The 144,179-nt window shown below is 34.9% G+C and overlaps 2 protein-coding genes and 1 pseudogene across 3 annotated transcripts; 1 reads left to right on the forward strand and 2 right to left on the reverse strand.

The window, feature by feature from the left end:
* Nucleotides 1–29,287: 29,287 nt before the first annotated feature.
* Nucleotides 29,288–89,237, reverse strand: LOC149415045 (uncharacterized). Its single transcript, XM_089643435.1, has 34 exons — nucleotides 89,095–89,237; nucleotides 86,869–87,112; nucleotides 73,152–73,376; nucleotides 71,886–72,045; nucleotides 71,363–71,525; nucleotides 66,360–66,930; nucleotides 63,735–63,862; nucleotides 62,591–62,746; nucleotides 60,494–60,679; nucleotides 59,177–59,257; nucleotides 58,148–58,258; nucleotides 57,828–57,963; nucleotides 57,538–57,662; nucleotides 55,709–55,906; nucleotides 54,293–54,409; nucleotides 53,337–53,427; nucleotides 52,766–52,863; nucleotides 51,424–51,585; nucleotides 51,287–51,331; nucleotides 46,614–46,820; nucleotides 45,499–45,750; nucleotides 44,282–44,462; nucleotides 43,045–43,187; nucleotides 42,245–42,461; nucleotides 41,715–41,875; nucleotides 39,575–39,844; nucleotides 39,325–39,486; nucleotides 38,945–39,160; nucleotides 38,422–38,660; nucleotides 37,256–37,551; nucleotides 35,589–35,770; nucleotides 34,091–34,194; nucleotides 33,335–33,452; nucleotides 29,288–30,471 (listed from the first exon to the last, which is right to left on the reverse strand). Exons 2-34 carry the CDS (start codon nucleotides 87,047–87,049, stop codon nucleotides 30,328–30,330), a joined length of 5,826 nt encoding a protein of 1,941 aa, XP_089499561.1. The 5' UTR covers nucleotides 87,050–87,112; nucleotides 89,095–89,237; the 3' UTR covers nucleotides 29,288–30,327.
* A 13,853-nt stretch (nucleotides 89,238–103,090) lies between these two features.
* Nucleotides 103,091–116,496, reverse strand: LOC149415046 (putative maleylacetoacetate isomerase 2). Its single transcript, XM_089642932.1, has 5 exons — nucleotides 116,179–116,496; nucleotides 110,165–110,339; nucleotides 106,417–106,538; nucleotides 104,441–104,661; nucleotides 103,091–103,332 (listed from the first exon to the last, which is right to left on the reverse strand). The coding sequence occupies exons 1-5, from the start codon at nucleotides 116,185–116,187 to the stop codon at nucleotides 103,203–103,205; spliced, it is 657 nt and encodes a 218-aa protein (XP_089499058.1). The 5' UTR covers nucleotides 116,188–116,496; the 3' UTR covers nucleotides 103,091–103,202.
* LOC149415047 (protein stunted pseudogene) lies at nucleotides 115,961–120,426 on the forward strand (annotated as a pseudogene). Its single transcript, XR_016303852.1, has 2 exons — nucleotides 115,961–116,120; nucleotides 120,060–120,426. The product of XR_016303852.1 is annotated as a protein stunted pseudogene (transcript).
* Nucleotides 120,427–144,179: the final 23,753 nt, after the last annotated feature.

Consider the following 144,179-nt stretch of genomic DNA (forward strand, 5'->3'; position numbering starts at 1 on the left):
ATGCTCACATATTTTTGATTTGCTCTTTTTATTTTGTGTAAATTTTGTCAGCTATTTTGTGTAGTTACTATATTCGTGCGCAATGATGCATAGAATTGTCTGTAATGTAAAAAGTTGATATAATGAAATTATTCACGGTGGCATTTTACGCTGTACAAAAAATTACAGGTTTTAGTAGTACTATTAATATACTTCTTGAAATTATGACTTTATTATCAGATATTGTCTATTCATAAAATAATTTATTTCAATAATAAGCAATATTTTAGTATGTATAACGCGAAGCACTTACATTTTAATACAGTTATGTAAAATCATGAGTTTTTGGTTTGATATTTTGTTACCGCTTAGAAATATGTTAAAAGCTTGAATTAAATATTGCGTGTAGAACACATCCTTGGCCTTTAAAACTGTTAAAAAAATGTTTCAATAAGTCTTTTTATAAGCCTAGAAAAAAATAAAGTATCAGGCCTATAAAAACTGCTTTTAAACACCAAAATCTCCTACTTACGAACCCCTTTTCGGTTATGATTTTATTGTATATTATGGCAAATTAATTTCTTTACAAAATCGTCTTAAAATATTTAAATATTTTAAGTACATAATTATTCAAAATTAATAAATTGTGAAATAATACTAATTAATCAAATTAAAATTTGCTTGGGCAAGCTGGGATATGAAACCGCGACTTCCGGATTAGTAGCCAAGAAGAGGCCGTCAAATAATACTAATTTAAAAGAGTTCATCGAAGCGATTACCTACCTAGTAATTTATGTAATATTTTTACTTGAAAATAATTGTAACTGTCATTTTCAAAATTGGAACTGATTTTTCAATAATTCATACTATCCCGTGATTTATCACGGGACTGTTCTAGTACATTTATTTGTAATACTAATTTCTGTTATCAATTTTCTGACTCAACGAAATTAAATTTGTTTTGAGTTTAAGTGTCATTTTCAAAATTGGAACTGATGTGTCAAAAATTCAGTCTATATGGAAATGAGGTGCTTACCTACCTAGCGATATAAAAATAGTTATTCCACCATTTTACAATATGTAATTAACCTACAAATTTCAGAGATAAAAATGCACACGTTTCATTACTCCAGGGCTCAGATTTTACAAGGGCATATAGATTATCTGCTTTATGAATTTATTATAATGAAGTTATGGGTTTTAGAATAAAAATAAAATAAACTAACTTCGCTTTCTCTATCGCTCTGTGGTAACAAAGAAGTGAACAAAGGAAGTTTCCCTTACTAGGCCTCTGTTGGGAATTCCAGGGGTAATCAACATCATATTCCGGAGGGCCCTAACTGGAAGTTAGTAAGAAACTAATCGGAATCCCCGCAGAATGCTTTTTTGTATTTGTTTTACATTGACTACACACAGGATGCTCTCGGAGAAATTATTTCTCTCAAGGGCTTTTGTCATCTTTTAGGATGCTGTTTGGAGGGTCTTTTCAAGGGAAGGAAGTTCTGGGAAGGATAAATGTATCAGGGGGTTGATAGAAATCTGGGGGTTTGTGTGTTTAGGAGTCCGGCAACCGCCACCATTTCAATTTTGGAGGATTATGATTATCGCCAATTTTTTTAACAAAACTCACGTTACAATAATTTTATGAACAAAACAGATCGCGTACGTTAGAGGAGATTTAGGGCTAAACCGGCGGCTAGACAACTGGAGATAAAATGAATTGTTTGCCGCGCGAGGTATCGCGCGCAGGTTCACAGTGTTACCAGCCTCACAAGAATGTGGGTAAAAGTAATGTTGTCATTATTTTCGGGAGATGTAAACTCCCTATAATTTACCCTACACAATTCTGAATGATGGTCTTAAACCAGGGCAATACTGTGAGTATTTTCCACTCTGAAACGTGCTGCAAATATACCTTATATTATTTTAAATGATTTAATCTTAGTTACAAAAATAAATGAAATAAAATATTCTTGTACACGCCGGGATTTGAACCCGCTACCTCCTCATTGTCTTTCTGAACTCTTGACACGTCAGTTCCAATTTTTTAAATTACAATTTGTTATAGGTAGGTACTTTGTTGCCTGAATTCTTGGCTCATCAATTTGAAAAACAAATTTTTAAAAAATTAACACTTAAATTACAAATGACAAATCCGAATTCATTAATAATATTAGCGATTTTTAAACTACAATATGAAATGGAAAAAAATATATTCAGTCACCTCTAGGACTTGAACCTCGACCTACGCCATGCCGCACAGTGGGCTGAAAATCGCCTTTCATAGACATAGAGACTTGAATTTTCAAGGGTATTTTTTTTTGGCTAGAAATGGATTCTGCTGATCATTACTATGCTATAAAATTTCATATGAAGCAATTACGTGTACAAATGAAGGAATTATCAAAGCATTTAAGCATTGAAATGAATCATCAACATTAAAAAGTGGTTTTTTCAACTTTGAGGATTTAAAAAAAAAATTCAAGTTGCGCCACAATACGAAGTATGTCAAAAAAATACAAATAAATAGTAGTATATCTGTGTGTAAGGATATAATGGCCAACCTTATGATTCCAGAGATAACCTAATTTTTAATGTCAGTGCCATACAAATTTTTCTTAAAAAAATGATAACTCCTTCATTTGTACACGCAATTTCTTCATACGAAATTTTATAGCATAGTAATGATCAACAGAATCCATTTCTAGTCAAAAAAATACCCTTGAAAATTCAAGTCTCTATGTCTATGAAAGGCGATTTTCAGCCCACTGTGTGCCGGGGCTAATGGGACCCTATTTTCGATCGTACCGACATTATCTTCGTTTTCTCACTTCACATTTTATTGGCTGCTATCTTTATGTATTGTGACAAGATTCAACTCAATATATGACCTTCCTAGATAGGAGCGTGAGTTTTCTGTTTTAAATTTTCGTTCACCAATATTATCTTCAATAATTAAATGCTACAATTTTATGTTTATTACAATAGTTAAATTATTTTAATATTGGAAACATCTGAAGCGACGTATTCGCGAGATATTTCCCACGCTGTGACTCATCACGACTTGGTGTGATCTGCATTAAACCGGTATGAGAACGGAGTCTGGGAGGCACTTATCCGAAACGTCAAAATCAATACAACAAATCTCTTAAACAAAACCATATAATTTTGAATACTTTTCATTGAGTGCAGTCCAGATTTTTTTAACGCCGCATAGTTTTGTATCGAAATAGATTTCTAAATACATAATTTTTTTTAAATAAGTTGGTTATGATTATACTGCTGGGATATCCATCGTAACCTCTCTTTTAGAGGTAACAATTTAGCTATCAACGGTTATGAACGACATCATAATCTTTAATTAATTAATATCTAAATAGTATAAAATAAACTCGCTATTTACGTCTGTCTTGTTTGTACGCTTAGTTCTTCTAAACTACGCAACAGATTTTGATAGGATTTTTACTATCATTTAGAGAATTTCTTCCGGAAGGTTTGTATATATAATACATGCATATTATATTTGTAGAAAGTAGAGAACAGTCGAGCAACGATGGGTTCACGTCAGCAAGTATTTTAACAAAATAGATCAAAGAAAATCGCTATTCGCGTCTGTCTGTTTGTGCGCTTAGTTCTTCTAAACTACGCAACGGATTTTAATATTGTTTTCACCATAATTTAGAGAATTTCTTCCCGAAGGTTTGTATATATAATATATGCATATTATATTTATAGAAAGTAGAGAAAAAACGAGTAACGCCGGGTACATGTCAGCTAGTGTTTAAATAAATATTCAGAAATTTTAATAAGGTTCACAATAGAGTGCTGGTACACGGAGAAAAATGAGTATTACCATAGACATATGTATAGTAGAAGACCTGCCCTAAGTGATTAAAAGCGTATTATCCCCACTCCCCATACCGGTTCCATTGGAGCCGGCTGTGCTCGCGTATGGCCTCAAGTGAAATTTGAAAACGTGACGTCACCATTCTTGTGCGAACTATGGTCGAGGCATCATCGGTTCATTTTACGAAATAACACGGCAAAATGTTGACTTGTACTATGAAAACTTGTAAAAATTGATGTGAAAAATAGAATAAACCCAATTGTCGTATTACATTCCATATATAAGCATTATTTTACTTTATTTTAAGCATATTCACATCGTATAATATAGATCAGTTTTAGAAACATATACTATCACATCGAGAAACGTCTGGACGCGAAACACAAAGCTGGTTGGTTGCTGGTAAGTAAATTATGAACATTTATAAAAGTGTCTTAACTAAATACTTAAACGAAATATTCGACTCTGAAAATAGAACCAAATTTTTTTGCCGAATTTGGACTTCGCAAATTTGTTCATAACGTGGCGAGTAATTTGCGCTCCCATGTAAAAATGTCTATTCATTCAAAAGCAGATTTTACTTTTAAGAAGTAAATGGTGATATTATAATGCGAGATGTCTATTTACTGTCAGATTGATTTATTGACGAATCACAGTCAGCCTTACGCCCTTCGTTCTTCAACAGTTGATTTTACCCCTCGCCATTATCTTCTCGTCTATTAATTCCTATGTCTGTGAGTATTACTAATTTATTAAGAATCTTTTCAAAGTATTCATGATCCGGATAAAAACGGGATTGCAGGCCATTAACGAATGAATTGATATGTTTTTTTTTGATAAATGTTTTAATATTGTTGTGAGTTTTGAATGAGAGTAGGATTTTGTTTTAGAGTTTAGTGACATAACACCGTGATTCATAATCGAATTGTTGCTTGAAGTGGCTTTAGCCGTATTTGGTGATCAGATCTGAATAGCCACGTACTACCCAACTCTCGCATATTCTTTGACAGCTTGGAACTTTGTTTGCCCTTTGCCATGAATAATATTAAACTTTTTATAATATTTTATCTCCCTTTTGACGGGGCACAGCTCACGACTTTCCCAAGGGACGTGTATTTTATAGTTAAGCCACTGTCTGCATGTGAATTTTCTTTTTTTATTTTGCACGTGACACGTTTCGGTATAGACCAGTGATTCTCAACATGGGCAAATCGCACACCACTGGGCGATTTACGTTGCTTATGAGGCGATCATGGATTGAAAGTGCTTTGAGGGGCGATCATGGATTGTAAGTGCTTTGGGGGCGATCAAATATTGAAAGTGCTTTGGGGGGCGATCATGGATTTAAAGTGCTTTGGGGGGCGATCATGAATTTATAGTTCTTTTGGGGGCGATCATGGATTTATAGTGCTTTGGGGGGCGATCATGGATTGAAAGTGCTTTGGGGGGGCGATCATGGATTGAAAGTGCTTTGGAGGGCTATATTAAAACACCGTATTCGGAAATTCTATAGATATATTATAACACTAGCTGTACCCCTTCACGCGTTACTGTGGATCAGTCTGTCTGTGTAGACAGATAAACAATAGTGCGTGTTGCTTTTAAGTCCTACAGATGGCGCTGTTTATTCAGATAGCATATTTTTGCCTGTCACAGGTGACATCTTTATAATATATATATATGTATATAAAAAACACACGCGTATTCAAAGCAATCGCTGAAAAACTTTCGGAAATTTAAGATTTTAACGCTTCGCGTTTGGGCTCCACCCAGGCGTGGTGTGTTTAATTCCTTGGCTGGCTAGGTCCTCCATCGCAACAAAAGCATTATTTTCCGCTTACTGTGGTGTCCTTTTCTTCTAAATCCTTTTGACCTAGCGCGCTCGTTTAATCATTCCATATATATTCACATATCCCCCTTTCAAACCATCTTCTTCTTCTTTTTGAACGCTTATAACAGAGTTTTGCCCCCGCTTCCCAATTACTACCGAGTTATAACAAGTTATTTTTAAGTTCTAAAAAAATATGTTTTATTTTTTAAGATAATATCTTTAAATTTTTTATGCCGAAATGTTAATTATATGAAATTCCATCGAAAGAAAAAAATCGCAAATTAAACTCTGAAAATTATTTCAAACCCGTTTAATTCTATTATTTAATATGTTATAGGAATGAAAAAATTCAGTGTCTTTTTTGGTCTAGTATTTTTTTTTTCTCTTTAACGCTTTCTTTGTGCACGCTTTTATTGAAATTTCGAACGGATTTGAAATTTTTTGTGGGGGGGCGGGCGTTGAAGAAAAATTTGGCAAACGTCCATAAAAGGTTGAGAACATCTGGCCTAGACTATTTTATTATTTTCCATCAGACTTATGAGAAAAACTTGGAGGAATAAAAAAATAACTTGCAAACGTGCTGATGTAAAATTATAAGTCTGAATGATTTTTGCCAGTCGCTAAACAAGTGATGGAATATTATAAGTGTCCTGTGGTCCTGACCCACGGCGTATTCTTGACTTGATTCGACTTGTCACTTTATTTTCTTATATTATATCTGTCTTATGTCTTTGCTTTCATGTACCTTTGTCTACTCCTGTATTTTTCATTTTACTTTATTCATGTTATTATTTTGTAATTTGGACAATGTTCGTTAATAAATAAAAAAATAAATATTAAATTCTCTCGATAGAAAAAAATCAAGCTCCGAAAATATTAGAAACACGTTTTGTTCTGTTATTTAATATGTTATAGGCGTGAAAAAATTCACAGTATATCTTTAAATGCAACTAAAGCATTTGTCGAGAGATTTTTGATCTATTTAAAACGAGTCATGTTTTATTAAATACTTTCACCACTTTCGCTTAGTTATTATCGTTTTTCTCTCCCTTTCAAACCATCTTTTAACGCTTACTACGGGGTCTTAACTTCCCACGGGTCAACTTTACTGTCAGCCATGGAGCCGTGGTTACAAAACGCGCGGGAAAGCGACCCGCACGACTTGGTTCGTTATTCCTTTTTTGAATTCAAATACATAATAAGTTCGTGTCGTTTGCCGCCTCATTAGAGACGTAATGGTCGATTATTCTCACTCGAGTTTTATCGAAGTTTCCTGTGGGATTGTCTCTGTTATTAATTTATTGTTGTATTAAACAATATAAGTGATGTTTTCGTGCAGTTTTGTTTATTGTCATTTGTTTCACGGTACCTGAACAATTGTGGTCGAGGTATTAGGCTCTCGACTAGTAATCCGAAGGTAGCGGCTTCAAATTCCGGCGTGGGTAAGAAAATTTTATTTGATTGATTTAGTAATTTCAGAATTTATTAATTTAAAATGATAAATAGTATACTTGCGACATGTTCCAGAGTGGAAGATGCTCTCAGTATCGCCCTTGTGGTGTTACACCGTTCAGAATTGAAACGGCGCTATACATGGCTTTAGCCATGTTTGGTGACCACATCTTAATAACCAAATACTCCCCAACTTTCCTCTCCCCCATCTCTTTCCCCTCCACACAACATGCCCCGATTGGGGATTCCATAGTCTCACGAACTCCAGATGGTTAGGAGCAGTTGGGACTCTTGTGTGGTATTCAAATAAACAAAATAAATTCATATACCTAATTCATCTAAGCGTCCCTTCTCAATCTTTCCACATTATTTTTTATTGTAGGTTGGCAGTGTCTACACTGCCTACAAACTAACGCGAATTATGCGCGAACTTCATATCGGTATTCTGTTAAAATTGTGCGTCGGTTGGCAAATTTTCGCGTTAATTATTATTTACGTAAATAATATTAAATATCAATGTTTTTCAAAATCGTAAATGCAAAAAGTTGGTGTTTTCGTCATAAACTTGAATCAAATACTTGTGTTTTTTTTAAATGCGTATTAAAAACGGTAGTTGTATCTAGGTAAAGTTTTAGTCATTCTTATTATGCCTAAATTGAACATGTTATTATTCATTAACTCCTTCCTGTTCCGTGTTTTAACAATATATGCTCACCCCATAGACATATGAATATTAGTAGACCTGCCCTAAGTGATTAAAAGCGTATTATCCCCACTCCCCATACCGGTTCCATTGGAGCCGGCTGGGCTCGCGTATGGCCTCAAGTGAAATTTGAAAACGTGACGTCATCATTCTTGTGCGAACTATGGTCGAGGCATCATCGGTTCATTTTACGAAATAACACGGCAAAATGTTGACTTGTACTATGAAAACTTGTAAAAATAGATGTGAAAAGAGAATAAACCCAATTTTCGTATTACATTCCATATATAAGCATTATTTTACTTTATTTTAAGCATATTCACATCGTATAATATCGATCAGTTTTAGAAACATATACTATCACATCGAGAAACGTCTGGACGCGAAACACAAAGCTGGTTGGTTGCTGGGAAGTAAATTATGAAAATTTATAAAAGTGTCTTAACTAAATACTTAAACGAAATATTCGACTCTGAAAATAGAACCGAATTTTTTCGCCGAATTTGGACTTCGCAAATTTGTTCATAACGTGGCGAGTAATTTGCGCTCCCATGTAAAAATGTCTATTCATTCAAAAGCAGATTTTACTTTTAAGAAGTAAATGGTGATATTATAATGCGAGATGCCTATTTACTGTCAGATTGATTTATTGACGAATCACAGTCAGCCTTGCGCCCTTCGTTCTTCAACAGTTGATTTTACCCCTCGCCATTATCTTCTCGTCTATTAATTCCTATGTCTGTGGCTCACCCTCTCGCCCTGCGAATGATCTAATATCTACCTATTAAATGTAACTGTTGTTAGTATCACTTAAACTCGTCGAAGGCTAACTAAGTTCCGCCCGCAAAGCCTAGCAGCTAAAAACCTTTTAACTGCTAGTTAGAAATTATTATTTAATCCCACCCAGGATCATGTCATTTAAAAAATATAACTCAATAAACGTTCTACGAGTTACCCTTTCAAAAATTTCTTAAAACAGATAAATTAGTATATCCGGGGGGTCGAAAAAACGGTCACAATAATAGGGTCTGTTATTTTTTTTAATCTTTATTAATAGACCAAACATTTTGGTATCTCAATCGGGTTGAAAAGGGTAGGTACTAGGTACTAGGTATCCACACGGTGTTTTTGGAACTTATTTATGGGTTCTATAGAATCCCCAAACCACCGAAGCGATCATTTCTAGAAATGTAATGTAAATTTTGTTTTTAATTGATACACATTATTGCATAGTTACTTAAGCAATTAGTTGTATACTAGAATGGTATATATATTTCTATGAGTTAACAATACGTACGTAAAGTTCTCGTGTTTATTTTATGTGTAGAATAATTTTCTCGGTTTACCCTGCTAACTTTTTAATTCCTTACATTTCGGACAGATCTCACTGTCCATCTTCTTGAGTTTTGTGTTAAAATGATCGTTTTCGCGTGTCTGTTCGATCCAGAAATCAAAACCTGAGTGAGTGCTTCAATTCTTATTATGTCAATTTTTATTATTATGTTAAGTTTACTTAAATGTATTTTTTTAAATGATGTAATTTTAAAGCTGCACATCTTGACACAGGAATTCCCTAGTGAGATGTGCAGATTTTGTTTATGTTAAAATCTTTTTTTTTTAATTACCAAATAAAATAAATCTATATATAAGTATACATTTAAAATATCATTTAATTAATAACATTCCTAAAAATTTTAATATGAAAATATGTGAAGTGCTTACTGTGGTTTGAAGCCAATGGTGAAGCCGGAACACTCGTCAAAATGACAATTCGGTAACCGGATAAATCATCACAATGATAATTCAACACATTTTTAAAAAGTTATATAAAGTCATGGAAAGTGATGAAACAAAAACTTTATTAACTGGGTTATGTAGGTTAGGTTAGGTTAAAAGTTTTTTTTTCATTGTTTCTAATGACTTTATATCACTTTTTAAAAGTGTGTTGAATTGTCACTGTGTTGAGTTATCATGGAATCGACAATTCAACTCACCTATAAAAAGTGATAAAGTTATGAAAAGCGATGAAACAAAAACTAGGTTAAATAGCTTACATATGTATGTATATTGCAGATGACGTCAAACTATACAAGAAAATAACTGATATAAATCATTGCCATATACTACAGTCAAATATTAGTAAGTTTAGAGATTGGTGCGTTCAAAATAATTTATTTTTAAATGTAGTAAAGTGCAAAACCTTGACTTTCTTCAGAAACAAAAATCCTGTTTTATTCGAATATTCCATCAATAACATAGCTTTAGAAAGAGTCACGGAAATGAAAATACTCTAAAAATACATACATTAGAAGATAGACGCAAAATAAACGATTTAACGTTCTTATTCAAAATACTTAACTCTAAATTCGACTGTTGTGAACTCCTGCAACTTATAAACATACATACACCCACAGTAACAACACGACAAAATACAATATTCTACAGCAGCACACATAAGCGTAACTACATTGCCCACTCTCCGATACAACGACTTCACACCATGGGATATCATTACTTGGGTGATGTTGACATATTCAATACCAACTTGGCAAGTTTTATGGATCATTTAAAACATTTATTTCAACAATACTCCTAAACACATCATGTAAACCAACAAATAGCTGTAATTTTCTGTTTTTGTTTCTTGTGTTTGTATGACTTGTTACATAGCTTTTATCAAATGTAATTTTATTCTTATTTTTTATGTTTGAAAGTATTCGTCAAATTAAAATTATACCACCAACCATGTAAAAGCCCTCTGGGCGTTAAATAAATAAAAAAATAAAAAAAATAAAAAATATTTTTTTTTATTTATTTATTGCATCTCACTATCCATAAAACACTTTTTTTTTCGCATAAAAATCAACCTCACTAGGACTGAGCCTGTATCGAGGTTAACAATTTACATTATAGTGAAGCAAACATAAGAGTAATCACAAACATAAATTAATTCTACATAGAAACACAAAATATTTCAAAATTAAAGAAAAAAATAAGTATTAGATGTGTTACCAGATGGGTAATTTGACAGTATATTGTAACAATATTTGAACTATAACTAATCATTATTCAAAAGAAGAAGCAAAGTAGATAATAAAGACAGATAGGGTGACATTCAGTTTTTAGTAAATGGGACTTATATAAAATCTTATTATTTAAGAAAGGACAAGGATGAAAAAATATTAAGACAATTGTCTGTCAATACAAAAATCTTAATTAATTTTTTAAATTTAACTAAGGAATTGGTAGACTTAATATGATTTGGAAGAATATTAAACATAATTGGTGCCTGATGTAAATAATTTCTTTGACCAAAAGAAGTTTTAGTATGCACAGCCACAAAGTTCAATGTAGAGCTAATTCTAGTTGTCCGCATTTGTTGTGTTCTTTCAGCAAATTTAATATTGATAAAAAATCGACAAAGTATTTGAGTGATATATAGCTGTTTTATACACATAACATTACATTCCTTATAAAGTAGGTTGGATGGATAACAGAATTTTTTTTTGTACATTACTTTAAGGATCAATTTTTGAGTAATATTTAGTGGTTCAACATTGGACTTTAGACATGATCCCCAGCATACTATGTTATAAGAAAGTCGTGATTGGACTAAGGCAAAATAGACAGTTTTTAATTTCTCTTTGTCCAATATGTGTCGCAGTTCTTTAAAAATAAATGTAAGTCTCCTGATATTTTTTGTTAACATATCGATATGGTCATTCCATCTTAAAAATTTATCAATCTTTACACCTAGATACATGATACAATCTACACTTTCCAAGGGTTGGCAATTACAATTTAGCAGACAATTATGTATAATTAGATTATGAGTGCCAGAAGGCTGACTTTTTGATGATATACTAAATGTCACATATTTAGTTTTTATTGTATTCAAAGTTAAGATGTTATTATTCAGCCAACTCTTTACTGCTCTTAATCCTAAGTCACATTTGTTAAAAGCATCTCTCCAGGTTTTACCCTCAAATATTAAAGCAGTATCGTCTGCAAAACTAACAATGTTACCTGGAATATCTAAATTACACAAATCATTAATGTAGATTAAAAACAATATTGGTCCAAGCACACTACCTTGCGGAACCCCAAAAGAGATTGGTTTGCTATTGCTTAAATGATTATTTATCTCTACTTGTTGCGTTCTATCACTTAGATAGGATGTGAACCAGCCTAGTGCTGTACTATGAATGCCAAGAGAAGATAATTTTTTGAGAAGTAATCCATGGGACACCGTATCAAATGCCTTTGATAGATCTAAGAACACAGCCAAAGCTTTGTTTCCATAGTCTAACGCACTAATGACTTTGGACAATACCCTCAACACTGCATCACTTGTTCCTATATTCTCTCTGAAACCAAACTGATTGCTAGAGAGTATATTATATGTTTCTAAGAATGATACCAATCTCGACTTAGCCAATCTCTCTATTACTTTTGAAAGAGTATTGAGTAAGGATATAGGTCTGTAATTATTGACATCTAGACGATCTCCACCTTTAAAAAGGGGAATTACTTTAGCTTTCTTACAATGAGAAGGGAACAACCCACTCTCGAAGCTAATATTTACAAGGTGAGATATGGGACCAGCTAATTCGGATACATGCATTTTATACACCATAACACTTAAAGAATCAATACCGCACGAGAAAGACATTTTTAAATCATTTATCACATTTGTGACTTCAGAAATGCTAGTTGGTTTAAAATAAAAATTGTCCCCTGTAACGTGATGTTCAGATTTAAAATCATTCACAAAACACATCTCACTAGTTTTATTAGCACTGCACAGATTATTAGCGAAGCTTGGACCAATGTCACTGAAGAAGTTATTTATATGATTAGTAATTGTATTTGGACTCTCTTCCATTGAAGTAATAATATTATTAATTTTCAATTTTTTTATGGTAGTTTGTTCCTTTTGTAGGTTGATAGCCTCCTTTATAATCTTCCACTGTTGTTTAATGTTACCATTGACTTCATCCAATTTTCTTCTGTAGTATGCTTGTTTTGTTGTTCGTATTATCTTTGTACACCAATTCCGATATCTTTTATAGTATTCCAACAGTTCTTTGTTATAGATTTCTCTTCTACATTTATTGTGCAATTTATCACGTGTTCTGAGGCATTTGATTATTCCAACATTTATCCATGGTTTTAGATATTTTCTGTAATGTTTCTCAATTTGTACTGACGTACAACTTTGCACATGAGTTTTCAAACATTTAATGAAATTACCTGTTGCCAGATTGACGTCTTTCGTTGATAGTACTGTATCCCAGGATTCCTCCTTTAATTTGGTCTTCAAAAGGTTGTTGTCAACAATAAGTTTCGGTTTTCCATTACTATTTGAAATATTTTTAAGAGTTAAGCTCATAAACTTCATCAAAATTGCAAAATGGTCCGTTATGCCAGTAGTAAAAGCTGCTCCCTGTGGTTTTAATTTTGATTTCGCCATAATATGATCAATGCAACTTGATTTGTTAGGAGTTACTCTTGTTGGTGAGTTTATTATGGGCTTAATACCATGAAATGCTAGAAGTGATAGATATTTTTGTGTTTTTATGTTCTTCAAATCTAGAGTATCAATATTTAAGTCCCCACATAATATAATCTCTTTATATTGCAATGATACAGAGTCAAGCAATTCATCCAATGACTCGAGAAAGTTATCTATATTAGTCTGAGATGGAGACCGATATATAGCTATTAAACATATTGTATTGGAAAATTGCATTTTTAAGCAGTTGGCGTTGGGGAGAGAAATTTCCTCAACAGTTACCTGAATGTTTTGCTTTATATAGATAGCTACTCCATCATTTTGCAAATTGTTCATCTTTGTTTTGTAGACTACATACTCAGAAATGATAGGCATATTTATCAAACTGCCCAGCCAAGCTTCTGTGAAGACTAGTACTTCTAGACGATGATTAATGCAATCAAGCATAGTAACAGTTTCATCAAAATTTTTGCTTAAACTTCTAATATTCATGCACAATAAAGAAAATTTTGAATCCCTCAAAAAATTTTTGCAAGAATGTGAATCTTCTAATGTTATGTTAGGTTCATTATTGTCAGCCAAATCAATTATGTTGTAAATATCATCCATTTAATTTATTTTTTTAGATAAAAATGACAGTCTCTGAGTGATGATTAAGACAATTGATTCAAGTCATCCGCGTGTTTAATGATTAGAACTCTTGAGGATTGTTCCGGGTTCTTTTTCACACAAATTTTATTGTTACGAAACCATACAAATTGAAACTTAGCTTCTTTAGCTTTTTGTTTCGTTTTCCAAAGAAGGTTTTTTGAATAAGAGGATAAAACTTCACCAATGAATACTTTACAGTCCTTCAATTGCTTAATTTTTTTGCGTTCGTTAAGAAATTCAGATTGGGACTTGTCATCTTTGAAATGAATGATCATCCTCTGAGCTCCAGGTTTATTGATAGATTTATCAGGATATTGAGTAATTTTATTGATTCTACCTGGTTCAATCGGAATGTCAAGTTGTTTTATAAATCTTACAACGGTTTCCAAAGAATTTTCTCCCATCAAAGTTTCTACACCAGACAATTCAGCACAATTATAGCTTATGTTTTAATATATGTAACTATTTAACCTAGTTTTTGTTTCATCACTTTTAATGACTTTATATTACCTTTTAAAGGCGTATTGAGTTGTCATTTTGAGGAGTTATTATGGAACCAAAGCCAATGAATTCAAATAGATTTCTTCGTTTATCCTATATTTTAAGGTTCTATAAATTTGAAATATTTTGACCGGCGATCACTCAAAACATTTTTCAAATTTGTCAAAATTGGCTCGAGTGGATGAGAAATTTTCGACTTACTTTTTGATCAGACCAACTAAATTGCCTTAATGTAGTATTTTTAACAGTAACATTGCGGTATGATATAAGATGTCGGAGGCGTCCGAGAAAGACATTAGTACTAGCAAATCATTGCTCGATCTATTAGTATGTTTAAATCGGTATAAATTCGGAATGCGGGACACGCCCACAAAACGCTTCTATCCGTCGATCTATTCCCTGTTCTCTGTAAGGTCTATATTTACGACCATAATAATGCGTAAAGTGTGAGATAAAAAACCTACCCTTGTATTACAGTGTTATAAAAATGTAATTTATTGGCTCTTTTGTACAGATATGAAATTGTATTGAAAACAATACAATCACCTGGAATCCGAATAAATTTTATTTTTTTATTACTTCCCTTTGAACTCGATATGAAATATTATGTCACCTATTATATAGCAAGGAAGGTATGTACCACAATAATAGTTGTTGCGAACGCAGTATCGACTCAAATGGTCAAATACGGTGAATAGCTTTGTACTTCCCCACCATCCTCTTCCCCATCTCCTTCCCCTCCGCACTACCATCAGCCTCTGATTATTTGTTAGTGCTAAATTTCTCACTAGATCACTAGATGGCGTCGAGACATATTATATCTTCATTTAGTGGTGAAATATTTTTGACTTCCAAATATTATTATATTTTTTCCTTACAAAGCCTTTCATACAAAAATAAAGTTGATTGTTTACAGGTGAAAAAACATAATAAGCAGTAATTTTTGATTGAGGTACTAGTACATATATTGAATCATTTGGCGGGTTGGAAATAAGCCGACATAGCTCAGTGGATACAGAGCACCTGACCGGACATCAGAAGGCACAGGTTCAATTCCCGTTGGCGGCATTTATTTTTGAAGTGAAACTTCTTTACGCGCGTTATGCAATTTCGAGGACCGGAGTAAAACCAACTCATGACAGTCATGAAAAACCGTGATCGCTATAGGAGCCTAGCCAATATTATATACCTACTTTAGGTCACCCTCCAAACTCAGCTTCGCGGTCTAGAGGCAGAGCGCCCGATTGTCGTCGTAAAGAACCGAGGTTCGATCCCCGCTTTAACAATTTTTTTTTTCTTTTTGTGATTTTTTTAATAATAATTTGATAGTAATAAAGTGATAAAATGCTCTCGTGCTGCGACTTTTAGATATTTGACTATATGATATGTTGGTCGAATACGTAATAACCGCGGTCTAGAGGCAGAGCGTTCGATACTCGTTATGCAGGGCCCGGGTTCGAATCCCATATTTTCATAGCTTTTAATTTTTTTTATCAACGATTTGTAATAATGTAGTAAAAAATTAGATGAATTTGTTAATTTAAATTTAATTTACTTGTCGCGCGAAATATCTCTCCTCGCGGTCTAGAGGCAGAGCGTTCGACACTCGTTATGCAGGACCCGGGTTCGAATCCCATATTTTTATAACTTTTAATTTTTTTTATCATATGCTACTTATAAATATGTCAATAGACAGAAAAAAGAGAGAATGAAATGAAAAGAGAGAGAGAAGAATAATAAAAGTTTCACTTCCGTCGTGCGTAGGCTTGCCACACACTGTATTTTTTTACTCGGGAGATATTTTCAATTTGTATTAGTATTTGGGATGACTAATAATTGCTTATAATTATTTGTTATCCTTTATGCTATGCATAAAAACCTTGTCTTATAAACGTTAGTTAATCATTAAAAAATAATGATAATATTATTTTAAAGAATTTATTATAATAAAGTATTTATTTAACTTGATCGTGTCATGTCTCCCTCGGGCGTCTTCCATACACCTACTTCCTTGCATACATTATCCTTTCTCCACGCCATTCTTCGTTCATCACATACGCCACATACCAAATATAACAATAATTTCTTTTTTTTAATAACTCTATTAGTAAAACCACAAATTGTAATATTTAATTATTAAAGACAAAATTATCGATACTATTTTCTGTTTCAAATTTGCGTTTAGGAATCGCTAATATTATCTTCAATAATTAAATATTACAATTTGAGATTTTACTCATTAAGTTATTCCGAAAAATAAAATATTCATGCTAGACTTGCAGAAAAAAGTCAATAGATGTCGCACATTAAAATTAAAATAAGATATATTTATCTAAGACACTGTCTAGATTGGATTTAGTTCGGGTTGAATCTTACGATCATACATAAAGATAGAAAAATGTGCGGTGAGAAAAATGAAGATAATGTTGGTAGTTCTTATTCGAAGTATGATGCAGTTAAATACAGTGTTGCCAACTAAACTACTTCAAAATATGCTATAGTGATGGGAAAAATATGCCAGAAATATGCTAAATTCTTTTAAAAAATGCCAAAAAAAAAGCCAACATAAATTTAACTTAGTATTTATTGAGAAATAGAATGATGGGAAAAATATGCCAGAAAAATGCTAAATTACTTTAAAAAATACCAAAAAAAGCTAACATAAATTTAACTTAGAAATAAAATCAGTGAAATAAAATATCAATATCTTCATCTTCTTCTTCTTCATTAACAGCAGCTGATGTGGAAGGCTGAGAGACGGAGTCGTAACTTTCTTTGGTCCCAATGCAGCGTTGTACTTCTTCAGGAACAGTGTAAGAATAACAGCACTTTCCTGCTCTCTTTAGGCCAAATCTCACGTACAAAATGGCATTCAGGGTTCTCACCGCCAAACGATTTCGGAGTTTTGTTTTGACCAGACTCATTTGGCTAAATACACGTTCAATGTCCGCATTTGAATGCGGCAATGTTAAAATAGACATTGCAAACTGACATAAATCACCGAAGGGGTTATTATTAGCTGCATCTTTATATTGCATGACTTCATTCCAAAACTCTACAGTGGAAGTCAAGGATTCCCATTTAATGTGAACTATGTTTCTCCATTGAGACACCAGTTTTTCAATCGATATCATTTTTGTTAGTTAAAAAATTGGTTTTTATTATTTTCATGTTTCTGTAAAAATAAGCCAAATAAATATGCTATATGCTAAAAGCATTATAGTTATGCTAAACATGGAGTAATTATGCCAAATTTAGCATATAATATGCTAACTTGGCAACACTGGTTAAATATGACCAAAGGAGATAGGGTCCCATTAGCTCAGTTGGTAGAGCGGTGACCCGGCAAGGCAAGGGTCCTAGGTTCAACACCCAGATGTAACTGTACCTTTTTCTGATTTTTCTGTTTCAAATTTTAGCAGTGTAGAGTCATGAAATCCACATTGTTACATTTATAAAACTACATTATATATTATATTTTATACAACTCCGTGACTAATTTCAGTACAGAGTTAATGCGTTATGGGTAAACGGAACATATACTATAATCTATCGATGATTCAATCCATTGTTGTATTTGTACGCCTTTGTTGAATGTATTGTGTTTTTTAGTGACAAAACTATTTATTTGTATTTATATTGCGTATGTACGGACAAACAAATATTTCGTCTTAATATTGTAAAGAATAACTTGCACAAAACGCATTTTATTAAAGATAATTAAATTAACCCCATCTATAAACACGACAGAGGTAAATATTCTACGGGAGCTTGATTCCATGGTGGGAGGGGGGGGGGGGTTGTTACAGAATTTCGGAAAAACATTATTCCCCACAACAAAATTTCAAAAAGGATACTCCCCACGAAATTTTTGAAATCCATAGGGGGGGGGGGGGGGGTTGTTAGAGAATTTCTGTAAACCATGATTCCCCATAAAAAATTTCAAAAAGTCGGTACTCCCCACCAGATTTCCGTGGGGGGGGGGGTCGTTACGGAACTTCAAAAAATTCCGCACAAGCAAAATATTCATATGTGATTCCCCACAATAATTTTTCAAAAACCATGGGGGGGGGGGTAGCTACGGAATTCCATTTCGAAAAGATTCCCCTCATTTTTCCCCTCGCTAAATATCTGATTCAAATACCAGTCAAATATGCCCGTCAAAAATACCTACTACACAAAAATTCCTATCATAAATACCTACTAAAAATACACATCAAAAATACCCATCGGAAATATCTACCAAAAATACCTACTGAAAATACCCATCAAAAATACCCATCGGAAATACCTACTAAAAATACCCATCAAAAATACCTATGAAAAATACTTGTCAAAAATACCTATCAAAAATACCTGGTAAAAGTACCTATTAAAAATATTTAGTCCCGATATAAAATACTCATGAGTATTTTGGAACCAGGTATTTTAGAGATCTGTCACAAGTACAAAGTATCGCATGGAAATACCCGGTACTTTTTACTGGGTACGATAAATACGCCTCACCTCTAAAACACGTAGATTATAACGAACGTCGCGTTTAATCTTAATACGACACGAAATCCGTAAAACAGTTTTGGTCTATAGCGCACACACATACTGACATTGTTTTTTATGTATATAGATTAATCTCAATTAACTGATCGTTATGTACTCGTATGTCCTCCGCGTGTTATTTCACTTCGCTGCGGTCAGACATCATAACATTATTATTGGTTCCTATACCTGCCCAGGAATCTCTGAACATGGTGGTCCTGTTTTTACCATTAGCTGGGGTTAATGGTACCTACATGTGACCTGACATTAAAGTTGCTTTGTTTTTGTTTATGTAAGCACCACACAAGAATCCCTAATGACCTACAACAGTTTAACTACGGCATCTCTGAACTATGCGTCCCGGAAAACACTGGTCTGAGGCAGTCAACTCTTAGATCAGCAACATCATCAGCTGTAGGCAGACTGATGGAACCTAAGCGCAAGCCAAATACTAAGTTTGGTGATCGCGCTTTCGGAGTATCTGGGTCGAAGGCTTGTAATAAACTCCGTCCGGAACGATCCATAACAATTCCAACAAAATTCAGGTCTAAACTAAAAACTTACCTTTTTAAGCTGTCATACCCTTAAATTAAATATACAATTCCTGAGCGAAAGTCCAGTTATATCCAATTTTCTAATTATGTCCTAAATCCTGTATCTAAATTTCAACAATAAACAATTAGTTAATGAAAGTGTTAATCTCAAGTGACCTACCAGGTAAGTATTGTACTGTATATTGTCTCCATAAATAGTTAGTAATAACATAGATCACTGTAGAATTGTATTAAAAATTTGTACAGCAAACTTGAGGTGATTTTGCACAAAAACGGCACTATACAAGTCATCAAAATATTATTATTATTATCCCCAATAAGGAACTCCGGTCAATTAAAAAATAGTTATTATGGACAGTGTTGACTTTCTAATTTCAATATCATTTTTAAGTTAGTTTTCATAAGTGCACAAGTTTAATAAATTTGTTAGTTTTAATTTTTCAAGGTGGGCCAAAACGCACCAAATCTATTTCGGGTGTGACGTCACAGTGAACATATTTTTCTTTCGACAGATCAATGGTCAGTACCTACTGCACTCAAATTTGTACAGCAGAATCGAGACCTTTTTATTGCACATTGTAAAATATCGGCATCTAGCGACTACTGTTATTGTATTGTACCAAAAAAATACAGCCATTTCCGCACTCGATTCAATTTCTCAATGTAATTGTAGGTCCAGATCCGCGTTTTTGAGGTTAGAATTTCGAATTTCGGATTTAAAATTAGCTTTGTCGTATTGTGGCACGGCACTGGTCGCCTTGAGGTAATATTCGATGAATCTTTTAAATACCAAAACGGTCCTATAGTTTGTTTCCTTCACACAAACATATATATTTACTTCTTTGAAGTTCACTCCTGAACATAAATGAACCACTGCTGAATATGGTTTTCTGCGATTTCCACAGGCAAATGCGGAGTAGTTCCCTATAAGGCGTAGCTGAATTTCCCCCCCGATCCCACCATAACACAAACAGACATTAATGTAGGGTATAGCCATCGTCGGCTGCTGGCGATGCTGAAGCTGAAGAATATGATGCTCCAAAACATGCAATTTTAGTAGGCTTTTTAGGTAACAAATTTTTCCCTATGAAGAAAACACAAGGCATCTAAGTCTATAATAGCCAAGTAATATTTTAAACGCACATATGAGGTAAAAATTGTGAGACGCATATGACGCCGTTCTATTTGTATAAAGAACATTTACTTTAAAGTTAAAGTTAAGTTAGTTTTTCAGTAAATTGAAATGATTCATCACTTCATAGAAAATAAGAATCTACAAAATGAAAAAAAGTGTTTATCTTCTTCATACATGAACAACGTTTGAATTAATTAGTTACTGAAAACATAAGAGTGTTTCTTACTTGCCACAATTTATCTAAATTTTTGTAAAACAATGACAAGTCTAGATGTATTCATGTATTGTAACGTCATTGGTTTTTCGTAGCCTCCAACTTGCGGGTGTCGAGTTGGTCCAGTGAATTCCTTCCTTACCGACCGACACGGTTAACAGCCAGTGACTTGGCATTTTGTATGACTAGCATTGACGCCAAATCTAAGTTAAGGGAAAATTGGCTGGCAGCCATCTTGTATGACTAACTTTTAAAAGTGGTGCATAATTAACTATTATTATTTTTTTGTTGTGTTGTTAATACAATTATAACGGCTTTGGGGGTATTTTAGGAGACAAGGAATGGAAAACGTCATTAAAAAATAGATTTTACTAGGTTAAAGTAAGTTTTGGCATTTTTCATGCATCTTCCCTCTTACCCCGCGGCTTCAAATAATTCTCGAATCGCTCTGTCCCGGGTTTTTTAGGCCATGGGAACAATTGAATAGTTCCTTGCTTGGCCGACAGAGGCGAGAACAGCACCTCTGGCGGCGGATAAGCGAACCAAAAGTCTGTGGCAGGAACATCCAAACATACAGTTAAGGTTAAACGCAACGCTCGTTGTATTCTACGTGTTCACAGATGGCGTTAATTAATTAATTTTGTTTAAATACGCTTTTGCAAGGTATTGCTTTACAGTATTCAGACAAATTATTTGTTTGCGCCCTCATATACGCAATATGAATATGAATAAATAGTTTTGTCCATATAAAAACTCAATTCTATCGAGAAAGGCATACAAATACAATATTGGATTGAATCATCGGTAAAATATTGTATGTGTGTGCCTTTCTCGAAAGAATTAAGTCTTTAAACGAACAAAACTATTGATTCATATTCATATTGCGTATATACGGGCGCAAACAAATGATTTGTCTTAATATTGTAAAGCAATACCTTGCAAAAGCGTATTTAAACAAAATTAATTAATTAACGCCATCTGTGAACACGTAGAATACAACGAGCGTTGCGTTTAACCTTAACATTGTTTTTATTTTATTTTTATAGTGAATACCTCACAAGAGTCCCAACTGCTCCCGTCTGGAGCCAGTGAGACTATGGCATCCCCGATTGGGGGATGTTGTGAGGCTGAAGGTAAGTGGGGAAGTGAATTGTTAACAATACAAATCAAGAATTTGTCCACTTGTCCACTAAGCCAGCAAAGAGCAATAGGTTAATCTCGCTGTATCTGCGACAGGTTCAGATAACGGACGGAATGAAAGATGACATGTCAGAGATAGGGCTTAATGAAGTAAGCATCATTAACTCTGTGTCCACTTGAATGCTTTATTATTATTTGATAAAGCTTCCCAAAAGCTTTCCAGAATAATAACTTTATCACAGTCGGTAGTTGTCGGTAGATTGCATTTCAGTTTTGTTCACTTATTACAAGTAGTTACAGTCAAATTTTAGTAGAAAAAAATATATCAATTGTTGCACTGTACCTTTGTGCACAGTACGTAGTTTAATTTATAACAAATGCCGACCGGTTTCGGTACAATCGTGTCCAATCGGGGAAGGTTAATCGTTGTTAACCAATACCTTTGATATAGGTCACCCCAAGTGGTTATCTACGTTGGTTACTTATCAGGGGTGCCCTGGTTGAGGTTTAACCATGTCTTGGTGGCGGGCCGGATCTTTTATTTCTTTACTTAGAGACCCTCCACACAGCATCCCCAAAGATGATATACTCCCAACCTTCCTGTTCCCCGCTCTATTGAGCATAGTCCTCATTGCTTCTGACAGAAGTCGAACTAAAATTTTTGTATATTTCCGTGATGTTATAAATGTCTGATTAATGCATGATTTGGGCGAAACCGGTCTGCGTATTGTTAAAAAGAAAGTGATATACTCAAGCTAAAAGTGTTCCATTTAAACAATACCATATTTGGTGTACAACTAATTATTAAAATAAATGTTTTTTAAAGTTAATAAAATATTAATAAAAATAATCATTATTACTGTGTTAAATATCAAACATGAATCAGTGATCTGCGAAAATACGAAAAGTACAAGTTTTAGGACCTTTTGTTTCATAGAACTTAAATAATTGATCAAATTTCAAAGTTAATATTCAAGTTTTGTGACAGTTCTATTCAAGATTGTTGTATTTCGATTATGGGTGGGCCACTCGCCCACAAGTTATATAAACATAACTGAATTGAATATAACTTTCACAGAACTTGAATATTATCTTTTAAATTTGTTGAATTGTCCCAGTTCTGTGAAATAACTGGCCCTTAGTATCTTCGACTGGACTTTTCCCAAAAACAGAGGATTTGAAAATGATAACAATGAAGAAAAGTTTTTTTTTCGTCCTTTTGATAAGCACCAAGATGTCTGTGGCAGGTAATCAATCTATTTTGTATTATTGCACTGATCGTTCGTCCGATCAAATCTTTTAACGGTAAGCTCTAGCGTTTAGAAATTTGCACATCGTCTGACAGTTTGGAAATCAATCAATCAAAAAAGTGAAATGACACTAAACTGCGCTATATAAATTCCATGTTAGTATTATTATTGAAGTGAAACTTCTTTAGGCGCGTAAAAGTGAAATGACACTAAACTGCGCTATATAAATTCCATGTTAGTATTATTATTGAAGTGAAACTTCTTTAGGCGCGTAATGAATTTTCTGGGACGGAGTAAAACCGAGTCAGGATCGACACGAAAATGCGGGTACCCCCACCACCGCTCACCGTTCACTGTCCCTCTCTCACCATATGCGCTTGTTGAGGTGGGGGAGCCGCTCACGAACGTTCTCTCCCGACACGGGACAACAATCGATGCAGTTTTTGCACGATTCATTAAGGATTTAAGTGCTCATGTATATATCTCGCACTTTAGTTACCATAACCCAATTATCACGACATTAGGAAATGATATTCATGAAATTGACAATGAAAATGGCACATGATTGGTAAATTGTCATTGTAATTTCTTTGTAATTTTTAATTGTAATATTGTTATTTATGTAATATTGTATACTTGTGAATAAATTGAAAATTTTTGGAACTATACATTAATCGAACGTCATTCATCTATAAGAAAATATTAGAAAAAGCAAATCCATGCTTCGTCGTTGAATTATTTAACCTCTAATTTTCAAACTAACCTAAGAGAGAAAATAGAGATGATGAAATGAAAATAGAGAGAGAGGAATACTAGAAGTTTCACTTCTGTCTTGCGTAGGCTTGACACACCCACTTTTTTTATTATTATTATTATGCCATGATCGCCAAATCAAAGGGTGAAGGGAAATTGCCTGGCATCCATCATGCGTGACAAACATTTGAAATGATTCGTATGCAATCTTATTATATAAAAATTCAGCCAGCGTGTGTTTGAGCTCGCAAAACTCGAAAAGTAGTCTGTCGATATCGCTGAAAATTTCAAAGTTTGTTTTGTGAGGAATACTTAAAGCAATATCTCGTCGAATGAATGTTTATATATATTGGAGTTTTTTTAACATTAACATTGTTAACCTTGTGGTATGCAACAGCAAATGGTGGAAGAAGAATGGTGCATTGCAGGGTACATCAGTTTGATATGAAATTAATTATTTTTATACCGTTAACGCAATAATAACGGTTTATGATTCTATCGGGGTATCTTTTGGGGTACATCTTCCCCCTCATGCCACGTGTGTACATGGCTTACATCTTCCTTGACATTTTTTTAGTAAAGATAAGATTTATTTTTATTTTAACAGTTTTCTTGGGGTACCTATGCACAGCTTTCACCTTTAAAGGCTGTACCCCACCGGGTATGGGGCCGTTCAAGTATTACGTAAGCAGATTTATTACAATTATTTACCCCCTCTTCCCCCTTGTCACCAAAAGTAAGCAAAGCTCTTACCCCCCCCCCCCCCTTCCATGCTTACGTAAAAATTGGTACCTCTATGCATTTTTCTGTTAATGTATTCTCTTTTTTTTAAGCGAGTACCTAAACGCATTAATTATTTGTGGGAATCCCCGAATATGTATTCGGTTTTCAAACATAGACAATGTGTGGGAAGCCAATGTGTAAAAAAAATACAGTGTGTGGCAAGCCTACGCACGACGGAAGTGAAACTTTTAGTATTCTTATCTCTCTCTTTTCATTTCATTCTCTCTTTTTTCTGTCTATTGACATATTTATAAGTAGCATGTGATAAAAAAAATTAAAAGTTAAAGAAATATATGGGATTCGAACCCGGGTCCTGCATAACGAGTGTCGAACGCTCTGCCTCTAGACCGCGAGGAGAGATATTTCGCGCGACGCGGCGTTATCGGCCTTGATTAGTAATTTTAATGACTCAAAATAAAAATAATTAATCAAAATTTGTAAGCTATATTTCGACCAAAATATCATAAAGGTACCGTAAAGTAAATTAAATTTAAATTAACAAATTTATCTAATTTTTTACTACATTATTACAAATCGTTGATAAAAAAAAAATAAAACTTATAAAAATATGGGATTCGAACCCGGGTCCTGCATAACGAGTGTCGAACGCTCTGCCTCTAGACCTAGACCGCGGTTATTACGTATTCGACCAAAATATCATATAGTCAAAATATCTAAAAGTCGCAGCATTTTATCACTTTAAAAAAAATGATTATTAAAAAAATCACAAAAGAAAAAAAAAATAGTTAAAGCGGGGATCGAACCTCGGTTCATCACGACGACAATCGGGCGCTTTGCCTCTAGACCGCGAAGCTGAGTTTGGAGAGCGACCGAAAGTAGGTATATAATATTGGCTAGGCTCCTATAGCGAAATGATCACAGTTTTTCATGACGGTCATGAGTTGGTTTTACTCCGGTCCTCGAAATTGCATAACGCGCGTAAAGAAGTTTCACTTCAAAAATAACTACTGCTGAGCAGTGCTGACGTAATCACTATCTCGACCCCACCACCCCCCCATGTCATCAAAAATAAGCAAAGCAAAGACCCCCCTGCCCCCCTATAGTGCTTACATAATACTTGAACGGCCCCTATTGTGTATTTTTTATGTTACTAGTGGTTTATTTTTGGTGTTTTATGCCATGCTGTGCAACCTCCTCATTTAGCCAACGTTGCGGACAGCGTTACAGTATCCATCACCAGGGCAGATGTTTAATGTTTAGAAGGACATAACGCAACACGGCATAATAACCCAAAAATAAACCAAGATATGTAATACTTTGTGGACGTGAAAATCTCATGTCATAAACATGATGTTGATTGTTTTTTTTGTGTTATTTTTATTCACTTGTAAAATTGTTAACCTAACGAACTTACGTACATTTCAATCTCGCTTTACTCTGTAATTTTATACACGGTGTCCGGAAACTCGTAACACAAGCGGGAAACTGGAGTATCTACAGCAATTTTTTCATCAATCAAAGGGTTTTAAAAAAATCTTTTCAGCCGAATCTACCCTTTGACGCATTTTCAAATACTTTAAACAGCTGAAAGCGACAGATTCTTTTCAAATCTAACATAAAAAAATCTATATACCTATAATTTTTTAATCAATTTACCTGTAAACGAAAGTTCAAATAAAAAAGTCATGCTAGAAAATTGACTCCAAACGTTATGTGGTTTCTCCAGTTTCCCGCTTGTACTACGAGTTTCCAGATACTGTGTATAAAAACAAGTTTGGAGCATGCTGATTTCATAATTCTACTATCCTTTCAGAAAAATACGAAGGACCAACAAAACTAGAAAAGACTGGTGAAGTGATTCATGTACTGCCATCTGTGGACGAAGACATGAAACAGAATAGGCTAGCCGAGCTTCAAACCTCCTACCTGACTTGCCGACTTAGCGGAGACCCGGCGAAGCTTCAGTTACTATTTAAGGCGATAGATGACACTGATTGCGCAGATCTTGTTCTCAATAATTACAAAGGGAACGGAGGCAATTCCAGAGGACCTTCTAGGAGCGAGGGTTGGATGCGTGTTATAATTTTGATTTCAGAAGTTCTCTTTATAATCGGGATATTTTCGCTTTTTACATTTTATTGGACTTAACTCAATTGAAATTATAGTACAGGTAAAGTAGGGTTTGACATAATTCGAGCATTCATGAATCTTTGGTCTTACTTGGCAGTATAAATGGCATCTGGGCAGTATGAACGGCATCTTGGTTGTATAAATGGCTTTTTGGCAGAATAAATGGCTCTTTGGCAGTATAAATGGCTCTTTGGCAGTATAAATGGGATCTTGACAGTATAAATGGTATATTGGCAGTATAAATGGCATCTTGACAGTATAAATGGCATATTTGCAGTATAAATGGCATCTGGGCAGTTTGAACGGCATCTTGGTTGTATAAATGGCTTTTTGGCAGTATAAATGGCATCTGGGCAGTGTGAACGGCATCTTGGTTGTATAAATGGCTTTTTGGCAGTATAAATAGCATCAGTATAAATGGCATCGGGGCAGTATAAATGGCATCTGGGCAGTATGAATGGCAACTTGGCAATATAAATTACATCTGGGCAGTGTGAATGGCATCTTGAAAGTATGAATGGCATCTTGGCAGTATAAATGGCTTATTGGCAGTATAAATGGTATCTTGGCAGTATAAATGGCATCTAGGCAGTATGAATGGCATCTTGGCAATTTCAATGGCATCTTATCAGAATAAATGACATTTTGGCATTATAAATGAAGATATGCAGTCACAACATTAGCCAGTGACCACCGAAAATGGAGGGGACGGAGAAGAGTGGTCTCCGGTGACTTCAACTAAAAAAAATAAAAAATCAATAGGTAATAGAGTTGGGGTCAGGGGTAATATTTTTAGTCCAAATAATGTCAGGAATCATCGGTTATAGCAAGTCAAGTACGTCCCTTAACACCCTGTATATTAAAAAATAACAGCAATTAATCAAATAAAATTTACTTGCGCACTCCGGGATTTGAACCTGCGACCTCCGAGTCGCAAGTCGACAGTCTTAACCTCCTAAAGGAGTGTTCTATCACACCTTTTTTGGGCGGACAGACCTTAATTTCTACTGACACTAATAATGTACAAGCTAATATTCAAGTTTTCACGAATTTTATCATTAATTTTGTGCATTCTGATACTTTTTTAGATGTGCTATTAATATTCTATCAATGTTTAAATTCGTTACGTTTATACCTATGAAATGATTATAACAAAATGTAATTCATGTCTGCAATACTTGACAATATTATAGATTCAGAGATGTGCTTTATTTCAAATAAATCCATTTCAAATGGAAATGCAAAATGCAAAATGGGTATTTTCCATTTTGCATTTTAAATGCTTTTCTCAATGCATTTTCCATTTTAAATGCTTTTTTGCAACATTCTTCCTACTATCTCCACTCATCTTTTTTCCATAAGCCCCAAATATCAGTCGGTCCTCAACCTCGCTATGAGAGATAATTTACATTTGGTAGAAGCCCTGGCAATTGAGTGATACCATTACAAAAAATACTGATTCAAATACTGAACATGGCGCCATGACGCTGTAATATTCAATGTTAGATAGCAGTTTCTATGTTTTTTACGTTGGCAACATTTGTCCCGCGCAAATTTTTTGTGGTTAGTCGTCATTATCTGTAGTCGTGGCATTTTTGGATTTACCATCATGTAATATGTTTGTTCTACATTGAGGTCCATTATTAAATGACAAAACTGTTTAAAAATTCTATAATTATTTTAATTGTTTGACCTGAGAAACCATTTTGCATTTTCAATGCATTTTGAAAATAGGTATTTTGCATTAAGCATTTTAAATGCTTTTCTAAAAACCATTTTGCATTTTGCATTTTCAAATGGAAAAGTTTTGACCCATTTCCATTTTGCATTTCAAATGGTTTTGGGTACCCATTTTGCACATCTCTGTATAGATTGTTTTAAAGCGTCTAAAAAGAGGTCGATCGAATTATGACATACTTTTGTGAGGTTTCGGGAAATGATGAAGAGAAGGAGATGAGGTAGAGGAAGCTATGAAAGTATCTGGCTTTTCAGATCTGGTCACGAGCTCAATTAAACCCAATTCAAATAAATAAACAAATTGAACGTAGAAATGTAGAAATGAGATCCCTCAGGAGTATGTGTGATAAATCAATAACATGTAAATGTGGAGATTCGCAAAGAAGCATATGATACAAATCTTAATGGTAGGAGAAGTCGGGAACGCCTGAGAAAGACAAGTCAAGAGTCTGAGAGAGAATAAGAGAAGAGTATGTACAATACAATGTGTGAATGCGAATGAAGCAAATAGTATATGCCAAGACCAAGCTCTTTGACAGTCCATTCTCTCTGCCTACCACAGCAGAGAAACGGCGTGTTCCTTAGTTAATTACACTGTAAAATTAATAATAAAACAAATGTCAGTATTCCTTACTATTTAATTAAATATTTTGGCCAAAATACAAATTACCTTACTTAATTATAAATTCAAATATAAAAATCTTATTCTAGATAATTATTTACATAACAAGGGTCCCGTCACAACAAAATAAATAAGTCTTTGGTTTGTCATAAATTATACTTAATGTTAACTATAAAACAATCATATTTTACATACAATCCGTTAATCAGTGAATATTTATAACAATTGTGGCAACAATCAAAAAAGCTTTGGACAGAATACCTTTACAGAAGTTTTTAGAACCAAATTTGGTTTATAGCAACTGTTTTATTATTATTGGACAGCTGATGGACAAAATAGCTTTTAATAAAATGGCTATTAACAAAATATCGTTCTCCAATATTTGTTATATATTTTAAGTTTCGCGTGTTTGTAAATCTGTTGTTAATATATAACTTGTAATCTAATGTTAATAAATTCAACAAAAATCTCAGCTCTTTATTTTAAATGTAAAAACATATTTTTTGTACATTAATATTGATCGAACTAGATATTTGTGTAATATATTTTTTTACATCTAATTAAAAATGGCAGTGATTTTAGAGAAATGCTTAATTTTCTATTTAAATGCAGTTTCTACTGTAAAAATTTCAACAGTAATGATTAGAATGTATGTATAATCAAGTATTGAATTTTGCAACTAAAAAAAGAACACTTATACGCAGTGTAATTCATCAAGTAATTGCATGGAAAGTGAAAACACCAATGAAAATATATAATAAATTCACACAAATATTGTTAAACCGGTAAAAGGAAAAGTAGTTTGAAGAAAAATTGCAGAAACTGGATTTCTGAGCCGCTTTGTTTCCACCGAGAGAATACGACCTCCTGTTAGAGGTTCTTTATCAAGAAAAAAATGTTGGTAACATGACAATGGTCATATATACAAGATGTACAGAAATGATAATCTGTAGAACATTGGTCGAAAGAGAGAGTAGTAGAAGAAATTGTTTATTTTTTATAGTTTTGTGTGAATTTCAATAATTCATTTGCCCTATTTGAAGCAAACAGGTCCAATTTGGAAGCCGAACGCCTGACTGTCTTTCCCGTAGTCCATTGGCATGAAGTCTACAACAGGCACCGCATCCAGCTTCTTGGTCTTCAGCTCAAACACAGTCTTGCCTTTGGTCTTTCCGCTCTGAAAGTAATACAATGAATAAAATATAAAAAAATTATTTTATTTTAGCGCTAATGTCTGATGTACAAACTTGCTTCAAGTTCTAGAAATGAATTATTCTGGTATTTGGTGTAGGTAGTACAATGTTCTTAGATCCTATTTTATGCAAATGAGTTCAACATTATCATTTACGAATACCAGAAAGATAAGTGTCCCTAAGAGTGATCCTTGAGGAACACCAAAAAACACAAAGGATTGTTTTATTAATTGTTCACTTCGTTTGTAGTTTCACGCAAACGAAGTATTGAATTCTGTTACTCTAAATAAATTTTTAATATTTTGAAAGATTTCATATGTTACAAAATGCTTTCTGTTTTGTTTATTTAAAAAAATAATGGAGTGTATGTATAATTTAAAAGTAAGATCGATCATCTTCAAAAGCTATTTGTCAGATGGTAAAGTTTTGATCGTGGACTGTATCAATATCAACATTCTGAGTTCTCAAAAAAGTTATATGAAAAATCTACCATGTTGTAAAAGTAAAAACAAATGACTGAAAATCGGAGATCTGTTTATAAAGCAGCAAAAATCCTTAAACAACGAGCTCTGATATTATAAAATAGGTACACCAAATTAATAGTGTATTTTAAAACTTAACAATGTTTTGCTTTGCAGCATGAGCTGTATATTACTGTTTTTCAATACTAATTGTAGAGTGGAGGTTTTAACTGAATAGCCTTAAGGGCCCACTATTCGAATTTCATCCAATTTCCGAGATATTTTTCTTAAAAGTTTGAAGTTTTTAAGCTCTTAAAAAAATATATGTTATTCTTTAAGATAGTATCTATTTGTTCCAAAAGCCGAAACGGTAATTATTTGAAATTCCCTCGATAGAAATAAATCGCAAAGTATGCTCCGAAAAATATTATTAACACTTTTATTTCTGTTATTTTACAAGTTATATGTATGAAAAAAATCACAATGCTTCTTTTAATGCTACTCAATAGACCCCAAAAGTAATTTTTGCTATTTTTGAAATACGCCGTGATTTATTAAACATTTTCACAACTGTCGCTTACGCCTATTGCTTTTAAATCATATTTATTATAGCGCGCTCGCTCCGACTTGAAGATTAACCTATCTTTATTTGAAAAGTTCATTCGCCACATAAATGAACCACTCACTAGATCAATATCTTCGGGTTTTTAGTACTGAGCCCATGGGTCCTAATGTTTGCCATAGATAAAAGTCTGTAACTGAAAAATATACGTCACTACTACACATACTCACCATCGACTAGGATAGAAACTATAAAAAAGGCGTAACCATAGACAATATAATTCTCATTCGGAGCCAACCCATTGGCTAGCCTAAAATCGGCCAATGACAGCGGCCTATAAACATGCATGAAGTTCGTGACAGCGGCCTATAAACATGCATGAAGTTCGTTTTGGAATGTGGAAAATATACGTCACAAGTCACCCATAGAGATTACCGTGTCTTTTTTTTCTGACCCACCTTTTTCTCGGAGTTATACCCCCCTGATTCGCCAACTCGAGGGCTTTGGGGGCAGACGTGTCGTTCATCGTTCTATGATCTACAGACGTGCGATTACGTGCAAATATTTGAATTTATAAAGATAATTTTTACGCGTGTAAAGTTTATGAGTTAATAAATATTGTTTTTTCAAAGATGGGAAATACACGAAAGATATCCCGTATTTCAAAAAAAAATGTTATCTCATAAAATTATATCCTATCTAATAGGTGAGAAGAAAAAAATACAATTTTTGATTTATAAGCTTATAATTATTATAAACGATAATTTACTATAAAAATTAATAATTCATATTTTTATTTATGTATTGTGTAGTAAAAAGTTATTATTTTTTTTTCAGAATAGGTACTTGGGAAATAAAACTAATTCCAATGCATTAGAAATTACGGGGTAAATTTTTATTAATTTAGTTTTCTTGTTGTCTTGTCTCTTTTCTTGTTCCTATACGATCGTGATTTATTTGCGAATTAACTTTCTACGTACACAAATACACACGTCACTTTACATCTGCTCCTTAGAGTAATATTACTCTAAGATCTGCTCTAATGATTCACAATGCAACGATGTCCGAAATATAATATAATATGTAATAATAATAAGGGCCACCTGTTTCAAATAACAATACTCGAACATGGAATCCAGAAAAATAATGAACGGGCCAGCGAAAAAAGCTATTGAAAGTTCTGAAACTGTGGGGAATATAATTTAATAAAATAAAATACTTTTTTGTTTTAAAACCACGATATTTATTAATTTAAGAACCGACCGGTTTCGCTTTACTTAAGCATCATCAGGGTACAAATTAATACTAAACAAGAAGTACATAATGTGTGCATATATATAACAAAATATAGAGGGAGACAACATGATACAAATATAAGCAACACAAAGACGGTCATAAAATACATTAACATAAGTGCACAAGTAATGGAAAAACCGCTAGATAATTATGTAGACTAATGGGTTATACGAATAAATCGGGAAAAACAAAACATCAATAAAACCTCAATAATAACGGTTTTTTATAAGGCGGGTTAGCCTCAGTGAACATCGCTGTTTTATTGCCTTGCCTTAATTATATTTGAACTGATCTGTGTAAAAGGAACCAGCGGCTACGGAAGACCAGACCGAAGGGTAAGTATTTTGGCCTTTCCCAATCTTTCCTCCCCTGTAAACAATATACATATAAGACAACTTCTTTCAACTAAGTTCTTTACCACACCCCCCCACCTTCACACAATTGCGAGCGAAACATCTGCGCATCCAAATTGTTTAGAACTTAATAAGTGGTTTTGAAACTTGAGTAAAAAATGCAATAAAATCATACCTTGCAACCATCCACCTGGACATTGGGTCTCAGCTTCGGTCTCTCATGAGAAAACTCTGCGTCGTTGGACCCCCGAAGTTTTAAAGACATCTCATAACCAAATGTGTCAGCGTTATACCTTAGGGACAATAATTCAAATATTAACCACCATGATGTCGTGAACTGTTGAAGTCAACTACCAAAAACATCCCATGTAATTGAATTGTTTATCATTTTGAACTAGTGCAGACCCATGAAACAATCACTAAAAAAAGTTTTATTAAAATATAAATGGTTAAGTGATTTTTGACAATTACAATCACTGAGCATTAAATGTTTATCATAATAACGAAGTGGAAATACACAATCATATTTCTGTGCTCTCGGTATTTTGTTCTTGTTGGCAGGATCACATTTTGTATGTACATAATGTATAATTGTGGCATAAGCGTCACTACGCAAATTAATACAAATTACACTATGACATTTCTGTGCTATTGGTATGTTGTTCCTGTCGACAATTTCAAGTTTTAATGTTAAAGAATTCATACCTAGCTCAGACCCGTCAAAATTCATGGATAGTATGAATTCTCGACAAATGTCATGAATACACTATAGGTAGGTACTTTATCGCTTGCTGAAATCTCCAAAAAAACACTTCCAATTTTTAAAATGACACTAAAATCCAAAACAAAAGTCCTAGAGTTCATTGAACCGGAGTTACAGACGGAAAGAGTCATAACCAAAATTAGTATTTTTAATGATTTAATACTGTACCAGGCAACAGAGTTGACGCAGGAGTAAGTGAAGTTCTGGTACGATTCTTCTGATAGCAGTCTCAAGAAGTTCATCTGGACCAGGCCGATGGACTCATAGGTGATCTGAAAGGGGTAAGGAGGTCAATGAATGGTATACACTATTGCTACACTTGTGCCGAAATCACGAAACTCAAGAAACCAATGTCCTGATATACTGATCCACAGAATTTACTTGGTTACCGACCTATTTCTCTTTTCATCCTATCTACACGTCCAAATCACAAACACATTTCTGTATCCTATTCATCAATTATTTATTACCCTCTTTTGATTGTGTTAAGCCTTCCCAAGTGTTGTACCGCCGCGCCTGTCGCCCGTTATTTTTTTACACATCACGATCAATATAACCACGTAGGGTAAACCATTAAAAAATCCAATGTCTCTTAAGGAAAGTGTACAGATCCATAATTCGCAGTTTTCTTGAAGTCGGTTCTTTAATTTTGAGTCCAATAAATGAGATTAACAAATTAAAAATCGAATTAGTAAAGAAAGGATGGAACTTCATTGCCCACACTGCTTTCCAAATAGAAAATATAAGAAACGCTTAGAATATTTATTACATTTAAAAACCTCCCTCATGGCCACAATAAAATTAATATCAATCACTGTCTACTAAGAAACCCCGAAACTGTCCATATTCCTTTCCGAAGAACTAACTTAATCTTCTCCAACTGTGTGAATGTGTCGACTATTATATATCACAACTAACATCCACCGCAGAGACAATATTCCGGACATATTTCGCGATAGCCCCCAGAACTCTACAAAATTTCTCGCATCTCTTGTTTTCACTTGATCCAAACTGTATTGTCTCTTGTTTTTAATGTTTTTTTGTTTTACGTACTGCTTTTTTTCTTACATATAATCTTAAAATATAAAAATTTTGATTGCTCATGTTTGTGCTGGCTAAACTCGAAAAGTGGTTGACCGATATCGCTGAAAATTTGTTCTTATTAGTGCCAAGAGTGTTTCAATATCCCTGCACCGGAATGACATACGGAGTGAAATTAAAGTTGATGTCATCATCATCATAATCACTTTTGGCTCTACAACCCCTGGTGTGTCTTGGCCTCCTCAAGAGTCTTCCTCCACTCATCTCGGTCCCGCGCCAGCTCTCTCCAGTTTCGAAGCTCCAAGGCAGACAAATCTTTGAGGACGTTGTCGCTCCATCTTAACCTTGGCTTTCCCAGGCTCTGTTGATGTGATATAGTTCTTTAATAGTAACATTGTTGTACACAGTAGTAAACGCCCGAGAAAGACATTAGCAATAGCGAAGCATTGCGTGATCCACTAGTTATAAAAAAATATATAAATTATCTCTCCTTGATCTCTCTGCGCAAGAACCACCACACCTGGTGTCGAGATCAGCAGCGTTACCAGGAGCGCTGTGCGAGCACTGATCTGCCATCCATCATTCTTCCACACATCACACACCATAAAGCAATAGATCATCTCACCTTGAATCCTCCGCGCAAGGATGAGAACCACTCTTGGTGCGCGCGTCCTCGCTGCCAGGGGATCTCGTGGATGTGTGCCGAGTGCGCATCCGGGTACACGCAGGTCTGCCCAGCTGTCATATTGCAGAAAACGTACACCGCATCATCAGCCATGCCCAGATTAGGGTCCACCCAGTACCAACCTTAACCAAATAAACCAACAATTTAGTTTTTACCTAAATTAAATCCATCCGTCACTATGATGTATAGTATTTTAACATCTGTTATTTTTTATTATTATATCGTTGAGGTCCTCAATAAATTGTTAAGTTTTCGATCAGTGTATTCAGTACCTATACAGCAACAATCTGTGAACCTGATTAACTTCTACTCTAATGCGAGGAGATATATCTTGGTGTTTTTTGGTTTTGTGTATACAACTAATAACTATGCCACTATTCTTGTTAATGTGTCTTTTCGTGGTAATACATGTAAAATTCGGTACTATTGTTGTAAGTTATCTAAATGAGATATGCCTATTTGTCCTATAAACTCGCCTCCTTCAACTCAATGATACATCGAGCCATTAATGTCCCTTTAAATATGGAGAATTTCAATAATGAAATTAACATTATAAAACAAATAGCTCTAAACAACGGATATAAACCTGACATAATTAATCGTTTAGTTAGTAAGAAACAAACCAAAATATTTTCTAAAAAGTACATTTATAGTGGAGATAATAACACTCAATCTAGTAAAAATCTAATACATAAAAAACTTCTTTATACAGGCGACTTATCCTTAAAAATATCCCGCATATTACCAGTTAATATTTCGACAGCTTTTTACACTAATTCTAAAATAAAAAAACTTAATTAATAACAAGGATGTTTCAAATAAATTAGATAAAAATGGGATATACACTTTAGAGTGTAATGATTGTAACTCGCAGTATGTAGGTATGACTACAAGAAATTTCAAAACCAGAATTAGGGAACACGAACTATGTTTAAAAAATAATAATTTCTCCGAGTTCGCTAATCATTTGATAGAGACAGGCCATAGCTTCAACCGGGATAAAACTAAGTTTAAACATTCTAACATTAATAAATATTTTAATTTGTGCGCATTAGAAACATTAGAAATCAACAAAAAAATTAATTCAAGCATTAATATAGTAAATAAAATAATAGCACCTTGCAAATCACCTCTATTGACAAAGTTCCCCGCTATGTTGACTCCTCCCTCCGTTTCCCTCTCAACCCCCTCCCCCTCCCTCAAATCCCTCCCACCAAAGAACCAAACTAAATAAAACCCCATATTTCTGCACTTAAAAATTTAGTTTTAAAATAGCTAGTTAATGACACGGACGTGTCCAAACCGGTCGCTAATTTTATAAAAAAAATTATACGTAACAAATGTACATTGTGAATAATAAAAACTTAACTATTATCTTTGAAATTTGATAAATTCTGTGAAACAACCCGTCCTAAGAGCGCATAATACTCGTATTCATTGAAGTTTTTATAAATGCTTCCAATTTTTAAGAGAAAAAATACTAATGAGTTTGTTAAGTTTTTAAACACAAAGTTAGTTTGATAATTACGAACGGAAGTTAAAACATAAATAATGATACGAAATATGGTTCATTTCAATAGTTCAATTCAGCAAATTCAGAAACTTACCGTCCTTAAACGTGGGATGACTGAATCGCAGATCCTTACAAGTCCTTGCCGGACTCTCCCTGGTTCCTGGTGGTTTCCTCATCTTCTCCAGGTCTTGCCTCATGGAATAGATTGAGGTGTACATGTCCAGGAACTTGGGTTCAATGTCTTCGCCAAGGTCGTCTAGCAAGTCCTCTGTGAAATCTTTGGCATCAGAATTTGGACTGTTGGTCGGGGAAGGTTTGATGGCAGCCTTGTCCAGTAAATGTAGTGGTGTCAAAAGCTTCTCGATGTCGCTGTCGTCGATGTCAAATTCGCTGAAAAATGGTTTTTATAAAATAGTAGTAGTAATAATTATAAAATATCGATCGTTTGCCTTACAAGATACTTGCTAGAGTACATTTTTTTTCAAGTGGGTTCTTTCGCCAACTAAACTTTAGGGTTTAAAATTGTCTAGTCATTCTGTTTATTTTATACTCGTATGTTTGCGGTGAAACAACACACAAATCAGCAGTAACAACGAGTATCAACAACAATCGCCGCCATTTGTAAACTGTTGTTTCTCGATGGCACTGACTTGATCACGCGATGCATCGAAATCATCATGCGCTAAGGCCTGTACTGTAGTCGACCTTGTTCGTCTTCATCGTAGAGTAACACTATCCATGTAGTAAATGTAAATTTTAACTACTCATCCCTAAATCCTAACAATTACCTATTTGGAAGCCACTTGACAGTGGTGAAACGGTAGCTGCTTCACAGCCATTTAAATCCAACGAATAAAGTTACTTGACGGGTAGTTACTCATCAGTTTACATAGAGGTGGTGAACATCCCTTTTCTTAAAAATAAGAATTGACGATTGAAGTCGAAATGACAAATAATCCAAGATTGTCCAACTAAAACTGCAAAGCAAGATTTATGGATTCGAAATCTACGTGACTGGTACGAGTACAGTTCCGTGAGCTTCAAACTGCAGCCTGCGTGGGGAGTTGCCCTGACAGACAACCTCTGATAGAAGATAACACCAAAATACTAATTTCAACAGTGGGCCGCACTTAACTTTTTTTGTAACTTTTATTTTAGACGTGAAAACCGCACGCCAGTGAGACTATGTTGTGAGACTGAAGGGTGTGGGAAGAGAAAAGAGATGAGCAAGAGGAAGGTTAACCAGGCAAGATCACTTACTCAGTATCGCCCCTCGTACTTCTTCTAACCCTGGGGCTTCCATCCATCCTGAAGAGAAGTTCTGGGGGTAGAAGGGGCATCTCAGCCGGAGGTCCGGGGGGCCCAGCGGGGCCCGCAGGCCCAAACTCGCCCCGGGGCCCGTCAGCCCCTGAGGTGCCCTTGGGGCCCGGCTGCCCCTCGGGGCCTGGGGCGCCCACGGGGCCTTCGGAACCCTTGAGACCCATTGGGCCGATTATTCCCTGAAAATTAATGATTGCGTATTTTAAAAAATTAGGATTTAATCCGGATATCGAGATTTTGGCTTGCAAGAAATCCGAATATGAGGATTTTGAGTTTCGAGAATTCTGAATATCCAGGTATTCGAATTTTGAGTGGTAAGAAAGCCGAATATCCGGATTTTGATTGCGAGAAATCCAAATATCTTCTCTCGATATGCTTCCACCGACTAATCTCTTCAATGAAAAAAAATCACTCTGGAACATACTGAAGTTTCCCACTTTCAAAAATTCTTTATTCAACTCACCACGTCTCCTTTGGGTCCCTCTGGCCCTTGGGCCCCTGTGGGCCCCCTCTCTCCCTTGTCGCCGGTGGGCCCCCGCTCCCCGGCGCGGCCCATCTCGCCCCGGTGGCCCTTGATGCCGCGACGGCCTCTGTCCCCCTTGGGGCCGCGGGGACCGGCATCACCCACCCTGCCGGCTAGGCCCGTGGCCCCCGCTTTGCCTGGTGGGCCTACTTCCCCCTACAAATAAAAAAAACATTGTTTTACACAATGACAATGACACAAAAAACTTTAAATGTTCTAACAAAAGGGATAATAAGCACAGATATCCTTGAAATATGTCTATAAAATGTAAAAGCCCAAATGGGGCATGCATAAATAAATAAATAAAGTCTTAATCTTACCGCAGGTCCAGCTTGTCCCCGCATCCCCGGGGCTCCTTGGGAGCCGGGTTCCCCCGCCCCACCCACAGGGCCAGGCTGCCCGCTGGGGCCCAGTTGCCCCGTGTCTCCTTTCTCTCCGGGTAGTCCTGTACTGCCCTGGACACCTGCTGCCCCCTCTGGTCCCTGAAAGAAATAAAAAATATGTTATAATACAGTATTTATTTTTGTAATTATGAATATCTACTACATTTGAGTAAATAAAAAAAATTACCGGTTTCCCTGGGAGACCAGTCTCCCCCTGTTTGCCCTCTTCCCCGGGTTCCCCTGTTTCTCCTGCTTTCCCCGCATCTCCGTTAGACCCCGGGGGACCTGTAGGACCTCTGGGTCCCGCCTGGCCAGCCTCTCCCGGAGGCCCCAAGGGCCCGGGTGCGCCCTCCAGGCCGCGAGGACCCTCGGAGCCCACTGGACCCCTCAATCCAGCCTCGCCCTGCACGCCAGGCTTACCCTCCTCTCCTCTTGGGCCGGGCGGACCGGTTTCACCCTAAAAAGATTAAAAAAGTTAAAAAAAAAGGTGAACCATTAATATTTATTTAAATTTTGAGATGATTTACAGAGTAGTAACATGATAAAGTTATAAAATTAACGTTGGTTAGAGTATAAATGTTAATTATTGTAACGAATGTATGTCTGAATGTATCAAAGACACATTTTCGTATGAAAGTGACAGCATGATTAGACCGAATACTATAAATGAGTAGGTATTTCATGTCTTTTTACTAGTAGCTTCCTTCTAAGTAACGTGTACTGGTAACACGACAATAATCGTGTAAATAGTGTACCTACACTCCAGTATTATCATTTTAAAGCTACCAATCATTATTATATGAGATCATCCACTAATCTCTTCATAAGAAGACACAAATAGAAACCAGTCCGTTACAAAGTGACTCGGTCAAAAGTCACCACAATAATCCATTTTGAAATGTTCACAGAATTTGTTTACGATTTGTTTTTCACTGTGTAGAGATGCTAATAATAATCAGAAATAACAAGATATAAACAAAAAACATATAAAGAGATATAAAAAATTAAATGTAAAAAAAAATTTACGATACAAAATAAATAACAGCAATTCAAATTCACATAAAAATATAACAATTCTCCATAACATTTCATTTCAATACTTAGGACGGGTTATTTCGGAGAATTTGAACAATTCATCAAATTTCAACGTTCATTTTCGGGTTCTGTGAAAGATTTTTTCAAGTTCTGTTATTATTACAGTTTTTTCAAGCAACTAGCCTATAATTATATTATAACAGAACTTGAATAAGACTTTCACAGATCCCTAAAACGATCGTTGAAATTTGATGAATTCTTCAAATTCTCCGAAATAACCCGTCCTTAGAGCAAGATGAGTTTGTGAATTAAGGAATTGTGGAAGTTTTATAATATGAAGACATTATATGTTCGAGATTTTTTTTTTAAATTTTTACCCACACAACTTGAAATATTCAAAAACTATCGAATCTGTACAAAAGATTGTTATCATTTAAACTTGGACTAATTGCCTTACTCCAGTCTTACGAAGAACGACTCCAATACTTTAACTTTTAAGACCCTGGATAAAAGAAGACAATTTTGCTGACTTAATATGTCTACACAAAATTATTCATGAGAAGCTTGAAACAACTCATTGTGGAGCAATATTCTTGAGTCAGAATATATTCCATATAGAATTATTTAAGAACAATATTGCATACTTCAATCCATTGTCTCGAATGTGTCGTCTGTACAATTCTATTGAATGTAACTACATGGATGTATATATGCAAATAGGTTTTGAATGTTTGTTTGTTTTTTATTTACTCTATTTGTTTTCTATTTTTTTGCTTTTGTTTTTTGGATCATATATTAATCTGTATGTTTTGTTTGTGTTATCTCTTTTTCTTTGCATTTGTTCACGTTTTGCTGTTTATTTTTTTTTTGTTAATACATAGTGTGTAATTATACTTAAACTGTACATGATTTGAACATTTTTAAGTGGACATCTACGCTTTTTGCAGCGCTTATCTAATGACTTTTTCATGTTAATAGTCTGTAAATGTTCCTAAACATTACATAAATAAATAAGACAATATTAACGGCTCTCAAACGAAAATTTTCAAATAGAAAAATATTTTATCGCATCTAGGATTTGAACGCAGGACCTCTTCCTTGCCGGGGAAGTGCTCTGACATAGACGCGACTAAATCTTTTTTCTGTTTTATATCTTTCGCTTGAGAATCGTAAATATTGTCTTCAATAATTATATATAACCATTTAGTTTCGTTAAATTATTCCACTATATAAATTAAAGTTTTGTAATTCACAAATAATTTGTGCAACAAATATAAACATTCCAAGCTTACAATCTTCCCCAGTTCCCCAGCGGGTCCGGGGGGCCCGGCAGGCCCGTCCTGCCCCCGAGCTCCAGGGGGTCCTGTGGGTCCTACTAGCCCCGGGGCACCTTCGGCCCCCGCGGGTCCCCGTCTGCCCTGCTCGCCGGGAATGCCCGCAGTACCGATTGGACCTGAAACCGAAAAAATATTTGATTATCATCAATATCTTGTACTAAGTATATAAATTTTATTACATAAACCAAAATTTAGGTAAAAAGGAGAACATCTTAATCCAAAAAAATTTTAGTTGCATTGACATAGAACCTGTAGACAAAGAAACGTGTGATTTTCAGGCAATAGTATTTCAGTTTTATAGTATAGGCAATATTACATAAAAATCAAAGATCAGAAGTCAGTGACAAAGCAGAACATGATAAAATAATAACTTAGGTTAGGTTTATTATTTTTTTCAATATTTTTTTGTTGTCGTTATTTAGTCACTTTTCTGTTTGTAACTGTTCTATTTTGTCATATAACAAAATTTTAACAATCTGAACTACCTTTGGCCCCATCGTCTCCCGCCTCTCCCTTGGGCCCCGTCTGCCCCGGAGCTCCCTGTGTGCCCGCGGGCCCATGCGTGCCCCTTGCGCCCCTGGGTCCCGTCTCGCCCTTGGCACCCCCTCGCCCGGGCTCTCCCCGTGGGCCTCGCTCTCCCGCCGCGCCGATGGGGCCTGCGGGACCACGAGGACCTGATTGACCCACGTTGCCGCCTGGACCCTGGAAATTTAGAAAAAATAGATTTTTTATGTTATATTTAAAAAAAATTTCATTGACTTTTATAATATTATTCTGACTATCCACATGGGATGTCCCCAAGTTCTTCTACCAACCACTTTCACATCATATATTCTTCGTTCCAAACCTTTCATTGCTTATCTTCTCTACCTGCCCAAAATCAGGCGTCAGTTGGGAATGATGTCCTTGTTCTCCCATATCAATGGAAGGTGCTCCGAGGAACTAGCGTCGTTGATCCCTTCGGCAACGGTGCATAGACGGGAAACACGCCAAACGCGCGCCCAACATTTGTACACGGTTGACATTAATTTGTCACATGAGAACGGGTCGTTTCTGTGACTTATTTTTGAGTTCCACTACTCAGCGTCTGCGTTTCGTCCTTCCTGCAACATGTGCCTCAAGACCCTTGTTGACTCCTTTCTCTCGTCTAAAAGATCCTCTACATAACATGATATAGGCGATGAGGGGTATTATTTTCCTCAGGACCTCATTAATGGAGTTATTGAGCTTACTGAAAAGGAGCTGACGAATGTCGGCCACAAGAGGGAAAGTTTGTTTTTCTTACCGTTTCTCCAGTGCTCCCCTTAAAGCCCTTCTCTCCGGGGGGGCCTAGGTCCCCCTTGTCTCCGTCCTCCCCGGGAGATCCCACAGGCCCTGGAGGTCCCGGAAGGCCCCTTAGACCCATGATGCCATCTCGACCGGAAGGTCCTGAAACCAATATGCCAGTCAAAACCCAAAAAAAAAATGTACACCATGAGACTGCTAGCGTATCATTTCATGTAGCAATAATGGCGTATTCCCGTTTAGAGAGAAGGTGGTCCATAGTGATTGTTTCCGTGAACCGGCTTTGTCTCGTGCACTCTGGGACTGGAATGATATATTAAGGCGATGCACTACGTCGTGTAATATTTTAAATCGAGCCGTTATCAATAACACCCCTTACGTAGATGGCGATAAGGTTTGAATTCGCGCTTAACACCATCCACCTGTATTTATGCCAGAAAAAAACATGGCCAAAAAGTGCCTTTTATTTTATTTTGTGGATGTTCAGGCATAAATATTTAATTTTTTTCCGATCATTTTATAAATAACTTAATTTTACAAACTATACAATAAAATGATAACCGAAAATGGGTTCGTAAGTAGGAGATTTTGAACTTTAAAACAGTTTTCATAGGCCTTATACATTATTTTTTTGCTGGGCTTATAAAAAGACTTATCTAAAAAATACTCGATTATTTCAAAGGTCAAGATGTATTCTACTCGCAGTATTTAATTAAAGCATCTGAAACATTTCTAGGCGACCAAATTTTCAAACCAAAAATACATGATTTTGCATTACTACGTAGGGCATCGCCTTAATCAGCTTATCTTGTCAGGGTTTCTACTAAAGAGCAACATGACGACCGTAACTAGCTTAAAAATCAACTTAAATACGGTAAAATACAGATCAGTTCTAATGAAGGATAACTCAGAACAGATCTTATGTTCTATGTATGTCTTATTTCAACCCCAAAACCTTCCATTATCCTTTACAATTTGAGCCCTTGGAACAACAAGGTTATATCTGACTCGGTAATGTTATGCGATGTTGAAATCTAAAGAAGTCCTAAAGACCAATATCGACCACGACATTGCACAGATATAACCTTATAGTTCCAAGGGTTCGAATAATTACTGTCTTCATTATCAATTTGTTGTTCCCAAACAAATTCATATTATATTACAAACCATTTAAACACAATATTGAGTCATTGTTTTACTACATGCTTTAAAATATTTCCAATATAATATAATCTCACCCGGTGGTCCATGTTCACCCCTGTCCCCCTTGACCCCAGCGGGTCCCGGTGGTCCCAGGGCTCCATCTCGCCCCACTGCCCCAGGTGAGCCCTCTGCACCCGCCTCTCCTTGGCCCCCCTTGTCTCCGGGGGCGCCAAGAGGCCCTGCGGGGCCAAGCTCACCTTTCAGACCTGGCATGCCCTTGAATAGGATGATAATTATGTTAGCAAAACATTATTTATTTATTAGGTAGAATATTTTTTACAATTCAGGTTTTCCAGTAATGTAGGCCTCACTGGGTGGCTTGCCCGTGCTGAGGCCTTCATTTTATAATATGAAATATAAACTACATAATACATTTAATGAGAAAAATTAAACATTTAAAATTAAAAATACATAATATTTATTTATTTATTTATTTATCTATCAATATAAAGTTTTTACTTGTATTTATCGACATCTGTCTCACTAGGGTACACCTGTGTCGAGACAGACGTATATAATATATTTAAAATTTAAAAAAATAGAACATTGAAAATAATCTTGTGTGTTTGTGAGTGATGTGTGTTTATATTGGTTTTGTGTGTTACGTGAAGGTTTTATTTGTATTTTATGCTATGAAATTTTGGTAATATTGTCTTTTTTGTTCTTTAATCCATTTTGTAATTTTGTGTGTGAATTTATTTTTATTTTCCTCAATTTTAATTTCAAGTTTTAAACTGTTGTAAGCTTTTATTGCATGGTATTGGTAGTGTCTTTGTCCAAAGCTTGAATTTACTGTCGGAGTTTTTATGTTTTCTTTGTACGCTTGTCTAACTGGTCTGTTAGTGTTATTTATACATTATATATATTATACATTATAAAATTTGGAACGTGCCGCAAATATTCGAAATATTCAAAGATTCGGTTGTCTGTGATGATACGCTTTAGTTATTCCCGCGTGAAAGTTTATTGAACTCAAATTTGATTGAATTTTAGTGTCGTTTTCAAAATTGGATCTGCTTGTATGAAAGTAGCTACCAAAATTCTATTCTTTTATTTCTTGTCTCACTAATTTGTCAAAATATAAAATTTAAAGATGTAAATATATGTTTTTAAGGCGTATATTCAACTTCACAAATTCCAAAATTAATAATATAGTGTTTTAAATATATAATTTGTGATTTAAGCTTGCGACCTCTGAATTCTTAGTCGAAGATTGTAACCAATCTAAAACAAAATATAAATAAATTCTTACCGGCAGTCCATTATTTCCCCTTTCTCCGGGAAACCCTGGCAAGCCCGAAGGCCCGGGGGGTCCCGATCGACCCTCTGGTCCCGCCGCACCCACGGGCCCCACCCTGCCCGCATCGCCGGGGGCTCCTGAATCCCCCGCGGGTCCTGGGACGCCAGGGGATCCCGGGTCCCCGGCGGGACCGGGTTCTCCCAGGGGTCCGGGTAGACCCGTCGGGCCGGGGATCCCGATGGAACCTTGCGGTCCGTTTTCTCCCTGGCAAAGATTATTAATTTGAGTTACATATGATTATTGAATTGCACTCAAACAGATGTACACGTAGTAATCGTAATATAGACACAAACCATCAATACGGAATACAAAAATTTGGTCAAATTAAGGCCAGAAAAGACTAATGAGGAGGGTAAGTACCAGATATTTTTTTTTGGACAATGTATTATTAGCTTCCCGAGGGATCCCTTTAGAAACATTTGAGAATTTAGTAATACGTTCATCAGAAATAATTAAAATAAACCCCACGGAAAGATCGATTTTCTAGGCCTGCTAGTCCATTACATCGGGCCGAGCGCCAAATATTGTTTTACACGACTTAATCACTTTTATTTTAGAGATTTGATAAGGCAAATTCAACCGCAGGTCTGTTCAATAAAATAAATCGTGCTTGAATTAAATAGTGCAAGTAGAACATACATTGGCCTTTCTTTTAAAAGAGAATTTTTATATATGCCTAGAAAAAAATAAAGAAACAAGCCTAAAAAAAAAAGTGTAAAATCTCCTACTTATGAACCGCTTTTCGGATATATTTTTATTGTAAATTGTGGCATATTAAGTTCTTCAGATTATGATCGGATAATATTTTAATATTTTTGCCCGAACTTCACAAAATAAAATAAAACATTTTTGTGATGATTATTTTTTTGCGATATCATTATCCATGCTTCATTAATCACCTAAAAATGTGATTTAAGATAATTTTCCTCATGTTAATGAGCATTTTTGAGAATATTTTAAATATAATTTATTTTTTAGCTGTCATATTTCTAAGGAACATGTAGCTTTTGAGTTTTCATGCTTCATTTACTGCAAAACCGAATTACAGAAAAAAATGTATAACTTACCGGTGCACCCCGTTCTCCCGGTAATCCAGGAGACCCATCCTTGCCCGCCGGACCCAGGGAACCTGTAGACCCCGTGGGGCCTCTGGGTCCCTCGGGGCCCGGCGCCCCCCGCTCTCCGGGGGCGCCCCCTGACCCCGGCTGGCCGGTATCTCCCTTGGGTCCCGACAGACCCTCGGAACCGCGACGACCGCGAGATCCACGGAATCCCTAAAAATAAAATAAAATACTATTAAAAGATGCAAAAACAAAAAACAATAAACGAAATATACATTTTTTTTAAATTTGGTAATTAATACTGTTAAGTTATTAGCTCAAAAACATATTTTTTCACAGAGACGAAACATATCATTGTTGTATCGGAATTTAACAATATTACCGGTGCAGGCCTTCTTATGGTACAAAATATTGATTCAACAACTCGAGACGAGGAAGAACAACGGTGAAACCAATATAACTATCAAATATGTGAACTCTGTACCTAAAATTATTGAATGTGCGCCAAAAAACTGAAACAACAAAAAATAAAATGCTACTACCAAAATGTGAGAGGGATCCGCACTAAACTTCCCATGTTGCTGACTTCGGCGGCAACTATCAGCAGTGATATCTTCATTTTAACCGAAACATGGCTCGACTCAGGAATCAATTCCGCCGAATTAGGCTTCCCTAATTTCAACATCTACCGTATGGATAGGAATTCTAAAACAAGTGCCAAAACGAGAGGAGGTGGTGTAGCCATTGCTATCTCAAAAAATCTCAGTTCTTCAAAAATATCCACAAAAAACACATCCATCGAGCAACTATTTGTCAATGTGAACACTTCTAGAGGTAAAATAATAGTGGGATGTGCATACTTACCTCCGAATTCTGATGTCCAAAGCTACAGCAATCACTGCGACGAGGTTGAATCAATTTGTGCTAAATATCCTAATACTAAACTACTTCTAGTTGGTGATTACAATCTGCCACATTATGATTGGTGTAATATGAATTCTGTCAATTCTTGTTCTAATGTTAATATTCGTGTTATTAGAGATATGGCACTGTTCTTAGGTCTAACACAGTGTAATAATGTTCTTAATATAGGAGGTCGTACGTTGGATTTGGCACTGTCAAATGTGTCTGACATCTGTGTTGTGAGAAGTACCGAAATTCTATTACCTGTCGATGTTCATCCACCACTAGAAATATGCATGTCCAATCTTAAACCAATTCCTATCGTAAAAAAGGTAGTAGAAACTCGAAATTTCAAAAAAGCTGACTATGTTAAAATTTCAAATTTCCTTAAACAGACTGACTGGTCATTCTTTGATAGCGACGATGATATTAATGTACACCTTAAAAAATTTTACTTCATCGTTAATTCTGCAATTGAACAATTTGTTCCTTTAACGACTTACAGAGAAACTCTATACCCAAAATGGTTCTCAAAAGACCTGATAGACTTAATTTACCTCAAAAAATTATCTCATAAGAGATTCAAACAAAGTCGCCTGGCCATCGATTATACTGCGTTTCAAAAATTGAGGGCAGAGTGCAATAAGCTCTCCGCAAAATGTTACAAAAATTACATTAGTGATGTCGAAGGCTCTATCATGGACGACTCAAATTTCTTTTGGAAATATGTTAAATCCCAAAAAGAAAATGGTACTTACATACCTAGTAGTGTGTCATTCGATTCTAAATTATCCCAAAATCTTCAGGAAACTGTTAATCTTTTTGCTGATTTTTTTAGCGGCGTTTACATTAATGCAAGTGAAGACAGCAATATTTCGTGCTTTGATTTGGTTGAAACTCTTGATATATCTGACTGTAATGTAACCATAGACGATATTATATCTAAGCTGAAGAGTCTTGATTCCCGAAAATCCGCAGGACCTGATAATGTTCCGCCCAGGTTTTTAGTAAATTGTATGCATACATTGTCATATCCTATTCATAAGTTATTTACAAAGTCACTCTCATCAGGTGTATTCCCGGACCTTTGGAAGTTTAGTCTTTTAACGCCCATTTTCAAAAAAGGTAATAAGAGCGAAGTAACAAATTATAGGCCAATATGTATAATGTCTACTTTACCCAAACTTTTTGAAAGCCTAGTACTAGATAAGTTGATATCCCGAATCAATCGAACCATCTCTCCCCTTCAACATGGATTCATTAAAGGTAGATCTACTCTTACCAATTTGATATTGTACACGAATGATATTGTTAATGCCCTTAATGCATCACATCAAACTGATTCCATATATACTGACTTCAGTAAGGCATTTGATAAAGTAAACCACAAAATATTATTACGTAAACTAAAATTGTTGGGAATAAGAGGGAGCATGTTGGAATGGTTTAAGAGTTATCTATTAGGAAGGTACTTAGCAGTCAAGATAGATTCGTTTACTTCTTATACATTTGCTGCCTCGAGCGGAGTACCACAGGGATCTCACTTGGGCCCAATATTATTTTGTTTGTTTATCAATGATATTGTTAATATTTTTACTAATGTTAAAGTCCTGTTATTTGCCGACGATCTGAAGATATACAGAATAATCAAAGACGATGACGATCGCGCAATTTTGCAGTTGAACCTTAATAAACTATGTGCGTGGTGTTCTGTCAATGATTTGCAACTAAATTTAGGTAAATGCCAGATTATCAGTTTTTACAAAGGCAAAAATCCACTTAATTTTTCCTATTTTATGAATGGTGCTAATCTTCTTCGTGTATCACAGATTCGTGATCTTGGTGTTATATTCCACGAGAGTCTACAGTTTAACGAACACATCGATGAAATAACAAGCGATGCGATGAGAATACTAGGTTTTATTTTGAGAATGGGAGCAAATTTTAAAAGTATGTCAACATTAAAACATCTGTATTGCTCGTTAGTACGAAGCAAATTAGAATACAATTCCACCGTATGGTCACCGTACTACAAGGTCCATTCTCAATCATTAGAAAAGGTACAAAATAAATTCCTTCGGTACATTAATTTTAAAATGAAAATTCCAATCGAATTTATAAATTACAATAACTTGCTTGCTGAAACTAAACTTCTTAAATTATCTGATAGAAGAGTGTTAATTGATTTGCTATTTTTATTCAAAATTATTAAATCTTTAATTGACAGCCCTAATTTGTTGGAACTTATTTGCATTAATGTTCCTGCTAGGCAAACTCACAGTAAAGATACTTTTAAATTTAACAAGAACCTCAACACTAATTATTCTATTTTTTCACCAATTCCTAGAATTCACAACCTTGCGAATAAATACTGTGAACTTATAGATATGTTTGGTTTTGACAATTTTGTGTGCTTTAAAAGGCAACTTATTTCGATTCTATCGGCTAATAATTAACTTTTATAGCTTTAATAATTTTATTACATCTTCTCCCATTCGAAACCTTTCAAGTAAATTATATCCATATTTGTTTGTTTTTTATTTGCTCTACTATACACTTATAATTGTATGCATATACCTACTAACTACTTTTTATACATAACACTATGTTCCATCTCAGATCTTATTATTTCTTATTCATGTCGATATTGCTAAATTCTATTAGTTTTTGCTTTTTACAGGTGCAACTCTTATTTTGTTATTTTTTTTTTTTTTTTTTTTTTTTTTAAATCTCTGTTATAATGTTCTTTACCTCACGAGTAAGTTACACTCTAATTTATATTGGTTTATCGATTTGTTAAACTCACAATTAATACTGGGTTTAAACACACCCACTTACTTACTTTTTATGTTGAACTTTCTTTTACTTACTATTTCATGCTTGGGTATATTTTATATTGAATCCATCTTATTAGTGTTTTGCTAATTTGCACAAAATTTTATTATATGTGTTGCTTTCTTACAATTAACTCCATTTATCTTCTTATGTTCAATTATTGTAATCAATGTAAATGTATATTTTCATGTAAAAGCCCATTAGGGCGTAAATAAAATAATAAATAAATAAATAAATAAATAAACATATATCTGAGTCTGATTATAAAAGGAAAGTGGAACATGAATATAATACAAGGTTTACAAAGAATGAAGGAATGCTTGTTCCAAAATATAATAATAAATACGGACGGCGAACCCTAGAATTTATCGTGACAAAAATGCTTAATATGTTACCCATTAATATATATAAAATTGCGATTCTACAAATAGATTGAGATATATGCTGAAACAATGGTTACTAAATAGAGATAGTTTATATTAATTTAGGTGTGTTAATTGTATAGTTATAGTAATAATATTATGTGTGTATGTATGTAATTGATCATTAACATCCTGTTGACAAACTGCTTTATTGCAGTTTAACGGGATTGTAGCTTGAAAACCAATAAAAAAATTAAAAAAACATATTTTTTTAAAAACAGTTATAAGTTTGCATTTTGTTTTTATTTATTTATTTATTTAACGCCCAGAGGGTTTTTACATGTAGGTGGTAGAATTTTAATGACAGTTTTGAAACATAAGAAAGAAATAATAAAAATAAAATTAAATTAAAAAATAATATAATATTTTCTATAGCCTAATTGTAAATTTCAGTTCATTTGAATCATATTAGTAAGTTTACACTGCATATTTGTTTCCTAATCTTTTTTGTAAAAACGATTAATTTGTGTATTTTAAGATACTTTTCGTACTGTAAATAAATTAATAAATAAATCTTACCCTTGGGCCAACTTCACCCCGTTCTCCTTGAAGTCCATTAGGACCCTGAAAATAAAAAAAATAAATATATGTTAATTAATACAATTTTGTACACAATTAAAATAAACACGATGTATATTTAAAAAATATATAAATACCGATTCTCCCTTATCGCCGGAAGGCCCCAGGGGCCCTGAGGTCCCCTTGTCACCCTTATCTCCAGTAGGTCCTGGATAGCCCTGGGCCCCAGGTGATCCTGTCTTTCCTCGTTCACCCGCAGGCCCTGCAGTGCCGGTTTCTCCTCGAGGTCCTTCGTAACCCTAGAATACTCAATACATTTTAATGGGTGGTACGAGTGTTAGATTATTAGAAAATTCACAATGAATTGGTCAAATCCCAAGTTCATCTCCAGAATAGGAGAAAGCATTCGGAATGAGACAATCGAAAGCACGTAAAGACTGTATCGTAAAAGAAAAAAAGTAAAAACGACTCAGTTATAGATAAAAGAGTCACCGAGGAAGCTAGCAGGTCTATTGACAGGACACACCCACCTCAGGAGACAAGTGCAATTGTTGTTATTGACTCACATTTGCAACAATTCTATATCTGTAGGAATCGTGTGTGAGGAAAATTTTCAATTGTGATGTCAATAAGAAAATTGAGAGAAGTACATTAGGTTAAAAACATAGAATAAAGAATTTTGACAGCTCAGAATACCTACGTGATTGACAGTTGCAACATTTCATTCGATACCTCGTAATTCTATTAAGACAACCTGTGCGGTGTACACGTTAAGTGACCCACAATTTATATAAAAAAATATATTCCAGGATGTGGGGAGGTTAGTACAATCCCACGCGTCCCATATAGATAAAAAAATGATCAATTAAGGACAACTATGTAGGGTAAGGACAACTATATAGGGCTTGGGCCCAGCGCTCACTCAGGAGTGGCACTTGGTGCTGGTAGGCTGCGGTCACCAACGTGTTGGCGGAGGCCATTAGCCGCATCCTGGCTCCAGTGACCCGGTGTCTCATCAGGCCAGCAAATCCATTTAGTCCTAATTCGATGAACATGATAACGTATCTTCTGTATCCACATAAAATTCTACAGGCGTCATTATATTGGATTCGGAGTCATTATAATATCATATCTTATCAAATGGAGTGCTAAGAGAACCAGGAAAGTTTACATGTACTCTGACAAGACATGTTTCAGAAGACCAGGGGTAAGTCAGTTCCCAAATCTAACTAAATGTTAACCAGCTTCCCAAGTAGTTGTGTCAATTTGAAAGGTTAAGAAAACACTGATTACAGGACACAAGAAGTGCCTTGCGGCCGAATTTCGTGATCCAATTATAGGCCTATAATTGCACACAAAACTGTATTTCACCATGATTATGAAATTCAAATGGGATGGTGTTTGTTACTTGCCACATTTAGCGTTAATTTTGTAAAACAATAACATGTCTATAGGTTTGTATGTCACTGCATTTTATACCTTTGGTCCCTCGGGGCCTTCTAGACCAGGAATTCCTAGTGGTCCAAGAACACCCTTATCTCCCTTTGGTCCAAGTTCACCTCTCTCTCCATCCAAACCTAAAAAGCCACAAATTATTAAGAATTTTTTTGTATATTACAGATATTTTTTTTCTTATGTATGGTTTTAGTTTGTTGGTGAGGTCAATAGATGAGTATCGATGCACTTTGTACTTTATACCGAATTCAACGAACTCAAGAAGCCAGTGTCCAACAATATACTTATTTATAGACTTCACTGGGTAAAGACCGGCGGCTTCCTTCCTATCACCTAGATGGAAGAATTTCCCAAGACAGCTGATGAAGCAATCTAGTTTACAGAGGACGATGAAGTTTCAGCAGTAACAATGGTGTGATAATTTTATTGATATTAGTCAGTAAACAAACTACGCATAATCGAAGTGTTGTCATTTCTCTGTACCTTGGAAGGGCTGACATCTACTGACATCAGCATGATTCTTCAACAAAGTGCGGAGCCACGACCATAGTCTGACTCCTGCAGTATCAAATTGATAAAAAATATTTAACTGAACCTCTCGATCCTCTGTCTCCTTTGTCCCCCATAGGTCCCCTGGGCCCATCGTCTCCTTTGGGACCCCTGCTGCCTGGAAAACCAACTGTACCCTGAAAAATAATAATACATTTTATTTTATTTTATATTATATTTTATTTTTGTATATATATATATATAAACTACAAACAATACAAAACAAAATGAACCTTTGCCTGTCCAACTGGGAAGGATTCCCGTTTCAGGACAGCCAAATTGTGTATTTAGTACATAATATTCTTACAATGGAATGGCGATGCTGTCAAAACAAATTTTGAGAACATTGTTGATTGCATTCGAAATGACAGGATGGTTTCTTTATCCTTGAAAGAATCGCAAAGATGTAATTTATTACCAGGGTCAATTTGGATAACATTAGTAATTGCATTCAGAACAGATGAATGGTTTCTTTCGGGACATCACTAGTCTGAGATTCTTTCCAGGGCATTTTGGAGAACATTTACAATTGTATAGTTAGAAATTCTACATTTAATCAGTATAAAACATATGAATCCTATAGTACTATATTTTTAGAAATTACACATTACTAGACCAGAATATATGCCGAATGACATATGAATTTCCAATTTTAAAATTTCGAATCTTTATTTATTAAATGGATAGTCATTATTATACAGGAATCGAAATAAAACCGCACAAAAGATTCGCAAATTTAAATTTAAATAATAACAACAATGAAGATCAAGTACATATTATATTATATACACATATTATATTCGTGATCTTCTTATTTTTAGCACGGTCATACAAAGTTTCAGATACACGCACGTTAGAGATCTCATTTCTAGCATACGGTCTATTATCAACCTACCTCTGTCAGTTCCAATTTCCGTTGTAGTCCCGCCAAATACCCGTTCTGAGTTTCTGATTTCTTTTTCAGCAAATAGGGTAATAACTGCGCATGAGAGGTATTTTTACCTGTTGTCCGGGATGTCCTTGTTCGCCCTTAGGACCTGCTGATCCTTGCGCTCCTGGGTTTCCAGGTGCACCGTCCGTTCCAGGCAATCCGGGTAATCCAGGTTTTCCTGGCGGGCCCTGAAAAATAAAGTCAATTAGCAATTACACTTCCCTCCATTAATTTGGATTTGTTCCTGAAGTCCTAAGAAGAACCAAAAGGCATCGAGCATGCCTTATTACAGAGGCAATTGAAATCCACAAAAACCCCATGAATGTTAATAAAAACGATGGGGCAAAGATTAATAGCTTTTTATATCCGGTACTTGATGGCTACAACAAAACTACGCGCTGAAAACCACATTCATTTGGGCGCGCTTAAACGGTACCACTTCTATATAAATAAATACACACTTTACCACTGTGGTGATGGTCGACATTTTAAAATTGGCTAAAGAATTGTCTTCTATTTGACGTTTTGAGAAATATTTTAAAGCTGCGTAGAGCGCATCTTATTTTGCCCATGTGTTCGTGTCATTATAAAAAAAATGTTCAACAATAACTCTCGGGTTTTCCGAGCCCCAGATGCGACAATTTTGCTTGTTGACGAAGCCACCGAGGTGGAAATGGGCCTCATCACTCAAGATGATTTGCATTTGATTCACTCAAGTGAATTTTAATAATTTCAATGCATTTTTAAAGCGTGTATCGTTCCATTTTTATTAATGACGTAGTTTTTACTTGTCAAATGTCAAAAAATGACAGCTTCAAAAGTAACATCTACCGAAATAGCGGGCTATTCAGAATAACACCTCTTATTGGAAAACCCTGTATTTAAAGGGAATAGCATAATAAGTTTAAACTCTTTTTGTGTAAAAAACATAGAAATACTATAATAAGTTCAAACTCTTTTTTGTGTAAAAATATGGGAAAACTTTAATAAGTTCATACCCTTTTTGTGTAAAAAATATGGGAATGCTATAATAAGTTTAAACTCTTTTTGTGTAAAAAACATAAAAATACTATAATAAGTTCAAACCCTTTTTGTGTAAAAAAATATGGTAAAACTATAATAAGTTCAAACCCTTTTTGTGTAAAAAATATGCGAATACTATAATAAGTTCCAACTCTTTTTGTGTAAAAATATGGGAAAACTATAATAAGTTCAAACCCTTTTCGTGTAAAAAATATGGGAATACTATAATAGGTTCAAACCTTTCTATGTAAAAACTGACTCGTAAGTTCATATGCAGCTTACAGAAAAAATTTAAATATGATATTATTTTTTCTTCTTACTTTATTCAGCGTACAGAGTTTATTGCAGGTTTTAAATTTTGTCATCCAGATTATGCACATATGTTATAGCGGTGGATTATTTAAACAGATCAATATAAAATAGCATAAAAGTAATTTTATAATTATAAGGGTAACTGTACAAACCTGGATCCCAGTTGGTCCTGTGGGTCCAGCGGGTCCCGGCGCCCCCACCGGGCCGACGGGCCCTGACTGCCCTGGAGCTCCCGGACCCCCGCGCTGCCCGGGGGCGCCCTTGGGCCCCACGGCGCCCTCGGAGCCCGGCACGCCCGGAGCCCCCGGCAGACCTGGGAAGCCTCTAGGGCCTATGAATCCTCGTGGACCCTTTGGAGAAAGAACAACATTATTATGTCTTCAACTTAATATGATGTAATTCATTTCTCTAACTGCTCTGTTCAGCTATGATAAACCAATATTATGATTATTTTAGCTGCGTAACTTTTCAATCGGGAATACCCCAAGGATCATTTTTGGAGCCATCACTATTTTAGTAGTAATAATATTTGGATGATTTGTTCAGCGCCGTTTTTTGTGCAAAATCACCTGTAGTAATGTAAGCTTATATCGGAAAGTGTTTCCTTAAATCCAAAACCCCGCATTACGCATACTCCACTTGAACACTTTATGTTTTAAAGTTCTTCTTTCCGAAAATTACATTATGGTTCTCTTATTTAACATGCTATAGGGATGAACAAAATTCATAGTGTTTCTTTGAATGCTACTTATCTCGGTTGTCGAGACATTTTTGCTCTATTTAAAATAAGTCGTGTTTTATTAAATTGTTCTTTAATTCTAGAGGACCCCACAATGCTTCGCTATTGCTATTGCCTTTCTCGGGCGTCTCCAACTTCTTCCACCATTCGCTTCTATACACCACACTATTACTGTTAAAAAAACTACACTACATCGACTTTAATTCTACTCTGTATCACATTCCGGAGCAGAGATATTGCTTTAAGTATTCCTCGAGCGTCCCCGATTTTTGTTACCATTCAAACCAACTATCTAAAAACTCCTGGCAATAATAAGAAAACAAACTTAGAAATTTTCAGAGATATCGGTTGACTACGTTTCGAGTTTTGAGAGCACAAACATACGCAAGCTGGTGAAGGATTGTACCTTTTATTCAATAACTTTCAAAAAATTAAGCTTTTCCAGGTGCCTGGTATTTGCTGCTAGGTACTGAAAATTTGTTAGTAAGACTGGCACGGTTAGGTATCAAACAGATATTGTTCCGTACTTACAGCGGGAACCGACTCACTCCATTTTCAAGTCCATGAAAAGGTCTGTAATGATACAGGACTATCTTAGTGATATTTAAAATAAGACGCTTATGTTTTTCTTTAGTTGTGTACTTTGAGAATTAATAAATGAATATTAATCTAGGTTTATCCGTGACACTATCTAGGATACAAACCAATTTCATTAGAAACTTTGTAATCATTTAAAAGGTAGCTTCCAAAAATATGACCATTATTTTTTTCTTTGTCTTGTTCTGTTTCGTGTTTCGTTTAGATTTATTAGTTTTATCTACTTTTTCAATAAAGGGTATACTTCAAAATTAAATTAAAAGATTTTTTTCCTGATTAATCAGCGAGTTTGTGGTTGGGTCATTATAGAACATACTAGAAGTTTCGGCCTTTGCCAAGAAGCTCGTTTGGTAAAATTTGTAACCATAGCAACAGGAATGTTCGAGAACGTTTTTCACCTATATAAGCGACAGCATGAAGGAACTCGACAGTATAGTATCAGCAACCTTGAAACCGATACCGAGTTAATTGCCTACGTTACGCGCTTGAAATTATATCTCGAACTTTCCTTTTGTAAAACGTTCTGCTTGTGTTTGAAATCGAGTCGTAATTTATTAATATTTAAGAACATGAACGATACCTACAGTTATATATATTTTTAAGTAAATAATATGTACTCTTATTTAGGTATAATGTATTGCTTACAAGTTCCCCTGGCAGGCCAGGTTGCCCCGCAGGCCCGTCTTCCCCCTGCGAGCCCTCGTGCCCTGGCAGGCCCTGCTCTCCCATCACCCCCTGGGCACCTCTCTCCCCCTTTTCGCCGGGTAAACCTGGATAAACATATCATATTAATCATATTAATTATATTTAATATTAAGGCCCGAATACGCTATTGTAGTCACAATTGAATGATTTATTTGCTAGTTACGAGTGGCTCAATGCGTTTTGCGGTGCCGTGTGTACGAAGCCATTGAATTAGCCAAATAACAACTTACCCAGAAGGCCTTGGTAGCCCAACTCGCCCTTGTTTCCAGGCATCCCTGTGAGACCCCTTTGCCCGTCTCGCCCCGGTTTCCCCCGCCGGCCTTCTCTGCCCGGAGGGCCCGTCGGCCCCAGCATACCCGCTGGCCCCTGAAATCATTCAATAATATAACTTATGAAAGATGAGAATTTTTTCTTGATCTGATTAAATTTGCACCAGACTAGGCACGTATTGACTGATGGAAGCTAGATTTCAGCCGACACTGAAACAATTTTCATCGAATTTTTGGCCGAAAATCGTTTATTCGAAAACTAGAAATAGGGTTTTTCTTACCTGTTCTCCGACATCTCCTGGCTCTCCTTTGGCCCCGTCAGCCCCTGGTCGTCCCTCAGAGCCCGAAGGTCCAGTGAGCCCCATGGGACCCTGGGCCCCCCTCATGGAGGTCTGAAATAACAATCATCAATTAATATTCAATATTTATTAAAGGTAAACATATGTTTACAAGACAAGGTTCTATGCGAAGCACAAAGGATAACAAATTATTATAAGCAATAATTATTAGTCTGAAACACAAATCTTAATTGAAAAAACCTTCCGAGAAAAAATAAATGCCGCCGACGGGAATTGAAGCCGCACCTTGAGAAAATAGTGAAAATATACTATTTAATTTGTATGGTGAATATTTGGTCATTTATAAAACGTACTATTATATTCGGTTCTATTCTGTCAATTTTTAACACAGAAGGAAATCTAGTATTGGTTGTATTTTTTTATATAATTTAAGAAATCATAAAATTCAACTGTTTATTTCCAAATATTAATAACTAGCTATAAGAAATTCTCTAAATGATAATGAAAACCCTATCAAACTCCGGTACATAGTTTAGAAGAACTAAGTGCACAAACAGACAGACGCAGATAATGATTTTGTTTCAAACTATTTAGACCAATGTATTGTCACGATTACGAATTTAGTAAAAGTTTATCAGGAAACGGCCTGTAATTCAGTTTTAAGATCATTAACTTTTCCGAACGTTTTAGACTATTCCCGAACATTCGAGAATGTTCCGAAATGATCTGGAATGCTCTCGAATACTCTCGAATGTTCTGGACTGTTCTAGAAATTTCTAGAGGGCGAAACTTCCAGCCCTTATATCTTCAAAAGTACGCCCTTCAGGTAAAAACGGGAACCTTCTTCATGGATGGGGGATAGAGAGCTACCACACCATATAACTCCCTTGAACGTATCGGGACTCGTTTCTGACTTCTAGCGGCAAGCAAATTGTACACTTACTTTTATAATATATGTATTGATTAAATGAATTACTAAATAGATTTTTTTTATATTTATTTAATACTTACAATATGCTGTGCAAGCATTTGTTGCATTGCTTCTGGTTGTCCATCGGGACCTTTCTCGTTTCCTCCGCCTTGCCCTGTCAACTGATAAACCAAAAAATACATACATTATTATATTTACCATCGAAGCAATATTAACGCGAAGCTTAATGCTAAATAACTATTTTCGATTAATCTTTATAACGAATTGTCTTATATTATGAATACCAAAAAATATGCTTTAGATAAAATGAAGGTTTTCCTATCGCTTTCCTTGAGTAGAATACAAATAAACAAATTGATTACTTAATAAAAAATATAAATGTAAACTAAAAAAAAATGTTTTTCAATAGAAATGCATGAACGCATAAAATAAACAACTTTAAAAAATACAATATTATAACTAAGTTTATTGTCTGTGACAGTTTCCCTTGACTAACTTTTTGCTTTCTTATTAAATTGTTTACAAAATAAATAAATAAAAACCACTTTTGTGCTTGAAATCGAGCGTTTCTAGACTCATTTTGTCAATCGATTTTAATGCCTATTACCTATATTCGTGACGATATAAAGCATACCAAGAATATACACATTTATGGTTTGTAGCTTCCTCTTAATAACAATTTTTTGAGCAAAACGCTTTGTCCAATCTTTTGAATCCATTTTAACTCCTCCCTCTTGATATTTCCGCTTTACATAATTTTACAAATTGATTTAATGTTTACATATTTATTCATTTAACGCCCAGAGGGCTTTTATATGGTTGGTAGTATAATTTTAATTTGACAGATACTTTGAAACATAAAAAATAAAAATAAAATTACATTTGATAAAAGCTATGCAACAAGTCATACAAACACAAGAAACAAAAACAGAAAACTAAATTTATTTGTAGGTTTACATGATGTGTTTAGGAGTATTGTTGAAATAAATGTTTTAAATGATCCACAAAACTTGCCAAGTTGGTATTGAATATGTCAACATCACCCAAGTAATGATTTCCCATTGTATTGGTGTATTGTAGACTTCTAAATGAAAAGACATGGCTTGGTGTTCCCTCTTTCTAAAAAACGGTACATCTCCCCCGATGTAAATAGTTGTTGTTTCTTGTACTAATTAATTACTTCCAATATTTGGCCGTATTTAGCAGGTTGACCATATTGATAGCTGGGTACTTCCCCACCTTCTATTTCCCATCTCCTACCCCTCATCATCACAACATACCATTGGGGTTGCTATAGTCTCACTGGCTCCAGACTATTGGGAGCAGTTGCGACTCTTGTCCGCTTTAACTCACATAAAAATTAAAAGTGTCATAGTGATAAAATAATTAGTTGTTACCGGAATAAGGAAGACATGTCCAGGGGGTCCGGAAATCCCATCAGAGCCGTGTATCCCGTCTCGGCCGGTGTCCCCCCTCGGACCAGGGGGCCCCGAGTTACCAGGGGGGCCCGGGTACCCGCGCGGACCGGGGGGGCCTCGCCCGGGGTCGGGCTGCGCATAGGGTCCGCCTGACACCCAGGAGCTCTACAAATAAAATAGATTTGTTATTTATTTAGATTCAGGAGGGAACTATTAATTGTATAACCAACACCTCTAACACAGGTCACTCCAAGTACCTCGATACGCTTGGTTACTTAGCAGAGGTGCACGGGTTCATGGGGTGAGTTTTGTCCAGGTTTTGGCGGCCGAATTGGGCTACTCTTGCCGTAATCTCTCGAACCATTGCCTTGGTTCTTCACTTCCAAACCCAGTGACACCCAGACTCCTATAAACCTGTCATACCTTTTTTCCTTTTAGATTTTCCTGTCCTTCCTTTGTACCTTAAAACACCCCCTACACAGCATCCACAAGTATTACGAAAAATAATTTCTTTCAGAGCCTCTTGCTGTAAAAAAAAACTACGTTCGGTTATATTTTCCCTTAGAATCTATTTATACCATTTTTCTTGAAGTTTCGCTGTTTACAGAATCAATAAATAGCCAGATCTACACAGAGTTTTTAGAAATCAGATGAACATAATCATTTTCCTCGTATTTTGAACGTCAAGTGTGTGAAATCAGATGTAGACAGTAATTTTCCTCTTATTTTGAACGTCAAGTGTGCAAAATCAGATGAAGACAGTCATTTTCCTCTTATTTTGAACGTCAAGTGTGCAAAATCAGATGAAGACAGTCATTTTCCTCTTATTTTGAACGTCAAGTGTGCGAAATCAGATGTAGACAGTAATTTTCCTCTTATTTTGAACGTCAAGTGTGCGAAATCAGATGTAGACAGTAATTTTCCTCTTATTTTGAACGTCAAGTGTGCGAAATCAGATGTAGACAGTAATTTTCCTCTTATTTTGAACGTCAAGTGTGCAAAATCAGATGTAGACAGTCATTTCCCTCTTATTTTGAAGTTTGCTAAATTTCATCAATAAGTATAAAATACGCCAATATAAAACCAAAAAATATGATTCATTGGCTTCAAATCTAGGTGGATTCAATGGCTTTAAATCTAAGTGGATTCGTTGACTTTAAACCGCAGTACGCAGTTTCAAGCCAATTAATCTAGGTGGTTTTATTGGCTTTAAATCTGGGTGGAATCAATAGATTTTAATCTAGGTGGATTCATTGGCTTCAAATCTAGGTAGATTAATAGGCTTTAAATCTAAGTAGATTCGTTCGCTTTAAACCACAGTAAGCAGTTTCAAGCTAATGAGTCTAAGAGGATTCATTGGCTTTAAACCACAGTAAGCAGTTTCAAGATAATGAGTCTAAGAGGATTCATTGGCTTTAAACCACAGTAAGCAGTTTCAAGATAATGAGTCTAGGTGGATTTATTGGCTTTAAACCACAGTAATCAGTTTCAAGATAATGAGTCTAGGTGGATTTATTGTCTTTAAACCACAGTAAGCAGTTTCAAGATAATGAGTCTAGGTGGATTCATTGGCTTTAAACCACAGTAAGCAGTTTCAAGCTAATGAGTCCAGGTGGATTTATTGGCTTTAAACCACAGTAAGCTAGGTGGATTTATTAGCTTTAAATCTAGTTGGATTTATTGGCTTTAAATCTAGTTGGATTTATTGGCTTTAAATATAATTGGATTCATTGGCTTTAAACCGTAGTAAGCAGTGTCATATGTTTTCATATAAATATTTTGAGAAATACTATTAATTAAATAATATGGAAAATGTATACATAATGTGTGTGTATTACACCAATCGATCGAGTGGTTAAAGCAGAATTAGGGATGGGGTGTTTTTTTTAACCTCCTGTTGACAGTTACCTTTTGTGTTATTTATTTATTTATATATACGCCTAAAAAGGCGTTTTTTTAAGGTAAAGTCTTAAAAAGGTCACCAATCTCCGAATAAAATTCTAGATTAAAATTTAAAAATCAAATCCTCGCCTCCCGCCACAGACACTCTTCTTTAAATGAATAGATGTAACTAACATTTGAGTTCTCCGTAGTAGTCGGTTCAATCTCTCCGTCATAATCATCTCCGTCTGAATCAGGGGCAGGTGTTGAGCCACTGGTACCATTGAGAGGAGTCACGGGCAGTTCTCCAGTTGATATTGTGCCGCTCCCTCCGGACACACCACTGCCGAACTGGAAAAATTATAACATGTAAAATATAAAATTTAATTGAATTAAAAAATTATTTTGCACTCGGAGATTCGAACCCGCGGCATACGGATTCGTAGTTAAGGACTTTTCTCCTTACCATTATGATTTTACCTACCGCCAACTTTTTGTTGTGGGATGGTGAGTGGACTGTGGAGGGTCTTTTTGGGGATCGAGAGAGAGTCTGGCTGGAGAGGTCAAATGGTTTTCCTCAAACAGTCTCTCCTGCATTCAACGCCGAGACCCATACAAACCTCACCCCCATGAACTAAGGCACCCCTGCCAGCACCCCGAATCACCAAACGTAGCGATCCACTTGATGTGACTTATGGCAAGAGTGTTGCTTAACAAATTGAAACTGTGCAAAATGAGCTAGAACCAAAATATTCTAAGTCTGTGGCGACATGGGTTTCTATTCAGATCTACACTGAAGGAATTTCTAGTGTGTATTATCTTCAGTAGTTAGAAGTGTGGAAGTCATTTCTGAGACACGACACGGTCAAATGTGACAGAAATGAGGATTCTTCAAGGATGATTACAACAAATCAGGAAATAATCAACACTCTCTATAAATGCATTATTTTTCACAGAGACGTAACATTTCGTTATTGTATTGAAACGTAAATATCTTGCCTGTGCAGTCTTTACTATGGAAAACCATATTGATTCAGTATGTATGTGACTCTGATTATAAAAATAAATTGGGATATAAACATACAACACTAGGTTCACAAATAATGAAAGTATGCTTGTTCCAAAATAAAGCAATACACATGGAAAGCGAACGCTATAATATACCGCCCCTAAAATGTTCAACATGTTGCCAAGTAACAAAAAATTGTACATTCCCAAATAGATTCAGATATATGTTGAAAACATGGCTCATAAGTAGAAATACTTTATACTAATCATTACTATCAATCAATAGCTGTTATTTATTCAAACAAACCAATAAAATAAAATAAAAACTTACCCCGGGTCGTCTAGATCCAATAATATTGTAACCTCCAGAAACATTATAAGAACTTCCAGAAGAATTGACACCTCTATTCTCAAATCCACTTTTGGTAGCTTCTCCTCTTAGATAGTCTTCTTCTTGGGCTATAACCATGGACACAAATTAATAATAATGACAATAAACTTAATACATATGGAAAATGAGTCGTACAACAGTTTTTTCTTTATAAAAGCCCCACGTTGGGCGCCAATTTATAACAGGATTTATTTGCTAAAATTTCAAAATATTTTTCCCAGACTGACACGGGCTTTATGGAAGTCACGCCATCTCATTTTGTATTACTGTGAGATATTTGATTTAAACATTGATAGAAAGAGATAACAATATGTTTTGTATTTGAATTTAAAAGTTTACAATAGGCACTCCCGAAAAAAAATAGTAAATCAGTGAGGATGTAAAGACGTGAATACCTGAGGACGTTTCAGTTGGTGACAGATATAGTTTTTATTTTTTTATTTTTTTTTTTTATTAGGAACATTAACAGGTTTATAACATAACATGCATAGAGAGAGAGAAAAAATAAGTAATAGAATTAGGTTACAACCCAATAACCAATGTTCACATCATGCAATAAAGATAAAGAAGGTTAAAAAGCAATAAACAAACAAAGAAAACAAAGAAAGGTTAAAAACAAAGAAATGTTAAAAACAAGGAAATAATAAGAGAAAATGTTTATATATATATACACGTATAAACACATACATACATATATATACATACACATGCATATACACATATAAATACATACGTACACACATACATATACATAGTTGCATACATACATACGCATACATACATGCATACATACATACATACACACACGTACATTTGATATTAAATACAAATAATATGTAAGAGTGATAATGAATAAATGATGAATGTAATGTATTAAATTTAGAAAAGGGTTAATTATTACAATACTCTGTTAACAATTTTTTTAAAAGCTCCTAAGGTACACGACAGGATATCAGCATCAAAATAAGTTTTATTATAATTATTGCAAGTTCTTAGTAAGAAAGAATTTTGCCTGAGACTCGTTGAAGCAATTTCGATATGAAACAATGATTTTTCTCTAGTTTTCTTACTTGGGCTCTAATATTGATTGATGACAAAAGGGCTGGACAGTCAATATGACCACTCAAGACTTTGTGTAAGTAAATCATGTCCGCAGTGTCTCTCCTGCTTTTTAATGTTTTAAGTCCGTAGTGCTTGATAGAGCTTTCCATATCGTAATAACGTAATTGTCTCCTGAAGTGATGTACAAACTTTCTTTGAACAGCTTCAATGCGTTTTGTGTGAATGTTATAAAAAGGATTCCATATGGCAGAAGCGTACTCAAGATGACTACGGACGTAGGAGTAATACAAAATTTTGAGTGTATGGATATTGTTGAATTCCTTTCCAATACGGAATAAAAATCCTAACATGCTCAATGATTTCTTGACAATCTTATCCACATGTGCCTTGAATGAAAGTTTGTCGTCAATCAGTACACCGAGGTCTCGAATTTGATTGACTTTATTGAGTGGTTGACTGTTTGTAATATGGTAATTATATTCAATTTTATTTTTATTTTTTGTAAAGGTTATTACATAACATTTGGCAGTATTCATGTGGAGATAGTTGACAGTACAATAATCATTAAGCCTATTAAGATCTTGTTGCAGTTTATAACATTCAGTAATAGAGTTAATAGAAAGAAATATTTTCATTTCATCAGCAAAAAGTAAAACTTTAGCATGCTTAAAGCATTTTACAATGTCATTGATAAATAAAGTAAAAAGCAACGGTCCCAGGTGAGATCCTTGAGGGACACCTGAAGGTACATTGACAATCTCAGAATTGAAACTGTTTACTGCTATTATCTGGGAGCGTCCGTTTAGGTATGAAACTAGCCATCGGTACAAATTACCGTGTATTCCTAAAGCTAGAAGTTTGGACAATAATAGGCTGTGGTCGATTTTATCGAATGCTTTGGAGAAATCAGTATATATAAAGCATCCACTTGGATTCGTTTGTCCATTGATTTTGAAATATGTTCGGTGAATACTGCAAGATTGGATACAGTTGATCTCTTTTTCATAAAGCCGTGTTGATTATCAGTTATAACAGACTTAACACAGTCATAGAGTTGCTCGTGAACAATCTTTTCAAGAATCTTACTGAAGGTAGGTAGTTTTGAAATTGGCCGATAGTTCTGGACGTCGTTTTTAGAGCCGGATTTGAATACTGGTGTAATGAGAGCACATTTCCATCGGTCTGGGAAGATGCCTTCTTTCAGTGATGATTGAAAAAGTAGTAGGAGAGGCTTAGATAATTGCTTGCTGCACATTTTTATAAAGTAAGATGGTATTTTGTCATATCCTTCTCCCAACGACCATGAGACATCATTAATTATTTTTTCTATCTGTTCCTTGGAAATTGAAATAGTAGAAATATTTATAGGATTATCAGTTTGGGGATTATTAGCGAAAGCCTTTGGAGTAACATTATGATTATAAGTGGATGCAAAATGATTTAGTAAAGCGAGACGTATGACAAATGTTTAAAATTGATTTACTTTAAATTTATTTTACTTACCACTTCTTCCACCTCCAGTTTCAGAAACAGAAACTGATCCACCAGCAACAGTGTAGCCTCTCCCTAAATCATACCTTCCTCCTACGTACGGTCTAGAAACGACAATGGGTCTCACAGAATTTTCATCGTAGTCTGCCTCTTCCAAAAGGTCTTCTTCGTAAGCTCCAAGATCTCCATTAGTTCTTCTCGTGACATTCCTCTCGATTCTAGTTCCAAAACTTTGTTGGATTCTTCCAGTATCTCCTGAATTGGTTTCGACTCCTTCAACTGTAAAATTTTGAGAGTGTCCAAAAATAGTTGTACCAATCGAAGAATAATTTCCTTCGTTTATTGATGTTTCTATTGCTGATGCTCCACTATTTTCTGAATCGTCTACCGACATGTTTTCCAGTTTTGAGTTGGTGTTTCCTGATGGTTGTCCATTCGAAACTGTCGTCCAGGATGTTGTGAAGACTCTCCCTTCGATAGTCTCTGAGACATCTCCTCCATAGAAGCAGTTTGGTGCGACTGTTTTGCACATGTCGTATGCTACATCTGGGGTATCTGCCACTTGGACAAGTTGAACATCACCCTAAAAACATTTTAAATATCAGTATTGACTTTTGAAATATGTTATTTAAATTTTCATAGATATAAAAAATAGAGTTTTTCTTTAAATGCTACTTTAGACATTTGTATCTATTTAAATAAAACACGCTTTATTAAATACTCGTACATTCTGGAATATTGTTATAAATTTTAATGATGTCTATAAAAATATTTCATATCTATTCTCAATGTCTTACAAATACGCATGTACTTTTGAATATCCACAAGCTATAAAAAATAATAATAATATAGTCTATACATTAAAAAACCGACAAATCTTTCATCATTCTACATACTTTAAAGTCAGGATATATGTATTTAAAACCAAAAAATTTAAATCATTCTCTATATATAAGATAAAAAACCTAAATATTTTCTTCATGATAACACATCTCTACTTACTACACTTTTATGTTTATTTTTACAATTCATTACATCTACGTTCTACATTTGTATATTCCTACCAGAAAATAGAAAATACAATAACAATCCACAACTGCATTTATCGAATGCTAGTAAATTACAGAATACTAAAGTCTAATTATAGATATATTAATTTGTCAAAATTATTATTATATACATTACTAATCCATATATCATGCTGCCAATATTCTATATGCAATAAATCTCTACACTATATGTTCACTTGTACTATTGATATATTCTTACAAACGCTTTTTTTTATTGTAATTATTATAAAAAGAAGAACGAATCAAATTAATTATTGCTGTCAATTAAACAAACACTCACTATGTCTCCGAGTATTATCTAAACATAAAATAAATCTTATAGAAAAAATCAAAACCTACAATTTTAGATATGAACTGAAATCGAGCAAGAATAGTGTTACACTAATTATGAGCATTATTACTTATTCATTTACTCGTAGAATTTTATATACATATTTTATCACACCTAAATAAATACAATGGAAAATTTTAACTTAAGCGAAATTGATAAAAATCTAAATATAGAAGAATACGTATGTGAAGCAGCCAGTGAATGCAATAAGATCTATGACAATATAATAAATAGACTAACAATCTTGCACCTAAACATTAGAAGTATAAATAAAAACATGGATGAACTTTTGGTATCCCTAAATACATTATGTTCACAGCCAGATTTCATAATACTATCCGAGGCGCACATACATGCAAACATAAATATACCAATCATCCCAAACTACAAAAATTACAATACAAATTATCAGATTAATAAAAATAGTGGAATTGTAGTATACGCTAAAGAAAAATTTACTGATATCAATATTACCGAAATACACATATGCAAAGCAAACTGTTTGTCATTAAATTTTGTTTTAAATAATATGCCATTCAATATAATCGCAATATATCGAACACACAGTTCTGATGTACCTTTATTTATAGAAGAATTAAAAAAAATACTATGTAACAAAAACCATCTAAATTGTATCGTAATAGGTGATTTAAATATTAATATTGGTCCTAATAACCACTGTAAAAATAAATTAGATTATATAAATGCTATGAATGAAATGAACTTTATATCATGTGTAAATAATTTCACAAGAGAATTTGCAAACCAATCGCCATCATGCCTGGACCACATATGGAGCAATATTAAACACACAGAAAAAATTAAATCTATTATATGGAAAAATGATATAACAGATCACCATACAAATATTTTTATTTATGATTTCAATAAAAACTTAGGATTAAATGACTCTAGAAAAAATATTAACATAATTTCCAAATTGAACAATGTAAAATTAAACAATAAATTAAGTAACGAATCTTGGTCCTCAATACTAAATTGCCAAAACCCAGACATGTGCGCAAACTTCTTTGAAGAAACTTTAAATGCTCATATCGCAGACTGTACAACCTTTATAAATAATCAACCAAGTTCTAAATTAAGGCAAATCAAACCATGGATTACGCAAGGATTACTCATATCTATCCGGAAAAAAGAAAAACTTTTCATAGACACAAAAAAAAACCCTACCAGTAGCCAAGTAAAAAACGAATACAAAATATTCCGGAACAAACTCATTAAAATTATCAAAGACACAAAAGAAAAATATTACAGGGAGAAAATAATCCTCACAAAAGAAAACCCTAAAAAAACATGGAACACTATAAATGAAATAATGAATAAAAATAATAAAAATAAGTCTACAATAAATGTCATAAACAATAATGGAACTAACATAAATGCTATCCGTGAACCAAAAATGTGCGCAAATATTTTCAACAAATTTTTCGCTACCGTCGGTCAAAAACTTGCATATAAAATTGACCAAAATTATCAACCTGATGACATACATGAAGATAAAATAACAAATAGCAATCTTTCAAATTTTAAACCGACTTCAGAAAAAAATATTGAAAACATAATACAATCACTTAAAAATGGTAGTGCGCCAGGATACGACGGTATAACTACAGAAATCTTGAAAAAATACTGCAATTTTCTAACCAAACCGATTACGCATATAATTAATGTAAGTACTAAATACGGAATATTCCCGTCTAACTACAAAAAAGCCATTATAATCCCAGTATATAAATCCGGAGATCCAAAAGAAGTAAACAATTACCGCCCAATATCCTTATTATCCAACATTGCAAAAATACACGAAAAAGTAATAAAAAAACAAATTACTGATTATACAGATAACCAAAAAAGTATTAACCCTAGTCAATACGGTTTTAGAGATAAACTTAGCACACAAGACGCAATTGCAGAATTAACTAAGATTATTTACAAAACATTAGATAGAGGCAAAAAATGCTTAAGTATATTCATTGACCTCAGTAAAGCTTTTGATAGTGTCTCACATTCAAAATTAATTAATAAAGTAAATAATATAGGAATTACTGGCAAAGCTAAAACATGGTTAAAAAGTTATCTCTATCAAAGAACTCAACAGGTTAAAGTAAACAACGAATTAAGTGAAATAGAAAATATAGATTTTGGAATTCCACAAGGAACTGTTTTGGGACCTTTACTTTTTATATTATATGTTAATGAACTTTTTCAACTCCCAATCATTGGAAACATCATATCTTACGCAGATGATACAGTTATAACTATTGAAGGAAATTCATGGAATGAGGTCGTAGTATCAGCTAATAATGCAATAAATATCGTTAAACTATGGTTTGACGAAAATTTATTGACTTTGAATGTCGAAAAAACCCATTTTATACCTTATAGCCTAACAGGGAATAACTCAAATGTAAATCTAAACATAAAAATTCACGAAAGAAATTGCCTCCTTAAATTCGCACCCTGTAATTCAAACTGTATAAACATTAGTAGTAAAAAAGAAATAAAATATCTTGGAATAATTATTGATAATAACATTAAATGGAAAAGTCAAATAAATTCCACAGTAGACAGAATGAGAAAACTAATCTATATATTTTTTAGACTAAGAAATATTGTATCATTAAAAATACTAAAAGATATTTATTATGCACTGGCGCACTCTGTCCTACAATATGGAATCGTGGCTTGGGGGGGTGCATATAAATCATCCCTACTCCCACTGGAAACTATTCAAAAAATACTAATAAAAATCATCTTAAAAAAGCCATATTACTACCCAACTATAAATGTTTTTCAAGATTTCCCGGTTCCCCCACTTACAAAAATTTATGACAAAATTGCACTTCTACAAATACATAAAGATTTCTTTAGTCAAAATAATTTACCACAATTGAATATTAGCAAAAGAATAATATCTGTTGGAGGACTAACCGTGCCACTAGCACGAACCACAACAGCACAACATCACTATATATTCAAGGGTGTAAAATTATTTAATAAATTACCCCTTGATATACGATCGGAAGAAAACTACGAAAAATATTAAAAAAAAATTAAATTAAAATACTCTTGTACCACCTCATAACTTTACTTATTGTTTAGAAATATGTTTTTGCCTTTTAAATTCTTTGAATCATTTATTAACTAACCTATATTTTTATTACTTTTATTGTTATTTTTTGTGTTATTTTTTGTTTTATTACTAATATTTTTTGTTTAATTTAAACAAATGTAAAAATATTTTTGTTGTCCTCTCCTAAACACAAGCAGCTGCTTTATTAGGAGAGTGATTGATATATTTTTGTTTATATTGTTAAAAAAATTGTAACCTTGTTTATATGTTTCAATAAATAAAAAAAAAAAAAAATTCGCTTACGCCTATTAATTAAGAACTTTGTTTTAAATTAGTGCGCTTTCTCTAACAATCGTCTTTACATATATCCCTTTCAAACTGCCGGTCTCCGCGGCTTTCTATGCACCACAGTACCACGAGGATGGAGAAGCCTCATTCACCAGGGAAATTAGAGTGAGGGTCACGATCCTCAGCCATGAACCGACGAAATGAGATTTAAAGGTTTCCCCATCAAACTCACGGTAAAATAGTCTTCCTCGGACAGCTGCTGGCCGATGATGAGCACGCCCATGGTGTTGAGTTTGGATGTTGGCAGTCTCTGCAGCATCTTCGTAAAGAACCTATCACAGTCTACCACAAGCGTCATGGAGTCTCCCTTGACGCTCAGACCTATCCTGTGCCATCTGGAAACAGAATAAAGCAATGTACATAAATCATTTGGTTGTATGGAGTAGCCAAATGTAGAGCGACTTCGATCGACGGGATTTTTCTGTATCTTTTGCGTTATCTAAATCTTCATATCAGTCACTCTATCATCAGAAACTCTTTGGTGTATTGATCCTCGCCTGATCCATCTTCGTCAAAACTCCTGTTATGTGCGATACATGCGACCAATTTAAGGCCGATTAAGCTACGTTAGACTAACGCTAAAGATACAGAATCACCCTGCTGAGCTATCTAATGCTATACGGAAGTAACTGATGGTGTGTGTTTTTACAATTAGTTTTAGTTTAGTTTGAAGTGGAGGAAGTTTGAATACTAACTTTCCATCGTCGATGCTGACTCCGAAGGAGATCATGTTTCCATCAGCCGGGTTGCCGTCGATATCCTCGTAGAAGATTGACACGTCCGTTCCCAGGGAGAGCATCAACTGTTCATCCCCATTGTCTGAATAGATTGTCAGCAATGTTGTTTGTCCTTTTCCTGGAAATCGAAAATAAATTTAATGTTATTTAGGTTAAAAATTATTGGAGATCGTCATCTTCATTGTCCTGTTCTGGAGGGGACCCATCGTCTTGACAAGGCGCCTGAGACGTTCCTATTCTTTCGGTGGCCTACTTTGGTGGCCCCTTTTCGCAAAGCCTTTGGAGTCATTTCTCCAACCTATCCAGGACTTTAATTGTACAGGACTTTTTCGCTCTGGAATTGCACCATGTTACAAAATAATGGTATCGAATAAGAAACTCGATTATCCGCTACGGGGTTAGCATCGAATCTGCGGTACTTGAACCATCTGACAGAGATAGCATGTCGGTTGTACCCGAATGAGTACATCCGATGCTAGCCGATCCCCGGGTAGGGAACTCACCTGCAGTTGTGTCGTTTGACAGAATAACTCATTGCATCTGATAGAACCGAAGTATGTCCTGCTAGAGATTCATTTCATCATGCATCAATGAACCAAAACATTTATTGAATACTTACGATCTATATTTCATATTAAGAACATAACCAAACATTACACTAGTACAGTACAGTTTTTTATGGAAAAGTTTCTATACGATGTAAGTACATATGAAGCCTAAAATAAGAATAGTGTCACCATTTTTGTAGTCCTCTTCACTAGGGTTTCTTGTTCTGAGGCGTCTTGTACTAGTTTTTACATTTTAACTTTTCATTTTTTTAAAAAGGAAGACAAACATTCCCTGGTTACGAATAACCTGACAATATTTGAAAATCTCCTACTACCACCACAGAAAGCGCAAAATGTTGCTTGTGTTATGATGGAGAACTTAGCCAGCTGAGGAATTGAACACACTACGCCTGGGTGGGACCCAAGCGCGATGTCAACTCGGACACCGACCGGTCATAAAATTGTCCTCATAATGTTTGCAAGTTGATTAAAACTCAGTTCTCTCAGCCATGTTTTGACTTTAGTTTTAAATATAGTAATTTCTGTTATTTTTTCTTTATTTCTCCGTCCAAAAGATGTATTAAAACTGTGAATAACCAGAATATTTTGGTTTTATTGCCCTGGGTTAGTATTCTTTTTTTTTTAATTAAATAAAACATTTTTACTGTCTTCCTACCTTTCACCGTCTTGACCACTAACAGCAGAGAGAAATCGGTGGGGAACCCGTCCGGAAAGGCCACAGCCGTCTGCACGGTGAGCTGGGCAGTCTCGTCGAGGTGGTAAGCTCTTTCTACTTCAGAGTCCTCGTCGGTACCGTTCGTCCAGCAATAAGGCTTGGAGATGGTCACGCCCTGGGGCAAATCCGCGATGGCTACGTACTCGAGCAGGTCGATTATGATTCCTGGGGGAAAATGCAAACATATTATATTAAAATATAAACTATCTAACCATCACGCTGAGGGGTAAGCAAAGAGGACCGAACCCCAAACATCTCAGTCTTCGCACAAACATAAAGATTATTATTTCAACAAGTAAAAACCGCATTTATAAAAAATTCAAACGAATACACTACCGATCAGATATTTCCTCATACATTCCTTTGACCCTTTGCCGCAAACGAATGCAGCTATTTTGAATATATTTCGCCTTTGGGGCCGTTCAAGTATTACGTAAGCAGATTTATTACAATTATTTACCCCCTCTTCCCCCTTGTCACCAAAAGTAAGCAAAGCTCATACCCCCCCCCCCTCCCATGCTTACGTAAAAATTGGTACCTATATGCATTTTTCTGTTAATGTATTCTGTTTTTTTATTGATTCATAAGCAGCACTTATAAAATAGACTTAGGATAGAGGACTTTAATGCATATAATATTCATTTAAGCAAACTAAGCGAGTACCTAAACGTATTAATTATTTGTGGGAATCCCTGAATATGTATTCGGTTTTCAAACATAGACAATGTGTGGGTTGCCAATGTGTAAAAAAAATAACTACTGCTGAGCAGTGCTGACGTAATCACTATCTCGACCCCCCCACCCCCCATGTCATCAAAAATAAGCAAAGCAAAGACCCCCCTGCCCCCCTATAGTTCTTACATAATACTTGAACGGCCCCTTTTATAAATATATTTATTTGAATTTCACTTTTTTTCGATTGATTAATGAATGCAAATCTTGGAATCGGAAATTAACCGACTTCCCGACATCCGATCGACCTTAAACTCGGCAGATAGACTCGTTGTGGCTGAACATCCATTTGGTGACAATTACAAATTTCACACGTAAACATTTACGCATTCCTCTGAAATTGAATGATATTACAGAAGTTAATATTTATTACAGATTACAGATTTGGCGGCCGTATCCAATCGGGATAACGCGGTTGACGCCAGTCCTTGGGAAGTTACCTCTTTAAGTCACATGATGCAATAGCAGTATTTAAAAAAAAAATTATTTACCATGTAATGGTACTTATACATTTGCAAACCGAAACGCGAACCGATCCATGAATTACGTGAAAGGAACAAAGCAACTGGAAGAGGCGTTTTACAACATTCCTTTCCTATAAGTTTAGGTTCAGCTCTGCAGTTCGGCTTGCTTATGTATACGTAGCATAACGTTTACCCTGATAGCCATTGATTGTCTGCGGCTAGAAGCTGATCCCTGGGTTTTATGACTTCAAATGTGTATTCCCGCCTATGACGTTATTTTATGAAGACAAATGTGCATTTCAGAGAGGTTCATAACCTTTCAATTCATAAGGCGTTATTGACCGACCAACAATGATATATTCTGTCAGTTATAATAAAATACGACTACACTTTCATTAGTTCTGACACAGGGTGAAACTAGAAACGAAGAAAAATATTTTTTTGCCACAAAAATAGTAAATACAATTGTTACTATTAACGAACCTGTGAAAAATCAATGGATATTATAATTGTTAATTGTTCCCCGATATTTATCGATTCCCCTTGGCCGGGAGACTTAATACTAATACTTAATACTTAATTTGGTATCCGCTTCACTCACTGCACTACCTACACGCGCGGTAACAATACCGTGCCGGTGGCATCGCGAACAGCGCGGCGGACACAACCGTTGCGTGTGGCAGTTGGCACACATGGTCAACGAATGCCCGCACCAATCATTCCCCGGCGGGATTGTTGATGTCCACATGGCGACGCCTGAGGCCCTAAACTGACTCGCAGACCTAGATGTCCCCCTCTGACCCCCCCACCATACGAAAGAAGAAGAAGATTATTGTTAATAAATCTAGTTAGTAAGTAAATAACACTTTTTTGAAAGTGGAAAAATCACAAAATCTGACTTTACTTGTCAGGATTAACCCTAAAAACTTCAAACAAAAGAAATACACATCTCAAATATAGAATTTACGTAATGTTTTGCTAAAAATATATACTGTATTATAGCTACAACAGCTCGGAAATTGGTCAAATAAGCAGTGACAATAATTCCGCCTTCTTCAATTATATATCGCTCCTTTGCTTGTCGTCATCTATTTCTTTCTCTGTCTGCAAAATAAATGTCAAAGAACAGCGACATTTGACGCCATTTGCAAAAATTATGCCACGTTCACATTATGATATTACTTTACCTACCTACTGTATCGCTTATCTGAATTCTTAAGACAATCAGTTTCAATTTTGAAAATGATACAATAATTCTCAACAAATCTGAGTTCATTGTAGCAGAGTTACAATCAAAGACTTTTAGAGCTTTTCTACGCTTCGACGACGATTTCAAAATACAAAAAAGCTGATTTTAACCTGTAAAAAAAATTAGTTTCGCACTTGATTTTGGTTTGACTGAAGATTGAATCTTCCTCCTCAGTAACTAGAGTCAACCTTGCTAACAACTGGGCCAAATCCCGATCGGGTAGGATCGACATTTATTTCGTATATTAACTGCTGTAATGTCATCTAATTACAGAGAAATGCACATATGACCATTTGTTTGTATACGCCATAAATCATTGTCATTGACAACGAGTCTCTCTGCCGAATTTCGGGAAATGGATCAATTTCCGAATCCAGGAGTTGCATTAATTAATTTGATAACACCGACATTTATTTCGTATATTAATTGCTGTGAAACATTTGATTTCATAGAAATGACTATATGTCCTCGTGTGTTTACGTGATTGGCATCAAAAGTTGATATAATGCATTGTCATCGACAACGAGTCTATCCGTCAAGTTTCAGTTCGATTGGATCTGGGAAAGTGGGTTAATTTCAACTTCCAAGATGCCACTTCATTCAATCATTATTTCAAGAAAACAGAAGAGAATTCAAAAAGATTTATTTTAAAAAACGCATGTATTTGTTAAAAATTTTCTTCCAATAACTATAATTTGTATTAGTTTAAAATAGTAAAAGTCACTATAAACTTAGAACATCCTGCAAATCATATGACATCACGATACGCAGAAATGACAATATCAAAATGATGCTACGTGAACTAGGAGTCCATCGCCCAGCTTTTATTGGTAAATACGAGATGGGAGATGGCCTAATTACTTTGACAGATCTGATGATGACGACGGATGACTTATTGTACTGGACTTTAACGCGAATTGATTCGATGGTTGAACTATGAACAGTGGCGGCTAGTTCCTGCTTTTTAATTCATTTTATTTATAATGTACACAACAAACAGATGCTAAAAGAAACTGATCATTATCATTAATTGTATAACCAACACGCTGCCATAGGTCACCTCAAAGGTTCGCTACTTTTGGTAACTTGGCAAGGGTGCCGGGGTTGATGGGGTGAGATTTGTCCGGATTTTTGCGACAGATCTGTTTGTGGCAGACCGGATTGAGAGAATCTGATTGACGGAGACCATTTGACCTTTCCAGCAGGGCACTATAAGAACATCGCCTTGCACGACAGTGGAAAGGATGGATTCATATGGCTGTGACTCCTGGACTCACTGACCACCAGATTCCTTCCTACCCTCACACCCATTCCTTCCCAAAACTTCTTCCACTTCCTTTCCTAAAAAGAGCTCTTACACAGCATCCCCAAAGATGACATTAAAAAAATGTTTTTGTGATTATTAACTGCTGCTCGACTTTTCTTTTCTTATGTAATGACAGAGAACAAAATAAGTTGGAAATGCCATATTGATAGATAGAAATTGCAATCATTGATTAAAGTCATAGATAGCGAAACCCGGTCGGCATTAAGTATTTACCCATAAGTGATGTTTACAAAGTTACTGTTTAATTTTAAATTATAATGTCACATCACAAAGTAACCGCTTCATATGAAGAAATAAAGTCATAGACATATGAATATTAGTAGACCTGCCCTAAGTGATTAAAAGCGTATTATCCCCACTCCCCATACCGGTTCCATTGGAGCCGGCTGTGCTCGCGTATGGCCTCAAGTGAAATTTGAAAACGTGACGTCATCATTCTTGTGCGAACTATGGTCGAGGCATCATCGGTTCATTTTACGAAATAACACGGCAAAATGTTGACTTATGATATGAAAACTTGTAAAAATAGATGTGAAAAAGAGAATAAACCCAATTGTCGTATTACATTCCATATATAAGCATTATTTTATTTTATTTTAAGCATATTCACATCGTATAATATGGATCAGTTGTAGAAACATAATATACTATCACATCGAGAAACGTCTGGACGCGAAACACAAAGCTGGTTGGTTGCTGGGAAGTAAATTATGAACATTTATAAAAGTGTCTTAACTAAATACTTAAACGAAATATTCGACTCTGAAAATAGAACCGAATTTTTTTGCCGAATTTGGACTTCGCAAATTAGTTCATAACGTGGCGAGTAATTTGCGCTCCCATGTAAAAATGTCTATTCATTCAAAAGCAGATTTTACTTTTAAGAACTAAATGGTGATATTATAATGCGAGATGCCTATTTACTGTCAGATTGATTTATTGACGAATCACAGTCAGCTTCACCCCCTTCGTTCTTCAACAGTTGATTTTACCCCAAGCCATTATCTTCTCGTCTATTAATTCCTATGTCTGTGATTAAAGTGTTTGAAATTGCAGTAATTTTCTATGGTTTAAAAAAGCAAACATTTTTTTATGTACGGTACCTATATTGTGATATAATTTGCATTCCTAGCTGATGGGTACCCGGTGTTGCTGGGGGTTATCCTTAAGAGATAGAAATATACTATAGCAGATTTTTCTGTAGGCCTGTTTAAGATATACAATTCCGTAGTACATTATTTTGATGTATCTCATAAGGTTTAGCTAGAGTTAGCAATGTAAGCGCCCGAAAAAAAATTCGATTGATTTCAAAACTTCGACTTTTTTCTACTTTCTATAAATATAATTTACATGTATCATATATATAAACCAACGGAAGAAATTCTCTAAAGGATTGTGAAAATCTTATCAAAATCCGTTGCGTACACAGACATAGGAATTAATAGACGAGAAGATAATGGCGAGGGGTAAAATCAACTGTTGAAGAACGAAGGGAGTGAAGCTGACTGTGATTCGTCAATAAATCAATCTGACAGTAAATAGGCATCTCGCATTATAATATCACCATTTACTGCTTAAAAGTAAAATCTGCTTTTGAATGAATAGACATTTTTACATGGGAGCGCAAATTACTCGCCACGTTATGAACAAATTTGCGAAGTCCAAATTCGGCAAAAAAATTCGGTTCTACTTTCAGAGTCGAATATTTCGTTTAAGTATTTAGTTAAGACACTTTTATAAATGTTCATAATTTACTTCCCAGCAACCAACCAGCTTTGTCTTTCGCGTCCAGACGTTTCTCGATGTGATAGTAACAACTGATTCATATTATACGATGTGAATATGCTTAAAATAAAGTAAAATAATGCTTATATATGGAATGTAATACGACAATTGGGTTTATTCTCTTTTTCACATCTATTTTTACAAGTTTTCATAGCACAAGTCAACATTTTGCCGTGTTATTTCGTAAAATGAACCGATGATGCCTCGACCATAGTTCGCACAAGAATGATGACGTCACGTTTTCAAATTTCACTTGAGGCCATACGCGAGCACAGCCGGCTCCAATGGAACCGGTATGGGGAGTGGGGATAATACGCTTTTAATCACTAAGGGCAGGTCTACTAATATTCATATGTCTATGGTTGCGTAGTTTAGAAGAACTAAGCGCACAAACAGACAGATACGGATAGCGACTTTATTTTATACTCTTTAGAGAACTTTAAAACGCGCTCCTCAATAAATTTTAAGAACACATTCTCACACACTGCATTTTTAATCAATACATGGTGTCCGGAAACTAGTGGTACAAGCGGAAAACTGGTGAACCCAAATCACATTTGGATTCGATTTTTATTTATTTATTTTATAAGGAGATTGGTGAAGTCATCAATTCGGCGATGGATGGCTTCATACAATCGACTACTAAAGAAACTGGTGTGGGCTCAAAGCCGTGGTTCAGTCGACAATGCTCCGAAGCAGTTCGACGAAAAAACGCGGCTTACCGAGCCTACAACACATCTCGAACGCCCGAAAGCAGATCAGCATACAACAAATCGGCAAAGGAATGCAAGAGAATCATCAATAGGTCGAAATTCGAACACGACCTGCAGATCAGCAAAAAGCTGGCTGCCTGCCCGCATGGCAGCAGAGCATTCTGGTCGCTTGCGGGCTCAATAGGTCGAAATTTTTGCAAACCCAGTTTGCCACCTCTTACCAGACCTGACGGCTCACTAGCAAACACCGCCACCGAAAAGGCAAACCTTTTAGGGAAAATGTTTGCGGAAAACTCGACCCTCGACGACGGGGGTGCTGTTCCGCCGTCGGTTCCTCACTGCGGCTTCTATATGAAAAAGCTGAGGATCCGGCATCGGGATGTACTCCACGTCATACGGGGGCTCGATGTTAACAAAGCTAGTGGACCTGATGGAATACCTGCCCTGGTATTGCAGAGGTGTGCTGCGGAAATAGTTCCAGTTTTGACAAAGCTCTTCAAAATGTCCCTGAAGTGTGGCACTGTGCCCTCTGGTTGGAAAAAAGCGGTAATTCACCCTATTCCCAAGAAAGGTGACTGCTCCAACCCGGCCAACTACCGCCCCATAGCGATCACATCAGTTCTGTCCAAAGTGATGGAACGTGTGATCAACGACAAACTGCTCAAATACCTCGAGAAGAACAAAATTATCAACGACCGTCAATACGGATTCCGGCGGAACCGCTCGTGCGGTGATCTTCTCGCGTATGTGACGCATGTTTGGGGGCGGTGCCTGGAACGTCACGGTGAGACCCAAACGGTCGCACTAGACATATCCAAGGCCTTTGACCGGGTCTGGCACCGAGGACTTGTCAACAAATTGCATTCTTACGGACTTCCCGCATCCCTGTGTACGTGGATTGCTGACTTTTTAAGGGATAGGTCGATTCAGGCGGTTGCTGACGGTTTCACCTCTTCCTCGCACTCCATAAATGCTGGCGTCCCACAGGGATCGGTTCTGTCTCCAACTTTGTTTTTGTTGCACATCAATGACCTTTTGACATGTGCACCGATTCATTGTTACGCGGATGACAGTACAGTTCATGATAGCTTTTTGTTTGACAAGCCCCCAAAGGGCACACAAACTCCAACGGCTCGGAGGGCTTTGAAGCAGAGAATGGACGGTTATCTCGAGAGTATTTCCTCCTGGGGTAAAAATAATCTCGTCGAATTTAATGTTTCAAAGACCCAATCCTGTCTGATTACGTCTAAAAGGGATCCAAATGATAATCTAGTCTCCTTCAACGGAAGCAATCTTCCGAACAGGCCTTCCATTGATATGCTTGGTGTAACTATAAGTGACCAGCTCAGGTACGGGGGCTCCATCGAAGCTAGAGTAAAGTTGGCCTCTCAGAAGAAGGGCGTACTGTACAGGGCCCGCAGATACTTTAATAGTACACAACTGCTCACCCTGTACAAATCGCAAGTGCGCCCTACTGTCGAATTTGGCAGCCATCTCTGGTCTGGAGCCCCAAAATACCTGAAAAAAACCCTTGACTCTGTGCAGAAAAGGGCGGTCCGTTTGATAGATTCCCCAATCTTAACAAACGGACTGCAATCTTTAGAGCACAGGCGTCAGGTAGGTATGCTGTCCTTGTTCTATCGGTATTACAATGGAAGATGCTCTGAAGAACTAGCGTCATTGATCCCTTCGGCACCGGTGCGTAGTCGGGATACACGCCAAACGCGCGCCCAACATTTGTACACAGTTGACACTTGTCACATGAGAACGGGTCGCTTCTACGATTCGTTCTTAATTTCAACAGCTCGGCTGTGGAACGAACTGCCGGCCTCTGTGTTTCCTCCCTCCTACAACATGGGACTCTTCAAGACCCATGTTCACTCCTTCCTCTCCACAAAAAGACCCTCCACACAGCATCCATAAAGATGACATAGGCCCTGAGGGAAATTATTTTCTTCAGGGCCTCCTGTGTGGAGTAAATATAAAAAAAAAAAAAAAAAATAAGCCCATACGGTATTTAACTAACATGTGATATACATAATAATTTTGTGTAACAGTAATCATAAATTAAAATTTTATATTTAAATTATAAGATCCCATGCAGAAGAAAAGCATTATGGTAACATTATGTAATTATTATTATTATCAAGGTATGTTATCATAGCCTTCTTGTAACTAAACCCATGCAGAAGATATTATGCTCTTATTATGTAATTATTATTAAGAAAAAATTATTATTGGCAATAATTAATCCCCTGAAATATCAATACAAATTGAAAATATCTCTCGAGTAAAAATAAATGCCGACAACGGGAATTGAACCCGTGCCTTCTGGGGTCCGGTCAGGTACTCTGGACTACTGATCTACGTCAGCTTGATATTTTCAATTTGTATGGATATTTCAGGCGACTAATTATCGCTTATAATAATTTATTATCCTTTGTTCTATGCATAATAAACCTTGTCTTATAAAGACTAGTTTATCATTAAAAAAATAAATTATTATTAATATTATTTAGATATGTCATTATAGTCTTCTTGTAACAGACCCATGGACCGATTATGATTATTATTGTTGATACATGTTATTATAGCATTCTTGTAAATAACCCAAGGAGAAGATAGTATTATGTTAACTTCATTAATATTATTATTATTGAGGCATGTTATTATAGGCTTCATGTAACTAACTCATGCTAAAGAATAGTATTATGCTAACTTTATTTTTTTATAATGGTACGTTACTATAGCCTTCTTGTAACTAACCCATGCAGAAGAATGGTATTATGCTAATTTTATAATTATTATTGAGGTTTGTTATTACAGCCTTCTTATTACTATTTTCCATGCAGCTGAACACTTCTAACATTCAATCAGTAGTTTTGTAGCATATAAAACTTTTTTAGTTTGAGCGAATTTTTCAAGTAAATCGAAAAAGAAGTTGGAATTTATTATGTCAAATATAAAAGAAATCAGTCGCTAGAGGCACGTTTATAAAAAAAAAATTAAAAAATTATTTTTTTTTTAAATGGGTTATCTTTCTATCGATTTAGTTTTCCGCTTGTACTATGAGTTTCCAGACACAGTGTACAATCAAAATACTGTATGTTCATAGGCAATAATTGAACATTACTTGATTAAATTGGTCTATATGTCTTAATTGAAGGCCCATTGTTCCCGTTTTAAATGCTTTTCAATCGTAGCAATCTACAATTTGAAATCAAGGCCAGTTGCAATCATTTAAAAGCAATACCATTAAATAAAAAAAACTTTCTTTGTAAATTAAATCAAAAACAATGTCATTCAAGCCATTCTTTTTAATGGTAATCGACCTCAGATCGGACAGCAGCAATGTTGTCCAAAGTTATGGTTTAATTCTCTGCCAGAATAGAATAAAGAATTAGACACTAATAATAATGCTTAAAAAAATTGTATTCATGTAGATCAATAAACGCTGATTCTGAATAGGTATATAAGTTTGATTATATTTATTTTTATTTATTTATTCCTTTAGATTTACACACAGTACAATATGATACAATATATAATTAAAATATTTTTAGTGATTATAGATTATTGTACCTTATCAGGTCGAAATTATTGGTTCCTAACTAGGCAAATTGCCCGTTCCAAGGAACCAAAAATATGTGAAAGTAAGTGTGTGATTTGTCTATGTCTATAATATATCTCATTAATGTTTTAATTTGTGATGTTTAATCGTTACAATCTTATGTTAGAGTAGAACGTGAGCTGTTGTGTATGAGCAATAATTAGAATAATGGAAGATATATACAGGGTGTATCGGCACGTACCCGACAAACTTTAACCAGCTATTCCTTAGCATATTTGGAGTAAAAAATCTTATGTGCACTTTGCTGTCCGGTAACGTTATTTTTAATAAAAAAATTACTATTCATATTTTCACCACATGTCACCAATGTTTTATCCTTTGTCAAAGTTTGAAAACCCATCTGGCAATATTTTATTCGAATTCCGTTGAATAATGCACGTGTGTACCTATATTGGCGCGCTTTTACAATCACAACGAAATGGCACGGCACCATTCGTCTCATTTTTAACTATTATTAATTAGTGTGTGCGAAAGATCGAAGACGCTTTTCGACATACTTGCTTATAACAGCTGTTGAGCACGAAAAGCAATGCCAAAACAGTGATGGAGTGTGGAAATTTTTATTTTTTTTTGTTTTTAATTGAAAAAAAAAATGCTACCGGACAGCAAAGTGCCCATAACATTTTTTACTCCAAATGTGCTAAGGAATAGCTGGTTAAAGTTTGTCGGGTTAGTGCCGATACACCCTGTATAGTGTGTGATTAGTTTATGTCTATTTATTATGTGACGTTTTTTTAACATTTTTTCAGATTCTCCTCTACCCAGTCCAATCAACCATTTAGTTATTATTGGGCCTATGTAGGAAATATTACAAGTTTTTATATTTAATTCAGGGGGGATTTTGTTGTACAGTTTAGGTCCCAAGTATGTGTGTGTCTTTTGATACTTTGCCGTATTGCTCGTTGGGATCATAGGGTCATTTCTGGTGTGGCTTCTTGTGATATGTTTATGGTCAACTTCATTAATATTTTCTAGATTTTTATGTACATGGATAATAACCTTTTTATATAATTTTTTCGAATATCAAGTACATTAAATTGTTTTAAGAGCTCATCGCTAGAGAACCTATATGGTTTGCGCATTATGACTTTAATTATTGATTTCTAGGCCTTCATAAGCGGATCTAGAATTGATCTTCCTGATGCTCCCCAGCCAATGCAACCATACATTAAGAGGGGGTTGCACAGTCCGAAATATATTTTTCTTAGATCTACTTGTCTAATTATGTTTCGCACTGCAAAGAAAATATGAGTCAGTTTTCTTACCCTAGTTGTAAGATTTTCAATGTGATAATTCCACTTAAGATGATTGTCTATTATAACACCTAGGTACTTGATGTTTTTCACACATTCAAGATCTTCACAATTGCAGTTAGGTTCAGTATTATAGGCGTTACAGTCATGATTATGTGTTTTTATTGTGTGTGTTGTACTAGGTTGTCCCTTTATAGCTGAGCTGAATCTCATGTATTTGGTTTTAGAAGTGTTCAGTGTTAGTAGATTTCTGTTAAGCCATTGTTTTATCACATTAATTCCACTTTCAGCAAGTTTGTGTGTGTCAGTCCAGTCATTTCCTTCAAAGATAGCTACCGTATCGTCTGCGAATGTAATAATTTTACCACCGATTGGTAGCTCGCACAACTCATTGATATAGATTATAAATAGAAGGGGTCCCAGTGTGTTTCCTTGTGGTACACCAAAGTTAGTGCCTAGTGAGTTACTCAAAGTTTTACCAGTTTTGAGTTGCTGGCTTCTACCTGTTAGGTAACTCTTTAGCCATTCGTATGGCTTACCTACAATTCCAATATTTTGTAGTCTTTTGAGGAGTATTTTGTGAGAAATTGTGTCAAAAGCCTTGGCTAGGTCTAAGAATATTGCGATGTTTTTCTTTCCACATATACTGTTATACTTAGAATTTATAAATCATCATTAAAAAAATTATTAAACACCCTCACATTAAAACACACCGTTTAGTTGGCACTACTGAATCTGCTAATTTTGACACGTTCTGACATCACAACCAGTCTACGTGAGTAATATATATAAATTGTTTATAATGAATTTTTCTTTCCTAGTATTGTACACCGATAAATTATTTATCAGGTGAGGTCATGGATGTGTAGCGTCAAGAAGAATCCAGATTAACTCATTAATAATAACCAGCTCGATCTATTTAGTACCTACTTGCGAGTTACTAGGACAGTTAAGTTGTAAACAAAGCAACCTACCTGCTACAAGCATCTACTTGCCTGCCTGCGACAATACGATCGCAAGTCGGTCTGGCACATTACGACAACTCGCCAGAAGGTTCGAGCCTATCGCCTATGCGTTAACACAGCGCGACCGAAAGTTCCCGAAAGACCCAGACTGAGCGAGTGGCTCCGATTTAGTTGCAATTCATCTACCTACTGTCGCCGCCGGCCGTACAGTATAAATAAGTCCGACGCAGCGAGCAGTCAGTCAGTCATCAATCTGCCGTCAGTGGACAAATCTCACGAGTGATAATCCGCGCTCCTTTGCGCGAAGGACAATACACCCGGCTTCGCCCGTACAATCATGGACTCCATCGGGACATCATCATAGCGCCTTGGCCCCGGCCGCCGTCCCTGGCCAGCGCTACATGGATTACAGCGCCCTGGTTCCAGCGTGTCTGACCAGCGCTTCATCCACGCATCATGACCACCACGAGGACACGCAGCATCCTCACTGGTCTATGCAGCTCCCGCTAAACCGCCTACAAGGTCCACCGCACCTTTGGCCTTCCCGTCAGCACTGGAGTACTGATTCCCAAGATCGCCAGTGCCTGACAGTCATCGAGTCCCGGTCACCAGCGCCCGGCGTCGACTAACTGACCCGCGCTTGACCAGCCATCACAGCCAGCGTCCGGTGAATACAACACCAGTCCTACATCAACTCTCATCACGGCAAACTGACTCAATAAACACTATGACCTGCACGACCGACTTTCATTTCGTGCCTCTCACCTGATCCCCAAAGATGTAATTTTGCACTTTGATTCAATACAATAACATTAGTAACGAGATGCAATATTTTACCTATTTTACCTTCAATGTTAAAAGCGGGTTATCTTAAGATTAAAAAACGTCACGACTCTCATAAAACAAATTAATTCTTTCAGTAAGCCAAGTCTTCAGTAAGTTCACCAATTGTTTGTTTTGGGCACAGTTTTTAATTTCAGTAGGTAACATATTAAAACAACTATGAATCATATAGTTTAATACGACGTTCTTTGTCCATATTTATTTGTATGCTTAGGTACAATAAGTCCTTCATTGAAGTTAAAACGAGTATTATGAGTATTGTGTTCTAGCCTGTTTCTATATATAGGGGTTATTTATGTGCTGAAATATAATTTTGTGCAACAGAATTGCTTTCATTGAAAGAATTTTGAGACTCTGATACAAAAGTATGGAATATTAAGCCTTTCTTTGTTTAAATTGAAAAATGAAATTATTTAAAAATGACTGGAGTTCCTATTTAAAAATGACTGGAGCGTCCAAACAGTCAGACAATCAGAACTTTGTTTTCTCATCATTGGGAAATTCAAATAAGATGGTGATATATGAAGTTAGGAAACTGAAATAGAGGCAGATCGCATGCTAAATGGGCTAGAACCAAAATCTATATGGACAATGTATTGTCTGCTAGCAGATCTTCCAACGTTTCACGTGCGGCATTTTCCCACATGATTTACAGGTCTAATTTTCAATGTCAAAAGGTTAATGTGTTCACTCACCGTCTTGTGCTGCCGCAGAACCGAAGAGTGTCACCATCAACCACACGACGGCAAATCCCATCGTTGTGAATCCTGTGCCACCTTCACCGCCTCTTCTCCCACCTTGCTTCTTGCTTGTCACTTCTTCTTCTTCTCCTTTCTTCCATTGTGGAGATCCTCCGCCATCGTAACTTCCCAACATTATACATACGCTTTACAAGGCGAAGTTGGTTATAGCATAGTTGTTGGCATGGTTTTTTCGGACCTGAAAATTTGACACAAAAATTAATTTCGGCTGTGTTTCTCCGTCTATAATCTGTAACTCTGGTTCAATGAACTTTAGAAGAAAACTTAACGGCCTCCGGGGGTAAGGCTCTCGGATAGCAATCCGAAGGTCGCGAGTTCAAATCCCGGCGTGCGCAAGTAAATTTTATTTGAAGGCTTCCTAATTTATTCATTTAAACATATATATAGTATAATTGCGGCACGTTCCAGAGTGACCACCGCTTTAACCGTGTTTGGTGACCAGATCTAAGTAGCCAGGTATTTCCTCACCTTCCTTCCCCTCCCGACTACCTTCCGCCTAACAATATACCTTAATTGGTGATGCCATAGTATCACTGGCTCCAGATGTTTGGGAGCAGTTTATACTATTGCGCGGTATCAACATTTTTTAAAATTGGATTTGTAGTCCAAAATACCCCACAAAGCTGCAAAATTATTTTTTTTAATCGAAAGGTGTATAAATTGAACATGTAGGGTGACCATATGTTGATATTTGATTATAAAAAACTTTTGATTTAAAAAGGACCAGAGAGAAGAAAAAAAAGAATTATATTATAAAAGAACAAGGATGAAAAAATATGCAAATAAAACATATTATGCCATTAATTTGAAAGGACAAAGAACAAAAAAAATGTTAGCAATCCTTGGATAGCACAAATAATTTAAAATTCTTTTTAAAAGTACAAAAAGGAATAAGACAACTGAAAGGATATTAAATAGAAGTGGAGCCTGATACAAATAATTTATTTGACCAAATGAGGATTTAGTGCAAATTGTCACAAAGTTCAGACCAGAGCAAATTCTTTTATTACGAATTTGCTGTGTTCTTTTCGCAATAAGTACTAATATTGTTAAAAAAATCTGCAAAGCATCTGTGTGATAAATAGTTGTTTTAAATTCATTTTATTACATTCCTTGTAAATATCCTTGTGTAGGATATCTGAATTTTTACTTGTAAATAACTTTGAGAATCAGTTTTTGGTACCATGTAGGTACACAATTTGCAGAAACAATAATGTAACAATATTTTTATCTCAATATATAATCTTTGTGTAATTTTGTAAAATTATTAACCTCAACACAGACTTGTCCTAGTGAGGTTGAAAAATGATAATAATTAAAAAAATAATTTTGCCCTACTATAATATGTTTAACAAAAAATTAATTTAATTGCCATTTTCAACTGAAATTTCAAACCACCGCCATTGATGTATTATATTTAGATGAGACACAAAGCGTAAAAATTGGTTTCACTTTGGTTTCATTGGTTTTACCTCCAATTTGACCTCCAACAACCCCAACGCTTTAACGACTGAAAACTACCGAATCCAGTCCCGCGCACTGCTATTATACTAATATGTAGTAATTAATAATTTAAAAGAGGTATTACATAATAATAATAATGTTTTTATTTTATTTATTATATTATAAACGCCCTGTTGGGCTTTTACATATTTGTGTACAGAGACACAGGAGTTTTTTTTTTAAAACTAAATTCAAATACAAATCTTTAACAAATAATTTTTTTATGTTATCAACATTGATGACTCAATAAAAAATTACAAGATTGCAAAACATCGACATTTTTCTACTTTTTATAAATATAAAATGCATGTATTATATTATATAAACTTTTGGAAAGATATTATCTAAATGATAGTGACAACCCTATTAAAATCCGTTGCGTAGTTTACAAGAACTAAGCGCACAAACATACTGACGCGAACGGCGACATTGTTTTAAACTATTAGAGATATCGAGAAGAAGATTAGTACGCTGTAACGCCTCTGTGACTAGCCTGTGATTTTTCACGAGCCTAATTACATACAAAAATGACTGTAATAGACTGAAATTAGACGTTTTCCCGTGTAGAGTTTAAAAAAATCGTTCTTGCTCAATTATTTGTATTACAAATTTAAAAAGTGTGTATTTTTGAGTGTTATTATAATTATTTCGTTTTACCTTAGTGTTCGGGTGGTCCCGACCTCCCCCACTTGACAAGAACTTTTCCTCTGACAGAAACAAGGACGTTATAATGTTTGATCTCATCGGGTATCGAACCCAGAACCCAGAAGTACAGTTTGTAAGCGTCCTCTCCCGACCGCTTCCACTGGCCCACTGATTATGTGGAGATGGGTCTAGCAGAAGATGACATGATGGATGCTGATTGCTTTTGCAGACTTCTGGCTGAAGGGGTCATCAACATTTTATTATGTTTTAAGAGGAAGCTACAAGTCAAACATATGTATATTCTTGGTAAACCTTAAATTGTAGGTAATAGGCATTAAAATCGCTTAACAAACGGAGAAACGTTCAATTTCAAGCACAAAACTGGTTTTTATTTATTTTGTAAATAATTTTATAAGAAAGCAAAAAAGTTAATCAAGTGAAACTGTCACAGATAATCTTAGCTATAGTACTGTATTTTTTAAAAGTTATTCCTTTACGCGTTCATACATTTCTACTGAAATAATATTTTTTTTAGTAGTTTACATTTATATTTTTTATTGAGTAGTTTATTTTTTTATTTGTATTCTACTCAAACAAAACGATAGGAAAACCTTCATTTTATCTAAAGCATATTTTTTGGTATTCATAATGTACACCAATTCGTTGTGAAGATTAATAAAAATATTGATTTGGCATTAAGTTTCGCCTTAATTTAAGTTCTTGTCGGTTGTAAAACTTTTGAAGATAATGTTATCCATTTTGTCCTCAACGAGAAGCGTAAGACCTAGAATATCAGGGAATATTTCTACTACAGGGTTTTCCAATAAGAGGTGTTATTTTGATATTAAAAGAGCTATCGAGAGATGATTAATGATTTTTTTATGGGCGGAATAGGATGGTGTTGATCTGGACAACGTTTACTTTCAACAAGACGTGGCACACAAGCAACGAAACCATTGATCTTTTACGGGAAAAGTTTCCGGACCGTGTTATCTCTCGAAGAGGTGATCACAATTGGCCACCGAGATCTTGTGATTTAACACCTTGCGACTTCTCCCTTTGGGGCCACGTGAAAGAGAAGGTCTACGCCATCAGCCCAGCGTCAATTCAAGACCTCAAAGATGGAATTCGTGAGGCTATCGAGGACATAAGGCAGCCACTTTGCGATTTGGTTGCGGAAAATTTCATGAAAAGGATATGGTCCTGTAGGCGTGGTCGTGGTGGTCATTTGACTGATGTTATTTTTCACTATTAACGGCATACCTTCATCTTTATAATGAAATAAACATTCGATCATTTATATTAAAAAATGGCATTTTTCTTTGAATATCAAAATAACACCTCTTATTGGAAAACCCAGTATTATGAAGTCTGAATAGTATAAAATGAAGTCGCTATCTGCGTATATCTTTGCGCTTAGTTTTTCTATTTTGCCGCTATATATCTAGGCCGCCATAATTGGGATAAGACCACTATGCCCCTATGATGTGGTGCCTTAAAGATTCGGCAATGTGTGAATACGGTTCCGTGCCTATCATTGAACATGTGGTCAAAGAATGCCCGCTGCATTCATTCCCCGGCGGGACTGGTAAGGTTCGTCACTACTGGACATATTGATCCCTAGATTCCCACCCATCCCTCATACCTTTTACCTTCCCTGAACTTCATCTCCTACCTTTCATGACATAGGCACTGAGCAAAATTATTTTCTTCAGGTTTTCATGTGTGGGATCATAGACATATGAATATTAGTAGACCTGCCCTAAGTGATTAAAAGCGTATTATCCCCACTCCCCATACCGGTTCCATTGGAGCCGGCTGTGCTCGCGTATGGCCTCAAGTGAAATTTGAAAACGTGACGTCATCATTCTTGTGCGAACTATGGTTGAGGCATCATCGGTTCATTTTACGAAATAACACGGCAAAATGTTGACTTGTGCTATGAAAACTTGTAAAAATAGATGTGAAAAAGAGAATAAACCCAATTGTCGTATTACATTCCATATATAAGCATTATTTTACTTTATTTTAAGCATATTCACATCGTATAATATGGATCAGTTGTAGAAACATAATATACTATCACATCGAGAAACGTCTGGACGCGAAACACAAAGCTGGTTGGTTGCTGGGAAGTAAATTATGAACATTTATAAAAGTGTCTTAACTAAATACTTAAACGAAATATTCGAATCTGAAAATAGAACCGAATTTTTTTGCCGAATTTGGACTTCGCAAATTTGTTCATAACGTGGCGAGTAATTTGCGCTCCCATGTAAAAATGTCTATTCATTCAAAAGCAGGTTTTACTTTTAAGAAGTAAATGGTGATATTATAATGCGAGATGCCTATTTACTGTCAGATTGATTTATTGACGAATCACAGTCAGCTTCACCCCCTTCGTTCTTCAACAGTTGATTTTACCCCTCGCCATTATCTTCTCGTCTATTAATTCCTACGTCTGTGGTGCAGATAGAGAAACAACGTCCAAGAGATGACGCTGTTTTTAAAAAACAGCTGGTTTTTACCTGTCACAGGTGACATCTATATAATATAGGTATATAAAAACACACGCGTATTCGAATGCAACGCTGTGTCAAAATTTCAAAGCAATCTGTGAAGAACTTTGGGAGATTTAAGATATTGAACAAATAAACATTTATATTTTTATTCACATAGGTAGATAGATTTTATAAATCATTGGAACCGTGAATTCAAACGTTCGGCCTCTAAATTTATTTAATAATTGTTGTTTGCTTGTTGTGAGCAATTGATAATCTTGGTTTTTAATAAAAACACAACTCCGTTACCCTCCTAATAACAGATTTACTGAGTTCTGCTTGCACGAAACACTAACTTTTTTCAGTGCAAAACTTTAAATTTATTTTTATAACTAGCTGATGTATCCGGCGTTGCTAGGGGTTATCCTAAAGAGATAGACATATACCATTGAGCACTTTTCTGTAGGCCTTTTAAAGATATACAATTCCGTAGTACATTATTTTGATGTATCTCATAAGGTTTAGACAGTGTAAGCAATGTAAGCGCGTGAAAATATATTAAAATCATATAAACCTGCCGGAATAAATTCTCAACATGATTTTTTCAAAATCTTTGACGTGGTTTAGAAGAACTAAGCGCACAAATAGACATAGGCGGATAGCAACATTATTTTATACTATTTAGAGATTTGTTTTCTGTTGTCGACCCCTGGCGTCTATGGCAATCAAAGCGCGTTGGCTTAATTAGTCTAACATCATATCTAAGTGGGTTACGCAGAATCTGCTCGCATCTCCCATCACTCCACATACCACAGAAGTTCCATTATAAAGGGCGGCATTATAGTTATGCGCCGCAGGCATATTTTTAAGCATTATAAAGACTTACTTAGGAATATCTTAACTTTACTTGTTGTGTATGGATTTTAAAAATAACAATTTTTTCTCAACAAAACACTTGTTCAAAAATCTACCCGCGATTTATTTTTCGGGTATTATACCGTGTTGCGCTACTTCCTTCTTTATCCAACGTTTCGGACAGCATAAAGTGGCACATCTGCCCTGATGATGGACACTGTAATATTGGCCAAAACGTTGGCTGAACAAGGGAGTAGCGCAACACGGCATAACACCCCAACAAATTAATCACCATAATACTTTTGGCTGTGAAAATCTCAAATCATCCCCATATTTTTTTTTACTAAAATACATCTATTTTAACTTTAAAATATATATATAATGAAAATTAAACATTCCTCCCCAGGGACTGAAGTCGCTAACAACTGAGCCAAATCCCAATTGGGTAGGACCAACATTTATTTCATATTTATGTAAAATCATTTGATTTCAGAAAAATGCATATATGTCCGTGTGTGTCTATGTGATTGCCATCAAAAGTTTATAGAATGCATTGTCATCGACAACGAGTCTATTCGCCATGTTTCAGCTCGACCCAATCTCGGGAAGTGGGTTAAAATTTCAAATAGATTTACTAAAAAAAACGGCTTCCAAATTATTCAACCATCAATAGATTTGAAAATAACTATTAACTACCTAATTTGACGCTTATCCACTTTACCCGAAAAAAATGGAAGTTAGTCATTTTCTTACTGACCAGTTTCCAAAATTCCATTTTCTAATTTCCGCCTACAAAATTCTCATGTCATATTTAGATACTTACATAACATTATATACATCAATACATAATAAAAAAACATTACAACTTTACATTCATAAATATAAAACACAAAAAAATAACATAGGTATATATTAGAAACACGAAAACGCAGGGTCAAAAACATATCCAATAAGCAACCAAAACATAGGTACAACATTTTGGCTAAAAAGCTTTCTATACCATGGCACTAGACTTAACAACGAAATCCCACTCTCATTCAAAACTCAAAACAATATTTTAACATTCAAATCACAATTAAAAAGCTGGATACAAAACAATATAGGGAGATCAGATATAAATAATACACTGATAAGACTGAAACTACTCATCTGAACAAAAAACACCTTGTAATATATTTATGATTATATCAGTAAAAACACTATTTAATATATTTATAATTACTTTACTAAATTTTAATAATATGTAAATGATATCCTCAGCACGGGAGATCCCTGTGAGGATATCATTATATCTATATGTTACAATAAAAAGATGATAACAGAACACTTATTATTGTTATTATTATAACACAAATATCATTTATTAACCGTTCAAACATTGGAAGGACATTACTAGTCACAAAATCATGTTACATATACAGCCTCTGGAGGACAGATCTGTCCGCAGGTGTCATGCATAAAAGTAACTAACTAATTAACCATAGGGTAGGCAGAGAGGACGGACCGCCAAACAACTCGGTCTTGGCACACACTTCTTGCCTCATTCACATTTATATCATCGTCTCATACATACTCTTCTATTATTCTGAGCCCACTTATGTATCTGATCCTCTTGATCGTGCCATGTCTTCCTCGGGCATCCCCGACTTCTCCTACACACTATTCACATTCACGTTATATATGTTCTCCTTACACTCCTCTCTTCGTTCTTTCGCTCTACGTGTCCAAACGTTCTTAAACTTACTCTTTACGCTTACATCAGCTTTGCATTTGTTGCGGATCTCCACATTTCTCACATGATCAGATCATACATGATTTTACCACACTTACGCCTCAGCGATATCATTTCTATAATGCAAAGAAACTTCTATAAAGAAAGAGAAATAACAATTTCTCTCAATCTGCATCCAATATTTAAACTTGTTCCAAAGGATAAAATTCGAAAAATTGCATGATTAGAAATGGGCAGGATTTTTAATTGATTGTTATTTTTTTTGTTTTGTACGGCATAAAAAGTGAAGAGACAGATTTCTCACTGATTCACCAAACAGAAGGATTATTTTTTTTTAATATCGAATTCTTTCAAAATTATGTATGTTTCCAGTAAAATATATTTTTGTTTACGTTTTCATGTTTGATATTAAAATAATATTGTTTCAAAATATCAATGTTTATTTTAAAAACAAATATCAGAAAGATAATTTTATCTACAATAGCACATTTTTTAAAATATTTTTTTTTTCTTTTGGGAGGCGGGTTTCGGTACCGCCGCCCCGAGAACCAACACCTGGTGATTTAGCAAGGGTTCATCAGGTGAGGTGTGTTCAAGATGTACCTGCCCACCAGCTGCGCGCGTGCCAGATCGAGAAAGGCTGATTTGGAGAGACCCTTTGACCTCTCCTACTGGTCTCTTGACCCATCACCTTCACCGCAGTGGGAGGGATGTATTCATATGTCCGTCACTCCCTCTTCTGATTCCTACCCAACCATCATACCTTTTACCTTCCCAGAACTTCCCCTCCTTCCTTTCATTAAAAAAGACCCATCACATGGCATCACAAAAGATGACATATGCCTTGAGGGAAGTTACTCTCCGCAGGTGTAAGGTTAATAATTAAAATTCAAACAGAAACATTCCAAAATTGATAAAAAATTCAACCGTCGTTTGGAACTTCTATGCAAAACATATTTAAAATCCTGAATGGTTAATAACCCACCTAACCCACTCTCAAAAGGATAATACTCTAACAAACACATTAACAAAACAATAAAATTCCATGTCTTCATCGAGAAACTATAACCCATTATGAAACAGACAATAATGTCAATCAATAAAACCAAAAGTATTGCGTCATGATTGCAAATACGCTTTTAATGATCATAAGAAGAGACGCTGGAAGACGGACATCATTTTAATATTATATCAGTAGCAGAATCATCAAACTCGTAAATCTTCATCACGATGATATCAGACATTAACTAACAGTGGTCCCGCGGCAGTACCCTGTGGAATGCCAGTTGAATGCGTTAATAATGTCTAGCATTGCCTCCAACAACACTTTAAGGACCGACGTTAAATGAAAATAATAAAATAGATTCATTAAATAAAGAAGTTTGTATATCGTGGAAGATTTTTGTGTGAAAATCCTTAACCAAACAAAAGTAATTAATATAAGTGCAAAATAATATATCTGTACAAAATGTGTAATTAAAGTAATGAATAGAACAATTGTGGCAGGTTGTTTCTGAGTGCAAGATGCTCTCAGTCTGTTGAAAGACACACGGAGAAAAAAATGCTTGTTTATTAAGAATCTCCTCAAATCATTCGTAATCCGGTTAAAAACGAGATTGCAGACCCTTAACGAATGAATCGATAGGTTTCCTGGTAAACTTTTAGTAAAACGTGAATGTATGTACAGGGTTTTCCAATAAGAGGTGTTATTTTGAATAGCCCGCTATTTCGGCAGATGTTACTTTTCAAGCTGTCATTTTTTAACATTTGGCAAGTAAAAACTACGCCATTAATAAAAATGGAACGATACACGCTTCAAAAACGCATTTAAATTATTAAAATTCACTGGAGTGAATCAAATGCAAATCATCTTGAGTGATGAGGCCCATTTCCACCTCGGTGGCTTCGTCAACAAGCAAAATTGTCGCATCTGGGGCTCGGAAAACCCAAGAGTTATTGTTGAAAAGCCTCTTTATCCTCAACGTGTGACTGTTTGGTGCGGTTTATGGTCCGGCGGAGTCATTGGACCTTACTTTTTCGAAAATGAGGCTGGAGCAACAGTTACGGTGAATAAATTGCGCTATTGAGAGATGATTCATGATTTTTAATGGCCGAAATTGAATGGTATTGATCTGAACAACGTTTAATTTCAACAAGACGGCGCTACGTGCCATACAGCAACGAAACCATTGATCTTTTACGATTGAATATCAAAATAACACCTCTTATTGGAAAACCCTGTATGAATGTATTATCACAATGTTGGAAGTTGGAACACGTGATAATCCTAATATTTTCTCATTTCGTCACTGTATATTATCAAGGCAAATTCAGGTGCATGAACACGTATTCCGATATATTAGGAATTAACTAAAAGTTTATCAGGAAACGGCCGAAAATCCCGTTTTTAAATGGATGCTCCATAATTTGAAGAAATTCTTAATAAATTTTTCTCCTTGCAAACTTTCACAATCGAAACGTTTCTGGAAATGGCTTTAATCATATTTGGTGACCTGATCTGATAGCCAGGTACGTATTTGATTACCTGCGTGGTTGAGGGGTAATACTGTAGACTGGAATATTCCAGAGTGGAAGATACTGCCAGTATCGCCCTGGTGTGAGACCACGACTCGGTATTGAAACGTTGCTGAGACCAGGTCTGAATAAACAGATACTTGGTACTTCCCCACCTTCCTCTGACCCATCTCCTTCCACTACCTTAAGCCTCACAACATACCTCAATTGGGGATGCCATAGCCTCACTCGATCCAGATGGTTGGAAGCAGTTGGGACTCTGTTTGACCGATATTTTTGAAATGTTTAAATAGAAGAAAGGGTTTGAAGCTTGCGCGAAGTTTTGTAGTAAATGTGGTTGTAACAAAACGGGATAACGTTCCTGAAAGAGTTAGATATTATTTATGTTAGTATAATACAATGTTGTGCTAACTAATTGAGGTTATTTTGGTTGGAGGAGTCATTGAAATATATTGCGGCACCAAACACTAAATATCCATCAATATGGCGACGAGTCGTAATCTGCCTATCACGAACATAACGCAAAAACACTCCGTCCAAAACTTGTTGTTCATTATATAAATGGGAACCATGGAATGATGACAGTTTTTCGAGCGCGCCTATACTTGGGGGACATTTGGAGAGTTTGAGTACAGGCTCAAAGTATCTGTCCCCAAATTAACATTTTCCATTTATATATATAACTTTCCCACGAAACATCTATTTACAAAGTAAGTAAGTATAGGCAGTCACTACGCGCGCATTTTGTAGCCATAATATTATTTTTCTTTATGGTATCCACAGTGTTCTACTTACCTGCTGAGCGGAGTAATAATCGGCCATCTTCATTCGATGTTGGGAACTGGTTCAGCAAGCTGCTCGCGTACGTGACTCGCTTACATATCTTCTGAATTAATGTCGTGTTAGTAATGTTGCAATAAGTGTAATAAACAATAGATCCTGTGAAACACAACCTTCTTTATTTTAATCAACACGACACCCAAATAGCATGCGAAACGACGAGGTAAGCGTCGACCTCACATCCTATAAAGTAATCTTAATGAATGCTTTACAAACACGTTATTGTTTTCACTTAAAATTGTGCTTAACACATGAATTTTCAAATTGCACTTAACACATATGTGCACTAGGGCTAGGCCATATATATTATAGGGGATTGCAACAACATTTTCACATATTTCCTTATGTTACGTATTACAAAGGGAGCTTTTTGCTGAAGGGGTAGATAGAAGTCTTAAAATATATTTTTCTGGTACTCTCTTATAACAGAGACAATCATCATCCAGCATGCTGCAGCTTGGAACAACTCAACTGAACTTAAATCCCAAATGCCAAATCACTATTTTGATCAATCTTTTATTTTCAACTTAATATCATGTAATTCATTTCACTAACTGCTCTGTTCAGCTAAAATACACAAATATTATGATTATTTTAACTGCGTAACTTTTCAATCGGGAATATCCCAAGGATCATTTTTGGAGCCATCACTATTTTAGTAATAATAATATTTGGATGATTTGTATATCGCCGTTTTTGTGTAAAATCAACTGTAGTAATATATACTTATTTCAGAAAGTTTTTTTTTTTTTTTTTACAGTATTACCGCACAAGAGTCCCAACTGCTCCCGTCTGGAGCCAGTGAGACTATGGCATCCCCAATTGGGGTATGTTGTGAGGCTGAGGGTATTGGGGAGGGGAGGGAGATGGGGAAGAGGAAGGTGGGGAAGTACCTGGCTATTCAGATCTGGTCACCAAACACGGCTAAAGCCATTTCAAGCAACGTTTCAATTCTGAATGGTGGTCTTACACCAGGGCGATACTGAGAGTATCTTCCACTCTGGAACGTGCCGCAAATATACTATATATTATTTTTAATGAATTAATTGTGAAATAACACAAATTAATCAAATAAAATTTATTTGCGCACGCCGGGTTCGAACCCGCGACCTTCGGATCTGTAGTCAAAAGCGTATACCACTAGACCACGCCGGCCGTCAAAGTTTCCTTAAGGCGAAGCTTAATGCTAAATCACTATTTTGATTAATCTTTATAACGAATTAGTGTACATTATGAATACCAAAAAAATATGCTTTAGATAAATTGAAGGTTTTCCTATCGTTTCGCTTGAGAAAAATACAAATAAACTAATAAATTACTCCATGAAAATATAAATGTAAACTACTAAATAAAATATTTTTTCAATAGAAATGTATGAACGCGTAAAGGAAACAACTTTAAAAAAATACAGTATTATAGCTAAGGTAATCTGTGACAGTTTCACTTGATTAACTTTTTTGCTTTCTTATAAAATTATTTACAAAATGAATAAAAACCACTTTTGTGCTTGAAATTGAACGTTTCTAGACTCCGTTTGTCAAGCGATTTTAATGCCTATTACCTACAATAAGATATACCAAGAATATACACATTTTTGGCTTGTAGCTTCCTCTTAAAGGCTTTTTCACACAGATACAGACACAAGAAAAGATACTATAAAACATTGTCTGGAGGATTTGCCTACATTTCGTAAATTAACATAAGCCTTTACAAATAATTTTACATAAATTTAAAAGTGAAAAAAATTGTTATGTTGATAAAATATTATAAAGACAAATGTTCAGTGTCTATTAGAAGATAAAGCGTATCAAAGAATATGCCGGAATTCTTCATGTTGATGGCGATAAGGGTTAAATTCCCGCTTAACAACAGCCGCCTTCTGACCCAAACATCAATAAAACGCAATTTTATTGTAAAGGTGTAAAAATGTATTTATTAAAAATTCTCAAAAATATTCACACAGAGTCAAATATATATATTCACACAGAGTCAAATATACAGGGTGTATCGGCACGTACCCGACAAACTTTAACCAGCTTTTCCTTAGCACATTTGGAGTAAAAAATGTTATGGGCACTTTGCTGTCCGGTAACATTTTTTTTCAATTAAAAACAAAAAAATGATTAAAAAAATCCACACTCCGTCACTGTCATTGGCATTGTTTCTCGTGTTCAACAGCTGTTATTAGCAAGTGTGTCAAAAAGCGTGTTTGCTCTTTCATACACACTAAATAATAATAGCTTAAAATGAGACGAATAGTGCCATGCCATTTCGTTGTGATCGTAAAAGCGCGCTAATGTAGGTACGTACGTATATTATTCAACGAAACTCGAATAAAATATTGCCAGATGGGTTTTCAAACTTTGACAAAGGATAAAACAGTGGTGACATGTGGTGAAAATATGTTAAAAATATTAAAAAATTTAATTATAAATTATTTTTAAAAAAAACGTTACCGGACAGCAAAGTACACATATGATTTTTTACTCCAAATATGCTAAGGAATAGCTGGTTAAAGTTTGTCGGGTACGTGCCGATACACCCTGTATATTCATACAGAGTCAAATATATATTCATACAACGTAAATATATTTATATAGAGTCAAATATATATTCATACAAAGTAAATATATTCATACAGAGTCAAATATATATTCATACAGAGTCAAATATATATTCGCACAGAGTAAATATATTCATACACAGTCAAATTTATATTATTTAATAAAATCAACTATTTTAACCATGCCAACTTATAATGAACTATGTATTAATTATTGTCAGAATACCTAAATTATTGGTCATATATTTTATATTGTGTATAAACATCGTCAATTTGGCAAAGTTATAAAATTACGTTTAAAATATTGTAAAAAAATATTTTATTTATTTATAATATCTGTACATATTGTCAAAATAAATTTATTTCTTAAAATATCGTTTACATATATATTTATGTTTTTTAAATTGCTAAACGTGGTCTTTCAACAGGGCGATACTGTCATACTGGCGATAAGTATCTTCAAGAAATTATTTTTTACTGGCCTTTCTATTATCACAAAGTTAAACACTCGGAATGTTTTTGTAATATCGCTTTCCATAATAATCTACACGGCGTCCGGTAACTTGTAGTACAAGCGGAAAAATTGTGAATAATCACAGTGTTTGGAGTCAATTTTGTGTGGAATTATTGTTTTTTTTATTTCAGTTTTCGGTTTCGAGTAAATCCCAATTTGGAAAATTTAAAAAAAAATTGGTCCCGCGGATTAATATCAGGTAGTTTTGACTACAAACATTTTAAAATACTGTATTTAACTTTTTTCCGGTAATTAATTAATGCAAATCTTTGAAGCGGAAATTAATCCACTTTCCAACATCCGATCGAGCTGAAACTCCACAGATATACTCGTTGTCGATGACAATGCATTCTATGAACTTTTGGTGGCAATCACGCACATACGCGTGGATATATACGCATTTATTTGAAATCGGATGTCATTACTGCAGTTAATATAGGAAATAACTGTCAGTCCTACCCGATCGGCATTTGGCGATTTTTTTTGGGTTGTCAACTCCAGTTTCTGGGTAGGAAGGTTCAAACGTGAATCAAATCTAAAAAAAGTTTTAAAAAACATTTGAAAATAGATTTTATTTTGTTCCGGAAAAAAATGAACATTTTTCTTAAATTAAAAAATCAAAACCGTGTATATAGGTACCTACATCAATAATCATATCAAAAACAAAACAAAAAATCTGGCTGCATACAATAATATCATTTTTCATCTTTTTGTGTAATATTCTCTCGACTTTCCAGTATTTAGTAAGTGCCTTAATATCTCGTATACAGGGTGTCAGGGGGTACAATAAGTGCACAAACTTCAGGAGGCGATTCTACATGATCGTACAAGTAAAAACGAAGAAAAACTTTTTTTTAGATATTTCGATGTTTTTTTTACAAAAATATTTTTACTTAGAAGAATATTATTTTCTCCATAGGAACAATTCAACTTTTGCACCTGAAGCTGAAGACTACCTTAAAAAAAACATTTAAATTTCAAAAAAAGTCATTTTTTTAATTTAAATTTTGTTTTTTACTATCATGCAGAATCACCTCCCAAGCCTTGTTTACTTTGCACCAAAGTCCAGTTTCAGATAATTTCACTTGTCTCATTTTTATAACTAGATATAACTGTAATTTTTGTGAATTTTTTTTTGCGTTTCAATCTGTATTTCAAAATATTGTCTGAATCAAAAAATAATCCACTTAATCGAAATGTTTTTTTGCGTGATTTATTTCAATCAGCACGCTTCCATGCCATATTATCTCCCTATGTTTCTATTAATATAGGTAAGACATATAATATTATCTGACACTAGTTGTATACACCAAATATACAGTGTTCGTAAACTCGTAGCAACAAGCAAGAAACGATTTTACAAATTTTTATTTTAAACTTTTTCCATTTTTTTCGGTAAATATAATATTAATCCCCTAGCGGTCGATTTAAAAAAATTGACACGATTTACTCGAAAACGAAAGCTAGAATTAAAAAAAAGTTTCACCACAAAATCGACTCCAAATGTGATGTAGATACATTAGTTTCTCGCTTGTACTACGAACATCCGGACACCGTGTATATAATATGTACCTAAGTGTAAAGGCTGGTGCAGACGATCGTTCTACTGTAATCTCCTTATTTAAAGCCTTTTATTTGTTTTTTCTTGAAAAACTACTGGGCAAATCAGTCGTCTATAGCGGCCTTAAAGTACATCGGAGACGGTCAATATCAACTGTCAATAGTTACGTCAATTTGTGACATTGATGCGAATGACAATTACCACATTTAAGGCGATGCACTACGTCGTGTAATATTTTAAATCGAGCCGCTATCAATAACAGCCCTTACGTAGATGGCGATAAGGTTTAAATTCCCGCTTAACACCATCCGCCTGTTTTGATTTATGCATGAAAAAAACATGGCCAAAAAGTGCCTTTTATTTTATTTTGTGAATGTTCAGGCATAAATATTAAATTTTTTTTCGATCATTTTATAAATAACTTAATTTGCCACATTATACAATAAAATCATAACCGAAAATGGGTTCGTAAGTAGGAGATTATGAACTTTAAAGCAGTTTTCATAGGCCTTATGCATTGTTTTTTTCTGGGCTTATAAAAAGACTTATCTAAAAAATACTCGATTATTTCAAAGGCCAAGATGTATTCTACTCGCAGTATTTAATTAAAGCATCTGAAACATTTCTAGGCGACCGAATTTTCAAACCAAAAACACGTGATTTTGCATTACTACGTATGGCATCGCCTTAATTACACTGTAGAAACTGAACTGATAGTTAAATAGGCCTGTTTTCGGACTTTTTGCACTGGTTTTAGCAGAATTTAGTTCAATAAAGATGGTGGTGCAAATTACTAATTTATCGTTTAGTGAGACAATTGAAGCGATTGACAATTGAGACATCCCATTAACGCGACCGGCGGAATGATGTGAAATTTGATTGAACACATAAACAAGTTCTTGCCAAGGAGCAAAGGAGTTGATAATACTTAAGAGCTAATAGCACGTTGACATTGATCGTCTCAGGACGCCATTAGATGTAACGTCAGTGTAAAGAGTTAGGTGTTAGGTTAGGTTAGTTTAGGCTTTGGGCTTTCTAGGGGGACAGTCCGGTTGGTTGTCCGGATGAGTCAGGAAGAACGAAGGCTCCAGCGCCAGCTTGTCGCAGACCCTGTTCAGAGTCGGGTAAGGACTCAGGTCCAGCTTTAGTCTGGAACAAACAACACGGGTTTGATTACAGCAAAATTCCAGAATATTCATATAGTTTCAGCCGCCCTCAAAAGATACGAGTTTGTAGAAACAAAATATTAAATTTATATGATTTAAAGCATTGTTATCATATTCGGATCGCTTCTAAATGATATCCTCGGTTAAAAAAATGGGGTTCCGGAAAAAAATCTTTTAAAGGATTTCAGTTCAGAAGGTTTGCCGGCTGGAAATAAATATTAATATTATAAATGTAAGTGTACAATGTGCATGCCGCTCAAACTCAGAATCGAGTTCCGGTACGATCAAGAGAGTTAGGTGTGGTAGCTCTCTATCCCCCATCCATGAGGAAGGTTCCCGTTTTTACCTGAGGGGCGTACTTTTGATGATTTAAGGACCTTCTTTTCGCCTTTTATATATGTATTCGAGAGCATTCCACAACATTCCAGAACATCCCGGAACATTCCGGAATGATGTGGAATGTTCGGAAATAGTCTGGAACGTTCGGGAACATTCGGGAACATTCCGGAACATAATGAACAAAAAACGGGATTACAGACCGTTTCCTGATAAACTTTTAGTAAATTCGTAATCGTGACAATACATTGTTATCTCTAAATAGTATAAAACAATGTCACTATCCGCGTCTGTCTGTTTGTGCGCTTAGTTCTTCTAAACTATGCAACGGATTTTGATATTTCAGTTATTATTATTATATTTAGGTATCTGTAGGATTTATATGTCCAATTAGAAGTTCTACTGAGCCGAACCCTCTCATATGAAAATATCTGGAGTCGGTGAATTATTTTCCCATTTGATCTCTGGTGAGTTGACGTGTTGTTCTTGTATTGTTTCGTATTTATTATGCTTATATAATGCACTTGCATAATGTGGATTGACTAGATGATCATTTGTGGAAAAGTGTGTGGAAGGGTTTAGTTTTTCCTATGGGGGAAGATTTAACCCGGACATAAATTTGGAAAGATTTATAAAAAGGATTAAAACATAAAGATTGGTAACTGGTGGATACATTGCATATTATAGTACTAAATTAGATCCAAAACCAAAACCTTCAGAATTACGGAAAACTATATATTATTTGAAGAGCTTACTTCTTAGCATTGAACATCTGCGGCGCCAAACAGATATCTCCAATGGTGACCCTGTTTCCCACTACGAAGTCTCCGGCGGTACGGGATGCAATGGCTTCCACGGCGGCCAGTCCACGATGCGTCCAATGGTTGGCGAACTTCACGAAGGCCTTTTCGTCAGCCAGCATGGACATCTGCTTCAGACCCACGTTCTGAAGAGGCTGGATTCCAGACGCTATTACCTGTAACATGCGTGATGTCAAAATATAACTTTCCGTTGGAAATAATAGCTAAATGCCGTCACAGCTTAAACGGAAGCAATCTTCCCAACATGCTTTCTAATGAAATGTGTAGTGTCGGTAATATATTGTAAAGATAGTTTTAGTAATTAACCATAGGTGTCACTGCATGTTCAGCAAACAGGCGCTTGCGTAAACGAGGTTCCGAATGGTTCCGATTGGAATATCCGAACCTTAGCCGATCGTAGGGGCAGAGCTCAGTACAGTGATGGAGTAATGGTATGTCTGGGAAGAAGTCTTCAGATCGGGGGCATTTTGAATTTCAAAGGGAGAAAGGGAGTGTTTTTTATCATGCATTTTGTTTAGTGGTCATCTTTGAACGATGTGTTGAAAGGTTGTTGTGAAGAAACGTAGCTTATCTGGAATGCCTGTGTTTATGGAATATGTTATGTTGGTAAGGACATTTCCAATGTTTTCATAAACTAATGTACATATCTCGTTAGGGTATTTCCTTTTCCGTGTTAGTAGGGGGCAGTATGGCAGCACTGCCTTAAAAAACGCACGGATTTGTTACGCTAATTCTCTTTCTAAACTCTAGTACTGCCTCCAATTGAATACGGAAAAAGGAATACGCGGCCCCACACGTCAATATGTTTTTTTTAATTGCTTTATTTTTCCCAATTTTTACATTAATTACATACAATATTATAAAAATCAATTTGAATGATGGAAACCCACTAAGGCGCAGCCTGTAGGTGGGTAATAGATTTAAATACATTATATTATTTGTACCTATAAAGAAACAAACTGTGGGCATATAATACAAAAAAAAATTACATTTTGTCTATTTGTATAAAAAGTGATTACAATATTGTACAGTAAAGTTATAAGTTTTTAGTGTAATATATGGTGAATAGTTTATAAGAAACATAAAGTGATAAAAAAAGTTTCAACTGTTGTATTGAAAAGCCATAATTTTATTTATTTTAAATATTGAGGAAGTTTAGTAATCACTTGAATATTTTTCGGTAAGCGATTGAAAATACGAGGTCCAATGAAACTGCAGTGTGTTTGCATTTGTTTTGTGTTCGTTTGGGTAGTATAAAATACATTATTAGCAATTATGTTGCCACGGCACCAACTGGAGAGCAATTTGTTTGTAATTCTTTACGCAAATAAATTAGCTTATCATCTTGACGAACCTAACAAATCATTGAAGTCTCCTATAATTAACATTTCAACTGGGATTCTAAATATTACTCGTAATCCAAGATATTACAATATGTTTGGTGTAACTCAAAGTGACCAGCTCAGGCACAAGTTAGCCTATCAGAAGCTGGGCGTACTGTACAGGGCCCGCAGATACTGCAGACAGTACACAACAGACTGCTAACCTTGTACAAATCGCAAGTGCGCCCAATTGTAGAATTCAGAAGCCACCTCTGGTCTGGAGCCCCAAAATACAATCAGATTGTTTGAGAGCTTACAGTGTTTTTTCTAGGGTTTTATGCGAAGTAATGCATGTGTTTTCGGTTAAAAAAATTGATCGCCTAAAAATATTAAAGATTCTTCAATCAAATATTGCGAGTAGAACACCTATAATAACACCAGAGGATAGCTTTGCAGTGTGTCCAACCATTTAAATAAAAACTGCAAACTCTTTGAAACATTGCCTCAAGAATGAAAAAGAAAAATAAATAGTTGCCAGCAAAATAAATATATATTGGCCGTTCAAATCTTTAATAATTTTCAACTTACCATACTAATCTCCCTTGCTCTGGCCCGGCTGAGTTTATCCGATGGCAATATGGAATATGTCCCTGCGAAGTTCTCCTCCAAGTAACTTAGAATATTCAAAGATTCTACCAAGGTGGTTCCATCTGTTCACAGAAAATACAAACATTAATAAACGCGCTACTCAACACGGTATCACCTCTGAATGCTCGAAAGAAGAGACAATATCTTAAAATAAAGCCAAAATCTTAACGACGTAAGTGAGGTAGCCGTGCACAAAAATATGCGACGCGCGGCCTTGGCGTATTGGACAGATCTGCGGTTGAATTTTCCCTATCAAATTTCTAAAACAAAGTGGGTATCGTAACGACGTAAGTGATGAAGTCGTGTAAAAATAATTATCGGCGGGCGGGCCGGCGTAATGGACTAATCTACAGTCGACTTTGCCGATCTTTCCGTCGGGTATATTTTAATTATTTCTGATGAACGTATTGCTTAGTACTCAAATGTTCTCATCGTCTCTAGACCCACCACGGCGTGATAACCCAAAAAATAATCACTAAAAATTGTTCGATTAATATGAATATAACATATTTTTATAATGTCATTGGACAAATGTCGTAATTTTTAAACACATCTTTTTGATATAGTGAATAAATGCAAATCTTGGAAGTGGAAATTAACCAACTTTCCGATATACGACCGAGCTGAAACTCGGCAGATATACTCGTTATCGATCACAATGTATTCTATCAACTTTTGGTGGCAATCACGTATACACACGCGAATGTGTACGCATTTCTCTAAAATATGACATCACAGTATAAATGTCGACCCTACCCGATAGGAATTTGGCTCGGTTGTAAGGGTGGTTGACCCCAGTCCCTGGAGAGGATGGTTCAATCCTTAGTCAAACCATTTTTTTTAATAAATATTACATCCATTAATAAAAACAAAGTTTTAAAAAACCTTACCAACATTCCATAAGTAAATTTCTTCTTTTATAAGGCAATGATCATTGATCATGTGGAAGATATCTTTTAATTAACACTTTCAGCTTCACAAATCCTACATGTTTTATAATATTCCGTTTTTCACAAGTCTGCGCCAGTATCTCTTCCTTATCTCTATTATACTAAAATAAATTCGCTATCCGCGTCTGTTTGTTTGTGCCCTTAGTTCTTATTACGCAACGGATTTTCACTATCATTTAGAGAATTTCTTCCGGAAGGTTTATATGTATAAACATGCTCTTCTCTTCTCTTCGATGGTGCTACAGCCCATATCGAGCTTTGGCCTCCTGCAACAGTCGCCTCCAACTCCTCCTGTCCTCAGCGGCTGACTTCCAGTTTGTCACCTGGAGAAGCTGTGCTGCATCCCCTCTTACCTCATCTTCCCACCTCAGTCTGGGTCTTCCCACTTTTCTCTTTCCACCTGGGTGACCAGTCAGAATTCTTTTTGGGACGCGTGTATCCGGCATTTTCTGTACATGCCCAGCCCATCTCAGCCTGAGGAGTCTCATGTGTGCAGAGATGCTAGGGGCCTTATATATATCGTACAATTCTATATTGTGCCGGATACGCCACTATTCGCCCTCTTTCACGGGTCCACATATTCTTCTCAGCACCTTTCTTTCAAAAGTATCCAGCATAATGTATAAACATGCATATTATATTTATAGAAAGTAGAGAAAAGTCCGGGTACACGTCAGCTAGTGACTTATATTTAAGGCGATGCACTACGTCGTGTAATATTTGTAAATTGAGCCGCTATCAATAACAACCCTTACGTAGATGGCGATAAGGTTTAAATTCCCGCTTCTGCCTATTTTGATTTATGCAAGAAAAAAACATGGCCAAAAGGTGCCTTTTATTTTATTTTGTGGATGTTCAGGCATAAATATGTAAATTTTTTTCGATCATTTTATAAATAACTTAATTTGCCACATTATACAATAAAAGCATAACCGAAAATGGGTTCGTAAGAAGAGATTTTGAACTTTAAAGCAGTTTTCATAGACCTTATACATTATTTTTTTCTGGGCTTATAAAAAGACTTATCTAAAAAATACTCGATTATTTCAAAGGCCAAGATGTATTCTACTCGCAGTATTTAATTAAAGCATCTGAAATAGTTCTAGGCGACCAAATTTTCAAACCAAAAACACATGATTTTGCATTACTACGTATGGCATCGCCTTAATATACCCAGCTTATCGTAGTAAACAATTGATATTGATAATCAACGTTGATTGCATGCACTTGATTAATATCCTCATTTTACTAATTTATCTTGAATGAATATTAATTAGGTACCTACCTCTTTTCTTCACATTATCTACGGTTTTACTCTGGAGAGTGCTGAAATTTTGCACACTTGACGTTCGAATCAAGAGGAACGTCACTGTCTACATCTGATTTCGAAAAACTCTGTGTAAAGCCCGGACAACGCCGGGGACGTCAGCTAATCTATCTTATTTTTTTACGAGTATACAAAGACTAGTGTCTGAAGGACGGGTGGCCGGCATGAATTTGATTGCTATACAAATCTACATCAGTTTTATTCCGACATTGATGAAATTTGGACACTAAATCTTCAAAACAAGAGGAAGGTTACCACTGTCTATATGAGATTTCGGAAAGCCAACCTCATCGCCTTTTCACACCCTTAACCACTTGAGTGATTTTCGTCACACTATGCCGAGTTTGTAAAACGTCTTGAGTGATCGCACGCCATAAAATGCCATTTTTGACTAGCAGAAATCGTGCATTTAAGATTTTTTTATAAATTCTAAAAATTTAGGATAAATAGGTGAATTCATTGGCTATATAGCACTATAATCAGTTTATATGTCTCCGTATTAAAATTCAGAGGTATGATTGTTTTCAATGAGTGCGAGAAATTGCCAACTCGAATCAATCAACTCATATTCTAGTATTTGACGCGAGCACTCTATATATAAATCTAGCTATAAATCTGACTTCAACTGTGTCAAAGGGATTTGATTTTTGAAAATTCTTGGAGTATATAAGATTATGATGGAAACATAAAACAAAACATAACACTATTAAAGTATAAATCTCATTATTAGTTTATGTTCGCTGTTAAGCCAGGTTGTATAATATATGAGAGAGTCTACGAAGAAATATTTGTACTTGGGGTGATTTTGCACGAAAACGGTGCTATAAAAAATTTGCAATTATTATTATTAAGTTAGGTTAGGAAAGATTTTTTGTTCATTTTCGAAACTTTCTTCAATGTTCTGTTATATCAATGTTCTGTTTTGTCAATATTCTGTTAATCAATGTTTTGTATGTTATGTTTTTTCAATGTTAATTTTTGTCAATGTTCTTTTTTTCAATTATCTGTTATGTCAATGTTTTGTTTTGTCAAAGTCATGTTTTGTTTTGTTGTATTTTTTCGATGTTCTATTATATCAATGTTCTGTTTTGTTGGTGGTCTGTTTTCTACAAAGATATTAGAAAACAAGGTTTTCTCACTGTTCTGTTTTATCAATTTTCTGTTTTGTAAATGTTCTGTTTTCTCAATTTTCCATTTTGTTGATGGTCTGTTTTCTCCAAAGACATTAGAAAACAAGATTTTATCACTGTTCTTTTTTATCAATGTTCTGTTTGGTCAATGTTCTGTATGTTTTTTTAATGTTCTGTTTAATCGATGTCATGTTTTAGCAATGTTTTATTTAGTCGATGTTCTGTATTATCAATGTTGTGTTTAGTCACTGTTTGTCGTGGAACCATCATATTAATCCTACCGATAGTGAGAGCAGGAACCTTCTGCACCGGGTTAATCTTCTTGTATTCCTCGTCCAACTGTTGTCTCTTCTTCACAATGTCCACTGTCCTCAGTTCATAGTCTATGTTCTTCAAATGCAGCGCAATCCTCACTCGCCAAGAGCAAGAACTCCGCCAGAATGAGTATAAGATCGGCTGAAACAGTTGAATATTATGTAATTATACTTATGCACACTAATATATCCAACAAGCATCACTGCAGTACATCAGAATTGGTATCAGCACTCAATTGTTGACTGCTACTTCACTTCTTTGCCAACTGCGTTCAATCCTCCATTAATGTAGTTTCCTGCATTTACCCTTTGTTGTATCCGAAACTGCTTCCAAATTACAGCTTCATATAACATGAATTATGGACTGCGAATGAATTTAACATGAAATGAAGAGGATGATGTTTATTGGAATCGGTTAAGGAAGTATGTGTGAGGAAGAACAAGGTATGGAAAGAAAGAAAAAGGGACACCAATCACTTACCACGAAGCAGCACACAAAACAATATAATTTATTAGAGTTCCACCGCGATACCTTGAGGTAATTGTCGCCACAACAAAACTAATGAATACTTTAATTTACTTGAACGATATTAGAGTATTTCTCAAAATAAATGTACGTAACGAAAATGTAGTTACGAAATAGTGTTACGAAATAGTCATAAGACGTAACTAAATAGTAAACATAAGGCTTGTTTACACAATGGCAAATTTTATTTTACTTTTTTTATTATTTATTCAATTTAATTAGTTGTCGTCTTTTTTAAATGTAAGTAATTATCCTTTACTTTTTATTTATTGTACATACTACAAACATACATAAACTCACGACCCAAATATTTGTATTTTGTTAAACCAAAGGGGTTTAAAAAAAAACAAGGGAGTATAAATAAATGTTTTTAATCAAATTATCAGCTCCCAAATTGAAGTACCTAACACAATATACAACAAATCTTAAGAAATTAAAGAACAGGCACTGTTTAAACTATTAAAAATTTAATAACATACAATTATTTAGTTTGAATCACTATCCATTAGCGTTTTATAAATTTCTTCCTCATCTTTATAATAATTGAAATCTTTCCGAGACAAATTTGGTCAGTTTTTCAGTCTTTGGTTTATCACTCTGCTTTGGCGCATGAATATAGTCATTTAGTGATAGAGATTTAGAGATAAGGCCCTTACAAACCACTTTCTTTTTTGTATGTATATTTTCCAGTTTTTCGTTTTTAAGATAGTCACTCCACATGGTTTATCTTTGATTTTGTTAGAATCTTCATTTTCACTATTCATATTTTCAATATCAGCGTTATTTTCTATGGCATTATTATTTACTATTATAACATCTTCGATTTATTATATAATCCAGTTTCAATGGGAATAGCATCATTATTAGTCTTAGTTTGTTTATGCAATAATATTTTCAGAATATTCACTTGCCTTTTCATCCGATTACAGCACTGTCTTAAATTCTTATTTCGACTTTTTAATCGAGTATTTTCTTCAGTCAGCTTTTGTAGTCTTTCCTTTAGGATTTTTTTATTATTTTTTCTACGTTCAAATGTATTATTGTCTTGTGTCGTAGGATTAGCCTTTTTCTTTCTTTCAGCTCTTTTATCATTGGCTTGTCTCCACTTTGCCCGTAGCTCTTCTTTTTCTTCTTCTGTAAGAATTTCTTTTTTTATTTTTGATATTTTCTATAACTTTTGTTAAATGTTTAATTCGGATTTCCTCATATTTATTTTTATTTTCCTTTTTCAGTCTTTCTCTGTAAGCGTTTTGCCTTTTGGCATTGGTTTTTGGGGGCATTCCTAAAAAAAATTATGCTGTAGTTATGGTTTTATCAGAGTAAATAAAAATAAACTTATATTTAAATAAGCTTTTATAAAAAACTTAAGGCACTTATAAATATTGTATAGATCGCCTGTAGAACGGATAGTGTGTATGAGTGCCTCAAGCTTATTTAAAATAAAACCAGTATTGGACGGCTCAGCTTGATCTTCAAGTACTTGTCATTATGTATAATGCCATATAATCGCGATGATAAAACATACAAGTCCGACGACACCTGTTCTGCCATTGACCATCAGGAATTTCCAGCATCCTATGTATTACAACCTACCTACTTTCCAGCGCCATCAACAGATCTGCTCTATGGTATAATAAATTTTATTTTTTTCCTATTATATCTAAATACATATGTATATTTGTGCATTGTGCATAATATATTACATTATTACTAAACTTACATAAGACTTTCATAAAAATGCTAGACACACTTACAATATACTTACTTTTCTTAATCACGTTGTAACTGTGTACACTCAGCTTTACATTGAACTTTTTCGTTACGTTACGAAATTCATAACAAACGTTACGAAATTGTAATAAGAATTTATGTTATAAAAAGTCAATGGTTTGATAAAATTTAAAAGTGTTAATATGTAAGCTTAGCAATGTTCGTACCGCACATGTTACAAAAAGATAAGTAGAAAAAGACTTACCGTTTTGTGAAAAAAGGCTAAAATATTTTCTGTTACGAAATAGTGGTCCCACTAAAGAAACACGTTATTACTGATTTTAACAATTAATGTTATGGCGGAGAAGTCAGACCAACAATTAATCAGAAAGAGGCTAGTGTTTCCCATGTTAAATTTTACAAATGGGTTAAAAAATTACGGTGGAAGTACTAATAAAACGTAACTAAAGAGTAGTTACTAAAAAGTAAATGGTGATGTCTCACTTTGTTTTTTGTGCATAAATTATTAATTTATTATGAAACCCCATAGAAAATTACCCTTTTACAGAAACTACATTTAATCAAGACCCTAAAACATACAAAAAATCACATATTATAACGTTATTATCGCATTTTATGAAGTATAAACAAATGAGGTGGGTAGGGTGGCAATTTTATTTTGTATGGAAGGTAAAAATCGATATTTTTTAAAAAATTAAAATATTTGTGAATTAATACGATTGTAATGTTTATTTTTCGATGTTTTAAAGCCTAATATTTATTCTACAAAATGGTGCATATTTTTTTTGTATGATTAATTAAAAACATGTGAAATTTTTGAACTGTTTGTAGGCACACTTTATTTTTCCAAAATGTACACTTTTTTTGAGAAATACTCATTAAGCACTTTCAATACTTCCTTATTTTCAAAGATTATGTACACGATAACCACAAACAATTGCTTCCATTACCTACTTCAATTCTTCTTTTGTTTTTTTTTTCAAACAAACGCACTCGAATTTCAGTGTGCGATTGTTCTAAATTTCAAATCCTTTTCCACCAAGGTGATGGTTGAAGGTAGGAACTGGATAAATCAGATGCCAGTAAGAACTAAGCATAATATATGATCATTTCAAAACCAAACACCCTTCATTCAATATATTATCCCTATCAGCACTGTTTACGTACTCTCTCTTTCAAACACCGTGACTTTAGACTTACTTACATTCATCATAATTTGTTCATCTTAGGGCCCGTTCCCACTTCCGTTTTCAAATCGGGGGCGGGTCCCGTTTTAAAATCGGATGCTCTAGTGGCTGTAGTGGATGTATGGAGCTGTTCACACTTGTCCGACACGATTTGAAAACGGATCCGACATTTTTTGTCGGATGGCTCGCCTACGCAGCGCGTCCGTTTTCAAATCGTGTCGGCACACGCTCGCTCATAGTGTTGTATGGAGCTGTTCACACTTGTCGTCCAGTCGTTCCGGCAGAGTCCCCGCCAAACCCCGACCCCTCCCCGCCCGCTCCCTGTCGCAAGGAAGCAGGCACGCAGCGTGCTTGTATTTGGTTATTTTGTTAAGTAAATAAATCAAAACTACAATAATGGATAAGGAAATAAATCCCGAAAATTTAATACCACTGGTCGAAGAAAGAGTATGGTAATATTTTATCTTTAACTAAATAAAAACAAAACACTTGGTGTACACAACTTTTGTACATCAAAATTTTTATTTTATTTTATTTAAGTTTACTTTTTTTTAAATTTTAAAGCTTTAATGAGATGCACGGAAGAGCGTATTAGTTAAATAAACACACAATAAAAAATATTTGAGTGTTTATTGTTTTCTTACTTTAAAATATCGATAGCCTTTCTTCAGGACAAATGCACTTTCTCAATTTTGTATTTTGATATGTTAAGCTCTCTGAAACTCATTCCAGTAGATGGTTAAAGGAAGTGATAGACATTCTCTTAAGCCATTAAGCGCCCTTGAGGTGATTTTTCATGGTGAAAACGGCGCTATATAAATAATCCAATCATTATTATTCTAAAATAATTAAAGAACTTTAGTTCATCACTTCTTAACTCACCAATTAACACTTGGAAAATTCCTACAGAAAATCATTCGGCTATGATTGGGTGTACCCAAAATTTTCTTTTCACTTTTTTCCTTCTATTTAATAAGTACCACATGACAACAAGAGCTTCATCGTCGTCCATTGCGCACCATTACTGAATAATGAGCAAATAACATGTTTTTGTTGAATCGACAATCATTTTTTTTCGTAGAGTATGGTCCGTTTTTAAAACGGATCCGTTTTTAAAACGGTAGTGTGAACAGGGCCATTGGCCGTCCGTTTTTAAAACGGGACCCGCCTCCGATTTGAAAACGGAAGTGGGAACGGGCCCTTAGACACGAGAGAATCTGAAGGTGGCTGACGATAGAAAAAAAATGACTGAATACTTTAGAAATGAGATCCCTGACGCGTACGTGTAATATGTACGCGTGAGAAATGTGATTATTCACAAGAGACGCTTAGATGGTTCGGGCATGTAGAGTGAATGAACTAACAAAGGAGTGTAAGAAGAAAATATGACGCCAATGTGAATGGTAATAGAAGTCTGAGACAAGCGAGGAAGACACGATCAAATTAATCAAATACTTGAGTCACGCCATTTCAAGGGTCAGGATAACATAAGAATATGTAGAGTGTTGATGAAGCAAGGAGTGTGTGTCAAGAACGAGTTTATTGGCAATTCATCCTCTCTGCCTACTACCCCTTCGTAATAGTTAGTTCCTTAGTATATTAGTTAGGTTATTGAGGGAAACTATCTCCCTCGGGGCCTATTCGGTTTTCAGTTTTCCAAGAATTCATTTTGTACTCCAGGCCTGACACGGACTCAAATCCTCTCTCTAAAGTCTCATTTCATTTTGTATAACGGTGAGATACATGATTTGAAAAGCGTTACAAATAGAGAAAACTACGCTTTGTATTTTCATTTAGAAGTTTATAGTTTTAAAAAAATATTTGTCAAGTATTGCAATTTTTATATAAAACGAAAAAATTTAAGTGGCAATAACTTTTATAATAGCTTTTCTAAGTAAACATGTTTTTAGTTTAATGTTAAGTAGTAATTACATGTTCCACGATAACCGATAAGCGAGTACCTAGTCGGTAAGCGACTTAAGATTAAGATATTATGCTTACTTACTTTTCGCCCTTGAGGTGATTTTTTCACGAAAACGGCGCTATATAAATAATCCAATCATTATTATTATTAATATTTTGAATTACAAATGTCGATTTGTAATTAGTACTGAAATCTAAAAGATTTACTTTATTTGTAATAAGTGCTAAAGTCTGCTTTCAAAACCAGAATTTTATTTTGAAATACGTTCAAAAACAGCGAATCTGTTTAAAATTAAATGTCAAGCGGTAGTATTTGATGTCATGATAATATTAGCCTGTCGAGGCACGAGAGGTATTTTATTATCAGAAGCATATAACTGTAGGTAGGTAATAAATAGGTACCCGACTACCATTATCTCTCTGAAAATCAGAAGTTTACTGGATAGGAAAAAAAGGAATCTACTAAACCAGCAATAACTTGTTATGTCACAAATTCTCCATCTTTTTTTCAATCACATAACCTCAATCTGTCTAGCTGTCACGAGCGCTCGTTCAGGTTAGTTTTTCGCCATTTATTAACAAATTACACATTAAAACACACAATTAATCGTTACCTGAGACATTTTGTGCAGAACTAAACACTTATTAACGATATTTACAGTTCGTTTACGTGAAATTAAACCAATTACAAAATTTCGTGGGCGAACCTTCGATGTTCGTTTGGACTTTGAAACACGATATTATAATCAACGAATAATAATAAAACGAATGAATATAATTCCGGTTTTAGGTGAGCGCGACTTAAATTTTAAACCAATACAATAAATAATCTCGAACGGATTGTAGACTTTACACAATAAAATGATCGAACCAACTCTCAATGAATTAATTTATTTTCGTTTAGGTTTCACGTAACAGTTCATTTCGATTCGTTTATCTGCAATTGCATACTGTCGCAAATGATGCCATAACCCTTGTATGTGTTATCTATGTTTGCCTGTTTTTAATTATTCTATTTCTTGCGATAAATAAGTTATTAAAATAAGTGCCCAAAAATAGATATTTTTATATTTTTCATTCTTAGTGAGGGATTAATTAATTGTTAAAAATGATATTGCTGGGTATATAACTCGTATAGTTTCTGCTTTTAAAAATGTTTTCCGTTTTAAATTTTATAGGTCCCATCAATAATGTATTATTTTTGAGACAGTTGAAGATTTCATAGCATAATCAGTTTGAAGAAGTGTGATACAATATGCACATCACTTCTGACCCGTAGATGGTTCATACCGAGCATGCCCAAGAGAAAGTCAGTAGGTTAGATCCACGGGTAGTAACCATGCTCCCTCATTTAGAGGTATCTCAGGAATCTCATGATCTCATGCACAGAATTGGTTATTAGGTTGTTAGCTAACATACTTTGCCGCAAAACATCTTTTAAAACGGGAGATTTTTAACATTGAAAACCAATGTATCTGTATATATCGTTCAGCTACTTCTGGCAAAGTGACCGTAATATTTATTGAAGACTAACTGACGTGTACCCGGCGTTGGTGGGGATTATCCTTAAGAGATAGATATATACTACGTGGATTTTTCAGAAGGCCTTTTCAAGATATACAATTCTGTAAAACATTATTCTTAACAGGAATGCTCGATTTCAATACATTAGAAGCCCGCAGAAAAATATTTTTAGGCAAACACTTTTTTAAGTTAATCTCTGGTACAATACACAATCCGCCTATGTTGAAAGAGGTTAACTTTTATGTCCCTAACAATTATACTCGAGGGAGATCCCATGCACTCTTATATGCTCCGAAAGCGAGGACTTCTGCCTATCAGAACGCGCCAATAAACAGAGCGACTCAACTGCTTAACGATTCTGCATTAGCCATCGACATTTTCAATGTCACCTACAGACAATTCAGTAACTATCTTTTAACACATGTCACAAAATAGTAAAACTGCCACTGTAAACTTTTTAATTTGTAATCTTCTCCACGATATATTGGTGTATAACCGTTTTATGGAGAACATGAAAAAATAAATAAATAAATTATTTTGATGGATCTCTTAAGGTTCAGCCAGCGTTAGCAATGTAAGCGTACAAAAATAATTTTTTTACGACTTGATTACAAATATTAATATGCGTGTTTTATGTATATAAACCTTCCGGAAGAAATTCTCTAAATGGTAGTGAAAATTCTATCAAAATCATTTGCCCAGTTTAGAAGAACTAAGGGCACAAACAGACAGACGCGGATAGCGACTTTATTTTATACTATTTGGAGATGCCGTCAGAAAGTCGGAGAATTTGTGTATTTCCGCTTCTCAATACAATAAAAATAAATGGTATATTTCTGAATGTATCCGAAAACTAGAAACTGTTCTTGAAAGGAGGTGAAATACATATTTTTTTAATACTAAACGGTTGAAATCAAACATAAAAAGTTTTGAAATTTTTCATCTAATCAGTAAACTACTTAAAAAAACAAAAAATGTATTAGAAAAATTACCCCCACCTAACTTTTTGTTGTTTCGTATAAAAATAATTCACAAAAATTCATAATTTTTTCTCAAATTGTAGTCAGAGCCTTTGGTTTCATAAAGGTGTACATTTTAATTACTCGGTGGTTAACTTCTAGATTTGAATATAAAGCTTGATGTTTCCTCTTTCTAACACTGTTTAATTCATATTTCTAACTGTGACGGTAAGGTTAAGGTAAGGAAACATTACCCGTAACGTTTGCTGTTGATCCAAAATCTGACTTTCTGCTTTATGGTTGAGAAGTTGAATTGTTTGGCAATATTATTATGTGTTGATTTAGTGGCAAATTGTCTATAAGAAGCATTTAAAACACCTTTTAAAATACAGTTACATAAATGACAAAATTCAATAACCCACAACAAAACATCTCTTCACTTTTCTGCTATACAAATAACATTAAAAAACATATAAACGTAGTGTTTGGTTTGAACCTTGTGAACTTATAACCTCAAATCCTTTTATAAATATATTGCATTCTCATTACTACACTGCCGTAACTCAAAATATATCAAACTGAGATCTTGGACTTAGAAGTTTTACGTCCAAACTTTGTGTCAATAATAATGAACGAACCTGGATCAAGATATGAAAAGTATTATATGCCGTGCTGCAATTCTTCCCTCTTTAATCAATGTTTCAGTGTTACGGTGTCAATCATAAGAGCATTCTAGCATCATCAGGAATCAGGACAGATGATGGACACTGTAGCGGTGTCCGAAATGTTGATAGAAGGAGGAAGCGTAGCACGACATAATAACCTAAAAAATAATCACAATAACATTATTCAAGATTTGTGTATACATAATATCGTCAGTAAGTCCAATATCGCAGAAGAACCATTTATAAAAATTTTCAGGAGAGACAAAATACTATCTTATGAACTGGGGATGGTTCATTCACGGTATTGACTTTAACCCAGTACTATTGATCAATTTCTAAATTTGAAAGCACCAATCGATGCGGCTTGTGGTTGTTCAACTGAATGCGTCAAAAAAATATACAGTATTGTCTCTGTAATCCGAACCACCGGATTACGGGGACGGGGTACACCCGCCCCCCCAGATTAAAACACAAAACATCCAAGAAAACATTTGTTTTCAGTGGGTAGTTCTTAATAATTAATGAATAGTGCGCTGACTCCGGTAAAACTGATACTATTTACAATTAGCAAGCAACATTCTGATTGAAGTGTATCAAAAATCAGTCGTAAAAATAAACTATAGACGAACGATAAACGATAGTAGTTTGGTTAAGCAAAGAAAAAAGAAACAAATTACTCTATTCAAATCGTAAATAAAGTCGCGTGTTCGATTCCTCGGCTGGCTAAGTCCTCCATTACAACACAAGCAACATTTTCGGCTTTCTGTGGTGGTAGTAGGAGATTTTCAAACATTGTTGGGTTATTCGTAACCCGGGAATGTTTGTCTTTCTTTTAAAAAAAAAAAAAAAAATCAAAATGTGTAATATTGGTGATATCTGTGCTGAGCTTACATTCCAACCAAGCCGAGCTTAAAAGCAATTGATGTACCGGGCTTTAGTGGAGAGAGTTGTATGATGTTAGTGAGGGAATATACCATTGGTAATTCCACACCGTCTTACTAATTAGATTCTTACATGCAAGTTCGACGCTGGTGTAGTAAAGCCGGCCTTGAGCCCGGTTTATGACCCAGGTTTTTTTTTGCATTATTTCGTAGTGGCTTATAGACTTTGTTGTTTTTATTATAGATCTTTGTTCCCCTTTGTTTCTCCAACATATTTTGAATCCCTTTTTTACTGGAATGTCCAACATAATAAATTATTGTATATCATTTTTACTCACAGAATTTAACTGAGAGCTAAGCCCAAGATATAGTATACTGATTTGCAGTTCCCTTCCATAATTAACACTGTTGTACCGCTAACAATGATGCACGATATAACCCAGCATGTGTTTTCTCCTCATTCCAGCGAACATATTTATTCCCGCCCCTCACAACACAACATAACCTCACAATGTCCGCCTGGAGAACGCTCGGTCTTACCTACATCAACTACTCGACCATCGCAGCTAAGGTCCTGCGGAGGTCGCTGAAGCCAGTGGAGAGGTTGGCCGCTGAGAAGAGAGATGTCAGCAGCATCAGATTTACCAGCTGGGAGAATGGAAAAGCCATTAAAGTCGATGCCAACAAGTAAATTAACAAACCATTCTTCGGTTCGGTGAAGAATCTGATGTCCTAAGTTATGTTGATTTATTTGTATTATAATTTATGATGATTTTTATTTGGAACATGTCATTCCGTTCGAGCATTTAAAAATAAAGTCAGTCTAGCAATTTTTTAATAGTTTTATTGGATTTTTACTGTTATTATTGTCACAACTATATTGTATTCTGTGACAATCAATTCACCTCAGGGTTCTCACTTCTTTAGCATTCATTCTATTTTCATCCTTCCTCTGCCAGTTCCATGTCTCACTGCCATACATCAGGGTAGGTACCAACACCCATCGTGGACTGCTAGCTTACTTACTTTGGACAATTTTTTGTTAGCGCCAACGGCGTCCAGTCCTCCATTAATGGAGCTACCTGCATCTACCCTTCTAATATCTCTATCAGCCTTCCCATTTCTCATAAAAATACTTCTTTGTGTGATATGACCGTGTAAAAAATGTGGACATCTGCAAAGAATGCAAGGCTGAGTGTAAGCGTAATGAGAAGATAAGGAAAGGCTGTGCTTGGAAAAGAAGAATATATGATGCAAATGTGAATGGCAGAAGAAGTCTGGGATGCCCGAGGAAGACATGGCACGATCAAGTGAATCAGATACTTGAGTCGGGCCATGTCAACAATCCGGTTAACATAAGGGTATGGCGAAGGAGGCCCTGAGGAAAACATATTCCGTTGGGGTCTGTCACCTTTGAGGATGCTGTGTCGAGAGTCTTTTAGAGGAGAGTAAGTAGTGAAACTGGATCTTGAAGAAACCCATGTTGTAGGAGGGAGGAAACACAAAGGCCTGGAAATCAATCCTCATATCAGACATCTTCACTGATCACACTGCCACATGTTATAATGGATAATGTGATATGCGCTCTGTCTTGTCTGTACGGTGCTGCTGGAATGAGACGGAGTGTGTATCGCTTGATGCGTTAGGTTGCAAGTGTTAATGGCTAAAGTCTTTGGGTACATGCTGATACACCCTGTATACATATGTTAAGTTAGGTTATTTTCTTCTCTGTTCTGTTTCATCACTATAGATTCTTTTTAGCACTGTTCAGTTTAATCATAATAATATTCCTGTATTTGCCCTCCAGATATCGAACAGAAATATCCTAGAATTGTTATCTACATATAATGATTTGAAACAAAAATCTGATGTCGCCAACTTCTAGAAGATCTTTCAACTCCTCAGTCGCAGACAGCCAGTGGAATTTATTATTTGCTCAAGAAGGAATCTCTGTTTTTTAAATAGATGGTTCAATTTCACCTGACAAAGTAAGTTAAAATTGATCTCACATCAGCTATTCAGATATTCTGATTTCATTCTTTACGCTGACGATATGAAAATATACAAATGCATAAGCTCAACAGATGATTGCAATAAATTGCAAGAAGATATTAATGGAATTAATGAATATTGCAAAGAAAACCAAGTATTCCTAAACATAGATAAATGTAATTCAATAATATTTTCACGTAAATGTCACCCAATCATCCATACTTATTATCTAATCCATGTCCCTCTCCAACGAGTAGAAAAAATCAGAGACCTTGGAGTATTACTTGACCCTAAATTACTTTTTAAAGATCATATTGAAAACATTTTAGAAAAAGCCTACAAACAAATGGGCTTCATTCTACGAATCACAAAACCATTCAATAAACCTTTTACACTTGAACTACTTTATATGGCATACGTAAGATCTCATCTCGAATTTGCATCTGTCATTTGGAATCCACAATACCAAACTTATATTAACCGAATTGAAAATATTCAAACAAAATTCCTGAAACACCTGTCATATCGTTTTGAAAATCATCAATGTAATCCTATTACTCTCTACAAACGAAGATAAAATTTTTGACGTACTGTTTCTGTACAAAATTGTGAACTGCCTTATTGACTCCCCAGCCCTGTTAGAAAGGATTGCATTTCATTGTCCTGAACACAATACCAGATCAAATACCTTATTTTATATACAAGATTTCAAATCGAAATACGCACAAAACTCCTTGCTCGGGCGTATCTGCAAATCTTATAATGCCTTAAGCGATATTGACATTTTCCACTGTACCCTTAAATCGTTTAAAATCAAATTAACCTTACTATGTACCTAAGTTAAAAATCTTACTTCTGTATTGTTTAGTATTCTCTTTTTAATCATTTTTCACACACACTATGTACTTTATTACTTTTAATTAATTTCTAGCTTTTATAAATATTATAAATGGAACTTAGATGGTTTAAATCATGTTCTATATTTTATGTTCAATTATTTTTTTTTTGTAAAACTATGTTTCCTAAATAAACTAAAATAAAAAAAATCAGCTGCAACACACTTTTATCGGTACACCACATTATTATATTAAAAATAATTATATGCAAGGCCAAGGTAATTAGGTCAAAAAACTAATTAGGTCAGCAAAATATCAAATAAAACAAATGTCATAATAAACACTTTATTTTTATTAAAGAAAATAATATGTTGTTTTAATGATATCAATTAAGGTTAAACGCAACGCTCGTTGTATTCTACGTGTTCACAGATGGCGTTAATTAATTAATTTTGTTTAAATACGCTTTTGCAAGGTATTGTTTTACAGTATTAAGACAAATTATTTGTTTGCGCCCTCATATACGCAATATGAATATGAATAAATAGTTTTGTCCATATAAAACTCAATTCTATCGAGAAAGGCATACAAATACAATATTGGATTGAATCATCGGTAAAATATTGTATTTGTGTGCCTTTCTCGAAAGAATTAAGTCTTTAAACGAACAAAACTATTGATTCATATTCATATTGCGTATATACGGGCGCAAACAAATGATTTATCTTAATATTGTAAAGCAATACCTTGCAAAAGCGTATTTAAACAAAATTAATTAATTAACGCCATCTGTGAACACGTAGAATACAACGAGTGTTGCGTTTAACCTTAATAACTGGCATTGTTAAATTCACTCCCAGATTCACTCGCTGACCATATTTGGAGATTTGACAAAAACACAAGCGATCTTTTACAAAATTTGCTGTCATATAGTACAAAGGCATCACCCAAATGCATTATTCATAATTAATTAGTTAACAATAATATTCAATGTCCGGAGTTGCTAAATAAGATTCAATTTAATGAACCTGCGCGTTCCACATGCTCTTCTTTCCTGTTCAAAGTAGATCAATGCAAAACAAACTATAAAACAAAACTCTCACTTGAACAGACATGACATTATATCAAAAATGGACATTTTCAATTGCGAGAACAAATATATTTATTTATTTAACGCCCAGAGAGCTTTTACATGTAGGTGGTACAATTTTGATGAGAGACAATTTTGAAACATGAGAAATAAATAATAAAAATAAAATTACATTAATAAATAATATATGCAAGAAACAAAATTGAAAAGAACAAGAATATAAATTAAAAATACAGCAATTTAACTGGTTTACAAAAATACAACTTCCATTTAGGAATAGTGTTGAAATAAGTCTTTTACGAGATCCACAAAATTCGCAAAGTTAATATTAAATATATCGACATCACCTAAGTATTGGATTTCCATAGTGTGAAACTGTTGTACATATTGGGGAGTTCGCAGTGTAATTGTGCTTATGTATGTTGCAGTGGAATAGTGTATTTTGTCCTGTTGTTATTGTAGGTATTCAAATTATTAAAGTCGATAATAGTATGATTTTGTTTCTGTTCGTTTATATGTATAATTCTTTAGTGAATTGAATTTGTTTTATGACTACTAGTTTTTCTGAATAATTATTATCAAAAGTTTTTCTTATTGTTGTTTTATATAATCGCAAGTTGAATAAATATAAAGTGTCTATAAAAGAATGTTTTTCTGATATGTCACAAGTAATTTTTCTGTTTTTGTTTATATCATTATGTTATGAAATTAATTTATTTTATGTACACACATTCTGTCTTCTTATTATATTACGAGCTGACGTTTACCCGCCATTGCTCTACTTTTCTCTACTTTCTATAAATACAATATGCATGTATTATATAAATATATACATACCTTCCGGAAGAAATTCTCTAAATGATAGTGAAAACCCTATCAAAATTCGTTGCGTAGTTTAGAAGAACTAAGCGCACAAACAGACAGACTCCGATAACGACGTTGTTGAGTACTATTATTAGAGATATGGTTTTGTTTTATATAATTCTGTTCATTTAAAACATTGAGGTATATAGATGGTCTATCTTCCTTAAAAAAACAGTGTAAAATGTGGTTCCTGTGCGGGAAGTAAGAAGGGGGTGTGACGGCTGCCGATGTCGCCCGAAACCTCCCCACCGTGAACGAACTCTCAATTTACACAACTACTGATTATGGTAAAACCCTATTTACCGATGAACAGTTATACCATTGCTTTCATTATCTTTTCCGGTTTGACTTGTACAATATCTCAGCGTGCTTGTTGGCATTTCGAAGTTATCGCCGGCGAGCGCTTGCAACAATGAACTGATGTAAGTGGCCTATACTTCGTACGCCAATGTTGACTCTATCTATATACCTCACTGGCACAATGAGGAAATCTAAAATTGGTTGTATTTTTGGTATAATGTAAAATATAATTCAACTCTTGATTTCCCAGAAATTGATAAATAAATATATTGGATTATCATAGCTCGTGGATAGAAATTACAAATTAAGTCAGATTCACGGAAAAAAAATTGTAATATAGAAGCCTGTTAGAAGGTTTTTATTGGAGCCCTGCCAAGTTTTGGGTACGTCATCTTACATTCTTCGAATCGGAAAATAAAGAAATTTATGAACACCTACAGCTCCTACACCAGCACAGATACATGGTTGTTGCCAAATCAACTGGAATTTTCGCATGCACCTAAATAGCTCTCGACAGAGCATTAGTGCAATTTTGTATGAATGGCATTGAAGCCAAAACTAGGCTGAGGGGATTACCTGCCAGCCATCTTGTATGACCAACTTTTAAACTGATTTGTGTGCAGAGTGGTGTACATCGAAATATTATTATTTTATTTACAAAGAATGGCTTTTTAGGTCCGTGGATTTCTGTACGATCTGTGCAGAGAATGGTCTCACAAAATAAATATTTTCCAAGAGGGAAATTCATTACCTAAAAAGAAATATTATTGAAATTGATGAACAGATGGACAACGTTCATAATTTTCACAAAATAAACAATATTTATATTTTGATCCATCCTGTATACACCACTACACAAGCAAGATTCTCTTAATGCTGATTTTACGGTATCGTTGTATTGAATCATTGCAATATATAATAATTGAATGAGCATAGCGAAGTCCTGTTTTGAACTCGACTGTTTTGCATTTTGTCTGTGTAATTTTATTTTTACACTCTGTTTAATAGTTTAGTAAAATTCTTTTTTCAAATTTGAAGTCCATGTATAATTAGTTTTTCTTTTTAGAATTTTTTCAATATTGTGGTAACTACCTGCCTGAAAGTTTGAAAAAGAAATGGCATTGAGATAGTGACGTTTCTTTGAACAAATTATGCAATTTAGTATTTGAAATTTTAATAATGTTACATTAAATATATTGTTTATACATAGTTACTTATATAGGTATTTAAGTACCTACTTACAAATCTTATGATTTCAGAGGTTTAAATTTTGGTTTTGATTTCTTAAATAAAATTGGAAACATATCTTTTCGACGCGAGGACTGTTCACAGAATTACTAAAGGCGGGTCTCGAGCGACAATATTACTACAAATGTTTGTGCAAACATGAAACGTTGGGGCAGGACCACAGTGCTTTTGTTTACCTCGGACGATGAAAACACAAAAAGTTGTGGACCTGACCCAATATTTTCGTTTGTATCCGATTTTTTGAAAAAATTTGGTTACTGGAGACCCAACTTAATATGGGTAATACACACTAAAAATGCCTTCCAAGTAAATTTGAATGAAAACCAATGTCGCCACTGACTTAATACCTTTTGGTTCTAGCCTATTTAGCAGTCTCTCTTAAACTTGTCTGACATTGCATATCACTGACCCATTAATATGGCATTATCATGGTTAATTTTTGGGTTATTATGCCGTGTACAACATTTGCCCAGACGATGTACACTGTAACGCTGTCTGAAAAGATTGGTAAAGAAGGAAGAGCACGACACGGCCTAATAACGCAAAAATTAATCATTGTAACCCATTTGAAATTCGTAATGACCATGAAACACGGCCAAACTTTTGGATCAATATACGCGTACATTACATTAATTTCTTACATTATTCTTTACGCCATATGTACCGTTGTAGACCTACATTTTAAATGTAGCTCTACATAACATAATATAATATGGGATGGTCCGATGCTCTGTAGGGAACCCGCTTGCACAGCGCGGGTGTAAACTGTGAACCCTAAAATTTAAGTTTAGACTTGCGGAATTCAATAATACTTCGTTTGTGTGAAAACACTATGAAACAATATGTATCTCGTAATCCAATATTAATTGTAACGACTATCGTGCTTAAAATTTTGCACAACTGAAATACCCTCCACCCTATATTGACTTCTTGATTGCTGACGCTAAATTTTCACCGTGCGTTAACTGATGTTTTTGTAAATTGTAACATCTTACCAGGGGTCTACTCTGTATCTTTCGGGTTAACAAACCAAATAAGTTTGTGGTTTAACCTTTCCTTGCCGGTGCTGTCAACTGAGTGGACATTTTCTCTAATTACTAAAATATACTAAACATAACATTCATATTTTAGATATTCCTCCGCAATACATTTATGTATCGGATAGAATAATTACAATGTATAAATATTTACCGAGTGTACTGCACCGGTGCGTGAGGATTTTTTTAACAACGTAAGGGAACGATTAATACGGTTGTGTTTCGTGCCTGCGCTGGGGGCACGGACGTTTTGTAAGATACAGACTAGGCCCACAGATAATGTGTTTATATATTTAAAAATATAGTAATTATAATATAATCTACTTTAAATAGTTTCCCAAGAATATCCAGTCATTCATTATTAAAATGATTTTTTAATTTTTTTGTTATTTTTGTTTTTTATTCTTAAGGATATGCTGGCGAACAAGAGGTTAATTGTCTTTTATCATTGATTTAAAATTTAAAACACGTCCCGTGTTAGTAAGCTCCTTATATAATTTTAATAAAATTAACCCCATCTTAGTGGGGCACCTGCAGGACGCAGCATTGCTCTGGTTTCCGCACTGATAACTTGGTTATTTTTAAGATATATCATCGGTTCTTTTTGTAGATATATTCTCCTTGGTGGAATGTAGCCATCTGATAACAGTGAAAATAGTTTCAATCTCGTTAGCATAGAAAATCCACGCTTGGCTGGCCTAACATAATTGTCAACCTGCTTTAAAATTTCTACGGGACTTGAATCCATTAAATAATCCATATTTAAATAGTCATTAATTTGTTTGTTTCTTTTCAGAGTGGTGGACAACTTTTTATAAGTTATAAAATTACCCATATTGTTAGATTTGCGATTGCCACTTATGAGTTTCGACTGACGGTCTCTATTCGAATTCAGAATTTGCCCGAACTTTTTTAAACTCCAAATAGCACGTTTTCTTTTCAAATTCAAGATGGCTGCCTCATCAGAGTTCAAAACGGTGGTTAACTTGTTATAACTTATAAAATTACCCATATTATTAGATTTGCGATTGTCACTTGTTATCTTTGACTGACCATCTCCAACTCTATTCAAATTCAGAATTTGTCCAATCTTTTTTAAACTCCAAATAGCACGTTTTCTTTTCAAATTCAAGATGGCTTCCTCGTCAGGGTTCAAAATAGTGGTCAACTTTTTGTAATTTAAAAAATTGCCTTTATTATTTGTATTTCGATAGCCACCAGCTTTTATTTTTGTTTGGCGATTGTCTCCAACTCCGTTCAAATCCAAAATTCGTCCAATTTTTTTTAAACTCCAAATGGCGCGCTTTCTTTTCAAATTCATTATGGCGTCCTCATAAGAATTCCAAATGGTGTTCATCTGTTTTGAATTTAGAATTGAATTGAATACAGAATCTGTCATCTTGGAGTAATGTTTGTTGCTCAGTTTGTTTGAATCTGGAACGAACTTCAATTTGTTTGAATCCAGAATGATGCCCATTTTATTTAAATTCAAAATGGCGTCTACATCATATTTTGAATCCTGAATGGAACCATATTGGAGAAATGTCCACCTCCTGCTGCGTTTGTTTTTGTGATGGATGTTTTGCAGTTTGAACTTCCTTTCCATAATCCATAACATCCAGTACGGGAAGATGTGTTCTTCAGTAGAATCTTCTGAAATTTAAAAAAATTGTGGTTTAGTTTTTGTGTAAACATAACTTACAATCTAGAAATATTGAGGTTAGTTCTGATTCAGTCCTCAAGGGTAAATGTAATCTACGTTATATTCTATGACGTTAATTTAATTATATTTTATTAAAACACATTTTTTGCAAGTTATTGTTTAAAATATTAAGACAAATTATTTGTTTGCGCCTGTACATTTGAAATATAAATAGCTTTGTTTGTTTAAAAACCCACCTCTTTCGAGAAAGGCATACAAATACAATATTGTACTGTTGATTCAATCCAATATTGTTTTTGTTTGCCTCTCTTGAAAGAATTGTGTATTTTTATGAATAAAACGATTTATTCTTATTCATTTGCGTATGTACGGGCGTAAACAAATAATTTGTCTTAATATTGTAAAGCAATACCTTGAAAAAAGCGTATTTTAATAAATTAACGTCATCTATGAACACGTAGAATATAACGAGCGTTGCGTTTAACCTTAAATAGTAAGAAGAATTGTTTCATTAATCATTCTCACTAACATATTTACAATTTTGTCTGGGGCTACTGTAGATATTGTAGTTACTTTTACAAAATAAATCAGTAAGTTTCGCATTTAGCTTTACAGATAAATTTGTAGAATAGTGAATAGTATGACAATAAATTTAATATGTGACTGACATCTGTTGGATTATCAACAAACTTAAACTTACTGACTGACATCTGTTGGATTATTAACAAACTTAAACTTACTGACTGACATCTGTTGGATTAACTTAAACTTAAACTTTTTTTTTGTATTAGGCAATTCACCCTAAAAAGAGTGCTATGTGAAACTTAAACTTACTGACGGCCTCTGTGGTCAGGAGGGCAAGAATCTCGACTAATAATTCGGAGGTTGCTAGTTTGGTAGGGAGGGGAAGGAGATAGGGAAGTACCTGACTATTCAGGTCTGGGTATCTATTCCAGAGTCTCTACCACGAATTACTCGCTATGCGCCATCTACGAACGAAAATCTCTACGACTTTTGTCATAAGTTCTATATTTATACATTCTTGAGTGTTGCACGGTTGAAGAGATGACTGTGTTGGCAACCCTGTGAATATTGTCTATGTTTCTGATGTGTTTGAGGTTTCTATGGAGTTAATTTGAAATGTCAAAACATACCGTTGCCGCGTCGTTCTGTCAACGTTTTTATTTGCTACCGCACTTTTTCTGAAATGAATGGCGGTGGTGAACATATATCGAAATGCCAGAAAAATCTTTTAATAGAGCTGGTTGGTGCAGACGCAGAGTTGATGTCTGGCAAATCTGCGCGCGGGAAACGATATTTTTTTTTGTATAAGGCAATTCACCAGGATGCAATGAGATTTTGACAGTTTTGCCGATCTTACTGCTTCGACCAATACCTCCTAGTTGTTCTAGGAGGTTTTGCTTCGACCCACTCGTTGTTTAAGTCGAATGAATTTTGACGTATGGCGTGTAGTATGTACTTTCGGTGAGACTCAAGAATAACAAAATCTACCAGTGTATGTACTTTCGGCGGAAATTGCGAGCGATCGAGACTGGGGAATAGATACCCTGGTCACCAAACACGCTTCCATAGTCGAGTAGTAGCTCACGACTAGCGATGATCCGAAGGTCGTGGGTTCGAATCCCAGCATATGCAAATAAATTTCATTTGACGTAATTGTGTTAATTCACAATTTATTAATTAAAAATAATATATTGTTTACTTATGGCATGTTCCAGATCGGAAAATACTCTCAGTATCGCCCTGGAACGATACCACAATTCAGAATTGATACGTTGCTTGAAATGGCTTTCACCGTGTTCGGTGACACAATCTGAAGAGCCGGGTACTCCCCCACACTCCTCTTCCTCATTTTCTTCCCTTCCCCACCACGTTCAGCCTCACAACATACCCCAATTGGGGATGCCATAGTCTCTCTGGCCCCAGACAGATGGGACTTTTATACGGTATTCACATAAAAAAAATTTAAAAAAGAAAAACCATTTCAAGCAATGTATCGATTCGGAATGGTGGTTTTCACTAGGGCGATACTGAAAGTATCTACAACTCTTGAACGTACCACGCGCACGCGTGGATTTGAACCCGCTACCTCAGGATGCTTAGCCAATGACCGCAACCACTCAATCGCAGAGGGCGTATTAATTTTTATTTTATTTATAACAAACTTATATATCGATAAGGAAAAATAATAAAAAATATGTAATTTATTTATTATTGATATTTTTTATAATAACACTTGTATATCTATATTATTAACAAGATGTATTTAAATTATATTCATTTTAATTCGGGGGCTTACTTGGGGCACCGTGTAGAATTATTTGTATTATTCGAACAGGCGTTTAAAAAACGAGATCACTGAAAATAATCAAAATAAAATTAGGGATACAATTTGAGATTTTCAAGGTCAAAAGAATTGTAATGGTTTATTTTTGGGGTATTTTACCGTGTTGCGCTACCTCTTTATATAATAATAATATTTGGATGATTTATTTAATACACTTTAACAATAATCTATGTTATTACTAACTATATATTATGGAGATAATATACAGTACAATACTTGCCTGGTATAAGTGTCAATTAGAGTGTCCATCATGAGGGCAGATGTGTAAAGTGGCAGATGCATGTTTACATATCTGCCCTGATGATGGACATTGTAATGCTGTCCGAAACGTTGGCTAGAGAAGTAGGTAGTACAACACGACATAATATCCCAAAAATAATTTTAATTTATTCAATCTTTGCAGTTGGAAAAATACTCAATTTGGGCGGTAACCACAGACATATGAATATATAGACTAGAAATTAAAGGTGAGGGGTAAAATCAACTGTTGAAGAACGAAGGGGGTAAAGTTGACTGTGATTCGTCAATAAATCAATCTGACAGTATATAGGCATCTCGCATTATAATATCACCATTTAGTTCTTAAAAGTAAAATCTGCTTTTGAATGAATAGACATTTTTACATGGGAGCGCAAATTACTCGCCACGTTATAAACGAATTTGCGAAGTCCAAATTCGGCAAAAAGAAATTTCTTCTATTTTCAGAGTCGAATATTTTGTTTACGTATTTAGTTAAGACACTTTTATAAGTGTTCATAATTTACTTCCCAGTAACAACGATGCGCACACTTGGGAATCGCTACATTCGACCAATGTTGGCTCGATGTAATAGTATATGTTTCTACAACTGATTCATATTATACGACGTAAATGATGCTTACATATGGAATGTAATACGACAATTGGGTTTATTCTCTTTTTCACATCTATTTTTAGAAGTTTTCATATCACAAGCCACTATTTTGCCGTGTTATTTCATAAAATGCCTCGACCATAGCTCGACGCTAGTTCGAACAAGAATGATGACGTCACATTCTCAAGATTTACGGGAAGCCATACGCGAGCCCAGCCGGCTCCAATGGAACCGGTATGGGGAGTGGGGAATAATACGCTTTTAATCACTTAGGGCAGGTCTACTAATATTCATATGTCTATGGAGGTAACCAACATCTCTGCCATAAGTCATCACAAGAAGCAAGACGGTGACAGAACGGGTGCCCGGGTTCGTGGGATGATGTTTTTCCAGGTCTCAGTGGCAGATGGTGTGGTGGGACAGATTGGGAGAGGCCGGTTGTGGGAGACTCATTGGCCTCTCCAGCCCGACTATCTTGATGACCCATCGTGTTGCACTGCAGTGAGAGTGATGGATTCATACGTACGTTACTTCTGAACGCACTAACCCCCAAATTCCTAGCCACCCTTCATATTTTTGTCCTTCCAAGAACTTCCGTTCTTTAAAAAGACCTTTCATACAGTATCCCCAAAGAAGAATAGTCCTGAGAACCCCGTGTGAAGAGCCAGTTGGACGATGGCATCTTCAATTGGTATATGTTGTGAGTAGGGTTGCCAGATCTCCGGTTTTTTTTAAATATGCGACATATATACCTCACTCATGTGATAATTTACAGAGCAAAACCCGTGAGCGATTCTGGCGGGTGGTAGCAAGACTTGCTCAAATATGTTGAAAATGGTACAATTGTGTGCAGTGTTCCCGTCTTCAATGCCTTCGTAGATACAAATTTTTAGTGTGATGGGTAATGTATGGACTGACGAAAGAAATCTACTAGGTTTGAATACCGTAAAAAGCGAATTAGAAGTTTTCTTCAATTTAAATGTCAGTTGCACTGAATTTAAAGATACAATTTCTCTGTTTGTTTTGGACAAAATCAAAGGAGTTTATGATTATTAAAAAACCCTTTGATTTTCGACAAATTGTACCAAAAAAAATCAAAGGGGGGAAATGTTCTGGTTTTTTATCTGTTCCATCTGGCATCCCTAGTTGTGAGGCTGGAGGTAGACTGGAAGAGAGGGAGATGAGAGGAGGATGGTGGGGAAGTACAGGCATCAAGCAGTGAGTATAGAACAATAAAACTAAGTAAAGTGTGACTTATGACCCTGCAGAAAGATCTGTAAAATAAATTAATAATACAGGGTTGCGCTAAATTACTGTTATGGTTTAAATTTCAGTAATATTTTTAATTTTAGAATTTAATTTGGTACGCTACACAACTGAACAACATATTAAAATCATTGGCTCTGTAACGAGCGTATTATTTATCGCCTTAGTAACTTAGTTAACTACTCCGAATGTTTTCTTTGAGCTTATTTAAAAGAACGAGTGTACCAGCGACCATCCCCCAACAATGTTCGCAATGAAATCCGTGCGATAACACCTGAAATGTGCGAAGACTAAAACGGCCACCATTTGCGCGATCTTTCACGTTTAGGTCAGTAAAATTTCCTATTTGTAAATCATACTTATTATTGCCATTTTTTTTAAATGCAAAAACGAATTCAAACCATAAAGGTCATATTGCGCCACCCTATTATCCCATCATTACAATCTTACCCGGGTGATCAACGTCCTCAACTGGCTCGTCCCTTTTCTCATCTCTGTCATCATTCAGTGATGCTGCCAACATCATTTTATCATTACTAGCATCCTGATCAGTTTTCTCATCAATCTCAACAAGTTTATTTGCATTTTCTAGGTTTTCGTTATTAATTTCATAATTTGTCTTAATATTTTCATCTTTAGGTACAATGTTATCACCATTTTCAATAATTTGAACTGCATTTTCTTGGTCTTTATCATAAATTTCATCAATTGGCTTAATATTTTCCTCTTTGGGGACATTTTTATCTCTTTCTACATCGTTTGAAACTATATATGGCCTTTCAACTACGGGAGTTTCATCGTTACGTGGATTTATTGGAATCAGATTAGAAATTTCGCTGTTGGTGTCTTCGAGACTGTTAACTCTTTCCATTTCGACGATAATGTCTGCTAAACGTACCATTTTGAGCAGATGCTGTATTTCTTTGTAAAAATCAGCCGTTGGCATTGGTTTGTACTCATAATCTCCTAATTTGATACCTGCATAAAGATTTCTTAATCTCTTGGCCGTTCTCCAATTTAGGAATTTTAATATTTCTGTTTTTATATTCATGATTCCAAGTATGAAATCTTTTTTGTACATTTCTTCTTCCAGAGCGTAGCTTGATTTTTCTTCGTTCAGGCGGGGTTCAGACAGTCCATTATCAATTATCGTTTCTAGCTTATTGACGCGAGTCAAGAGTCCTTTTTCTATCATCAAAGCATCATAAAAAGGTTTATTGGCCAATAAAAAGTCATAGTCTGGAAGTTTAACCAGCTCCATTTGTTCTGCAGATGAAGTTTGTGGCTCTTCTTTGGTACCAAACAATTTAGACAAGAACTCTTTCAGAGCAGTTTTGTCGTGTTTACCTCCGTTCTCGGGTTTTTCGATGTTTTCTCCAGGCTGAATAAACTTTTCATCAGGTTTGCTGACATCTCCATCGGGATTAGCAACGATCTCATCAGGTTTTACGATCTCTCCATCAGGTTTGGCTTCTTCCACAGGCTTCACAAAGCTTTCAACGGATTTCACATCGTTTTCATAAGTATTGGGCACAATTTCGACAGGTTGTGCCACATTTTCATCAGACTTTGGCACATTTTCATCAGAATTTAAAACCATACTTTCCCCATCGTTTGAAAGACTGTCGCCTTGTTCCTGGGCTTCATACATTGGCTGAATAAACAATATAGCTCTTGGTCTAGCCGGATTCAGTATAAAAGGAGACTTGTGGTTTTTGTTATTCTCCAGAATCGGTGTTCCATCATCCCCTGGCTGTAGATAGTTATTCAATGGCACCGCTTTATTATCGTTGTCTGCGAATATTAGCCTCATATCCCCTTCTGGTATTGGTTTGTCGTCTATTTGATTTTCCTGCGAGTTTTTGTCGACTCTAAATATCAAATTGAACGCGGGATCACCGTCTACTGAAGCGCCAAAAGCCAGGAACGGCTTGGCGAAGAGAAATATCAGAAATACCACTCGCATCTGAAATAAAGAAGAAAAAAATCATCAGCAAAATCTCTTGAACGTTCAGCATTATGAAATTTACACACCTTTGTCGCTGACGAAACTATTGTCAGCTCGCAACATGCTTCTTCACGATTTAACGGAGCTTTAACATATTAACGTACATAACATTGATTTACATAGCATTGATTTACATAACATTGATTTTCCAGATTTCTCAATTATTCAGTTACTCTAAAAAAACTCTGATGAAATCTACAGAGAGAATAAATAAAATTAAAAAATATCTAAAAGTATTTCTCGAAACTATGTATTTTTTGTGATTTGAATTAATCTAAATCCCTGGCGAAACCGAGTAGTAAAATTAGCATTTAAGAAATATGTATTTTTACTTTAATTAGTGAACAAGTAATGCGTGTTTTTATGTCGACTAACAGTAGCAAACTGTTAACGGTTAATATTTAAAACATTATATTTTGCACTGATAATTTTCGCGATTTATTTTTTAATGTTAACATCACGAAAGCTATCGATTATTTTTAATAACTTCGTGATTTACTTTTATATCCGTCGTGACTGATTTGATACTTTATATATTAGAACTATGAATCGAATTTATTCCTGAATATTCACTGGATGATCAACATCTCTCCCATCTCATCAAAATGACAATTCAACACACCTACAAAAAGTGAAATAAAGTCATGAAAGTCTATAAACCTAGTTTTGTTTCATCAGTTTTACTGAATCTACATCTCATTTCCACTAATTAAAACTCAAAAAGCCATAATTATTTATTTATTTTATAAGAAACAAACAGCTTTTATATAATATATGATGATAGATATAAATATACATGTTAACTGAAGTCAAACCACAGAAGTTTCTTATGTTAAAGTTCATTAGAAATGAAGTTTTAATATCTTAAAATTAATTTGGTGTTAAAGGAAGGGGAGAGGAAGAGGAAAATAGGAAGAGGATAGGAGATGCTCCCGATACATTCCATACTCTCATATTAATAATCGATCGTACGCATTACTTCATATCGATATTTCTTTAGGTTATTACCAAAAATGTCAATGCTGTAAAATTTTGTATTATATTGTGCACATATACGAGGAATTGGGGAATTTTTTCGAATGTTTGTTCTACACGAAGGTAGATAAAATAAATCAGATTGTCGGGTTGATCTAGACGGAATATGAAGATTTATTAAATTGGTAAGTTCTGTTGAGTCCAGACCATTATTTAGGATTTTAAATAATAAGATTTGATCAAAAATTAGACGTCGTGTTTGGAGGGAGTTAAAATTATGAAATTCAATGTATTCGGTATAATTTGAGAAGTGTAAGTTTAGTTTATAATTTATGTGTTTAAAAAATGAAAATTATACTGAAAGTTCGTGTAAGAACTAGCACTGACGAAATCTTCACCAATCTTAACATAATGTCAATTAAACAACTAAATTCTAAAACTATACTGATTTACATTCATAAGTACAAAACCCAAGAAATAACAACAAACACGTACAATAGAAACACTAGATCTCATGGTCAAAAAAGCTTCTTATAATATCATAGTATTAAACTCTACAATAAAATACCACTCTCACTCAAAAACCTCAACATTACAACATTTAAATCTCAAATAAAAAGCTGAATACTTAACATAGGGAGATCTGAAATATAAAATATACTGATATCAAACACAGACTAAAACCGAATCTACTAAACTGAACTATACAAAAAAACACTATCTTACTTATTTTAAAATTATTAAAAAAAAAAAAAATTATACTACCTGATACATGTTTATAATTAAATTCATATGTTACTTTGTTGTAGTATTAATTTCTTATAATTAAATTATAATATGTAAATGAAATCCTCAGCGCGGGAGATCCCAGTGAGGATATCATTATCTCTATATGTTACTATGAAAAGAAGACAATAAATTTATTTAAACTTCCGATTTTATGTTCGGGTTAAATCTTCCCCATAGGAAAAACTAAACCCTTCCACACACTTTTCCACAAATGATAATCTAGTCAATCAACATTATGCAAATGCATTATATAAGCAAAATAAATACAAAATAATACAAGAACAACACGTCAACTCACCAGAGATCAAATGGGAAAATAATTCACCGACTCCAGATATTTTCATATCAGAGGGTTCGGCTCAGTAGAACTTCTAATTGGACCTATAAATCCTACTGATCCCTCAACATAAATATTTAAAAAATCTTTCGTTATCCTACATGTATTCAAAATGACCGACTTTTGCATCTTTATATATAATTTTTTCGATAGATCTAATACGCCTAAATTTTTAATGAGAGAGCTAGGTATAATGCCAGTAGCCGAAATAACGAATGGTAATATTTTTAAGGTCTGAGAATGCCAAATTCCTTTTATTTCATTTCCTAAATCCGTGTATTTTCTTATTTGTTCATTAACAGATTTTTGAATGTTACAGGAATTTGAAATAGGTCGCTATCAATGATATAAGTTATTTTTTTTAATTTTGTCATGTAAAACTATATCGGGTCTATTATGACTAATCGTTCGGTCTGTTAGTATAGTTGTATCATAATATATTTTATAAAATTCGTTTTCTAAAAATGAATTTGGTTCGTATTCATAATATGGTACTATATTACGGCAGTCAATCAAGTTATGTTTAATTACCAAATTTTGGTGAATTATTTTTAAAACCTGATTGTGCCTAAATGTATACTCGGACGGTGCTAATATAGAACATTCCGATATAATATGTTCTATAGTTTCCGGAAAAGCCAAACATTTTCTACACAAATCATCAATTTGATTTGTATCTTTGATTATATGCTTCCTATAATTTTTAGTATCAATGACTCTATCCTGAATGGCAAGCATAAATCCTTATTATTATTATTATTTATAAGATTTGTGTTAAATTTTCATTTTGATGAAATATCATGGAACCGCCATGTGGTAGGCTGCGTTTGTTCGATTAGCAGGGGTGCCCGGGTTCATAGGATGTACGAGGCGTATCCAGAAAGTAAGTGTACTGAATTTTTGTAGGTTACAAATCTTTTTATTGAAACAAAAAAATTACATGGTTACCGTAGTACATATGTAAGCTATTTTTAGACATAGTCGCCATTCCTCTCAATGCAGGTGGTGAGGCGGGGTATCAATTTTTGATGGCTTCCTCGAAGAAGTTTCCCGCCAACCCCTTCGTCCACTTCTCCACCTCCTCCTTTACGTCCTCGTCGGTTGAAAACCTTTTTCCACCCATGTACAGCTTCAGGGAGGTAAAGAGATAATAATCTGAAGGTGCTAGGTTAAGGGAATGCGCGGGGTGGTTCAGGATATCCCATTTAAACGAAGCAAGCAGTTCCTTCGTGGCGTTGGCCGTGTGTGGTCTGGCATTTTCGTGCAGCAGGCTGACTCCCTTTGTCAGCATGCCTCTCCTCTTGTTATGAATCGCCTTCCGCAATTTTTTAGGGTCTCACAGTATCTTGCAGAGTTGATGGTCTCCACTTGAGGCAGATATTCAATCAAAATTATGCCTTGACAGTCCCAAAACACGGATGCCACGATTTTCTTGGCTGAAATTGTGGTTTTGAACTTTTTGGTGGAGGGTGAAGAGGTGAGAACCGTTTTTAAACTCGCGATACTACTTGTACACACTCGCACAATTCATAGCTTTATCACCATATGCAGTTTTAACCTCATTATAAACCTCAAACGGAGGTTTTTCCTTCCAAACGAGATAACGGATGACGCCGCGTATTTCGCATTTGGCGGGAGATTGGATTGACATTTTTCACGAAACGTGTTGTCGCGTTGACACTTCTCAACGTACTGACCTTGAACAGGTCTCGTTGCGGAGGAGAAGAGTCAGGCTACACGTAAGTGTAGCCAACATATCGAAAATAAAATTCATTCGGTCGTGAGAGCCTCAGTACACTTACTTTCTGGATATGCCTCGTAGTTTGTCCAGGTCTTAGCAGCAGATGCGTCTTCCCACCAACTATTGACCTCTCCAGCTAGAGTCTCTCAACCCATCACCTTGCACCCCAGTAGGAGGGATGGATTCATACCACGTCACTCCTGGATACACTGACCACCTGATTCCTACTACCCCTCATACATTGTTCATTCCCAGAGATTCATCTCCTTTCCACACAGTTCCTCAAAACTGACCCAGGCCCTAAAAGAAATATTTTCTTCGGAGCCTCCTGTATTGAATTAATGTAAAAAAAAATACTCCACAAAAGTTTTACTGCCTATAATAAACAAAACAATACTTCGGCGTTTATTACTTTATTAGTAAAGATCGTGACTCTTTCAGCCTTGCAGTATTTTCAAAATTCTTACATTGAGCCACTTGCATGCACTTCTAACTTGAGCAGCGTTTTTTGTGCAAAACAATTTTGGATTTTAGTCCAAATCACTTAACCCCTGATGCTAATTTGTTCGCTTTTGCAAACAAACACTAGCAAATTGTTCGCTTTTGGGAACAGCTCATATGGTCTCATGGTAATTGTTGTGTCTCCTTTACTGTCACGGTGAGGAACTGAGTGAACTAAACGGTATGAAAAAACGAATACCACATGCTTTATAATTAAATCCAGACGTTAACCATAGGATAATTAAAATAAATACATAAATGAAACCACATGTTCCGACCGCAATATGAGAAAATATATGTATTTTTTTTAAATGGAACGATAATAAGTGGGGTGGCAGTAATGTTTAAAATACATTTTTCTAGTAAAACATGTGTGTGTTTTTTTTGTTATCAGTAATTTTAGTTGAGTGTAGAGGAAAAAACTTAACAGGCTTAACTTTAAAACTTAACATTGGCTGAATAACCAATATAGCTCTTGGTCTAGCCGGATTCAGTATAAATGGAGACTTGTGGTTTTTGTTATTCTCCAGAATCGGTGTTCCATCATCCCCTGGCTGTAGATAGCTATTAAATGGCACCGCTTTATTATCGTTGTCTGCGAATATTAGCCTCATTTCTCCTTCTGGTATTGGTTTGTCGTCGACATGATTTTCCTGTGAGTTTTTGTCAACTCTAAATTTCAAATTGAACGCGGGATCACCTTCTACTGAAGCGCCAAAAGCAAGGAACGGCTTGGCGAAGAAAATAATACACACGGTCAATGTGTCAGAGGCCAGGGGTTAAATAACAATCTTAATAATATTTTTTTAATCGATAGGTGTAGCGCATATCTACAACGGATATGTGTTTCTTTATTTATTTGTGTATTTCTCAGAGGTTCTCAAACTTTTTTGCCCGGTAGACCACTTGCCAAATTTTTTTTCCGTAGACTTCCTGCCTGCCGAATATTGAATTTTCCTAAAACTATTGACGTCCCGTGTGATAATTATTTATTTTTTTCGTAAAAAGATATCCTTCCCTTGCCTGCCCTACAACCGGGTGGCGATATAGTTCCTCTGTTTTTGCATTGTGCAGACAGGGGCGCCCTTGTGAGGTATTACACCAAATGAAAATGGAGCAGGATAAGCAACGGGAATTTCTTTCTGTAGCTGGCCAAAAGAACTACCCCTGAAGTTCTTTCTTAGTGCTTATTCCGACCAGTTCTTCTTGTCATATGATATCCGATTCTTCAACATTCCATTTCCACAGTCAAAATGTCCTCAAACTTAGTTTTGAAGTCTGTGTGAAGTACATCTAAATGTTGAACGTCATTATTACCCTGGACGTTTTTCAAAAACAAGTTGGGGAACTAGGAAAATTCGCGGCTTCCAATTTTTTTTCTCGCTGACATAGACCCCCAGCAAGCCGATATCGAACCCTGGGGGTCCATATAGACCACTTTGGGAACCTCTGGCTTATGCAATTTTGCAATAGGTTATCACTGGGTTAACATGAGAGTGATGACATTTTTGTTGGTGATTTCGTTGGTGACAGACGGTCTTATCAGCCAGTGCGGATGTTAGAGGGAGCGATGAGCTACAAGCCAAAAATGTGTATATTCTCGGTATACCTTATATAGTAGGTAATAGACATTAAAATCGCTTGACAAACGGAGTCTAGAAACGTTCGATTTCAAGCACAAAACTGGTTTTAATTATTTTGTAAATAATTTTATAAGAAAGCAAAAAAGTTAATCAAGTGAAACTGTAACAGATAATCTTAGCTATTTTATTCTATCGAGGGAATTTTATATAATTAAAATATCGGTATAACAAGTGTATAGATACTATTATCTTCAAAATTAATATTTTTTCTTTGAACTTATAAGCTTAAATAGTTAAGGCGGTCCACTACCGTCGTGTAATATTTCAAATTGAGCCGCTATCAATAACAACCCTTACGTAGATGGCGATAAGGTTTAAATTCCCGCTTAACACCATCCGCCTGTTTTGATTTATGCAAGAAAAAAATATGGCCAAAAAGTGCCTTTTATTTTATTTTGTGGATTGTCAGGCATAAATATATAATTTTTTTTCGATCATTTTATAAATAACTTAATTTTCCACATTATACAATAAAATCATAACCGAAAATGGGTTCGTAAGTAGGAGATTTTGAACTTTAAAGCAGTTTTCATAGGCCTTATACATTATTTTTTTCTGGGCTTATAAAAAGACTTATCTAAAAAATACTCGATTATTTCAAAGGCCAAGATGTATTCTACTCGCAGTATTTAATTAAAGCATCCGAAACATTTCTAGGTGACCAAATTTTCAAACCAAAAACACATGATTTTGCATTATTACGTATGGCATCGCCTTAACGTGAAACCTGTAGGAAAAATTTGGTATGCGGGGGCTTAATATGTCATTTATTTATTTATTTATTAACGGACATCGTCCAAATTACAAAATAATAACACGAATAAAGTAAAATGAAAAATATCGGAGTAGACAAAGGTACATGAAAGCAAAGACATATGGTAGATATAATATTAGAAAATAAAGTGACAAGTCGAATCAAGTCAAGAATACACCGTGGGTCAGGACCACAGGACACTTAATATTCCGTCACTTGTTTAGCGACTGGCAAAAATCATTTAGACTTATCCCAAAAAAGTTAAGGTTTTGACTTGAGTTGACCAGTCTACACATTCTGGACAATGGTGAATAATATCCATAATTTGTCGAATGATGGTTGAGGAAGAGCAGTTCATTATTTCTGAGTCTTTGCGAGGGGATATTGAAGGGAATGAGTTGCAGTAGAGTAGGTGAATCAATAATACCATTTGTAATTTTGAAGAAGCAAATGAGGTCATTTCTTTCCCGACGGACTTCCAAAGGAGAGAGGTTTAGAGTTAGTTCAATTTCATCATATGAGTATTTGCCTTTTTCTAAACCTAGCCTCCTATCAATCCCTCTTAAGAACCGATGTTGAACAGATTCAATGCGTCGAATGTGGACAGCATAAAAAGGAGACCAAATAACACAAACATATTCAAGATGGGGGCGAACGAAGGAGCAGTAAAGAGTTCTAAGGGTATTTACGTTTTTGAAGTCCGAAGTGATTCTAATGATGAAACCAAGTAGTTTGAGGGATTTATTAACGATTGCAGTTATGTGATCCCGAAAAGAAAGCTTGCTATCAAGAGAGACACCAAGGTCTTTAATAGATGTAACAGTTGTTAAGCAAATATTATTAAGTTTGTATTATGTCATACTAATGATGTTGTAAGCTAGTTGGAACCGTTTCGGAATGTGCGGTCTTAGATCGTTTTGAAATCAATAGCCAAAGATGAAAATATTAAAATTACGAATTTTTAGTACGATAATCATAATCAGAAAAATAATACTTTAAATCTTTCACACATTTTTAACGGTATTCATTATTTGTGAAAGTACCCTATTATTTGCGAGTGATTGACATATATATTTTTTAAGTTTAGTGTTACCTACTATGTTAATATAACGAAATGTAAAATTAAAACAATTAAACATCGTAAAAGAAGCGTGTTTTGGATGGTAAAATAGAATTGTGTTTCTACGTAAATTGGTCGTTAGTAATTTAAATACATATAAGCCAATCAAAACGCTTAGTTAATTATTTTTTTATTATATTTATAGGTAGGTAGGGAAGAATTTAAAAAATAATTATGGTTATCATTAATTCACAAAAAAAATATTATTTTTCCGACTTTATGTCCGGTCAAATCTTCCCCACGGGAAAAACTAAACCCTTCCACACACTTTTCCACAAATGATCATCTAGTCAATCCACATTATGCAAGTGCTTTATATAAGCAAAATAAATACAAGAACAACACGTCAACTCACCAGAGATTAAATGGGAAAATAATTCACCGACTCCAGATATTTTCATATCAGAGGGTTCGGCTCCGTAGAACTTCTAACTGGACCTATAAATCCTACTGATCTCTCAATAAAAATATTTTTTAAATCTTTCGTAATCATGTATTTAAAATGAGTGAATTTTGCATTTTTATTTCATGGTGTTTTCACACAAACGAAGTATTGAATTCCGTAAGTCTAAACATAAACTGTAGGGTGCATATTTTTGTTGTTTGTTTTTGGGGTGTTATGCCGTGTTGCGCTAACTCCTTCTTTAGCCGACTTTTCGGTCATCGTTACAGTACACATCTTCGGATCTACCGGATCTGCCCTGATGATGGACACTGTAACGATGTCCGAAACGTCGGCTAAAGAAGGAGTTAGCGCAACACGGCATAACACCCCAAAAACAAACAACAAAAATGCTTTTGGCCGTGAAAATCTAAAAACTTACCTGTAGGGTGCACAGTTTACACCCGCGCTGTGCAAGCGGGTTCCCTACAGAGCATCGGACCATCCCATTCACATTCACAAAAAATATTATTATTATCATTAATTCACAAAAAAATATTATTATTATCGTTAATTCACAAAAAAATATTATTATTATCATTAATTCACAAAAAATATTATCATTAATTCACAAAAAAATATTATAATTATCATTAATTCACATAAAATTCCAAATTTGCTTAACCCTTTGTACTCCAAATTGGTATGCCAGCTACTCCGTAGAGTGTAATGTAAACATTAGGAAAAACTACGATATTTTTAGAAAGTTATAAAAAATTTATTTTTGGTAAGGCATTAAATAAAATGATTTAGTTATGT

Source organism: Hesperophylax consimilis, chromosome 19, assembly GCF_061612785.1.
Source record: "Hesperophylax consimilis isolate HC1 chromosome 19, BYU_Hcon_1.0, whole genome shotgun sequence".
Taxonomy (NCBI): Eukaryota; Metazoa; Arthropoda; class Insecta; order Trichoptera; family Limnephilidae; genus Hesperophylax; species Hesperophylax consimilis.

Coding starts and splice junctions, on each gene's coding strand:
- LOC149415046 (XM_089642932.1), bottom strand. Junction 104,662..106,416: donor GAGCAAGGGAGATTAGTATG/GTAAGTTGAAAA, acceptor CGCATGTTACAG/GTAATAGCGTCTGGAATCCA. Junction 103,333..104,440: donor CAGATGTTCAATGCTAAGAA/GTAAGCTCTTCA, acceptor TGTTTGTTCCAG/ACTAAAGCTGGACCTGAGTC.
- LOC149415045 (XM_089643435.1), bottom strand. CDS start 87,049: ATGTTGGGAAGTTACGATGGCGGAGGATCTCCACAATGGAAGAAAGGA. Junction 66,931..71,362: donor CCGAGGAAGACTATTTTACC/GTGAGTTTGATG, acceptor AAATGTTTTTAG/GGTGATGTTCAACTTGTCCA. Junction 46,821..51,286: donor GGGGTGAAGTTGGCCCAAGG/GTAAGATTTATT, acceptor TTTTATTTTTAG/GGATTCCGTGGATCTCGCGG.